Genomic DNA, 144,179 nt, shown 5'->3' on the forward strand with positions numbered 1-144,179 from the left:
AAATTAAAGGCGACAATAATAATACATGTTACAGTAAATCGCATTAATATTGAAAATGTTTTTTGTAACTGGTTTTGGTTTGTTCTTCAAAATGCAGCTTAAGGGCAGTGTCTGACCTAAACAACAACTGATTGACTGTGAAGATGTGCCCTTACTCTAAGATCGATTATGAATAAGGCAGCAACCATTTGATTTTCTGGGGGGGGGGGGCAATAGATTTTTTTTAGAAAAACATGTTTTCTTCTAGTTTTTGGAGAAACAAATAATTTGTTTTTGACCCTGAGAAGAAAAAAAATATCTGCTTAACCCTCAGCTGCCACTGTATGTAATGCTAAAATTGAAAGAAAAAAATTGTTTTCGACTTGTCGCCAAAAAAATAGATTGGTTTTGGCCAAAGACAAAAAGTTTGTCCGGAAAAAAAATCCAAAGCCCCCCCCAAAAAAAATCAAATGGTTGCTGCCTTATAAGAATTCACGAACTTTAAGAAATCTAATTGGCATTTCTGATGAGAAATTTTCAGTTGGCATTCATGCGTTTCAGATCCGTTCATCGTCCGTTTTATCCGTTATACGTCCGGTAGAAGTCCGTTTCACATTCGTTCAACATCCGTTTTATCCGTTAGAAGTCCGTTGGTGAATTTATCTGCCAGACTTCCAACGGATGTATAACGGACAAGTAATGGATACAAAACGGAAACGAAATGGACGAGTACCGTACAAAACGGACGCCTAACGAAAGCCTAACATTTCATCCGTTAGACGTCCGTTCAAAGTTTTGAACATACTCAAAATTGTCCACCAGACAGAACGGACGTCGACGGATACGCTTAACGTACATGCAACGGATATGGACGGACGCCTAACGGATAAGAACGGACGTCTAACGGACATGAACGGATTGAAAAAAAGTTATCTGTTAGGCGTCCATTCGAGCTATCCGGTAAGGTGTGACCGAGGCTTAAACACTAGTAATTTTTGGGCCCATTATAGCTTGCTGTTAGGTGTGAGCCAATGCTACGTGTTGAAAACCGTACCATGACTTATAATGGTTTACTTTTATAAATTGTTACTTGGATGGAGATTGTCTCATTGGCACTCATATCACATCTTCCTATTTCTATGTGGAATAATAAATTTCATCGCTATTTAACGAAGTTCTCCTTTGATTTTGATAACTGATAATGTTCTTTCTCAGTGGAGTAGAGTGATATGAAATAGTTATCAAAGGTACCATTACCAGGATTATAATTTAGTACGCCAGACGCGCGTTTCGTCTACATAAGACTCATCAGTGACGCTCATATCAAAATATTTATAAAGCTAGATAGCGATAAACAGATTTTCATGGGTCATCTCAACTCGACTTTGCTTTTCTCACTTTCGCCTTACTGGCTCAAGCAAGAAAATCAATCTCGTTTAGTTAACCAACGATAATCTATACATATAATATGAGAAGACGTGGTACGATAATCTTCGAAAATTATATCTACTTTGGAAACCAAAGAGGTGGATGTTAGAATCTGTAGGTCATTGTACGGCCTTCAACAATAAAGAAAACACATACAGTATCGTTAAACAGTACAATATGTGCATTACGTGGTCGGTATATTCTTTTCGAGAACCTCTGCAGCCACTGAAAGTGAAATATACGAGACAGGTTTCTTGCGGTTTTGCTACGAAGTAACTTAATAGAGAGGTTGTTCAATTTTCTACTAAAAAATTCTTCAGAATAGATTTACTAGACTGAGTTTAAAACAATTTATATATTAGTCCTAATGTGTTATGAGGACCTTTTCAAGATATGGTACTCTGATGTGGCTCGGTATGTAAATATTGCCGCTATCACGGTTTTGTTTTTATATTGGAGCTTACCAGAAATGAAGACCATATTCTTGGTAACCTTTTTGCTTTCTCTGTAAAAAACACATTGAATACTTTTATATCAATGTGACCAAATGTGGGTTGTATAAACAACTACAAATATAAGTTTTGTGATAAGTAAATCGAATCAATATTATCTAAAAGAGAGAACCATTCTCCAATAAAGTTATCAATCAAATCATTAGTTGGAATTTGTTTCGGCATGTAGTTATATTTCTGCTAACTGGGCACATTTGTTAATGACACAACCCTAAAAATTTTGAAGTAAGGTTATATTTATTTTGAAAATTGGTAGACATCTTTTGAGAATGATTAACACATATTTTACTAGGTTTAGACTGGCCATGGAATTGGAAAAGAGAAGATGTCACGTGTTACACCACGTGTTTGGCAGCAGTTGGCACAGGCGCAGTTGTTGCAACGCCATTGGCAATATCAGCAGCAGGATTTGGCGCTGCAGGTATTGCTGCTGGGTCGTTGGCTGCTAAATTGATGTCAATGGTAGGAGTTGTAAAGGCTGGAAGCTGGTTGGCATTTTTACAGTCGGCTGGAGTTTATGGTGTTGGTACAACTGGAAAAATGATATTAGCCTCGACTGTTTCACCATTGTGTGCAGCTATATGTGGAAGTTCAGAGGAAAGACAAGGTATTTTTTCAGATAATGCAATAGTATAATGATCATTGAATGTAAAATATGGAACTTATCACTCTCTATGGAAAATATCTATAGGAAGTCAGGAATTTGACAGTTATTTTATACTCGTACCATTGGTTGGTAAAGTTTAATGTTTGATTTGTTAGTTGTTATGAAATTGAATTTCCGCTTTTTGAACTTATGCCGGCGTCACACATTGGCGTATTGACCGACGTGCCTTAGACGCACAGAGAAATTTGACTAAGTCCGTATGCGTTAGGTGCATGCAAGAAGAACGCTAATCAATCGTTAAACGTGCGTTAATCTAGCGTTGCATAATTTTGAAGTAGATCGAAATGCAAAGGTATGCGCTTGGTGAATGCTTTCAGTTTAGGAAATTTTTATGCAGCATAAAACTTATCATTTAGATCTAGCGTTTTTTTAAACGTACACCTGTTTGCCACACTCACGTAATACTAAGTACACACACTACAACAAGCGCGTTGAAAAACGATACAGAGACACTTTTATGACACATTGTATAACGCCTCAAGATCATTCGAACGTCTTAAGATCAATCGACTTTTACTTGGACTTAAACTTGGACGTATTCAGGGCGTGTTTTCAACATATGCCAGGCGTAGTTTCAGCGCGCCGTAAACGTATAAACGCAACCGTGGCGTATCAAAAAGGTATTCTGAAAATAAACAAAAATGCTCTGACATTTATATATTGATATTTATATGTATTATATGTATGTCCGTGAATTTACAAGACCACGTCTATTTAGAAGTACTACAAATAATACAATTGAGTATAGAAAGGGACAAGAACGTGACCAAAGGGCAGACAACGTCCGAAGGCAAAGTATGGGTCTTCAATGCAGCGAGAAAATTATACACCCGGACCTGGGACTGTGCTATGTACTCATTAAATGAAACACCTCATTGTTACTTGTCCAAGATACGCCGAAAGCACGATTAATTGTCCCACATGCGACATTATTCAAGCTAAGACGTTTTCCTTCGTGACGTGCATTTTAGCTACGTTAGACAAACACCAACATACGTTTCTTGCTAAATGCATGTTTACTGACTGTTCTCGTACGCCTTAATCATCATAATCACGCTCGCTAAACACGATACAGATATGATTGACAAGTTGAATACGTCCAAAATTTCTAGCGTATTGGCATTGAACATGGTTTTTGACCCCTCTTGCGTACGTTGGTGTTATACGCTGATGTGTGACGCCGGTATTACCTTTGAGATCAGTATTTCGTTTACACTTTTTTTTGTAATTGAAATGATTCATTTTACTGGAAAAGAAAATTTTAAATTCTATGTAAATAAAAGCCTCCTTTTTTTCCTTAGATTTAAAATGTTATACCCATAGAATTGATGGAATGAAGGGCTTGGACGAATATCTGATACGAGCAGAACAAGTAAAGAATATTAAGCAGTGTGAAGATCAATGCAACGATGATGCATATTGCAGGGCCTTCCGGTATCTTCCAAAAAATAGCTTTTGCTTTTTATACAAGCTACAACAATATATTGAAGACGATATCAGTGAAAGCCAATTTTATGTAAAACGTTGTATTCTATGTTACATGAACCAAACGAAAAATGCCAAAGGACGGGATGATGAAATTCAAATAGTTTGGGAAGCAACTTCTCTCAAGGAATGTGAGATTCGATGTATTAAAACTGACGACTGCGGTGCTGTTTATTTTGATGGGCTGAGATGTTTCAAATTTAACACCAAAACGGAACCAAAGGAGAATACAGGCACTGACTTTTCAGCAAAGATATGTGTAGAGTTCAGCGATATAGCACTTGAATATGATGGTAAGATTTTCAATAAGACCATTTACCCTGGATTTGCATAATAATGAAATCTATGAAAAAATTTAGGGTTAGAAGTAAAAATGATCTCAACAACAAGGCCAATTGTCTTTAAATTTTAGGAACTTTTGGTCCTTAATGCTCTTCAACTTCGTACTTAATTTGGCCTTTTTAACTTTTGTTTTATTAGAACTGAACTGATGAGTCCTTTGAAGATGAACAGCGCGTCTGACGCAAACACAATATTGGTATCTATGATGAGTTTGATACTTAATCTTCATATGAATTTTGTCTTTTGTGGGGGAGATAATTGACATCCACTGTCTTATATTGGTAAAAAAAAAAAAACAATTTTTTCTTTGAAAATCAAATCTCAAAACCTTTTGATAATTTACTTGCAGTGGGAGGACACCAGGACCCGCCAACACCAAATCTAAATTTAAATTGATCAGGTATCAAAGATGGCGCTTCTTGATTAGTGCTAGTTTTTTTTTCTTACTGATGTACATCTAAACCTTTATTTGAAATTTATGAAAACTTGAAAGAGATTTTATGAAGTTTTTATGAGATATATGGGAAATCAAAGTGACATCAATTGACAAATTTCAAACATGTAAACTGAAATACTATTCATGAATCAAGAGATGTGATATTTTTGAAAATAAGACAACTATCTAACAAATTGATTGGATCTCACCATACAGTCTTCAACAATGAGAAAACCCATACTGTATAGTCAGCTTTAAAAGCCACGACATGACAAAATGTGTGTCATTTCAAACGCGTAAGCATTTTGCATGATTTATGACAATAAAACGGAAAAACAATTACAACCGACAGTAACTAATGAAAACCAATGAATTAAGGCTATCATACATGTTTCTTTTATTTCTTTTTAGGTGACAAATACAAGCAAAACGGGAATAGCTGAATATAATAGAATAGTGCAAGATTATTGAATTTTGACAAGTAATTGATGAATAAAATGAGAAGTAATGTTAAAAAAACAAACTAATTTATATTAGTTTTTTATATTAGTTTTCTGTTATATGATTTAATTAATTTTAGCTGCAAATCCTTACTCATGGTTAACCAATTTTTCTATTTTGACTAGATAGTATTGAATAGTATTTGTTGTTTATGAAACCATGTTAGATAAATGTTCAACATATTTATGTTTTAATTCGTTTTTCTTACGAGTAGTTAAAACCATGAAATCCTTAATAAATTGCATTAGGTATACACCGAAATAAGAGAAATTCAGATTAAGTTGTATTTCGTCTTTGAATTTAGACAACAGTATGGAATTGATCTTTCAATCTCATAAATCGATTAGGAAGACACATACTAAATCAACAAACTGAATATAAGTTATTCCTGCTCTACCAAGCACTTCTCGCCATATACATCAAATTAACGAAATGTCAGAATCCAGAATAGTTCTCAGGTGAATTTACAGATCAGACCATAGTTCATATATTGAAAGATAGGAGACGGCGAAAACATGTCTGTATTTGATCTAGGAGCAGACCTATCGTATTCAGATTCAGTTATGTATTAACCATTCGAATAGAAAAAAGGATATTTTACTTCCTAGAAATGGGTAATTGATAATTGGAAAGCTGTTGAATTTGTAACAACAAATTTTTGTTTGTAAAAGATTCCAGCTTGAAGTCGTCCATCTGTGTCAATATCGACAAAAAGATCAAGATATGATGCATACCCTCTAGTTTTGTTGTATCCATAAAAAAACTAAGGGAACAAATAAAGGGAGAAAATATCAAAGTATTTAAGTTTCTGTACAATTTATGGATTTAAGTTGGTGAAATTTTCACAGCACACTATTTCAAAATGATAAAAATTTAAGTACCAACATCATTTATTATGAAAGTTTTTGAAAAGCTACATTATAAAAATACAATGGAACATCTTTAGGGTTGGCAATGCATATACTCCCAGTGTAGTACTAACATCACATCATATTTGTGAAAATATGGACTATATTTCATGACATTTGATATTTTTTTTTATGGTTAGTAGAAACATACAGATTTACAAATATCTTCATTAGACAAAACAAAATATCAAATATTATATAATCCAATGACGTTCTATGTTTCTCAAACATTTGCTTGCACTATATATATCGTAAAAACTAATCTTAAATGTAAAGTTTATATCTTTTAAGCAAACGAGCGTTTTGCCATAAATTGCAAGATTTGGCTAGCAACAAAACCAGGTCCAATCCACCATTTTTGCTTTAGATTCATGTATCAAGTCTGAAATTTCTGAAGACCCTCTTTCATTTTTGTAAATATAAGAGACAATTACTTTTTAGAACTGCAGATACGAATGAAATATACCGCTTTTGAACGGAATGTTTTAAAGCTAAAAGAGGGACGAAAGATCCCAGAGGGACAGTCAAAGTCATAAATCGAAAATAAACTAACAACGCCATGGCTAAAAATGAAAAGGACAAACAGACAAACAATAGTACACGTGGCACAACATAGAACACTAAAGAATAAACAACACGAACCCCACCAAAAACTAGGGGTGATATCATGTGCTCTGGAAGGGCAGGCAGATCCCGTCGTGTTGCTCATTTTATAACAAATCCGGTAAATAGTTTAATTCAGTTGGTCACATTCATGAAAGGGAAGGGGATTGTAGTTATAACGCAAGGAACATATCCGATATCATCTGTGAAACGTTGATTCCATAACTGTCAACCAACTCGTGATGGCGTCCGTAAAATTTACGATGGGATGATTTCAACTTTACCATTTTGAACTCTTGGTTTAATAGCTTCCTTGTTAGCAGCAACCCTCTATCGAGAAAATCATGATAGGAAATATCAGCACGGGAATATCGTATCAATTGGGAGATATATACCCCGTATGGAGGTGCTGCTTGAATGTTGCTACTTAGAAATGGAAAGTTCACAATTGGAAAGCTGATATCTCTTTTATCGTAAAGTTTTGTTTTCAACCGACTCTCATTGTCAATTTCTAGATGTAAGTCAAGATATGATGCCGACTTAAGTGTATCTGTTGTATCTTTTATCTCTTGTTCGATGGGGTTCAACATAGTCACCAAATTTTGAATTATTCAATGAGACATCTATATAGCGGAAAGTAAAGTTAAAGGATATTGCTAACTTCTTATCTTTCTTCCTAAGAAGTTCCTGTAAGAAGCCAGCCTCATAATAATAAAGAAACAAGTCGGCAAGAAGAGGGACACACTTGATTCCCATTGGAATGCCGAAAGGCTGAAAAACAAGTCCTCCGAAAGTAACAAATATGTTGTCAATCAAAAAATCAAGCATCTTGATAATTTCTGTTCCAGAATTTTTTGTTAGAATCAGATTGATCCTTTACAAAGTAGGATTTATCCCTCCCTAAGACAAGATACTTGTATCTACGGTGGCCATTCTTTTTTATGAAACAAAGCAACACTTTCAATTTGTCTTTTAGTTTAGAATGTGGAATACTTGTGTGGAAAATTCAAATGGTTTAATACTACTGCAATATGAAAGAGGGTTAGATTGTATGTAAAGCATCATTATTATATGCTCTTTACGAAATAACTGCTGGCCATTAAAAAAAATATTTTTTTCAAGATGGCCACGGCCATTTTCTAAAATGCCTGTTTTCTTTAGTTTGAAAAAAACTTTTTTTGAACTCCTTTTAGTAAAAACCAATTATCAGGTTTGGCGGCTACCTTCCTTACATCACATATTTATTAAAAATGAATATTTGACATATCCAGTATTTGCGCATGCGAGAACATGTTACAAAATTCTTGAACTAATTACCATATATTTAGTGTTTTTGGATTTCTAATAATATTATGAACTGGTTTAATAACATTTTTCAAGGTTATGATAAACATGTGTTTAACACTTTTGCGCATGTGCACACTATTCATAGACATTAAGAGCGATTTGTAAGCACAACCAGGCAATTCTCAGGTATTCGATGGATAAGGCGAATATGTGGTGAATCCCGAAGAAACATCAATTGTAACAGCAGATCAGCCACTTTTGGAAATGACTAAGCAAATTCAATGGGAATGGCCTGATTTTTACGGAAAAGATAAGTTTATCGTCATGTTTGGTGGATTGCACATTGAAATGACTTGTTATAAAACTCTAGGTGATATATTGCGTGATAGGGGATGGAAATGTTGTCTTACTGAAGCCAATATTGCAACACAAGAACGGCAGATTCTTTGTATGTATGTTCAAATGTACCTAGGACTAGACAGGCGCATCAAACAACTGCATGTATTTTGCTTGAACTTATAATTTCGGATTATGGAAGCTAAACTGAAAATGTTTAATTATGTCATGACTCTGTGACGTTCAATGATTTAAAAGGCTGGTGTATAGAGTCATCTAGACCACAGTTTCATTCCTGGCGTTCAATTATAAATTAAGAACTTCTTCTGATTTTGGTATTATGCTCATTTCATGAGTGATAGTTCGTACTTTACAAACAGTCCATGTAAAGCATGATAGCGTATTGTTTTAGGTCTTGATCGTGTGAATTAGGCTCGATCGTTACCGACCATCACCAAGATATGACTTCACTTCCCGAACATCACCCACAGGTGACAATGGAATTTGAAAATGATAATTTCACTGTACGTAAGACCAGCAAATTTCTTCCTAATAAAACAATTGATCAGACACAAAAACAGAATAATGCAAATGTGAAGGGCGATGTCGGTGCCATAGTATTAACCGAAGATCCAATTTAGACAAATGGATGGTAGCTGGACCAGGGGTCAGTATACTAGAAGATGAATTTGAAAGATCTTGTGGTTTGGGTCATTCGATAACAGATGAACGACCTAATGAAGACTATGCGAAAACACAAAACGATCTCTTTAAACAGATTTAAAGACTTTATAAAGTGATGAACTAGTTTGCTTTTTAACTATTTATTTGGCTTTTTAACTATTTTGATCTGAGCGTCACTGATGAGTCTTATGTAGACGAAACGCGCGTCTGGCGTATAAAATTATAATCCTGGTACTTTTGATAACTATATACAACACTGGGTCGATGCCACTGCTGGTGGACCTTTCGTCCCCGAGGGTATCACCAGCCCAGTAGTCAGCACTTCGGTGTTTACATGAATATCAATCATATGGTCATTTTTATAAATTTTCTGTTTACAAAACATTGATTTTTTCGAAAAACTAAGGATTTTCTTACCCCAGGAGTAGATTACCTTAGCCGTATTTGGCACAACTTTTTGGAATTTTGGATCCTCAATGCTCTTCAACTTTGTATTTATTTGGCTTTTTAACTATTTTGATCTGAGCGTCACTGATGAGTCTTATGTAGACGAAACGCGCGTCTGGCGTATAAAATTATAATCCTGGTACTGTTGATAACTATTTACACCACTGGGTCGATGCCACTGCTGGTGGACGTTTCGTCCCCGAGGGTATCACCAGCCCAGTAGTCAGCACTTCGGTGTTGACATGAATATCAATCATATGGTCATTTTTATTAATTTTCTGTTTACAAAACATTGAATTTTTCGAAAAACTAAGGATTTTCTTACCCCAGGAGTAGATTACCTTAGCCGTATTTGGCACAACTTTTCGGAATTTTGGATCCTCAATGCTCTTCAACTTTGTATTTATTTGGCTTTTTAACTATTTTGATCTGAGCGTCACTGATGAGTCTTATGTAGACGAAACGCGCGTCTGGCGTATAAAATAATAATCCTGGTACTTTTGATAACTATTGCAAATTCATTTCTAGAAGAGTCGTCAGATTTGTAAAAAAAATACTCCATTTAGGAAATTGTTGAACATGTAAGATCTGTAAAACAATACGAAGATCTTTTGAAGCAAATGCAACTGAAGGAGAATCTGCTTTTTATAACCAAATTAAAAATAACAACTTCTTATTTTGGCCGCAAAATGAAACTGGAAACGTCTTTGTCAAAGACAAAGCTAGAGAACCTTAAAAGTGATTGCGATATCTTTTCTAGACTTTTCATTTCTTGTCACAGTAGACAGTTTTACTTGGAATGTTTCTTTATCAATAAAAACCAAACTTCTCCTCCGTCTTTATCTCAGGATGTTTCTTGAAATAGTTCTTTAAAGTACACGAAGCGTCATATTAAATGTGTGAATAAAGGCAACACTATTATACCGGTGTTAAAATGTCATAAAAAACGATTGAGAACAAACAAATCTGGGTTACAATTAAAACCGAGGAAACACATCAACAATATAAAGTCAACAAAGGAATCACATTACTCGGGAGCATGAACAATTATTTTAAATGTACATTTTGTCTGAATTTGTTGTACACACACATATGATACATGCATGCATTGTTTATGTATTTTAGGTTTAAATACCATACTATATATAATTAGTGAAAGTAATTGATGATAATACTGATGAAAAGTTTGCCGGTAACTTCATCAGATGTCTTAAGATCGTTCAAAAGCCTGTACTAAGCCGTTTGATGTGTATGCGTTTTTGATTTTGCCATTTGATAAGGGACTTTCCGTTTTGAATTTTCCCCGTGTTCCTCATTTTTTGTTAATTTACTTATTTACCAACATACAAGAAATCCATAAAACTTATTGTACTGGTAAAAGGAAAGATTTTTTTCGAGTTTTAAGGTTTTGCCATCGTACAATTTATCTAAAATGTGTCATCGTATATGTGCCATATGTGGAGCAGGATCTGCGTACCCTTCCGGAGGACCTGAGATCACCCCCAGTTTTTGTTGAGGTTCGTGTTGTTAAGTTTTTAGTTTTCTATGTTGAATCATGTATACTATTACTTGTCTGTTTCTTTTTTTTATTTTTAGATATAGCGTTTTCAGTTTGATTTCAATCTATGAATTTGACTGTCCCTCTGGTATCTTTCGCTCCTCTTTTACATACATAATGACTTAAGACTTGCATCCAGTTTTAACAAAAGTACAATAAAACAAATCGACCATGGTTCTTGTAGATTTGCTGATTATAATATTCACTGAAAAAATTAATCGTTTCAATAAAAAGCTTGAGGAAAAACATGAATAGCATATTGATTAATTAGTATAGGATGATACTAATGTTTAACTTATCATAATTACTGCGCAGAAAATAGATGATGGTTGAGATGGGCTTTGCTATTATGTATTATACATGTTATAAGATCGTTGGTTTTCCCGTTTGAATGGTTTTACACTAGTAATTTTTGGGGCCCTTTATAGCTTGCTGTTCGGTGTGAGCCTAGGCTCCGTGTTAAAGACCGTAGCTTTACCTATATTGCTTAACTTTTATAATTGTGACTTGGATGGAGAGTTGACGCATTGGCACTCATACCACATCTTCATATGTCTATATATCATTTGTATTATATAGAGTTACTCGTCTTCTTTTAGAAAAAAAGTATAGATACATTTTGTTAAGGAACTTCGCTCCTTATTTTCAAAATAACATTTTTTTTTCAAAATGGAGAGTATAAAATCACGGAACTTTTAACACGTCTGACTAAAAATGTATGTCCAAATTGATTTAAGTAGTTAGTAAGTGTTCGATGCCAATAATAAAATATTGTAAGTCCTGTATTACATCCTATTTCTGGTATTAAATTGTATCCCCCTTTGGACCATTTATGTTGCATTTCTGTAAATATTGACAATGCAATTCCCCATAGGAACTCCTTTTACGGCTAAAACTGTACCACTTTTACTATGAAGTTTTGAAAAAAAACTTATCTTAGAATTGAAAGTTCATATGCAATACAATTTTTTTCAAAGGTCAAAATATAGGGCTGTGCGGCATATTTTCAACATGTATATGCCTGAACTTTTCAGAGTTTAAACTAACACTTATGTTCTGATCTACCCCTACCTCGAATGAAGGGTTACCACAGATTTCAATGTAAACAATATGCATATGTATATTTACTGGTAACATTCCCAAGTTATGTCTCTATGAGACGGAACACAGAGAGCATAGCAGGGAACCAGTATGTAAACAAAATTAATTTTCTATGAATATTCTAGATCTCCCCAAAAGAGGCGTTGTTTGAGAAACAGCTATATTTACAAAGTGCAACCTATAAAATTTGTAAGAACATCTTTTAAATTTAAAAAAGAATTAATTACATGGTTTTGTTAGGACCTATACTTTAAAATATACATTATATAGGTCATTGCTTTGTTGTTCTGTGTTTAGATATTGACTACAAATTATTTTTGAACGAGCTTATATGTCATATCAAATATATTTGTTATTTAATCAATGATATAAACAATTAGTTCTGAACAATTTGATAAACACAGTATGTCTATGAAACTATCAATTCTATTTGACTATAATAGAAAATTGATATATAATGTGTTACATCTGTCATCATAACTTATTTTAGAGAACTATGAGTCATATCTAATGCTAGAGTGTTTTCGACACTTTTTTCACCAAGCTTGAAGATATTGATTGATAATTGGTACATAGTTTTATCATGACAAATTACAGATCAAGTTCAAATGTTTGTTTCGGGCTGATAATTTTGTGCACAGTTATGTTTCTTGGACTTAGAAAAATTACTCATATAATCAGCTTTCCACGCTGTTTTAGTCATGCTTGAATATATTGATTTGATATTTTCTTTTTGTTTACATCATGACAAGTTATAGAGCATGTTAGCATTTTGTTCCATATTAATGATTTTTTTCCCGGTAGGGGACTATGTATTGCAATGAATGCTTGTTGATTTCATTTTTTGTCGAGCATGCGATTTTTGTCGCACAAAGCTCGACATAGGGATAATGATCCGGGGGCGACGGTGGCGTTAACTAACTTCTTAAAAGCTTTATATTTTAGAAGGTTGAAGACCTGGATGCTTCATACTTTGTATATAAATGCCTTATGTTACGAAGTTTCCGTCTGTCTCATGTCCATTGTCCTTTATCTCATTTTCACGGTTCAGTGATTACATAAAAATTGGTTATTTATTTTGTAATGATAATTTCTCTCTTATTATGAGTAATATGATAACTATATTTGGCATGTGCGTACCTTGCAAGGTTCACATGCCTGTCAGACAGTTTTCATCTGACTTCGGACCTCATTTCGTGGATCAGTGAACAAGGTTAAATTTTAATGGTCAAGTTCATACATTTATATCTCAGATACTATAAGCAATAGATCTAGTAAATATAATGTATGGCAGGATTGTAAGGTGTACATGTCCAACTGGCAGGTGTCATCTGACCTTGACCTGATTTTCATCGTTTAGTGGTTATAGTTTTTGTGCTTTTGACTGTTTGTCTTATACTGTATGCCATAGGTCTACTATATTTGGTGTATGGAATGATTGTAAGGTGTATATGTCCAACTGGCAGGTGTCATATGACCTTGAACTCATTTTCATGGTTCAGTGGTCAAATTTAAGTTTTTTTAGTTTTGGTCTTTTTTATGCCCCATTTATAGGCATTATGTTTTCTTGTCTGTGTAGTGCGTCCGTTCGTTCGTTCGTCCGTTCGTCCGTCCGTTTGTCCAGCTTCAGGTTAAAGTTTTTGGTCGAGGTAGTTTTTGATGAAGTTGAAGTCTAATCAACACGAAACAAAGTCAACAAAGGAATCACATTACTCGGGAGCATGAACAATTATTTTAAATGTACATTTTGTCTGAATTTGTTGTACACACACATATGATACATGCATGCATTGTTTATGTATTTTAGGTTTAAATACCATACTATATATAATTAGTGAAAGTAATTGATGATAATACTGATGAAAAGTTTGCCGGTAACTTCATCAGATGTCTTAAGATCGTTCAAAAGCCTGTACTAAGCCGTTTGATGTGTATGCGTTTTTGATTTTGCCATTTGATAAGGGACTTTCCGTTTTGAATTTTCCCCGTGTTCCTCATTTTTTGTTAATTTACTTATTTACCAACATACAAGAAATCCATAAAACTTATTGTACTGGTAAAAGGAAAGATTTTTTCGAGTTTTAAGGTTTTGCCATCGTACAATTTATCTAAAATGTGTCATCGTATATGTGCCATATGTGGAGCAGGATCTGCGTACCCTTCTGGAGGACCTGAGATCACCCCCAGTTTTTGTTGAGGTTCGTGTTGTTAAGTTTTTAGTTTTCTATGTTGAATCATGTATACTATTACTTGTCTGTTTCTTTTTTTTATTTTTAGATATAGCGTTTTCAGTTTGATTTCGATCTATGAATTTGACTGTCCCTCTGGTATCTTTCGCTCCTCTTTTACATACATAATGACTTAAGACTTGCATCCAGTTTTAACAAAAGTACAATAAAACAAATCGACCATGGTTCTTGTAGATTTGCTGATTATAATATTCACTGAAAAAATTAATCGTTTCAATAAAAAGCTTGAGGAAAAACATGAATAGCATATTGATTAATTAGTATATGATGATACTAATGTTTAACTTATCATAATTACTGCGCAGAAAATAGATGATGGTTGAGATGGGCTTTGCTATTATGTATTATACATGTTATAAGATCGTTGGTTTTCCCGTTTGAATGGTTTTACACTAGTAATTTTTGGGGCCCTTTATAGCTTGCTGTTCGGTGTGAGCCTAGGCTCCGTGTTAAAGACCGTAGCTTTACCTATATTGCTTAACTTTTATAATTGTGACTTGGATGGAGAGTTGACGCATTGGCACTCATACCACATCTTCATATGTCTATATATCATTTGTATTATATAGAGTTACTCGTCTTCTTTTAGAAAAAAAGTATAGATACATTTTGTTAAGGAACTTCGCTCCTTATTTTCAAAATAACATTTTTTTTTCAAAATGGAGAGTATAAAATCACGGAACTTTTAACACGTCTGACTAAAAATGTATGTCCAAATTGATTTAAGTAGTTAGTAAGTGTTCGATGCCAATAATAAAATATTGTAAGTCCTGTATTACATCCTATTTCTGGTATTAAATTGTATCCCCCTTTGGACCATTTATGTTGCATTTCTGTAAATATTGACAATGCAATTCCCCATAGGAACTCCTTTTACGGCTAAAACTGTACCACTTTTACTATGAAGTTTTGAAAAAAAACTTATCTTAGAATTGAAAGTTCATATGCAATACAATTTTTTTCAAAGGTCAAAATATAGGGCTGTGCGGCATATTTTCAACATGTATATGCCTGAACTTTTCAGAGTTTAAACTAACACTTATGTTCTGATCTACCCCTACCTCGAATGAAGGGTTACCACAGATTTCAATGTAAACAATATGCATATGTATATTTACTGGTAACATTCCCAAGTTATGTCTCTATGAGACGGAACACAGAGAGCATAGCAGGGAACCAGTATGTAAACAAAATTAATTTTCGATGAATATTCTAGATCTCCCCAAAAGAGGCGTTGTTTGAGAAACAGCTATATTTACAAAGTGCAACCTATAAAATTTGTAAGAACATCTTTTAAATTTAAAAAAGAATTAATTACATGGTTTTGTTAGGACCTATACTTTAAAATATACATTATATAGGTCATTGCTTTGTTGTTCTGTGTTTAGATATTGACTACAAATTATTTTTGAACGAGCTTATATGTAATATCAAATATATTTGTTATTTAATCAATGATATAAACAATTAGTTCTGAACAATTTGATAAACACAGTATGTCTATGAAACTATCAATTCTATTTGACTATAATAGAAAATTGATATATAATGTGTTACATCTGTCATCATAACTTATTTTAGAGAACTATGAGTCATATCTAATGCTAGAGTGTTTTCGACACTTTTTTTCACCAAGCTTGAAGATATTGATTGATAATTGGTACATAGTTTTATCATGACAAATTACAGATCAAGTTCAAATGTTTGTTTCGGGCTGATAATTTTGTGCACAGTTATGTTTCTTGGACTTAGAAAAATTACTCATATAATCAGCTTTCCACGCTGTTTTAGTCATGCTTGAATATATTGATTTGATATTTTCTTTTTGTTTACATCATGACAAGTTATAGAGCATGTTAGCATTTTGTTCCATATTAATGATTTTTTTCCCGGTAGGGGACTATGTATTGCAATGAATGCTTGTTGATTTCATTTTTTGTCGAGCATGCGATTTTTGTCGCAGAAAGCTCGACATAGGGATAATGATCCGGGGGCGACGGTGGCGTTAACTAACTTCTTAAAAGCTTTATATTTTAGAAGGTTGAAGACCTGGATGCTTCATACTTTGTATATAAATGCCTTATGTTACGAAGTTTCCGTCTGTCTCATGTCCATTGTCCTTTATCTCATTTTCACGGTTCAGTGATTACATAAAAATTGGTTATTTATTTTGTAATGATAATTTCTCTCTTATTATGAGTAATATGATAACTATATTTGGCATGTGCGTACCTTGCAAGGTTCACATGCCTGTCAGACAGTTTTCATCTGACTTCGGACCTCATTTCGTGGATCAGTGAACAAGGTTAAATTTTAATGGTCAAGTTCATACATTTATATCTCAGATACTATAAGCAATAGATCTAGTAAATATAATGTATGGCAGGATTGTAAGGTGTACATGTCCAACTGGCAGGTGTCATCTGACCTTGACCTGATTTTCATCGTTTAGTGGTTATAGTTTTTGTGCTTTTGACTGTTTGTCTTATACTGTATGCCATAGGTCTACTATATTTGGTGTATGGAATGATTGTAAGGTGTATATGTCCAACTGGCAGGTGTCATATGACCTTGAACTCATTTTCATGGTTCAGTGGTCAAAGTTAAGTTTTTTTAGTTTTGGTCTTTTTTATGCCCCATTTATAGGCATTATGTTTTCTTGTCTGTGTAGTGCGTCCGTTCGTTCGTTCGTCCGTTCGTCCGTTCGTCCGTCCGTTTGTCCAGCTTCAGGTTAAAGTTTTTGGTCGAGGTAGTTTTTGATGAAGTTGAAGTCTAATCAACACGAAACTTAGGAAACAAATTCCCTATGATATAATCATTATAATTTAAATGCCAAATTAGAGATTTTATCCCATTTTCACGGTCCACTGAATATAGAAAATGATAGAGGAGATGGGACATCCGTGTACTGGGGACACATTCTTGTTTCTATTACTATAGGCAATAGGTCAACTATATTAGATGTATTGAATAATTGAAAGGTGTACATGTATTTTTCGTTTGGTTTATATGACCTTGACATCATTTTCTTCGATCATGTTAAGTTAATATGATAGTTGTGTTATAACTTTTAATTAGGACTATCAAAATAAGATCAATGGTTAGTTTAGAAGTTTAGTTCAGTGTGTTAACTCTTGTGTTTTACAGATCTTGCACTTATTTTTAGATAGAGATACAGATGTTACTAGATAAAGCATTGTGGATTTTAGCATTCAATGTTGTGTTACTAACCAGTGAAGTGTATGGTAAGGTATATTGTGGGTTGTTTTTTGTTCTTTTTTTGTTTTAACTATTTGACAAATTATGAAAAAAAAAAAAGATCGACGATGTTAATATATGTATATATTGGTGTGAATCATAGAGCTTTTGCAAATTTAAATGTCTTATTGCAGGTCTGCGGCATATACTGTTTAAAGTTGCAAACATTAAGAGATTGTTATTTTTTATAACGCATTCTTGTTTATAGAGTGTCTATAGAGTATCTTTTAGTCCTAGTATCTATAATGAGTTTATTTATTTGCCATTTTGCTTTTCTTTGTAAACATATTTTTTTATCATGATAAAGATTATAACAAAAGGTTGATTGCTAAACCCTATTTTTTTGAATTTTAAAATTGAGAATTGAAAATGTGTCAAAGAGATAACAACCCGACCAAAGAGCAGAAAACAACCGAAGGCCACCAAAGGGTCTTCAACACAGCAAAAAAAATCCCTTAACAAAAATATGAACAAGTTCAATGAAAATGGATATCATATTAAACTCCAAAACATTTAAATGAACTAAAGTTAAAACTATAACAAGACTAACAAAGACCAGAGTCTCTTGACATGGGACAGGGGCAAAAGAATGGCGCGGTAAACATGTTTTGTTAGATCTCAACCCTCCCCCTTTACCTTGAACCTTATATGTCTGTTTATTTTGCTCTCACATTGTGTTAATATAATGAAATTCTATGATACTACCATACAATCGTTTACATTACTTTTTTTTCTGAAGAAAATCAATCTAACACGTATAAATATAGCAACAACTGACATACCTTAGCCGTATTTGGCACAACTTTTTGGAATTTTGGATCCTGAATGCTCTTATAATTGGACTTGTTTGGCTTTATAAAAATTTTGATATGAACGTCACTGATGAGTCTTATGAAGACAAAACGCGAGTCTGGCGTACTAAATTATAATCCTGGTACCTTTGATAACTATTTACACCACTGGGTCGATGCCACTGCTGGTGGACGTTGCGTCCCCGAGAGTATCACCATCCCAGTAGTCAACACTTCGTTGATGACATGAATATCAATAATGTGGTCATTTTTATAAATTTCCTGTTAACAAAACTTTGAATTTTTCGAAAAACTAAGGTTTTTCTTATCACAGGCATAGATTACCTTAGCCGTATTTGGCACAACTTTTTGGTATTTTGGATCCTCAATGCTCTTCAACTTTGTACTTGTTTAGCTTATTAAATATTTTGATATGAGCGTCACTGATGAGTCTTGTGAAGACGAAACGCGAGTCTGGCGTACTTAATTATAATCCTGGTACCTTTGATAACCATTTACACCACTGGGTCGATGCCACTGCTGGTGAACGTTTCGTCCCTGAGGGTATCGCCAGCCCAGTATTCAACACTTCGGTGATGACATGAATATCAATAATGTGGTCATTTTTATAAATTTCCTGTTTACAAAACATTGAATTTTTCGAGAAACTAAGGATTTTCTTTTAAGACAGACAGCTAGATACCATAAACATACTATGTATACACAAGGCAGAGTCTGAGCTTGATTTGCTATATGATATAATTAAAATACTAAACTGACGAAAAAAGGTCATTTATTCAAAATCATAAAATGCATAAAATACATTTTGCAAATAAAACATTTGACATAAAAGTTCATATTTAATATGAAATAATAATACATAATTAACACGAAATTACATCAACTAATATCATGTCAATTGAATAAATGACAAAGAATAGCAAAGGTGGGGAGAAAAACCTGCTAGAAATCCACTCTTTGGCTGAAAGAGTGGATCTGAAATCCACTCTAAGGCTAAAAGAGTGGATCCCCCCTGATAAGAATCACAAGTTAACACATCAAATGCTGATGATAAAAGGAAGTGACTACAATGCACTTACACGTGAACTCGTGCTGACCCGCAAGGTCATTGACCAATTAGAATGATGATATCCAATCATGCATTGGTCATAAATGAAATTGCTCTGCACGTGAAAACAAGTTATCTAATTTTAACAATTTATCGTATAATTAAGTAGGACACTCTGACCCTTTGACCAGACTAGAGATATCATACATTTACAGTATTAATAGCTCACTCTTTTATTTAAGTTGGTTAGTAATAACCAAATAAAACAGAGTTATCTTCTCTGCTGTCTTAAATTATTTTATTCGGCTTAATTTTCAATTAGCAAATAAAATTGGTTATCCCAGGCATAGATTACCGTAGCCGTTTTTTGCACATCTTTTTGGAATTTTGGATCCTCAATGCTCTTCAATTATGTACTTGTTTGGCTTTATAAATATTTTGATATGAGCGTCACTGATGAGTCTTATGAAGACGAAACGCGCGTCTGGCGTACTAAATTATAATCCTGGTTCCTTGATATCTATATCAATTATTAAGACTATCGGTGTTATGCAAGGTGAGACAACTTTGACATACAGAGGTTTATGCATTGGAAATTATTGATTTGACTATCTCTGCATATAAACAACCAATAGAATTTTGAAAAAAAATAGGTGTTCCCATATTTCTTTAAATTAAGAAAAAATATTACAAAAAGAATTAAAAAAATTATCGTTGCAACTTAAAAATGTTTAATACATTTTTTCCAGAAGTGACATAATTTGTTTTTTCTTCATGATGAAGCTTCTTTCAATAACAATGTATATTGCGTTTCGGTGAATATGAATAAGACAAATGTAAAGAAGGAGCTGTTCGAAGCTTTTGATTGGCTGGAATCTTTACATTTTGTGAAGATACTTTACATATATTAATTCTTTATCATGTACAAGACTAACATCGACATCAGAAAGGCGTTTGTCAGACCACTATAAGAAAAGGTCATGGAAGAGGCTTGTGGCAGTTTTAAGACAAATGTCTGCCTCTTGCTATAATGTTTAAAATTTACATAGCAGACAAAATGTTTTAACAACACTTTTTCCCAACACGCATGTTTGAGTATTTAAAAATAACACCCTACCCACAGAGGGTAAAGTAAGTGTAGGAAAGCGTTGCAAGGTTTATATATAATAAATGTTGAATTGATGACACTATGATTCGTGAGAAGCTATATAAGTTCTGTTTGAAAGTTTGAAAGTAACAATATAAAAGATAAAATATAATTAACTTAAACTATTTTAATATTCTACTATTTATTACAAACTAAAAGTTATGAAAGTATTATATAAAAAAAGTTTTTACAATGTTTATAGAGAACTCAAAATGAATAAAGAAATAATTTAGCAACTGATTTGCAATAAATACTATCTCTTTTTCTTTGAGAAGTACTCAAGAATTTTTTAATTTAAAAAAAACATTTTTCGGGTATATTTACCGCAGGAATCGTATGATTATGTGCAATTAAGGAATAGCAGTACTGTAGTTGAAGAGTTGCCACCGCCAGTTGTAGATTTGACGGTCGCAAATGCAGTTCTACTGGCGACGCGTAGCGGAGACAGTAAAACGGAGATTTCCAACCGTCAAATCAAAGTTGACGGTGGCAACTCTTCAACTACAGTACTGTTATTCCGATTCTAATGCATTACAAAAAGACAAAAAACGATAAAACTTGAAAAAATGTCTAAATTTGACAAATTGAAAAAAATCTGTGAAACTTCATGAATGATTTTGGCACAAAGACGTCATGGCTAAACGTGACGTCATACACATGAAAACTTACAAACTGGAGGTTATTATGTTACCTGTACGCTTCAAATTTCGGATAAAATTACATTAAAACGGCGAATTCGAGGTAGTTGTTGTTTTATTTTCGATTATTAAGTAGTAATCGAGCATTTGTTGATTCAATTAATTCAAAATTGCGGGTCCCTCCTTTATTACGCCTGGTCAACTGTGGATTTGACGGCAACTTTAGCCAATGAAAAAAATTGTAACATCCAAATTGCACTAGAATCATCTTTTTACATGAACATTCGTGTTGGTCAAAATCACAGAAAAGGCAATCCAACGTCTCAAAAACATAATAAACACGAAGAGCTGATCAATTTACAGGTGTGTATTCCACATGTCAAGCTCTAAATTGTTCCGAGTCTAAAATTTGCAATTCTGTAAATATATACAATGCTAATTCCCATAGGATCTCCTTTTGCGGCTTAAACTTTGCTACTTTTACCAGGTAGTTTCGTGAAAAATGCTATCCCAGGATAGAAAGTTTAATGCACTACTATTTTATTCAAAGGTCAAAATATAGGGCTCTGCGCATATTTTTAACATTTATATGCCCTGAACCTCTAACAGTGTTAACTTATACTAAGATTCTGTACTACCCCTACCTGCACTTTCGACATCCTAATAATTAAATTTTAGGCGCTACCATTGTTTTCTATACTGATAACATTTTAAAGTTATGCTTTGTGAGATGAAACACAAAGATCATATCTGGGAACCAGTACGTTACAAAATTAACATACATATGAATATTATATATCTCCCGAAAAAAAGACGGGCTTATGAATGAGTTGTATTTACAAAAATCATATCTAGATATACGAGGTTTGTTTTACATAATATGTATGGCATTTACCTGGTCCTTCGTTGTTTTACTGTTTCCGAAAAATATACAGATTTCATGGTTATTGGTAGGTTACTAAAAAAAAACTCAAAAAAAGCAGCTCGAAATTCATTGATCATATAATATATTGTGAAAAATATATTTCTATGGGCATCTAGGAATATTTATTTATCATATTTTACCAGGTTTAGATAGGCCATGAAATTGGACAAAAAAAGATGTCACATGCTTTATTACATATTTGGCAGCAGTTGGTACAGGTGCAGTTGTTGCAATCCCTTTGGCAATAGCAGCAGCAGGATTTGGCGCTGCTGGTATTGTTGCTGGACCTTTTGCTGCAGGAAATGTGCCCATGATAGCTATCGGAGCCTGGTTTCCCTTTTTACAAGCAGCTGGCGTTTACGATATGGGAACAACTGGTAAAATGATATTAGCGTCCACTGTTTCACCATTGTGTGCAGCTATATGTGGAAGTGTAGAGGAAAGACAAGGTATTTTCTTATCAGATTATGTTACAGTACCGATTACAGTGTGTGAAATGAAGTTTATCAGAGAAAGCACATATTTACAAATAAAAATCATACATATCTTTAACACTGCAAAATGAAAATTTAACTCTGGCATACATTTACGTTACGAGACTTATCTGCAAATATTGTGGATTATACATTGAACATCAATGACATTCTTTGGCAAATATCTGTACGAAGTCAGGAATCTGACAGTTGTTTTTCATTGGTTGAGTTTGACTTCCCTATTTGAACTAACCTTGTAGTTTAGTAAAAAAAAAATATGCTTTTTTTGTACTAAAAATGAATCTTTGAACTGAAATAGTGAAATTCTAAATTTTGTTTAATAAAAATTGTTTTTAATATTTTTTTTCACAGATTTGAAATGTTACACTCATAGAATTAAAGGAATGAAGGGCTTGGATGAATATCTGATACGAGCAGAACAAGTAAAGAATATTAAGCAGTGTGAACATCAATGCAACGATGATGCTGCTTGCAGGGCCTTCAGATACCTTCCAAGAAATAGCTTTTGCTTTTTATACAAGGTACACAAATATATTGAAGATGATATTAGTGAAAGCCAATTTTAAATAAAACGTTGTAGTTTATGTTACATGAACGCAACGAAAAATGCCAAAGTACGCGATGATGAAATCGTGCAGTTTGGGAAGCATCTTCTCCCAAGGAATGTGAGATTCGATGTATTAAAACTGACGACTGCAAGGCTGTTCATTTTGATGGACAAAAATGTTTCAAATTAAACACCAAAACGGAACCAAAAGAGAATACAGGCACTGACTTTTCAGCAAAGATATGTGTAGAGTTCAGCGATATAGCACTTGAATATGATGGTCAGATTTCAATTCAGACTATTTACCCTGGATTTAAATAATAATGAAATCTATGAAAAAATTAAGCGTTAGAAACGAAAATATTTTCGGAAACAAGATTATTTGTCTTAATCTTTATATGAATTTTGTCTTTTTGTAAGAGAGATAATTAAGATACCACAGTTAGTGTATGAACAGATGTTTCAATCTAGTTAGATAAAAAAGAACCCCTTGATTCTAATTGTCAAAAAAAGAAAACAAATTTATCTCAATACTTTTTCAAAATTTACTGGAAGGAGACCAGGATCCTCCAAAACAAAACCTAATTTTAAATTGATCAAATATCAAAGATGGTGCTTCTTGATTAGAGAAATCAAAATGACATCATTTGACAAATTTTTAACTGAAATTCTATTCATGAATCAAGAGATGTGATATGTTTGAAAATGAGACAACTGTATAACAGAGTCCAAATTGCTTGGATGTCACCATACAGTCTTCAACAATGAGAAAACCCATACCGTATTGTCAGCTTTAAAAGCCACGACATGACAAAATGTGGATCATTTCAAACGTGAAAGCATTTTACAATATAACGGAAAAACAATTACCACCAACAGCAACTATCGCAAACTAATGAATTAAGGCTATCAAATATGTTTCTTTTATTTCTTTTTAGGTGACAAATACAAGAAAAACGGGAATAGCTGAATGTAATTGATAAGTGCAAGATTATTGAATTTTGAAAATTAAATTGATGAATAAAATGTGTTGAGAAAAGGAAATGTTAAAAACCAAGCTAAGATATTTATTTTAGTTTTCTGTTTTGTGATTAAATTAATTTTAGCCGCAAATCCTTAATCACGGTTAACCAATTTATCTTTTTTGACCAGTTAGTATTGAATAGTATTTGTTGTTTATGAAACCATGTTAGATAAATGTTAGAAATATTTATGTTTTAATTCTTTTTTCTTGGAGTAGTAAAAACCTTTGTTTTGTTAAACCATGAAATCTTTGATAAGTTGCATTATTTGAACACCGAAAAGTTTTTTTGGAGAAATTCAGATAATGTTTCATTTCGTCTTTGAATTTAGACAACAGTATTGTATTGATGTTTCATTCTCATAAAGCGATTATGAAGACACATACTAAGGTAACAAACTAAATATGAAGATATTGCATGCATTTTTAAAGGAGGTAGACTATTGCGTCGATAGGATGAGTCATTCCTCTTATACCAAGCGCTACTCGCCATATAATTATAGTTCTAACAGGTTAGATTACAGACTAGACCACAGTTATGGTATTGATAGATTTGAAACGGCGCAAATATGTAGGCATTGGGTTTAGAAGCAGACATATCGTATTCAGATTTAGATGTGTATACATCATACCATGATAATAGACGGTATGTTACTGCTAAGAAATAGGAGGTTAACAGTCAGAAAGTTGTTGAAATCATCACGTTTGTAAAATATTATAGTTTGAAGTCGTCAAACTGGGTCAATATCGACGAAGAGATCAAGATACGATGCATACCGTCTAGTTAAGTTGTATCCATCAGCTTAAATCAGATAACTTAGGAACAAATGTAGGGAGAAAATATCAAAGTATTTAAGTTACTGTACAATGTATGAGTTGTTGGTCAAAATTCAGTTTGTGAAATTTTCACAGCACACTATTTTAAAATGATAAGTATCAACATCATTTATTAAGAAAGTTTTTGAAAAGCGTCATTATAAAACTTCTTTCGGGGTGGCATTGCTTCCAGTGTAGTTCTAAAATAACATCATATTAGTGAAAATATGGACTAAATTCGTTGACCTTTGATATTTTTTTCATGATTTGGAGGCACATACAGATTTAATAATATCTTTACTAGTCAAAACAATGTTTAACAAAATATCAAACATTATATAATCAAATAATGATTTTCTATGTTTCTCAACCATTTGATTTCAATATATATAGCGTAAAAACTCATCAAAAATATATAGCTTATATATATCGTTTACAACAAACGAGCGATATTTGGCTAGCAACAAAACCAGGTTCAACCCACCACTTTTTCTTCAGATGTCATGTACCAAATCTCGAATTTCTGAAGACCCTCTTTAATTTTTGTAAATCTAAAGGACAATTCCTTATTAAAACATGCAAATAAGCATGCACTATACCGTTTTTGAACAGATTTTTTTTTTGGATATTCAAAACAAATAATGTAAGTACTCATATTTGCTGTTCCATGTAATGTTCATTTAAGTCACGAAGAACTTTTGATCCGCCAAAATATCATCCCTGTCAAATCATATATTTTTATACTTGGGGTTACCTTAGTCGTCATATATTCAGTATTCGTTTACAAGACACTCGTAGTAGTACGATTCACATATTATACAATAATATTTGAAGGTGTGTCTGTAGGAACAAGAACATGTTTATCATGAAGTCTCTGAAAGCGGACTTTGATTGATCAATCATCCAGTTTTTTAACTTATAAATTCTACATTGTAACAGTGTCCAGTTTAGCACATGCTGGGGCGAAGTCCACAATGGAATTGATAATTATTTTTAATGTATGGTTCCAAATTATGGGTTTCAAATAATACAAATAATTCAAGCAGATAAAATGCCATCCACCACCTATGGTACTTTGATTTTGTTTGATTCAAGATACCTGATACTATTAACTGTTAGTGATTGGAAACATGTTTACAAGCATATTGGTAAATACTGCTTAATAGAAGTTTAACTGTTCAACACTTATCAGAAGAAAACATGCCTTATGCCTTAAGTTAAATTTTATACATTTTCTTTATTTTATGAAAATATTAAATTAAGATGGAAAAATCTTATAAATCTTACAAGTTGTACAGTGACCAAATTGAGTTTTCAAGTAGACTAAAGTAGAAGTAAAGAAAAGTAAAATTAGTTTTGTTAGATTGATTATAAATGAAGACACATATGAAATCCCCAAAATACTATATTGCCCTGCATTCTTAATTTTTGTTAAAATGTGCATGCAAACATTAAAATCCAGTTTCACTAATTTTATAGAACAGTTTCATTTAGCAAATTGCGATATTCTTTTGCTACCTATAACTATCAACCTCGCTATCAACTAATCATTAACATACTATTTTTGTGAAGGAGTTTTCCCATTTAAATATACCTAAAAACCATCAGAGCGCATTTAACACATTTAAACTTCCGACTCGAACTGCATTTGTTGTTGTTCCCTGCTTGACAACAGTACATTTTCGATATTTAATAGGAAAGGTAATTTCGGCACTTTATTATTATTTTAATTTTATGCATATTATCATATATCGTATGTAAAACAACTCGATACAACTACAATACTGTATCTGCTAAAGACTATATACCGATAAATGTATTTAAGTGTATAAGAAGCCATTTCATATTGATATTGCATTCGGATAATTGGACGAGAAAATACACGAAGCGTCATATGATTTTTTTTTAAATAAGGCAACAGTAGTATACCGGTGTGTAAACGTCATAAATCGATTGAGAAAAAATCTGGGTTATAATCAAAACCGAGGGAAACACATCAACAATAAAAAGTCAACAAAGGAATCACATTACTCGAGACCATGAACATGTATTGTGAATGCACATTTTGTCTGAGTTTGTTGTACACACATATGCAACATGAATGCATTGTTAATGTACTCAAAGTTTAAATACCATATTATTAATGGCGATAATTTGTATAAAAAATGATGATAATACAGATAAAATGCTTGCCGGTAATTTCATCAGATGTCATCAGATCGTTCAAATGTCTGTACTAAGTCCGGGATATGACAGCCGTTTGATGTGTTTGAGCTTTTGATTTCGCTGTTTCATAAGGGACTTTCCGTTTTGAATTTTCCCTGGTATTCTGTCTTTCTATAACTACTTTTTAACATTATCATAATGTACGAACTTACAAGACAAAAGAAATTCATAAACTTTACTGTACTGGTAAAAGGATAGATTTTGCGAGTTCCAAGTTCTTGTCATCGTTCAATTTATCTAAAATGTGTCATCGTATATGAAACATTCCATATGTGCCACATGTGGAGCAGGATCTTCTTATCCTTTAGGAGCACATGAGATCACCCCCAGTTTTTGGTGAGGTTCGTGTTACTCAGTCTTTAGTTTTCTATGTTGAATTATGTGTACTATTATTTGTCTCTTCGATTTTTCATTATAAGCCATGGCGTTGTCACTTTGTTTTCGGTTTATGAGTTTGACTACCCCTCTTGTATCTTTTGCACCTTTTTTTTTACATACATCTCTAGTCTCGATATTGACTAAAGACTTGTCATCCAGTTTTAACAGGATGAGAACTTCTGGTTCTTGTAAATTTACTGATTATATTCACAAAAAAAGTTTAATCGTTTCAATAAAAAGCTTTAGGAAAAACATGAATAGCATATTGTTTAAGTCGAATATGATAGTATTAATGCTTAGCTTATCATAATTACAGTGCGAAGAAAATAGATGATGGTTTAGATGGGCTATTGTTGTTAAGTTTTATACATGTTATAAGACCGTTAGTTTTCCCGTTTGAATGGTTTTACACTAGTAATTTTTGGGGCACTTTATAGCTTGCTGTTCGGTGTGAGCCTAGGCTCCGTGTTGAAGACCGTACCTTGACCTATAATGGTTTACTTTTATAATTGTGACTTGGATGGAAAGTTGTCTCATTGGCACTCATACAACATCTTCCTATATCTATATATCATTTGTTGTCATCTGTATTATTTATAGTTACTCTTCTTCTTTTAGAAAAAAGTATAGATACATATTTTTTAAGGATTTTCGCTTCTTATTTTCAAAATAACCTTTATTTTTTTTAAATGGAAAGTATATAATCACGGAACGTTGAACACGACTGACTAAAAATGTATGTGCAAATTGATGTTAGTAGTTAGTAAGTGTTTGATGCCAACACTAATAAAGTTTCATTTCCGTATATCCTATTCCTGGTATCAAGTAGTTTCCCCTTGTGTTCCCTTTAAAATTTGTTAGACCATCTTTTAAATATTTATAAAAACTAATTACATGGTTATGTTAGGACCTACAATGTATATATTAAAATATATGATCTTGCTTTATTGTACTTTGTTCAGATATTGGCTAAAAATATTTTTGAATTTGCAAACATGTTTCATCCAATCTTATAGTTATTTAATCAATGGTATAAACAATTATGTAATATGTAATATGTAGTCCACGATGATATATTTTCTTTTAAATTTCCTTTTTTTTTTTTTTTTTTTTTTTATTTACAGATATTGTATTTATTTTTCGAAAGAGATAAATATGTTACTAGAGAAAGCATTGTGGATTATAGCATTCACTGTTGTGTTACTAAGCAGTGAAGTGTATGGTAGGGTATATATTGTTTTTCACTTTTGTTTATTTACAAATTATGAAAAAAATAGATAGACGGTGTTAAAATATGTATCTATTTGTGTGAATCATAAAAGTCTTGCAATTTAAAATGTCTTAATGCAGGTCGGCGGCATAGTCTGTTTAAAGTTGCAAAAATGAAGAAATAATTATTTTTATAACGAATTCTTGTTAATAGACTTACTATAGAGAGTTCTCATTTTTCTTTTCTTTTTTGTGATAGTTGTTTGTTTTTATCGTGATAAAGATTATAACAAAATGTTGACTGCTTCATCCCAATTTTCGGCATTTTTAAATTGAGAATGGAAAAGGCGAATGTTTCAAAGAGATAAACCCCGACCAAAGAGCAGAAAACAGCCAAAAGCCACCAATGGGTCTTCAACACAGCGAAAAAATCCCACAACTGGAGTCGGGCTTCAGCTGGCCCCTAAACAAAAATGTATACTAGTTCAATGAAAATGGACATCAAACTCCAAAACATTTAAATCAGCTGAATTTAAAAAACCCCAAGACTAACAAAGGCCAGAGGCATCAGACATGGGATAGGCACAAACATGTGGCTGGCTTGGGTAAACGTGTTTTTTAGATCTCAACCGTCCCCGTTACCTCAAACCTGATATGTCTGTTTAGTTTGCTCTCACATTGTGTCAATATAATGGAATTCTATGCGACTATTATACTAGTGATAATATTATAAGCTAGCAATAAATCAAGTTTTAATCCCCATTTTCTACATAAGAAAGGTCTGTACCAAGTCGGGAATATAAGAGTTGTTTTCAATTCCTGTGATATGTTTAAGCTTTTTATTTTGCCATATGAAAAGGGACTATTTGTTTAAATTTTTATATATTTTACTTTTTTCTGGAAAAAATAAATCTTACACGTATAAATATAGTAACAACTGACATATTAATTATTAGGAATATCGGTGATATGCAAGATGAGACACTTTGACATAACAGTGGTTTATGCATATGCAATTATTGATCTGACTATCACCGCATATACATTTTTTTTTTAAAACAACCAATAGAATTTTGAATGAGAAAAAATAACCAGCATCGAATAGGTATTCCAATATTTCTTTTAAGTTAACTAAAGAATAAAAAATTAAAAAAATTTAACGGTAAAATTTTAAAAAGTTTAATACATTTTAAACCAAAATAATATGGTACCCGAAATGACGGATTATTTTTTCTATGGAGCTACTTTCAATTGCAATAAATATTGATTTTGGATGAGTATGAATAAGACAACATTTCAACAATTTTAGTTAGACAAAACAACTCATGAAAGCGCTATCAGAAGCCTTTAATTGGCCGGAGTGTTTAAATTTTGTGAAGATATTTTACATATATTTATTCTTCAATATGTACAACACTAACATCCAAATCAGGAAGCCATGCAAGAGACCACTTAAACAAACAGTCTCGAAGAGGTTTGTGGTAGTTTCTGCTTTTTCCCATTATGTTTTAATGTTCCAATTGCAGACAAAATGTCTTTACAACACTTTTTTCAAACACAAATATTTGAGTCTTTTAAAAAACATTCTTTTCTAACCCTTTCCATTAAAAAATCCACAGAGGGCATGTTTTTAAAAGCGTTTTGAAGTTTTTATGTTGTAATACTGACACTTTGATCCTTTAGAAGCTAGAATATGAACTGTTTGAAAGGAACAATATAAAAGATAACACATAGTTAACTTAAATTATTCTAATTTTTCTACCATTTATTACTTATTTAATTTAAATCCACAGAGGAAAAAGTAATTTTTTTAAAAGTTTTATTGTTGTTATACTGACACTTTGATCGGTGAGAAGCTAGAATACGTTCTGTTTGAAAGTAACAATATAAAAGATAACACAAAGAGGGGCAAAAGATACCAGAAAGACAGCCAAAATCATAGATCGAAAATAAACTGACAACGCCATTGATTAAAAGTAAAAAGACAAACTGACAAATAATAGTACACTAGACACAACATAGAAAATTAAACACCAAGCAACACAAACCCCAACAAAAACGGGAGTTGATCTCAGGTTCTCCGGAAGGGTAAATAAAGGCAACAGAAGAATACCGGTGTTCGAAAGTCATAAATCGATTGAAAGAAAGCAAAGCCGGGATACAAACTAAAACGGAGGAAAACACATCAACAATAAGAGGAAAACAACGAAACAACAGAAACACTGAAGTTCGACAAAAACCAAAACGACAATGCAACATACACAGAAACAAACTATAAGATAACAATTGCCATTTTCCTGACATGGTACAGGACCTTATAGGAAAGAAATGGTGGGTTTAACCTGATTTTGCGGTTAGTAAAACCTTGCGCATTTATGGCAATGTTAAATATAACACTAAAATGACAACATTACATGACAGGACTACAGTAAAACTAAATGCAAGAACATTCAGGACAGAGAAATACACAAGTAAACATTAAAATAGGACATTTGACATGGTAATAGTTATCGAAGGTACCAGGCTTATAATTTAATACACCATACGTGCTTTCCGTCTACATAAGACTCACTCCTCATTTCCTTTCTCCAATACATGATCAATCAAACACCATCTATTCCTTTTAATATCCGTCTCAGGTCTTTGTTTGTTATAGTATTGGACCATTACATCTTACAGATTTAACTTAAGCAGGTGTTATAGAATGTGGAAAGCCTTTTCATGTCTGATTGCATAATTCTTCAGCATTCTGCCCCATAATGAAGAACTGACTTCACATTGCTGATGTATATTCTGATCTTTATTTTCAGACTGATTGACTTTCTCTTCCATATGGGCTGTTATTGGCAGAATGCAGATGTGGCTTTGCTTATTCTGGCTCTTATATCTTTTACTCTTCCATTGGTGTTGTTTCCACTATATATTAATTCCTCAACCTCTTCTATGATGTTATTACCCAAGTGCACAGGTTGCATTGTGTTACTGTTGAAGCTCAAAAGCTTGGTCTTCTTCTCATTTATAGTCAGGCCTATACTTTGCGCTGTTTCATTCAGTCTAGTGATTTTGTTCTGCAAGTTGTTCCTGTTGCTTGAAATTAGACAAATGTCATCAGCAGAATCTAAATTCTCTAGTAGGGAATTCATGGTCCATCTGAAGCCTGTGATTTTATTTCCCAATATTGTTCTCATACACCAATCTATTGTTGTAATAGATAAGATAGGAGATATTATACATCCTTAGCGTACTCCAGATGTTACTTGAAACCATTCTGACTGTTGACCGTAATGTAATACACAGCATTCATAGTTGTTGCAGAAAGCTTATATTAAAGTGATTATGTTTAATAGTACACCATATGCCTTTTAATTCTTTCAAAGGCTCTACGAATGTCGATGAAATTAAGGACTAGTTTGTTTTGCCACTCTATACTTTGCTCTATTATATGTCTGATAATAAACTCATCATAGATACCAGGATTAAAATTTTATATTACGCCAGACGCGCGTTTCGTCTACAAAAGATTCATCAGTTACGCTCGAATCAAAAAATGTTTAAAAGGCCAAAAAAAGAACGAAGTTGAAGAGCATTGAGGACCAAAAATTTCTAAAAAGTTTTGACAAATACAGCTAAGGTAATCAATTCCTTGGGTAAAAAAGCCTTAGTTTTAAAAAAAATTAAAGTTTTGATAACAGTTAATTTATAATTGTGAACATATCAATGATAACTCAAGTCAACACATAAGTTCTGACTACTGGGCTGGTGATACCCTTGGGGAAATAAATCTCCACCAGCAGTGGCATCGACACAGTGGTTGCAAATAAACTCATCATAGATACCAAGATTAAAATTTTATATTACGCAAACCTATGGTCGATACATCGTCTACCTCATCTAAACCCTGCCTGCTCTTTTCTTGTTTGGTACTGACAGCAAAATTATACCGCCAGTTAATTAGTCGTATTTCTATTTTATAATTAATATATGTCTTTCCGTATGTAAAGATCAGATTGTACTGATAAAACATGAAAATCTGGAATTTAGCCGTGACTGGTTGCACAAAAATATTTCATACATAGATATAAGAAGATGAGGTATGAGTGCTAATGAGACAGCTCTCCATTCAAGTCCCAATTTATAAAAGAAAATCACATATAGCTCCAAGTACGGCCTCCAACACCGACCATTGACTCACACCGAACAGCAAGCTACAAAAGGCCTTAAAAATTAACAGACTAAGTGTTAAACCATTTAAAGTCTTATCAATATAAAAAACCAGAACACTTATGAACCACATCACCAAACGAAAACTACTGAACATCAGATATATGAATGTATTTCCCTTTTGCGACCAAGCAATTACTGTAAAGCTACATTACAGAAGTAATGCTTATTTGAATTTGAAAATTCTTTGACCATATTTTAAAAAGTGGGCAACTTGGAATACTTATTCATCATATTTTACAAGGATTAGATTGGCCATGGAATTGGACACAAGAAGATGTCACGTGTTACACCACGTGTTTGGCAGCAGTTGGTATGGGAGCAGTTGTTGCGTTACCAGTAGTAGGATTTGGCGCCGCTGGTATTGTTGCTGGACCTTTTGCTGCAAATATTATGCCCATGATAGGAGTTGTGCAAGCCGGAGGCTGGTTTGCCTTTTTAAAACAGGCTTGCGTTCACGGTGTTGGAACAACTGGTAAAATGGTATTGTCCTCAGATGAAATGCAAGGTATTTTTTTTATCAGACAATGCGAGAGTATAATGATTATTGTGTTTACAATTAATAAGTTTATCAGTGAAAAAGCATACTTACAAATAGAAGTCAAACATATCTTAAAACATTGCAAAATTTGAAATTAGGGCGAACACACTTTTATGAGACTTATTTGTATAATATGATTGTGGGTTATACATTGAACATCTATCACCTTTTTCGGTAAATATCTGTAGGAAGTAAGGAATTTGACAGTTGTTTTTTTATTCTTTTCGTCGGTTGGTAAGTTTAATGTTTGATTTTGTTTGTTTTTATGAACTTCCCCTTTTTGAACTTATGCCGGCGTCACACATTGGCGTAAAGAACGACGTGTACCATCGTTAAACGCGCGTTGTAATATTTGATGTACGTCGAATTACAAAGGTATACGCTTGGTGAACGCTTTAACTTCAGGAAATTTTTATCCATCATACAACTTTCCATCTATAATAACTCTAGCGTTTTGTAAGCGTATAACTGTTCGTCACACGCACGTAATACTAAGTACATACACTACAAGCGCGTTGAAACGCTACAGATCAGTTTGAGATCATTTAGGGCACGTTGTTTAGTCCTCAAGATCATTCGACTTTCACTTAGACTTTTACTTGGATGTATGCGGGGCATGTTTGTAACATGTGCCTGGCGTAGTTTTAGCGCGCCGTGAACGTAGAAACACAAGCGTGGAGAATAAAAAACGTATTCTGCAAATAAACGAAACTTGCTCTGACATTTATATAGTGGCATATGTCCGTGAATTTACAAGACTACGTGTATTCAGAAGTAGTACAAACAATATCATTGAGAATGGAAATGGGGAATATGTCAACAACCCGACCAAAGAGCAGATAACGACCGAAGAAAAGTAATGGATCTTCAATACAGCGAGAAAATACTGCACCCAGAGCAGGGCCTAGATAAAAATGTAAACTAATTAAGTGAAACACCCCATGAATACTTGCCAAAGACACGACGAAAGCACGGATAATCGTCCCACGTACGACATGGACGCGTCTCAAATACATTCAAGTGACATTTTTCTTTCGTACGTTAGACAAACACCAAGATACGTTACTTGAACGCCCGATAAACGCATGTGTACTGTTTTCGTACGCCCTAATCACGCAAAACGCTCGTTGTGCAAACGATACAGATGTGATTGACAAGTTGAAAACGTCCAAAATTGTTAGTGTATTGGCAGCGTACATGTTTTTTTTACAACACCCGGTGTACGTCGGTGCTATACGCTGATGTGTGACGCTGGTATTACCTTTTGGTTCAGTATTTTGTTTATACTTTTTTGTTATCGGAATGATTCATTATGCTGGAGTAGAACATTTCAAATTCTGTGTATTAAACAAAAAGCCTCTTTATTTTTCGTTATTTAGTTTATATAAACTAATGTTTAATTTTGCCAGTATTCATGAACTTACTCTTTTTTTTAATTTGAGTTCGGGTTTTTTTGGGGTGATAATCGTTTGTTTTTAAGAATGATTCATTTTACTAATAGTGGAATTCTATATAATTATTTTTTTAAAGATTTGAAATGTTACACCCATAGAATTGATGGAATGAAGGGCTTGGATGAATATCTGATACGAGCTGAACAAGTAAAGAATATTAAGCAGTGTGAAGATCAATGCAACGATGATGCAGCTTGCAGGGCCTTCCGATATCTTCCAAGACATAGCTTTTGCTTTTTATACAAACTACAACAATATATTGAAGACAATATCAGTGAAAGCCAATTTTATGTAAAACGTTGTATTCTATGTTACATGAATGCAACAAAAAATGCCAAAGGACGAGATGATGAAATTCAAACAGTTTGGGAAGCATCTTCGCTTAAGGAATGTGAGATTCGATGTATTAAAACTGACGACTGTAGTGCTGTTCATTTCGATGGGCTGAGATGTTTAAAATTTAACACTAAAACGGAACCAATGCAGAATACAGGCACTGACTTTTCTTCAAAGATATGTGTAGAGTTCAGCGATATAGCACTAGAATATGATGGTAAGATTTTTATGTAGACTATACTACTTACCCTGGATTTACATAATAATGGAATCTATGAAAATAATAAGCGTTAAGAAATGAAATTGTTGTAGGAAACAAGTCTTAATCTTCAAATGACTTTTGTCTTTTTGTGGGAGAGATAATTAAGATACCAAAGTTTGTGAATGAACAGATATTTCAATCTAGTTAGATAAAGCAAAAGAACCCCTTGATTCTAATTGACAAAAAAAGACTTTTCATAATTTACTGGAAGGAGACCAGGATTCTCCTACACCAAACATAAATTTAAATTGATTAGATATCAAAGATGTTGCTTCTTGATTACTGCTAGTCTATTTTCTTACTGATGTGCATCTCAACCTTTATTTGAAATTTATGAAAACTTGAAAGAAAGTGTGATACGACGTCTGTAAAAAAAATCCTCGTTTCGTATCGATTTACAGGCACACATGGCGTGAATGACGCAATACAAGTTTTAATGAGATATATTGGAAATCAAAGTGACATCGATTGACAAATCTCAAACATGTAAACTGAAATACTATTCATGAATTAAGAGATGTGATATGTTTGAAAATGAGACAACTATCTTACAGAGAACAAATTGCTTGGATGTTATCATACAGTCTTCAACAATTAGAAATCCCAAACAGTAAAAACAGCTTTGAAAGCCACGAAGTGACAAAATGTGAATCATTTTAAACGAGAAAGCATTTTGAACGATTTTTGATATCATAACGGAAAAACCATTACAACCGACAGCAACTAACAAAAACCAATGAGTTTTAAGGCTATCATACAGGTTTCTTTAATTTCTTTTCAGGTGACAAATACAAGCAAAACGGGAATAGCTGAATAAAATGGAGTAGTGCAAAATTATTGAATTTTGAAAGTTAATTGAGGAATAAAATGTGTTGAGAAGAAGAAATGCTAAAAAAACAGCTAAAAAACTCAGATGTATCTATTTGTTATTTTCTGTTTTGAAATTCAAATAATAAGCTGCAAATCCTTCTTCATGGTTGACCTATTTTTCTATTTAGACTAGTTAGTGTTAAATGTTTATTTTGCTAATGAAACAATGTTAGATAAATGTTCAACAAATTTATGTTTCAATTCGTTTTTCTTGGAGAAGTAAAATCTATTGTTTTGTAAAACCATTAAATCATAGATAAGGTGCATTACTTGTACATTGAAAAAAAAATCATTTTTGAGAAATTCAGTAAGCCTATTTGTTTTAAAAGAAACACTTAGCTCATTTCATGACAAATGCACGAGTAAATTGATTTCTGTACATCAACTACACACGTCTAAATTTCTAAGATAACGCCTTTAATTTAGGTAACAGTAGTGTATTGATATTTCAATCACATAAATCGATTAGGAGGACATATACTAAAGTAACAATCTAAATATGGTCCGAGACTACAATTATTTCGTAGTGCATTTCTTTTAGAACATAAAGAAAAATTTAAAAAATCCCACCTGCGCTTTCTCAATGAAATTTTTACAGTGTGTTGTATACTTTTGGGACAAATTATATCAAAATTATAAAAAACTTCATCGACTGTTACTAAACAAATTGACAATTTTATGTTTAGGGCGTCTTGAAATCTTTTGACAGCTTCAGAAGTGCTAATTTTTAACCTTTTTCAGCTGGAGCAAATCACTACTTTCCTTTAAAATTCTGAACCCAAATTTTTTTACAGTGTAATTTCACATCCCTACTTGCTGTTTGAGGCATTAAACACGGAGAAATAAATTTTGAAGGGGAATAAAAATAAATGGCAAGTAACCCATTGTCAACACTAGGGACTATATTCGTGAACAACGAAAATCAAACAACGAAAATCAAGGGACGAAAATTGTGGTCTCGGACCTAATATGAGGATATTGCATGACCTTTAAAAGGAGAGATACTGTTGCGTCGATAGAGTAAGTTATTCCTGCTATACCAAGCGCTACTCGCCATATAAATGAACGAAATGTCAGAATCCGGAATAGTTTCTCAGTTAAATTTACAGATCAGACCACAGTTCATATATTGAAAGATCAAGAACGGCGCAAACATGTCGGTATTGGGTTAAGAAGCAAACATATCTTATTTCTCCCAATTGATACGATATTCCCGTGCTTGCATTTCCTATCATGATTTTCTTGATAGAGGGTTGCTGCTCACGACTAGGAAGCTATTAAACCAAGAGTTCCAAATGGTGAAGTTGAAATCATCCCTTCGTAAATTTTACGGACGACATCACGAGTTGGTTGACCGTTATGGAATAACCGTTTCACAAATGATATCGGATATGTTCCTTACGTCGTAACTACAACCCCCTTCCCTTTCACGAATGTGACCTACCGAATTAGACTATTTACCGGATTTGTTATCACATAAGCAACACGACGGGTGCCACATGTGGAGCAGGATCTGCTTACCCTTCCGGAGCACCTGAGATCACCCCTGGTCTTTGTTGGGGTTCGTGTTGTTTATTCTTTGGTTTTCTGTGTTGTGTTGTGTGTGCTGTTGTTTGTCTGTTTGTCTTTTTCATTTTTAGCCATGGCGTTGTCAGTTTGTTTTAGATTTATGAGTTTGACTGTCCCTTTAGTATCTTTCGTCCCTCTTTTATTCAGATTTAGATGTGTATACATCATACCATGAGAATAATAGAGGGTATGTTACTGCTAAGAAATGGGAGGTTAACAGTCAGAAAGATGTTGAAATCATCACGTTTGTAAAATATTCTACTTTGAAGTCGTCCAACTGGGTCAATATCGACGAAAAAGATCAAGATACTATGCATACCCTCTAGTTAAGTTGTATCTATCAGCTCAAATCAGATAACTAAGGGAACAAATGCATTGAGGAAAAAAAGCTTAAATACTTTGATATTTTCTTCAAACATTTGTTCCCTTAGTTACTCAACACTAAAAGACAAGGTAAAAAATCCTAACATATGTCTGTTTTCAAACAACCCTGTTTGATTGCCAGCGCTAAAATATTTTATTGCTTGGCGATTTTTTTTTTTTTTTTTCAGAAATATCTGAAAAAGGCTTACTATGACCTGTAAATGTTCACATCTTTGTCCTTTGGTCTCTAATAGATAGTTGTCCCATTAGCAATCATACAACACCAGAGATTTCTCCCAGAGGGCCTTTCAGTATCCTGTTAATGTGATGCTATTTGGTAGAATATGACGCTATCTAAAATTAGCTTCTTACATATGATGTTATGAATGAGAAGCTATATTTTCTAGAAACATAAGAAGGTATTTCATATTTCCTGTTTATAAGGATGAGTTTAGAAATTTCTGAGGAGAACACTGGAATCCCTCTTTTTGAATATTGAAGTTGATACCTAGCTTATAACTTTAACACCAAATGAGCGTTTTGTCTACATAGATCTCATCGGTGACGCTCGAATCAAACAGTTGGAAACCATATCAACAACATAGTTGAATAGCATTTATTATCTGAAATTTCGAAAGTTTGCAAAATACGTGTCTTTCAATCATTATGACATCATCACTGTGTTATAAGTTATTAAAACAACTATGTCTAAACACGAATATTCCCTTTTTGTGGATCATCGCTTGGCTTAATCTCGATGCTTATCTTTAAGAAAACTACAGCCCATTTTAAGGTAAATAGAAAAAAAATATCTGTTATCCAAAATTAAACAAAGACAAATAAAATATAAAATACTATAATTATTTATAAGGCGAATTTATATTAAGATTAATATTTACAAAAGAGTAGCAAACTGTTATTTGTGCTTTTTCAAAACATACAAAATAACGAGTTCTGTCGGAATAAGAATTGATCTTACAACAGTGATATATTGACCATGCGTATCGACTTAAACATGCAATTGGTTGATAATAGATATATTAAAAGTTACTTAAACTACATGTATACCATTTGTAAATTTAATGTAATAATCCTGACTTGGTACATACTAATGTAGGTAGAAAATGGTAGAGTAAACTTGGTTTTATATGATGAGTTTATTTATAACTAGATAAATAAACTCATCATAGATACCAGGACTAAATTTAGTATATACGCCAGACACGCGTTTCGTCTACAAAAGACTCATCGGTGACGCTCGAATCCAAAAAAAGTTAAAAAGGCCAAATAAAGTACGAAGTTGAAGAAACCTTTCAGTTGTGCAACAGTCACAATACATTTAATTTTATTGACAACAATGCGTGAGCAAAACAAATAAACAGACATACTAGGTATATTGATCCGTTCTAACAGTTTCCTGTAAAGCACATGCTTGGGTTCAGTCTGCGATGGAATTGATAACTACTTAATCAATCACCTATTTGATTTTTGTTGGATTAAAATAAATGATACAATGTACTGTAAGTGATAGGGGGAAATGTATACAATCATATTGGTAAATACTGCTTAATAGAAGTTAAGGTGTTCACAACACGAGTCTAAAGAAAACATGCCTTATTGTGCCTGTTCCTCGCCGAAAGTGATTTATTATACCTTTATTAAAACTTTGATTTTAGGATAGAAAAACCTCACAAATCTTACAAGTTGGACAGTGGTCATATTGAATGTTCAGATATACTTAAGTATAAACAAAGAATGGTAAAATTAGTTTAGTTAAATTGATTATAAATGAAAACCTATGAAATCCCCAAAATACTATATTGCCCTGCATTTTTAACTTTAAAAATGTTGTGGATGCAAACATTTAAATTTTATTGAACGCTTTATTTGTGTACAAACCCATTTTCATTTACGTTATAGAAAAGTTCCTTTTTGAAAATTACACTGTTTTTTTTTACCATAGTGCTACCTATAACTATTAACAAAACATAAACATGTTATTTCTGTGAAGGGGATTTTCCAATTTGAATATACCTAAAAACCATCAGAGCGCATTAAACAAATTTAAACTTCCTACTCGTACTGCATTTGTTGTCTTTCCCTGCTTGACAACAGTGTATTTTCGATATTTAACAGGAAAGGTAATTAATGCACTTTGTTTCATTTTTATTTTATGCAAATTATCATATATCGTACGAAAAACAACTAGATACAATTAAATACTGTACTAGTATTTTGTAAAGACTATATATCGATAAATGTATTCAAATTGTAATAGAAGCCATTTTGATACTGGTGTTCTGGAAATCGGACTTAAAGGTACATGAAGCGTCATATGAAATATGTAAATAAAGGCAATAGTAGTATACCGGTGTTCAAAAGTCATAATGCGATTTTGAGAAAACAAATCTGGGTTACATTTAAAACCGATGGAAACACATCAACAATAAAAAGTCAACAAAGGAACCACATACCTCGAGAGCATGAACAGGTATTTTAAATGCACATTTTGTCTGAATGTGTGGGACACACACATATGAAACATGAATGAATTGATAATGCATTCAAAGTTTAAATACCATGTTATATATAGAGATAATTTGTAAAAGAAAATTGATGATAATACAGAGAGCATGCTTAACGGTAATTTCATAACATCGTTCAAAAGCCTGTACTAAGTCAGGAACATAACAGCCGTTTGATGTGTTTGTGGTTTTGATTTTTCCATTTGATAAAGGACTTTCCGTTTTGAATTTTCCCCGGTGTTCTCGTTTTTTTTTTATATAACTTTACTTTTGAACATTTTCATAATGTACGAACATACAAGACAAAAGAAGTTCATAAACCTTACTGTTCTGGTAAAAGGATATATTTTCCGAGTTCCAAGTACTTTTCAGCGTTCAATTTATCTAAAATGTGTCATCGTATATGATACATCTTATTTGTGCCACATGTGGAGCAGGATCTGCTTACCCTTCCGGAACACCTGAGATCACCCCCAGTTTTTGGTGAGGTTCGTGTTGTTTAGTCTTTAGTTTTCTATGTTAAATTATGTGTACTATTATTTGTCTGTTTGATTTTTTTTTTCATTTTTAGCCATGGCGTTGTCAGTTTGTTTTCGATCTATGAGTTTGGCTGTCCCTCTGGTATATTTCGCTCCTCTTTTACATACATCTCTATTCTCGATATTGACTTAAGACTTGTCATCCAGTTTTAACAAAATAAGTACAATAACAAGAATAGATCATTAGGAGAACCTTTGGTTCTTGTAAATTTGCTGATAATAATATTCACTAAAAAGCTTAATCGTTTCAATAAAAAGCTTTAAGAAAAACTTGAAAAGCATATTGGTTAAAATAACTAGTATATGAAAATATTAATGCTTATCTTCTAATAATTACAGTGCACATAAAAAGATGGTGGTTTAGATGGGTTTCACATTTGTTGTCATCTGTTTTATATATAATTACTCTTCTTTTCGCTCCTTAATTTAAAAAATAACATTTTTATGCCCCATTTATGGGCATTATGTTTTCTGGTCTGTGCATCCGTCTGTTCGTTCGTCTGTTAGTCCGTCCGTTCGTCCCGTTTCAGGTTAAAATTTTGGTTAAAGTTTTTGGTCGAGGTAGTTTTTGATGAAGTTGAAGTCCAATCAACTTGAAACTTAGTAAACATGTTCCCTATAATATGATCTTTCTTATTTTAATGCCAAATTAGACATTTTATCCCATTTTCCACTGAACATAGAAAAAATGATAATCCGTGTACTTGGGACACATTCTTGTTTTTTAAATGGAAAGTATAATAATCACGGAACTTTTAACACAAATGACTAAAAATGTATGTGCAAATTTATATTAGCAGTGAGTTAGTGTTCGATGCCAATAATAATATATTATCATTCCCGTAGTATATCCTATTCCTCGTATCAAGTGGTTCCCCTTGCGTTCTCTTACAATTTGTAAGAATTTTTTTTAAAATCGTTATTAAAATTAATAACATGGTTATGTAAGGAGCTATACTTTAAAATATATGTCCTTGCTTTATTGTACTTTGTTCAGATATTGGCGAGAGATTATTGTTGAACATGCGAACATGTTTCATCAGTCTATGAGTTATTTAATCAATGGTATAAACAGTTTATGAAAATAAAATGTAGTCCACGATGATAGAATTTCTTCTTCTTTGTTTTTTTTTTTAATAGATCTTGTCCTTATTTTCATATACAGATAAAGATGTTACTTGAGAAAGCATTGTGGATTTTAGCATTCACTTTTGTGTCACTAACCAGTGAAGTGTATGGTAAGGTATATTGTTTTATCCACTTTTGTTTACAAATTATGAAAAAAGTAGAAATACGGTGTTAAGATATGTATCTATTTGTGTGAATCATAGAGGTCTTGCAATTTTAAATGTCTTATTGCAGGTCGGCGGCATATACTGTTTACAGGTACAAACATTAGGAGATGGTAGTTTTTTATATCGCATTCTTGTTTATAGAGTGCCTATAGAGTGTCTTTATGCCATTTTGCTTTTCTTTGTTATTATAGCTGTTTGTTTTTATTGTGATAAAGATTAAAACAAAATGTTGACTTCTAAACCCCAATTATCGGCATTTAAAAAATGTGGGAACAGAAATGGCGAATGTGTCAAAAGATAAAAAAAAAACGACCAAAGAGCAAAAAACAGCCAAAGGCCACCATTGGGTCTTCAACACAGCGAGAAAATTCCTTAACAAAAATATTTACTAGTTCAATGAAAACGGATATCATATTAAACTCCAAAACATTTAAATGAAATAAAGATTAAAAAAAACTAAGACTAACAAAGGCCAGAGGCTCCTGACATGGGACAGGCGCAAACATGTGGCGGGGGTAAACATGTTTTGTTAGATTTCAACCCTCCCCCTTTACCTCAAACCTAATATGTCTGTTTATTTTGCTCACATTGTGTCAATATAATGACATTCTATGCTACTATCGTACAATCATTTATCTTACTTTTTCTGAAGAAAATCAATCTTACACGTATAAATATAGCAACAGCTGACATATCAATTATTAAGACTATCGGTGTTATGCAAGGTGAGACAACTTTGACATAACAGAGGTTCATGCATGGGAAAATATTGATTTGACTATCACTGCATATAAACAAAAATAATTTTGAAAAGAACTAGTTCTTCCCATATTTCTCTAAATTAAGAAAAAATAACACAAAAAAAAAAAAAAAAAAAAATTGAACGCTGCAACTTAAAAATGTTTAATACATTTTATCCGGAAGTGACAGAATTTGTTTTTTCTTCATGATGAAGCTTCTTTAATAACAATATACGTATATTTTGCTTTTGGGTGAATGTGAATAAGACAACAAGTCAACAATTTCAGTTAGTTAAAAACAACTCCTGAAGTTAAATTCCTGCTTCGACAAATATATAGAAGGAGCTGTAAGAAGCTTTTGATTGGCTGGAATCTTTACATTGTTGAAGATATTTTACATAGATAAATTCTTTATCATGTATAAAACATATATACAATGCAATTTCAAATAGGAACTCCTTAAGGGGCTTAAACTGTGCCATTTTGATTAGGAAGTTTCGTGAAATATTATATCCCGGAATGGAAAGTTTAATGCACTACTATTTTATTAAAAGGTAAAAAAAAAGGTCTGTTCGGCATGTTTTCAACATTTACATGCCCTGAACTTCTTAGAGTGTAAACTTATACTAAGATTCTATACTATCCGTACCTCCACCTTTGGACCTACTAATTATTAAGTTTTAGGCGCTACCATTGTTTTCTGTACTGGCAACATTCTAAAGTTATGTCTTATGAGAACAAACACAGAGATCATATATGGCAACTAGTGCGTTATAAAGTTAACTATTTTTCTAATCTATGAAATTTATATTTCCCCCAAAAAAGAATCAGCTGCATTTAAAAAGTGCAACACTCTGTATAAATCTTACAGTGACTAACACACATCTTTCTTCAATACTAAGGAGAAACAATTGATAACTTCGTAATCATGGTAATCAAAACAACTAGCGAAGTTCTTAAACTTTGACAGCCTTAGTATAATCGCGTGACAAGATTCAACAAAGTTCAAGCACTCAACGCTGTATTCCCTATTAATTTTCAGTGAAATCATGCAGTTAAACAACAAAACTTGCACGATAAATCTGAACAAAAGATCGTTCATGGTAACTAGTAGATCTATAAGAAAAATATAAAGATAAACAGTCTAGGGTTGAAAAATAATCAGTACTTAAAATGACATAGCAATCTTTCTGTTAGAGTGGTTGCATGATTTAAAATTAAAAAAAACCTGGAAAGAGTAAACCATTTTATTATATGTGTTTGGGGTTGGGTTGCTTCATACTGTGCAATGGTCGCACAGCTGATTCCTTGTTATTCTGAAGAAAATTTGGATGCCAAAAAAATAAAAAAAATATATAGAATATTAAAGGTTGACCTCGCTAGGCTCTTGTTTACATTAAAAAAATATTAAGTCAATATGTAGGCTTAAAAGTTGCGTATTCCCATGATTTACATGTATAGGGAATTTGCCTGGTCTTTCGTTGTTTAAATGTATCTGAACAACATAAATATATCATGGTAATCTTTAGGTTACTCTCGATTTCCACGTTATAGTTATACATTATCGTTGGTCATCTCAACGAGATTGATTTTCTCGGTTGAGTCGGTACGCCAAAAGAGAAAAGCAATCGAGTTGAGATGACCAATGCTTATCTAAATTTGAAAATTCTTTGACCATATGTTTTGGGCATCTAGGAATACTTATTGATCATATTTTGATTAGGTTTAGAATGGCCATGGAATTGGACAAAAGAAGATGTCACATGCTACAGCACTTGTTTGGCAGCAGTTGGTACAGGCGCAGTTGTTGGAACCCCTTTGGCAATAGCAGCAGCAGGATTTGGCGCTGCAGGTGTTGTTGCTGGTTCTGTTGCTGCTAAAATTATGTCTATGATAGGAGTGGTGCAGGCCGGAGGCTGGTTTGCTTATTTACAAGCAGCTGGCGTTTACGGTGTTGGAACAACGGGTAAAATGATATTGGCTTCGACTGTTGCGCCATTGTGTGCAGCTATATGTGGAAGTTCAGAGGAAAGACAAGGTATTTTTTTCTCAGATAATGCGATAGTATTATGATCATTGTATGTAAAATGAAATTTACAGCGAAAAAGCAGAGCATACATATCTTAAAACACTGTAAAATTGGAAATTAACTCGAGGACACTTTTATGAGACTGCTGAAAATTTGTGTCATATGATTCTAGGTTATACATTGGACATCTATCACTGTCCGACAAATTTCTGTCGTCGTCCGTCGTCGTCCGTCTGGGGTAAACTATTTCAAAGATATTCTCCTTTAAAACTACTGAACCATTCCTTTCAAACTTTAGCTGAATGATTTTTAGGGTATCTAGAATGAATTTTGTGTTTTATTATCTGTTTCGTCTTAAAACCTGGCCGCACTGGCTTTGAATAGAACATAAGGGTAAAATGCAACTTGTGTCTTATATCTCAAAAACCAAAGCATTTAGAGCAAATTTGACATGGGGTAAATCTGTTAATTAGGTAAAGTTCTATCAGCCCTGAAACTTCAGATGAATCTGATATCCGATTGTTGGGTTGCTGCCACTAAATTGGTAATTTAATGGAAAATTTGAAGTTTTTGGTTATTAGTTTGAATATTATTAATGATAAAGATAAACTGTGAACAGCAAAAATGTACAACAAAGTAAGATCTACAAATAAGTTAAATGAATGAAATTGTCAATTGACCGCTTAAGGAGTTATTGAATTTTAAAAACAATTCGGTTATCTAACTTTAAAAAAATCTTCTCCTCTGAAACTACTAAACTAATTCAAACCAAAATTTAGCTGAATGATCCTTAGGGTATCTAGAATAAAGTTTGTGTGTTATGTTCTGTTCTGTCAAAAAAAACACAGCCGCCATGGCTGAAATAGAACATTGGGGTAAAATGCAGTTTTTGGCTTATAACTCAAACACTAAAGCATTTAGAGCAAATCTGATATGAAGTAAAATAGTTCATTAGGTCAAGTTCTATTAGCCATGGAATTTTCAGATGAATCTATCAATCTATTGTTGGTTCGCTGCCGCTAATTGGTAATTGTAAGAAACTTTGAAGTTTTAGTTATTATCTTGGATATTATTTATGATAAAAGATAGACTGTAAACAGCAAAAATGTTCAGCAAAGTAAGATCTAGATCTACTAAAAAGTACTATGACCAAAATTGTCAAACTCCCTTAAGGAGTTTCTGCCCTTTAAAGACACTTTTTCTGAATTTATTCATCTGGTTTGGTTGCTTTAAAACTGCTGAATCAATTCCAGCAAAACTTAGGCTGAATGAGTTTCAGAATATCTTGTATAAAATTTGTATTTTATTTCCTTGTACGTCAAGAAACAAAGCCACTATGACTAAAATGGAACTTTGGGGGTAAAATGCATTTTTTCGAGTTTGTAGAAAATATGACTGATAAAAAGAACATTTACAACAAATGGAAGTTTTTAACGACCTTGACTGGCTATAAAGCCCTTGCAGGTCGGCCCTGTCTTGCGCCTTTTGGGGCATTTAAATGGAATTTAAAAGACACTCATTAATGTATATTGAAAAGCAAAAATATCATTGTGGAAAGATTTTAGCATAACATATCAGGTTAGCGATTCAAACTCTTAAAAGCCTCTTGTTCATTTGTACCGTTGGTCGGTAAAGTTTAATGTTTGATTTTGTTAGTTTTTATGAACTTCCCGTTTTCAGCTCACCTAGCCCCACGTGCCAAGTGAGCTTTTCTCATCACTTTGCGTCCGTCGTTCGTCGTCGTCGTCCGTCGTCGTTAAATTTTACAAAAATCTTCTCCTCTGAAACTACTGGGCCAAATTATAACAAACTGAGCCACAATCATTATTGGGGTATATTGTTTAAAAAATGTGTCCGATGACCCGGCAAACTAACCAAGATGGCCGCCATGGCTAAAAATAGAATATAGGGGTAAAGTGTAGATTTTGGCTTATATCTCTATAACCAAAGCGTTAAGAGCAAATCTGACAGAGTTAAATTGTTGATTAGGTCAAGATCTATCTGCCCTGAAATTTTCATTTGAACTAAAGAACTTGTTGTTGGGTTGCTGCCCCCAATTGGTAATTTGAAGGAAATTTTGCCGTTTTTTGTTATTATCTTGAATATTATTATAGATATGTTTAAACTGTAAACAGCAATAATGTTCAGCAAAGTCAGATCTACAAATAAGTCCACATGACCAAAATGGTCAGTTGACCCCTTGAGGAGTAATTGCCCTTTATAGTCAATTTTTAACAATTTTTTGTAAATTTTGTAATCTTTTACAAAAATCTTTCCCTTTGAAGCTTCTAAGACAAATTTAACCAAACTTGTCCACAATTATCATTAGGCTATCTTGTTTGAAAAATATGTCCGATGACCCGGCTGGTGAAAGAAGATGCACGCTATGATTACAAATAGTACATAGGGTAAAATGCAGTTTTTGGCTGATATCTCTGAAAACCAAAGCATTTAGAGAAAATCTGCTGTGAAAAAATTGTTCATTAGGTCAAGATCTATTGGTTAATGTCTTCAATAGGATTATAGATAAAGATAAACTGTAAATAGCAATACTGTACAGCAAAGTAAGAGCTACAAATAAGCCAACTGGATCAAAGTATTCAATTGACCCCTTAAGGAGTAATTTTCTATTGTCACTTCTGGGCCAATTTCATTATAGATAAAGATAATTGTAAGCAGCAAGATTGTTCAATAAAGTAAGATCTACAAAAACATCACCAGCACCAAAACACAATCTTGTCATTAATCTTTAATATGCACATAGACCAAGGTGAGCGACACATGCTCTTTAGAGCCTCTAGTTTAACTTATCTTGGAGGTCAGTTACTTTTTTTGTACTCGGGATGACTCATAATACTGGAATAGTGAAATTTCAGGTGTTTTTTTTTTTTAACAAAAAGGTGTTTTTCTATTTTTTTGTGCCAGATTTAAAATGTTTTACCCATAAAATTGATGGAATGAAGGGCTCGGATGAATATCTGATACGAGCTGAACAAGTAAAGAATATTAAGCAGTGTGAAGATCAATGCAACGATGATGCAGCTTGCAGGGCCTTCCGATATCTTCCAAGAAACAGCGTTTGCTTTTTATACAAGCTTCAACAATATATTGAAGACGATATCAGCGAAAGCCAATTTTATATAAAACGTTGTATTCTATGTTACATGAACGCAACGAAAAATGCTAAAGGACGTGGTGATGGAATTCAAACAGTTTGGGAAGCATCTTCTCTCAAGGAATGCGAGATTCGATGTATTAAAACTGACGACTGCGGTGCTGTTCATTTCGATGGACTGAGATGTTTCAAATTCAATCCCAAAACTGAGTTCAAGGAAAGTAAAGGCACTGATTTTTCAGCAAAGATATGTGTAGAGTTCAGCGATATAGCACTTGAATATGATGGTAAGATTTTTATTAAGACTATTTGTCCTGGATTTGCATATTAATGAAATCTATGAAAAAATTAATCGTCGGAAGTAAAACCGATTTCGGCAACAAGGCCAATTGTCTTTAACTTTTAGGAACTTTTAGTCCTTAATGCTCTTCAATTTCGTACTTCATTTTGCCTTTTTAACTTTTTTTTATTAGATCGTCATTGATGAGTCTTTTATAGATGAACAGCGCGTCTGGCGCAAACACAATCTTGGTATCTTTGATGAGTTTAATACTTAATCTTCATATGAATTTTGTCTTTTCGTGGGAGAGACAATTGAGATACCACAGTTCTAATATTGGTAATAAAAAGAAAACATTTTTTCCTTTTGATAATTTACTTGCCCTCGGAGAAGAGCAGGACCCATCAACACCAAACCTAATTTTAAATTGATCAGATATCAAAGATGGTGCTTCCTGATCAGTGCTAGTCTATTTTCTTACTCATGTACATCTCAACCTTTATTGGCAATTTGTTAAAACTTGAAAGAAAGTATGATACGACGTCTGTAAAAAACAAACTCATTTCGTATCGATTTACAGGCAATCATGGCGTGAATGATGCAATACAAGTTTTAATGAGATATATGGGAAATCAAAGTGACATAAATTGACAAATTTCAAACATATAAACTGAAATTCTATTCATGAATAAAGAGATGTGATATGTTTGAAAATGAGACAACTATCTAACAGAGTCCAAATTGCTGCTTGGATGTCACCATACAGTCTTCAACAATGAGAAAACCCATACCGTATAGTCAGCTTTAAAAGCCACTACATGACAAAATGTGGATAATTTCAAACGCGAAAGCATTTCGCCTGATTTTTACAATTACAATTACAACCGACAGTAACTAATGAAAACCAATGAATTAAGGCTATCAAATATGTTTCTTTTATTTCTTTTTAGGTGACAAATACAAGAAAAACGAGAATAGCTGAATATAATAGAATAGTGCAAGATTATTGAATTTTGACAAGTAATTGATGAATAAAATGAGAAGAAATGTTAAAAAACCAATTTAATATATTTATATTAGTTTTCTGTTATGTGATTTAAAAAATTTTAGCTGCAAATCCTTAATCACGGTGAACCAATTTATCTTTTGTGACTAGATAGTATTGAATAGTATTTGTTGTTTATGAAACCATTTTAGATAAATGTTCAACATATTTCTGTTTTAATTCTTTTTTTCTTAGAGTAGTAAAAACCTTTTTTTTTGTAAAACCATGAAATCCTTGATAAGTTGCATTATCTGATTATGTATACACCGAAATAAGAGAAATTCAGATAAAGTTGTATTTCGTCTTTGAATTTAGACAACAGTATTGTATCTCATAAATCGATTAGGAAGACACATATAGTACTAAGGCAACAAACTGAATATCAGGATATTGCATGCAATTTAAAAGGACGGATACTGATGCGTCGATAGAGTAAGTTATTCCTGCTCTACCAAGCACTTCTCGCCATAAACATTACGAAATGTCAGAATCCAGAATTGTTCTCAGGTGAATTTATAGACCACAGTTTATATATTGAAAGATAGGAGACGGCGAAAACATGTATGTACATGTATTTGATCTTGGAGCAAACATATCGTATTCAGATTCAGTTATGTATTAACCATTCGAATAGAAAAAATGATATTTTACTTTCTAGAAATAGGTAATTGATAATCGGAAACCTGTTGAATTCATCACGTTTATAAAATATTCTAGTTTGTAGTCGTCCATCTGTGTCAATACCGACAAAAAGATCAATATATAATGCATACCCTCTAGTTTAGTTGTATCCATAAAAAAACTAAGGGAGCAAATATAGGGAGAAAATTTCAAAGTATTTAAGTTCTGTACAATGTATGTTAAGTTGGTGAAATTTTCACATCACACTATTTTGAAATGATAAAAATGTAACTATCAACATAATTTATTATGAAAGTTTTTGAAAAGCTACATTATAGAAATAACTTCTTTCGGGTTGGCAATGCATATACTCCCAGTGTTGTACTAACATCACATCATATTTGTGAAAATACGGACTATATTTTCCTTGACATTTGATAATATTTTTATGGTAAGGAGTAACATACAGATTAACAAATATCTTCATTAGTCAAACCAAAATATCAAATATTATATAATCAAATGACGTTCTATGTTTCTCAAAAACATTTGCTTGCAATATACAGTGGCGGATCAAGAAATTTTCATAAGTGGGGGCCCACTGGATACCTAAGAGGGGGCCCGATAGCTTCACGCTTCAGTGATTCCCTATATAAGCAACCACATGTTTTACTCAAAAGGGAGGGCCCGGGCCTCTGGCCCCCTAAATCCGCCTCTGATATATATAGCGTAAAAACTAATCTTAAATATATGGCTTATATCTTTTAAGCAAACGAACGTTTTGCCATAAATTGCGAGATTTGGCTAGCAACAAACCCAGGTTCAATCCACCATTTTTCTTTAGATTCATGTACCAAGTCTGAAATTTCTGAAGACCCTCTTTCATTTTTGTAAATATAAGAGACATTTCCCTTTAAGAAATGCAGATACGAATGAAATATACCATTTTTGAACGGAATTCATTGAAGCAAAAAAAGGGACGAAAGATATCAGAGGGACAGTCAAAGTCATACATCGAAAATAAACTGACAACGACATGGCTAAAAATGAAAAGGACAAACAGACAAACAATAGTACACATGACTCAACATAGAAAACTTAAGAATAAACAACACGAATCCCAGCAAAAACTAGGGGTGATATCAGGTGCTCTGGAAGGGAAGGCAGATCTCCTCGTGTTGCTCATGTTATAAAAAAAACGGTAAATAGTTTAATTCAGTTGGTCACATTCATTAAAGGAAAGGGGATTGTAGTTACGACGCAAGGAACATATCCGATATCATATGTGAAACGTTGATTTCATAACGGTCAACCAACTCGTGATGGCGTCCGTAAAATTTACGATGGGATGATTTCAACTTCACCATTTGGAACTCTTGGTTAAATAGCTTCCTTGTGATCGGCAACCCTCTATCAAGAAAATCATGATAGGAAATATAAGCACGGGAAACTCGTATCAATTGAGTGATATATACCCCGTATGAAGGTGTTGCTGGAATGTTGCTATTTAGAAATGGAAAGTTCACAATTGGAAAGCTGATATCATCTCTTTTATCGTAAAGTTTTATTTCCAACTGACCGTCATTGTCAATTTCTAGATGTAAGTCAAGATATGAGGCCGACTAAACTGTATCTGTTGTATCTTTTATCTCTTGTTCGATGGGGTTCAACATAGTCACCAAATTCTGAATTACTTAATGAGAGAACATCATCTATATAGCGGAAAGTAAAGTTAAAGGTTATTGCTAACTTCTTATCTTTCTTCCTATGAAGTTCCTGTAAGAGTCCAGCCTCATAATAATAAAGAAACAAGTCGGCAAGAAGAGGGACACAGATTGATTCTTTACAAAGTCGGATTAATCCCTCCCTAAGACAAGATAATTGGATCTACGTTGGCCATTCTTTTTAGCTCACCTGGCCCGAAGGGCCAAGTGAGTTTTTCTCATCACTTGGCGTCCGTCGTCTGTCGTCCGTCGTCGTCGTTAACATTTTACATTTTGAACTTCTTTTAGAGAACCACTGAATGGAATGAAACCAAACATGGCATGAATGTTCCTTATGAGGTGCTGACCAAGTGTTGTTACTTTGTAGCTGATCCATCATCCAAGATGTCCGCCAGCCGGGGAATTAGTTTAACATATGACCCTATGGGAAATGCATACAAATGACTTCTTCTAGAGAACCACTGAATGGAATGAAACCAAACATGGCATGAATGTTCCTTATGAGATGCTGACCAAGTGTTGTTACTTTGTCTCCGATCCATCATCCAAGATGGCTGCCAGCGGGGGGCTTAGTTTAACATAGGACCCTAAGGAAAATGCATATAAAAGTCTTCTTTTAGAGAACCATGGAATTGAATGAAATCAAACATAGCATAAATAGTCCTTTTCTTCTGAGGTGCTGGCCAAGTGTTGTTACTTTGCAGCCACATTTTATCTGTTTTTATATGATTTCAAAAACCCAAATAGAGTCAGTCGAGCGAAACAGGCTCTTGAGAGCCTCTAGTTTAGGAAACAAAGCAACTCTTTCAATTTGTCTTTTAGTTTAGAATGTGGAATAGGTGTGTAGAAAATTCAAATGGTTTAATACTATTGCAATATGAAATAGGGTTAGATTGTATGTACTCTAAAAGATCTCTGGGATTTTTTAGTATCCACATCTGATTCATGCAACCTCTAGAATAAGCAGTTTCACATAACTTTGAAGCCCGGCTTTGATTGCTGATAAAATAGATGTTAATATAGCACATATATACCTATGATTATTCAGGATTCCTCTTTGGTAAGTGTCGTGAGGGTATACTGTAAACCAACTTATTTTCGCGGATACATTATTTCGCGTTTCACCTTTTCTTGAGCACTCCGCGGCTATTAAATTTCACGATTTCCTGATTTACATGATGTGGTTTAATAAGGAAAGATCCAAGTTGTACATCTTTTCGACGATTTATATTCGCGTTATTTTTCTACTCGCGAAAGTCGCGAAAATAAATCGCTCGCGAAAATAAGTTGGTTTACAGTATGTTGAGTTTCCAAGTGAATTCTCAATGACTTATTCGTTTATCAAGCTTTTAATGTTATGAGTTTTACACACAAAAACGATGTTGTTTGGGACTTTAAAATTTATCTGCGGGGACAACAACATATTTGTCATGGAGGTAGGATTGTTAGATAAGGTATACCACACTGTTTTCGAAGTAGCCTAGTCCTACATAAAGATACAGATTGATTTGTTATCTGTCAGACTAGTCTACTCTCAATGGAGGGTAGTTTACCTAATTTAGCAATGTCTTCACGGTTCAGCTAGCAGACAAGCTAACCAAGTATATTACCTTTGCTTACATACTGATTGAAATTGACTGTAAAAGAAATTTATGTGTTCACAACACGAGTCTTTAGAAAACATGCATAAGGCTTGTTCAACACCGAAAGTCAAATTTTATACATGTTTAAAGAAAACAGTGATCACATTGAATTTTCAAATAGACTAAAGGATAAGATAATGAAAAGTAAAATTTGTTTGATTTTAGTTTGATTGATTATAAATGAAGACACATATACAACTCCTAAAATTCTACATTGCCCTGCATTTTTGATTTTGAAAATATGCTGTGCATACAAACATTAAAATCCAGTTTCACTAATTTTATAGAAACAGTTTTATTTAGCAAATTGTTTTTACCATATTGGTATATATAACTATCAACAAATCACAAACATGCTATTTCTGTGAAGGGGTTTTCCCCATTTAATTATATTTAAAAACCATTAGAGCGCATTAAACAAATTTAAACTGCCGTCTCGGACTGCATTTGTTGTCATTCCCTGCTTGACAACAGTGTACATGTTCGATATTTAACAGGAAAGGTAATTTCTGCACTTTGTTATTATTTTAATTTTATGCATAATATCATATATTCTACGTAAAACAACAAGACACAATTAAATACTGTACTAGTATCTGCTAAATAGCATACATCGATAAATGTATTCAAATGTAATAGAAGCCATATCTTTTTGATACTTGTGTACTGGAAATCAGACTTAAAAATACACGAAGCGTCATATTGAATGTGTGAAGAAAAGCAACAGTAGTATACCGCTGTTCAAAAGTCATAAAACGGTTGAGAAAAAAACAAATCTGGGGTAAAATTAAAACCGAGGGAAACACATCAACAATATAAAGTCAACAAAGGAATCACATTACCAGGTGCAAACCCGGTTGAAATAGAACAAAATAATCGAAACTCTTTGTTAGAGAAGGCGATAAATGCTTACTGTAATGTTTACTATAGTGACAAACATTTTAAAAGTTAATAGAATCAAATGAAATGACAATTTTATTCTCAATTACGAAGTGTTTTATTTTAAAAACACCATTTGCATAAGTTTTCAATGTATCTAGTACATAGTTAAGCAGAACAATTAGATATCAAGTCGTCGACATGGGTATCTTTCAAGTTGGATGTAGAAAAAAATTCATAACCTCGGATTTTTTTTAGATTTTTTACCACGGTCGGAAAACATCAAGCTAAAAGATCAGTATTTTTCGTGTTTGCCCTTCCATTATGTTACTCAAGAAAAAAATCCAAAAAATTGGTAACAATTGTATCGAAAAGAGAAAATCGAGTGCACCTTTTAATGTTAGGCCGTGTTTGAGTTGAATATTTTGTCTTGATATCGCAAAAAATAGGAATATTTCATACATCGTCTCGCTTCAGATTCTATCATTTTTATATATCAAAGCTACAGGTTGACTTTATAACATAAAAAATCACAGTACTAAAAGATGAAATATATGGGTCAGGTAAAATACCTATCTAATGAATCGCAAAAACAGAGAAGGTGTGTTCGTATAGCTATTTATTTACTAAAAGTACTTGACGACAGTCTTTCAAGTTGGATGACGAAAATGCATATCCTCGAAAAATTAAATTTTTTTGTTAGTGATAACTACGGTTTATTCTTTAACCTCTTAAAAGATCTAGTCTGCCTTCCACTAAATATCTAATTAGATTTCTGAGCTCACCTGGCCTGAAGGCCCAAGTTAGCTTTTCCCATCACTTGGCGTCCGGCGTCCGTCGTCTCCGTCGTCGTCCTGCGTTAACTTTTACAAAAATCTTTCCTCTGAAACTACTGGGCCAAATTTAAATAAACTAGGCCACAACCATCATTGGGGTATCTAGTTTAAAAAATGTGTCTGGTGACCCGGCCAATCAACCAAGATGACCGCCATGGCTAAGAATAGATCATAGGGGTAAAATGCATTGGCATATAACTCAAAAACCAAAACATTTAGAGCAAATCTGATCGACATAAATTTGTTTATTAGGTTAAGATCTATCTGCCCTGAATTTTTCAGATGAATCAGATAACCGGTTGTTAGGTTGCTGCCCCTGAATTGGTAATTTTAAGGAAATTTTGCTGTTTTTGGTTATTATCTTGAATATTATTATAGATAGAGATAAACTGTAAACAGCAATAGTGTTCAGCAAAGTAAGATTTACAAATAAGTCAACATGACCAAAATGGTCAGTTGACCTCTTTTGGAGTTATTGCCCTTTATATTCAATTTTTAACCATTTTTCGTAAATCTCAGTAATCTTTTAGCAACATCTTCTCCTCTGAAACTATTGGGCCTAATTAATTCACACTTGGCCATAATCATCATTGGGGTATCTAGTTTAAAAAATGTGTCCGGTAACTCGGCTTACAAACCAAGATGGCGGTCATGGCTACAAATAGAACATGGGAGTCAAATGCAGTTTTTGGCATATAATTAAAAAACCAAAGCATTTAGAGCAAATTTGAAATGGGGGTTAAAATTGTTTATCAGGTCAAGATCTATCTGCCCTGAAATTTTAAGATGAATCGGAATTTCCGTTGTTAGGTTGCTGCCCCTGAATTGGTAATTTTAAGGAAATTTTACTGTTTTGGTTATAATCTTGAATATTATTATAGATAGAGATAAACTGTAGACAGCAATAATGTTCAGCAAAGTAAGATCTACAAATAAGTCAACATGATTAAAATGGTCAGTTGACCTCTTTAGGAGTTATCGCCCTTTATAGTCAATTTTTAACCATTTTTCGTAAATCTCAGTAATCTTTTACAAAAATCTTCTCCTCTGAAACTACTTGGCCAAATTTAACAAAACTTGGCCACAATTATCATTGGGGTATCTAGTTTGAAAAATGTGTCCGGTAACTCGACCAACAAACCAAGATGGCGGCCATGGCTAAAAATAGAACATGGGGGTAAAATGCAGTTTTTGGCTTTCAACTCAAAAACCAAAGCATTTAGAGCAAATCTGACAGGAAGTACAATTGTTGATCAGGTCAAGAGCTATCTGCCCTGAAATTTTCAGATGAATCGGATAACCGGTTGTTAGGTTGCTGCCCCTGAATTGGTAATTTTAAGGAAATTTTGCTGTTTTTGGTTATTATCTTGAATATTATTATAGATAGAGATAAACTGTAAACAGCAATAATGTTCAGCAAAGTAAGATTTACAAATAAGTCAACATGACCGAAATGGTCAATTGACCCCCTAAGGAGTTATTGACCTTTATAGTCAATTTTTAACAATTTTCATAAAATTTGTAAATTTTTACTAACATTATTCACTGAAACTACTGGGCCAAGTTCATTATAGATAGAGATACAAAAAAATGTACTTGTAAGCAGCAAGAATATTTAGTAAAGTAAGATCAACAAACACATCACCATCACCAAAACACAATTTTGTCATGAATCCATCTGCTTCCTTTGTTTAATATTCACATAGACCAAGGTGAGCGACACAAGCTCTTTAGAGCCTCTAGTTTTAAATATTTATGATTTTTTTAAAATTCCACCTGACAACCGATCAGACAATAATTTTAAGTTGAATTAATGCAGACAAGATCATTACCTGGTGCTCATTAGCTAGTTGATACATTTGTCTTTTAAAAAACAACTGACATATAAGGATTGTAATGGTGCAATGTGGATAAATTTATCGGTATCCAAGAGCAAAATTGACAGCACGTCATCCCTACAATGGCTTCCATTTCTACGATTGTGAAAATGAACTGGAGTAATGGGGAGATACTTTTGACGAAGTAGAATCCTGACTGTTACTCGGGAGCATGAACAGTATTTAAATGCACATGTTGTCTGAATTTGTTGTACACACACATATGATACATGCCTGCATTGCTTATGTATTTTAGGTTTAAATAATATACTATATATAGAGATAATTTGTGAAAGTAATTGATGATAATACTGATGAAAAGCTTACCGGAAACATCATCAGATGTCATAAGATCGTTCAAAAGCTTGTACTAAGCCGTTTGATTGTGTATGCATTTTTGATTTTGCCATTTGATAAGGGACTTTCCGTTTTGAATTTTCCCCGGTGTTCTTCATTTTTTGTTAATTTACATTTCGAAGATGACTTACGAACTTACAAGAGATCCACGAAACTTACTGTACTGGTAAAAGGAAAGATTTGACCGAGTTCTAAGTTTTGGCCATCGTACATTTTATCTAAAACGTGTCATCGTATATGATACACCTTATATGTGCCATATGTGGAGGAGGATCTGCGTACCCTTCCGGAGGACCTGAGATCATCCCAATTTTGTTGTTGAGGTTCGTGTTGTTAAGTCTTTAGTTTTCTAAGTTGAATCATGTATACTATTACTTGTCTGTTTGTTTTTTTATTTTTAGACATAGCGTTTTCAGTTCGTTTTCGATCTATGAGTTTGACTGTCCCTCTGGTATCTTTCGCTCCTCTTTTACATACATATTGACTGAAGACTTGCATCCAAATTTAACAAAAGTACAATAACAAAAATCGACCATGACGAGAACCTCTGGTTCTTGTAGATTTTTTGATTATAATATTCACTGAAAAAGTTAATCGTTTCAATAAAAAGTTTTAGGAAAAACATGAATAGCGTATTGATTAATTAGTATTTGATGATATTAATGCTTAGCTTATCATAACTACTGCGCAGAAAATAGTTGATGGTTGAGATGGGCTACTGCTGTTATGTATTATACATGTTATAAGACCTTTGGGTTTCCCGTTTGAATGGTTATACACTAGTAATTTGTGGGGCCCTTTATAACTTGCTGTTCGGTGTGAGCATAGGCTCCGTGTTGAAGACCGTAGCTTTACCTATAATGGTTAACTTTTATATTGTGACTTGGATGGAGAGTTGACTCATTGGCACTCATAACACATCTTCATATATCTATATATCATTTATTGTCATTTATATAGTATTATATAGGATTTAGAAAAAAAGTATAGATACATTTTGTTAAGGAATTTTCTCCTTATTTTTAAAATGGAGAGTCATATGCAACTATTACAGTCATAATCACATTCGATAACTCTGCATGTGACTGGTTCAATTAGGATTTTTATACTGGTTACCTGATGAATTATTTAAAGAAAATTGAAAAATATATTAAGTTCAGCTCGGTTTATATCCATTCGATGTCTTCTTTTATGAATATGAAATAATATAACAAAGAATTTCATTGATAATCGGACAACACTTACCGGCATAGTTATTGTCAAAACATGCATCTACATGGGTATTGTCAAAACTTACATCGTGATTAGGTGCCATGTTTGTTTTCTTTGATCACGTTGATGTTATGACTTAATTAATATCTCCTTAATCTTGCTATGGCTATTCGTATAGTTACAATAACGTGTCATATTTAATTGCAATATAAACAGAGAAAATAAATTGAATTATGTGCATTAACAAAATAAGTGTCGAACATCCTCTACGTTTGAAAATTATTTGTTCGCCATTTTTCAAAACTTTATAAAAATAACAACAGCATGTTCGATTACATGCTGCTTTAAGGTAAGACAATGAATGAAAACGCGAGCATCCAACAGTTTTTTAATTTTCATAGTAAAAATCGTACAAATAATATTTTTACCATGTCGCCCGACGCTGTCAATCTGGTCGCCATCTTGAAAAATAAAAGCAGATTTTCTGAAAATAGCTTATTTTCAAATCAATTTGGAAGGGACATAATAGAAAATTAAACTATTCTCTATACGATATTTTAAATATTTATGAATATTATAATACGCACAAAGACCCACAATTATTCCATCTGTTTTGTTGAATCGCAATTTAAGGTTAAAGACGACAGAAAGTCCAATATGTATCGTAGTTGTATGATTTAACAGTGTGAACTATCGAGGCAACAAGACAAATTTTCAAAAGCATTTGGAAGGGAGAAGATCAAAATTTAAACTATTCCAAAAGGAATATTTATATTTCTAAATATATGAGGAATTACTACAAAGACCCACACTTTTAGTATCATAAACTTAAAGTAATGTATTTCATCGATTCCAGAAAGCCCCTATGCATTTCTATACAATTTACTTGGGCTTGATACGGGTGATGTGTGACGTCCCAAAAGTCACGTGATGACTGCTATAGTTGGATATGATATAATCGCGGAACTTTTAACACGTCTGACTAAATATGTTTTGTACTATATCTGCCCTTGAATTTTTACTAGATAACATTTTTGTTCGCTTTGGAGATTCCGTATATGGTCATATTATCGGAATTCCAATGGGGACTTACTGTGCAACACTTAACGCGGACCTGTTTTTGTACTGCTATGAGTTACAATTTATGACAAAAATCAGCAAAGATCCATCGAAACAACATCTGATACACAAATTTAATAATACTTTTAGATATTTGGATGATATTTTGGCTCTCAATAATGACGACTTCTTGTTGAACTTACTTAAAATAAAGCTAATACTAAGAATGACCACTGCCCTTTTCTCGATCTTGATATCTATATCATTAACGGAAAGCTTAATACTAAAATTTATGATAAATTTCTCCTTTCCTATCGTTAATTATCCATTTCTAGATGGTGACGTTCCCTTGTCACCATCTTACGGTGTTTTTATGTCTCAACTTGTACGATTCGATCCTGTATGTAACAATGTTTAAGATTTCAACAAGAAAAATTTATGTATTACTGAAAAGTTATTACACCAGGGTTTTCGATATCACAAACTAGTCAAAACATTTACTAAATTTTATCATCGGTATAAGGACATCATTCGTTGATTTAGCTCAACATGCATACTTCTTATACGTTCAGGTATTTCACATCCATTTTTTTATGGAAATATTCTTTATAAAGCACAAAAATGTCAGTATTCACCTCAAAAGCTAAAAAAAAATTTAAATAGACTTATTTAGAAGGGATATAGTTACGATACTGTTGTCAGTTCATTAAAGATTACATATTTTGGCGTGAATATTGATTCACATATAGGGTCTGTGCATAGGAACTAAACACATTTATTTAAAAATCAGTTGTTGGTATGACACGGGTTATGTTCTTCTCATATATGTTATGATGGTATGATACTAAACCCCTAACTGGAAGGATTGTGCCTGATATTCATATGATGAGGACATAATCTTTCAATCAGTTTAATTGCAGTCTGGAGCTGGCATGTCAGTTAATTGCTAGTAGTCTGATGTTATTTATGTATTATTGTCATTTTGTTTATTTTCTTTGGTTACATTTTTTTTACATCAGACTCCGACTTCTCTTGAACTGAATTTTAATGTGAGTATTGTTATGCGTTTACTTTTCTGCGTTGGCTAGAATTATAGGGGAATGGTTGAGATCTCATAAACATGTTTAACCCCGCCGCATTTTTGCGCCTGTCCAAAGTCAGGAGCCTCTGGCCTTTGCTAGTCTTGAATTATCTTTAATTTTAGTTTGTTGTGTACAATTTGGAGTTTAGTATGGCGTTTATTATCACTGAACTTGTATATATATTTGTTTAGGGGCCAGCTATAGGACGCCTCCGGGTGCGGGAATTTCTCGCTGCATTGAAGACCTGTTGGTGACCTTCTTCCGTTGTCTGCTTTATGGGCGGGTTGTTGTCTCCTTGACACATTCCTCATTTCCATTCTCAATTTTATGTCCAAATTGATGTGAGTAGTTAGTAAGTGTTCGTGGCCAATAATGAAATATTGTAAGTCCTGTATTTCATACCTGGTATTAAATTGTATCCCCCTTTGGTCCATTTATGTTTCATTTCTGTAAATATTGGCAATGCAATTTCCCATAGGAACTCCTTTTACGGCTAAAACTATACCACTTTTACTATGAATCCTACTTATCCTAGAATTAAAGGTTCATATGCACTACAATATACATTACAAAAATGAGTTTAAACTAACACTAATTTTCAGAACTACCCCTACCTCGTATGAAGGGCTACCACAGATTTTAATGTTAACAATATGCACATGTTTAATTACTGGTAACCTTCCCAAGTTATGTCTCTATGAGACGGAAAACAGAGAGCATAACTGGGAACCAGTATGTAAACAAAATTAATTTTGTATGAATATTCTAGATCTCCCAAAAAGACGCGTGGCTTGAGAAACAGCTATATATTTACAAAGTGCAACCTATAAAATTAAATCTTTATTAAAATTAATCACTTGGTTTTGTTAGGATCTTTTACTTTAAATACTTTTTTGACCCTTTGGATTATAGCTCTTCATCTTTTATATAAGCTTTGGATTTCAAATGTTTTGTCCACGAGCATCACTGAAGAGACAGGTATTGTCGAAATGCGCATCTGGTGCAGGAAAATTGGTACCGTTAATGTTATTACAAAGGTCATTGCTTTGTTGTACTATGTTTAGTTATTGACTACAAATTATTTTTGAACGAGCTTACATGTCATATCAAATATATTTGCTATTTAATCAATGATATAAACAATTAGTTCTGAGCAATTTGATAAAAACAGTGTGTAGTCCACAATGTTTGATTTTCTTTTGGTCCCATAACGACGAACTTGAAGGGCGCTTTATGTTTGTAATTTTATATGTCTGTCTGTATGTCCGTCTGTCCATTCGTCAGTCTAGCATATCAGTTTGCCACAGTGTTTTTACTTCGTTCTGGAACAATATTGTTTTATATATTGATTTGATATTTGGTATATAGTTTTATCATGACAAGTTATAGATGAAACTCCAATTTTGGTCCGGTATGATTATTTAGTCCAGAGTTGTTGTCTATATCTAACGTTAGATTACTATGTTAAACCATATTTCTGTACACAGGGAGATAAATCACTTTTTAAGGACAATTGATTAAATATTAATTATAAATCATATTTTTTTTTCTATTCTTTGGTAAACTGTTTGAAGAATTTTGTGGCAGGTTTGTTTGTTATTCTATATAAACTAGTTTTCTGAATGCTTTATATATATTTTTTTATGAAGTGAAATCCTTTGTTGACATTTTATAGATAAGTTGTAAACCTATATTAGTTTGTGACAAATGAAAGAAAAAATATATGGAACTATCAATTCTATTTGACTTTAACAGAAAATTGATCTATAATGTTTTACATCTGTCATCATAACGTATTTTAGAAAACTATGAATCATATCTAATGTTAGAGTGTTTTCGACACTTTATTTTCACCAAGCTTGAAGATATTGATTGATTATTGGTACATAGTTTTATCATGACAAATTACAGATTAAGTTCAAATGTTTGTTTCTGGCTGATAATTTTGTGCACAGTTATGTTTCTTGGACTTAGAAAAACATTTTGTTCCAGCTTAATAAATTTTTACCCGGTAGGGGACTATGTATTGATATGAATGCTTGTTAATTTCATTTTTGGTACAGCATGCGATTTTTGTTACAGAAAGCTCGACATAGGGATAATGATCCGGGGGCGGTGGCTGCGGCGTTAACTAACTTCTTTAAAGCTTTATCTTCTAGTATGTTGAAGACCTAGATGCTTCATACTTTGTATATAAATGGCTGATATTACGAAGTTTCCGTCAGTCACATGTCCATGTTCCTTGATCTCATTTTCACGGTTCAGTGATTACATGAAAAATAGTTATTTATTTTGTAATGTAAATTTCTCTCTTATTATGAGTAATATGATAACTATATTTGGCATGTGCGTACCTTGCAAGGTTCGCATGCCCGTCAGACAGTTTTCACTTGACCTCGGACCACATTTCATGGATCAGTGAACAAGGTTAAATTTTGATGGTCAAGTCCATACATTTATATTTCAGATACTATAAGAAATAGATCTAGTAAATTTAATGTATGGCAGAATTGTAAGGTGTACATGTCCAACTGGCAGGTGTCATCTGACCTTGACCTCATTTTCATCGTTTAGTGGTTATGGTTTAGATTTTTTGCTTTTGACTGTTTGTCTTATACTGGATGCTATAGGTCTACTATATTTGGTGTATGGAATGATTGTAATGTGTATATGTCCAACTGGCAGGTTTCATGGTTAAGTGGTCAAAGTTAAGTCTTTTTAGTTTTGATCAATTTTATGCCCCATTTATAGGCATTATGTTTTCTGGTCTGTGTAGTGCGTCCGTTTGTTCTTTCGTCCGTCTGTTCGTTCGTCCGTTCGTCAAGTCGTTTTTCCCACTTCAGGTTAAAGTTTTTGGTCGAGGAAGTTTTTGATGAAGTTGAAGTCCAATCAACTTGAAACTTAGTAAACAAATTCCCTATGAGACAATCATTTTGAATGTAATGCCAAATTAGAGATTTTATCCCATTTTCACGATCCACTGAATATAGAAAATGCTAGTGCAGATGGAGCATCCGTGTACTGGGGAGACATTCTTGTTTCTATTACTATAGGCAATCGGTTTACTGAATTAGTTGTATTGAATGATTGCAAGGTGTACATGTAATTTTCGTTTGGTTTATATGACCTTGACCTCCTTTTCTTCGATCATGTTAAGTTAATATGATAGTTGTGTTATAGCTTTTAATTAGGACTATCAAAATAAGATCAATGGTTAGTTTAGAAGGCGAGACATTCAGTGTGTTAACTCTTGTGTTTTACAGATCTTGTACTTATTTTTAGATAGAGATACAGATGTTACTAGATAAAGCATTGTGGATTTTAGCATTCAATGTTGTGTTACTAACCAGTGAGGTGTATGGTAAGGTATATTGTGTTATTTTGCTGTTTTTTTTGTTTGAACTTTTTTCACAAATTATAAAAAAAAAAAGATAGATGATCTTAATATATGTATATATTAGTGTGAATCATAGAGCTCTTGCAAATTTAAATGTCTTATTGCAGGTCTTCGGCATATACTGTTTAAAGTTGCAAACATTAAGAGATTGTTATTTGTTTTAACGCATTCTTGTTTGTAGAGTGTCTATAGAGTATCTTTTACTCCTGTTATCTATGATGAGTTTATTTATTTGCCATTTTGCTTTTCTTTGTAAACATATTTTTTATAATGATAAAGATTATAACAAAAGGTTGATTGATAAACCCAATTTTTTGGTATTTTAAAATTGAGATTGGAAATGGCGAATGTGTCAAAAAGATAACAACCCGACCAAGGAGTAGAAAACAGCCGAAGCCCACCGATGGGTCTTTATCACAGCGAGAAAATCTCTTAACAAAAATATTTACTAGTTCAATGAAAATGGATATCATATTAAACTCCAAATCATGTAAATAATCAAAAGTTAAAACAAAACAATAACAAGACTAACAAGTGCCAGAGGCTACTGACATGGGACAGGCGCAAAAACGTGGCGTGGTAAGCATGTCTTGTTAGATCTCAAACCTCCCTCTTTACTTGAACCTTATATGTCTGTTTATTTTGCTCTCACATTTTGTCAATATAATGAAATTCTGCTACCATACAATCGTTTACATTACTTTTTTTCTGAAGAACATCAATCTAACACGTATAAATATAGCAACAAATGACATAAATATAATAATAAATATTTGAACGTCACTGGTGAGTCTTATAATGACGAGACGCTCGTCTGGCGTACAAAATTATAATCCTGGTACCTTTGATAACTATTTACACCACTGGGTCGATGCAACTGCTGGTGGACGTTGCGTCCCCGAGGGTATCACCATCCCAGTAGTCAACACGTCGTTGATGACATGAATATCAATAATGTGGTTATTTTTTTTTTATAAATTTCCTGTTTACAAAACTTTGAATTTTTCGAAAAACTAAGGATTTTCTTATCCCTGGCATAGATTATCTTAGCCGTATTTTACACAACATTTTGGAATTTTGGATCCTCAATGCTCTTCAACTTTGTACTTGTTTGGCTATGAATATGAATATTTTGATATGAGCGTCTTTGATGAGTCTTATGAAGACGAATCGCGCGTCTGTCGTAGTAATTTATAGTCCTGGTACCTTTGATAACTAGATCAATTATTAAGACTATCGTTGTTATGCAAGGTGAGATAACTTTGACATAACAGAGGTTTATGCATAGGAAATTATTGATTTGACTATCACTGCATATAAACAACCAATAGAATTTTGAAAAGAAATATGTGTACCCATATGTCTTTAAATTAAGAAAAAATAACACAAAAAGAATCAGAAAGTTGATCGTTGCAACTTAAAAATGTTTAAAAATAAATGTTGAATTGATGACACTATGATCCGTGAGAAGCTATATACGTTCTGTTTGAAAGTTTGAAAGTAACAATTAAAAAGATAAAATATAATTAACTAAATCTATTTTAATTTTCTACTATTTATCACAAACTAAATGTTATGAAAGTATTATATATAAAAAAAACGTTTAAACAATGTTTCTAGAGAACTAGAAATTAAAAAAAATAATAATTTAGCAACCGATTAGCAATAAATATTATCTCTGTTTCTTTGAGTAGTACTCAAATCAAAATTGATGGTGGCACTATTATTCCGATTCTAATGCATTACAAAAAGAAAAAAAATACGATGAAACTAAAAAATGTCTACATTTGACAAATAAAATATCCGCGAAACTTCATGAATGATTTTGGCACAAAGACGTATTGGCTAAACGTGACGTCATACAAATGAAAAATTACAAACTGGAAGTTATTACGTTACCTGTACGCTTCAAATTCGGATACAATTACCTTAAAACGGCGAATTCGAGGTAGGTGTTGTTTTATTTAAGATTATATAGAAGTATTCATCTTTTTGTTGATTCAATCAATTCAAAAAGGCGGGTCCCTCCTGAGTAACGCCTGGTCTACTGTGGATTTGACGGCAACTTTAACCAATAACAAAAACCCTGTTACATCCATTGCATTATAATCATCTTTTTACATGAACATTCGTGTTGGTCAAAATTACTGAAAAGACAATCCAACAACTCAAAATCATAATAAACACGAATAGCTCATCAATTTACAGGTGTGTATTCCACATCATAATCTTTCAATCAGTTTAATTTAAGTCTGGAGCTGGTATGTCAGTTAACTGCTAGTAGTCTGTTGTTATTTATGATTTATTGTCATTTTGTTTATTTTCTTTCGTTACATCTTTTGAGATCAGACTCGGACTTCTCTTCAACTTAATTTTAATGTGCGTATTGTTATGCGTTTATTTTTCTACATAGGCTAGAGGTATAGGGGGAGGGGGAGACCTTATAAACAAGTTTTACCCCGCCGCATTTTTCCGCCTGTCCCAAGTCAGGAACCCCTGGACTTTGTTAGTCTTGTATTATTTTAATTTTAGTTTCTTGTGTACAATTTGGAAATTAGTATGGCGTTCAGTATCACTGAACTAGTATATATTTGTTTAGGGGCCAGCTGAAAGACGCCTCCGGGTGCGGCAATTTCTCGCTACATTGAAGAACTGTTGGTTACATTCTGCTGTTGTTTTTTCTATGGTCGGGTTGTTGTCTCTTTGACACATTCCCCATTTCCATTCTCAATTTATTTCATGGTAATTGGTAGATTACTACAAAGAAAAGAATAACAGCTCGAAATTCATTCATCATATGTTGTAAAAAAATATATTTCTATGGGCATCTAGGAATACTTATTCATCATATTTTACCAGGTTTAGATTGGCCATGGAATTGGAAAAGAGAAGATGTCACGTGTCACACCACGTGTTTGGCAGCAGTTGGCACATGCGCAGTTGTTGGAACCCTTTTGGCAATACCAGCAGCAGGATTTCGCGATGCTGGTATTGTTGCTGGACCTGTTGCTGCAAGAGATGTGCATATGATAGCTATCGGAGCCTTGTGTGCCTTTTTACAAGCAGCTGGCGTTTACAATGTGGGAACACCGGGTAAAATGGTATTGACTTCGACTGTTTCACCATTATGTACAGCTATGTGTGGGAGTTCAGAAGAAAGACAAGGTAAAGACTTGTCAGGTAATTTGAAAGTATAATGATAAGTGTATGTAAATTAAGTTTATCAGTAAAAAAGCATATTTACATATAGAAGTAATACATATCCTAAAACATTGCAAATTTGAAATAAGGTCGAGCACACATTAACGAGACCTATCTGATGAATATTTGTATAATATTATCGTTGATTATACATTGAACATTTATCCCTCTCTATGAAAAATATCTGTAGGAAGTAAGAAATTTTACAGTTGTTTTATTTTCGGACCGTTTGTTGGTAAAGTTTAATGTTTGATTTTGTTACTTTTTATGAACTTCCCCTTTTTGAACTTATGCCGGCGTCACACATTGGCGTATAGACCGACGTGCCTTGGACGTACAGATAAATTTGACTAAGTCTGTATACGTTAAGTGCACACAAGAACTACGCTCAGCAATCATGAAACGCTCGTTGCACAACTTTGAAGTACGTCAAAATGCAAAGTATACAATAGGTGAGCGCTTTAACTTTTGAAAATTTTTATACAGCTTTAAACTTTTCATCTAGCTCTAGCGTTTTTAAGCGTAAACCTGTTAGTTACACTCGCGTAATACAAAGTACATACCTTACAAGCGCGTTGGAAAACGCTACGGATAAGTTTTAGACACGTTTAAGGCATGTTGTATATGCCTCAAGACCATTCGAACGCCTCAAGATCATTCGACTTTTACTTGGACTTTTACTTGGACTTTTACTTGGACGTATACAGGGCGTGTTTGCAACTTATGCCGGGCGCAGTTTCAGCGCGCCGTGAACGTATTAACGCAACCGTGGCGAATCAAAAACGAAAATTGCTCTGACATTTATATAGTTGCATATGTCCGTGAACTTACAAGACCGCTTGTAATTAGAAGTAGTACAAACAATAAAATGAGAATGGAAATGGAAAATACTTTAATGAGACAACAACCCGACCGAAGGGCAGACAACGATTTAAGGCAAACTATGGGTCTTCAATGCAGCGAGAAAATCATGCACCCGGAGCTGGGCTTGTTTTATGTTCTCATTCAGTGAAGCACCCCATAATTACACAAGACACATTGAAAGCACGGATAAATGTCCCTCGTATGACTTGGACGCCTTTCGAATACGTTCAAGGGACGTTTTTTTCTTCGTAACGTGCATTTTATCTACGTTAGACAAACATGAACATACGTTATTTGATAAATGCATGTTTACTGTTCTTGTACGCCCTAATCACACTAAATGGTCGCTAAACACGATACAAATATGATTGACAATTTGATAACGTTCACAATTTCTAGCGTATTGGAAGTGTAAATGGTTTTTGACCGCGCCCGGCGTACGTCAGTCCTATACGCTGATGTTTGACGTTGGTATTACCTTTGAGTTCAGTATTTTGTTTAAACTTTTTTGTAATCGGAATGATTCATTATACTAGAGCAGAAATTTCAAATTCTGTGTAACAAAAATCCTCCTTTTTTTCGTTAGATTTAAAATGTTACACCCACAGAATTAATGGAATGAAGGGCTTGGATGAATATCTGATACGAGCAGAACAAGTAAAGAATATTAAGCAGTGTGAAGATCAATGCAACGATGATGCAGCTTGCAGGGCTATTCGATATCTTCCAAGAAATAGCTTTTGCTTTTTATACAAACTACAACAATATATTGAAGACGATATTAGTGAAAGCCAATTTTATGTAAAACGTTGTATTCTATGTTACATGAACCAAACGAAAAATGCCAAAGGACGTGATGATGAAATTCAAACAGTTTGGGACGCATCTTCTCTCAAGGAATGTGAGATTCGATGTATTAAAACTGACGACTGCGGTGTTGTTTATTTTGATGGGCTAAGATGTTTCAAATTTAACACCAAAACAGAACCAAAGGAGAATACAGGCACTGACTTTTCATCAAAGATATGTGAAGAGTTCAGCGATATAGCACTTTAATATGATAGTAAGGTTTCGATAAGGACTATTTAACCCGAACTTGCATAATAATGAAATCAATGAAATAATTAAGGGTTAGACGTGAAACAGTTCCCGGTAAACAGTTGTCTTTTGAATATTTAGTCCTCAATACTTTTCAACTTCGTACTTTATTTTTGCGAGCGTCACAGATGCGTCTTTTTTTTACACGAAATGTGCGTCAAATACAACATTTGAATCCTAGTATCTATATTAAGTTTACTAAATCTCATATGAGTTTTGTCTTTCTGTGGGAGACAAAATTGAGATACCACAGTTAGTGTATGAACAGATGGTTCAATCCAGTCAAATAAAAAGAACCCCTTGATTCTAATTGGTAAAAAAATAAAAGAAAACAAATTCTTCTTTGAAAAATCAAAATCAAAACCTTTTCATTATTTACTGGTCCTGAAAAAAATCCTCATTTCGAATCAATTTACAGGCATACATGATGTGAATGACGCAAAACAAGTTTTAATGGTTGTCGTTTGTTTATGTGTTACATATTTGTTTTTCGTTCATTTTTTTACATAAATGAGGCCGTTAGTTTTCTCGTTTGAATTGTTTTACATTGTCTTATCGGTTTTATAGCTGACTGTGCGGTATGGGCTTTGCTCATTGTTGAAGGCCGTACGGTGACCTATTGTTGTTAATGTTTGTGTCAGTTTGGTCTTTTGTGGATAGTTGTCTCATTGGCAATCATACCACATCTTCTTTTTTATATTTAATGAGATATATGGGAAATCAAAGTGACATTGATTGACAAATCTCAAACATGTAAACTGAAATACTATTCATGAATCAAGAGATGAGATATGTTTGAAAATGAGACAACTATCTAACAGAGTCCAAATTGCTTGGAAATCACAATTCAGTCTTCATCAATTAGAAAGCCCAAACCGTAAAGTCAGCTTTAAAATCTACGACATGACAAAATGTGGATCATTTCAAACGCGAAAGCATTTTGAACGATTTTTGATAATATAACGGAAAAACAATAACAACCGACAGCAACTAATGCAAACTAATGAATTAAGGCTTTCATACATGTTTCTTTTATTTCTTTTTAGGTGACAAATACAAGCAAACCGGGAATAGCTGAATATAATGGAACGCAAGATTATTGAATTTTGACAATTAAATAGACGAATTAAATGTGTTGAGAAGAAGAAATTTAAAAAAACCAAGCTAAGTATTTATTTTAGTTTTCTGTTATGTGATTTAATTATTTTTTGTTGTAAATCCTTAATGATGGTAAACCAATTTTCTATTTTGACTAGTTAATATTTTATTAATTATGTCTGTTTAGTTCACGCATCATTGTAAATACAACGGAATTTGATGAGACTGTCATCAAAGTGAGAGGGTTAGCGCTATAAAACCAGGTTTTATACACCATTTTCTATATTTGAAAATGCCTGTACCAAGTCAGAAATATGACAGTTCTTGTCCATTCGTATTTTATGTTTATTTTTATTTGATTTTGCCATGTGATTATGAACTTTCCGATTAGATTTTGCTCTAAGTTCAGTATTTTTTTTATTTTACTTTTGAATAGTGTTTGTTGTTTATGAAACCATGTTTGATAAACGTGAAACATAGTTATGTTTGAATTCGTTTTTCTTGGATTAATAAAATCTATTGTTTTGTTAAGCCATGAAATCCATAAGTTGCATTATGTATACATCGAAATTTGTTTTTTGAGAAATTCAGATAATGTTGTATTTAGTCTTTGAATGTAGACAACAGTATTGTATTGGTGTTTCGTTCTCATAAATCGATTAGGAAGACACATAATAAGGTAACACACAAAATTTGAGGATATTGCATAAACTTAAAAATGAGGGAGACTGTTGCGTCGATAGGGTAAATTATTCATGCTGAACCAAGCACTACTCGCCAAATAAATCAACGAACTTTCAGAATCCGGAATAGTTCTAACAGGTTAGATTACAGACCAGACCACATTTTTGATATAGTCCGGCCGATCGGTAAAAAATTGCTCAAATAATGAGGAAAGCACCAATTTTTGCATGGTGGTACATTTTTCTGTACTGAGCAATATTAGCTATGGACCCACCCTCAAAATTCAATATGGCGGCTTATTTCAAGATGGCTGCCGTACGTTCTAAAATATTTTCCAGTATTGCACAAACCACAGTGGATTTGATGCTGGAAGCACAAACATCAACATATTTGAATGACTTGGTGTTCTTAGCAGGATTTTGTTTTAATCTATATTTGAAATACAAAATGGCGGCTATTTTCAAAATGGCCGCCTTGAAAAATAAGCAAATATTCATTATTGAGAATTGACCTGAATATAAGTATTTTATTGATGTATAGTGTCATTTATTATCTGTCTCGGTTCTGTCCTTTTTGATTTGCCTTGCTTATCATTTCATACACAAAGTAGTAGCTTTCATAAAAAGCTGCAGTAGAAGCTTTCACAAATAGCTGCACTATATTTTTTTTTATCTTGAGTCACACATTAAAGCTGTGATTTGGGATTTATTTGCCTAAAGATATTATTCAGTGCCTATCGTATTTCTGGGGTAGCAATATTTTGCAATTTGAGATATTAAACTGTGTAAACTGTAAATTGAGAATCATTTAAACACATATCAGTGAAATGGTAGGAATTGAGGACAGCAAGGACAAGAACATTGAAATGGCAGAAACTGAATCACTTGGGGAAATGGAGAAACCCACAGCTGAAGACGCTTTAACAGAGGACAGTTCAGAAATGACTATTAAACAATTATACCAAGAATTTTTAGCAGATAGTAAATCTAATACTCAAAGAACAGCTGATATTTACTGCAATATAAAACAGAGCGAAGTGCAAATTGATAAAATATGTGTTGGTCTCATTACGTTTCAAGCTGAACAGAAAGAAGCAATGGATATTAATAACGAACAGATGAGAGCAATAGCTCAGCGACTTCAGCAGTCTTACGCACACTTACCATCTAATATGAGTCAATATTTGGTTCAGAGCAGCACACCATTACAGAATCAATTGGCTGCAAGTGGATTCTATCAAGTTTCTGCAATGCTGAATGCAGTGCCTACTTACTGTATCATCCCCGTCGAGTCAATGGCAAATCCCACATTTAACACTCCAATTATGACAACCTCGTCAGGTCCTGGAGCTCTAACAGGCTTCAAATAACAGCTAGCTAACTCCACTGACCGATCCAGGAAAGGGCAGAGGAAACTAAAAGAGTGTGGCAACACCTCTACTTCAGACTCCTCATTGGAGAGAGAATATACCCGATGGCAAGAAAATATTGGTGCAAGGGACCGGAGCCGAAGCCTACAACTCAAAAAAATGCAAAAACTAAATTGAAAAGGATCCATTGACTTGGGAGGCGTTTGTTTACCAATTTGAACGAACTGCCGGTAAATGACAATGGGAATCCAGAAAAAAAAGGTGTGTAGGCCCCAGATTGCAGGCCGATGTTGGCTTTAGTACGCTCGCAAAGTAAACACAGATGATGATTCCAAGGTCTTAAAAAAAGCATTCACTTTGAGCAGCGCTTCAGCAAGAAAGACGATCAAACCAGATTAGAACTGAAGCATTCCGTCGAGGATGTAAAGATTAACATTATGCAAGGCATGTACTAGAGGGGAACCCAGAAACATTCAACAATGCGTTCGAACAATTGAAAACCTCAATAGCAAACCAGATGGCGATATATGGATCAAAAAGTGCCAATTATGACCATCGACATGTCTACTTTGCTGATGGCGCAGTTTCACCGACCGATAAAGAAAATATGAGCAGTCCTTTTGATAATGAGGTGCATAACCTCACACAAATTGTCACAAAACTAGCTGATATTATGCGTTCAACTAATCAGCATAACTGTGAATTGGCCGATTAATATATTACCTCTGTTCTTCTGATCAAATAATCATGGAAGATCACCAGTTCAATGGAAGATCACCTGATCAATATACACGTGGAATATCTCTTGAGCAATAAAATCGCGGTAGATCGCAAGATAGAAATTCACCCAAGCTTAATGTCAATCGATCGCAACACCCCCACTGAGATCATATAGTCCATAAAGACAACGGTTAGCATCTCCACGGACAAACTCCAGAAATCCCTGTTATTTCAGACAACGGTCACCTTCACTAGGATACGGAGCAAATCAAGTGCAACCCTAACAATGGAGTCTTTAAACAGCAAAGTATCGGGCCAGTAGGCCAACGCACGATTCCAAAGTCTATTGGCCATGAAACATCACCTCATCACAAAATCGAACAGAGGCCCACGTCCTCGTCCGATATTGTCATCAGACGGAACATTTGAAAGAGCTTAGCAGTACAAGGTACTATACATGACCTGAATGTGAGCATGATTGTGGACACTGCTGCAATGATAACATTAGTAAATGAGAAATTAATTCCGGCAGAAAATGGAGATTTGGAGAACGTAACGCTACGTGGTTTGGGTTAACAGCTTGTTTTTGTGAAGATTATAAAGAACGACTCTCGACATTAATAGAGTAAACATACAATGGGTTGTGTGCGAAGAGCCATTAACAGACGATGTTATACTTAGGCTAAATATTCTGGACACACTGAGCGCAGTGACAAACCTTAGTATTCCCACAATAACCATCAACACTAAAGTGATAAATGCGGCATTTGTTAACAGAGGAAACGAGATTTCAACTCAGCAAGTTTGCATAAAACGAACCATCACTGTTACCATTAAAACTAATAAAAGTTCTGACCAGGAGTGCATTTTAGGACCATGCTCGTTGAATAGTTGCGAATTGGTTTCGCACGTAGTTGGTAAAGGAAATGGTTGCCCCTTAACCATTTTAAATGATGTCAATCGTCTAATCCGCCTGAAAGAAAGATACAACTATTGATTACATAGAATAAGTTGACGATGTACATTGTAGTGGGTACGGCAGATGAAAACGCGATATGTGACTTAAGAAGTGGCATTGAAGAGACACGAGAAAAGGTGCCCTCGGCACTGCCTTAAAGTTCAGATGAGTTACCTATATTCAACCACATTCAACCGACCTATATTAACATTCAATCGACTCGTTTCAACCTATTTCATTCCAACCATTAAAACTGAAAGCGTTTAAAGAACAATTACAATAACATGTAACATATTGATTAACATTTTGAATTTCACTATTTGTTTTTGTATATGCAGCCATATTTGCAAAATGGATGTGTTATATAAATAACCATATTATATTTTTTTTTTATGTTTAAAAATTAATTGATAACAAATTCAAAAACATGAAGTTTTTTAAAGAATCATTACTTTAGTTTCCGAAATTATATAGAATACCTTTAGGACAATCTTGATATTTATACCGTTTTCCGCCATCTTGACAATGGCAGCCATATTGTAATTTTCATAGTGGGTCCATAGCTGAAATCAAAGGGTATATAACCAAGAACTTCTATGTAAAGTTTCATGCTTTCCTCATCAAGTGAGCAATTCTGCTCTATATCTGCACCAATCGGCCGGACTAATATTGACAGATTTCAAACAGCGCAAACATCAAGGCATTTGGTATAAAAGCAGACATATCGTATTCTTTTCAGTTATGTATTCACCATTTGATGAGAAATGAGGGTATGTTACTGCTAAGAAATGGGTAATTAATAATCGGAAAGGTGTTGAATTCATCACTTTTGTAAAATATTCTACTTTGAGGTCGTCCAACTGGGTCAATATCGACGAAAAGATCAAGATATGATGCATACCCTCTAGTTTAGTTGTATCCATAAAATAACTCAAGGAAAAAATATAGGGAGAAAATATCAAAGTATTTAAGTTTCTGTACAATGTATGGATTGTTCAGTTGGTGACATTTTTACAGCACACTATTTTGAAATGATAAGTATCAACATCATAATTATGGAGTTGTTTGAAAAGCTAAATTCTAGAAATAACTTCTTTTGGGTTGGCAATGCATATGCTTCCGGAGTAGTCTTATTAATAACATCATATTAGTGAAAATATAGATTAAATTCGTTGATCTATGATATTGTTTTAATGCTATGGAGGTACATACAGATTTGATAATATTTTTACTAGTCAAAACACGGTTTAACAACATATCAGATATTATATAATCCAATGACTCTATGTTTCTCAACCATTTCCTTGCAATATATATAGCGTAAAACTCATCAAAAATATAAAGCTTATATCTTTTACATCAGACGTGCGTTTTGCCATAAAATGCGATATTTGGCTAGCAACAAAAACCGGTTCAACACACCATTTTTTTTAAGATGTCATGTACCAAATCTGGAATTTCTGAAGACCCTCTTTCATTTTTGTAAATCTAATTGACAATTCTTTATTAGAACACGTAGATAAGCATGCAATATACCATTTTTGAACGGATTGTTTGGAGCTAAGATATTCAAAACAAATGATATAAGAACACATATTTTCTGTTCAATGTTATGTTCATTTAAGTCACGAAAAACATGTGATTCGCCAAAATATAGACCTTGTCAAATCATATATTTTTGTACGTTTTACCTAAGTTGTCATTTATTCCATATTTGTTTACAAGACACTCGTAGTAGTACGATTCACATACAAAAACAAGAATATTTGAAGCTGTGTCTGCAGGAACTAAAACATGTCCATCGTGAAGGAATGATAGACATTTTACAATTTATTTTTCTCTGAAAACGGACTTTGGTTGATCAATCATTAAGCTTTTCAACTTATGAACTCTGCATTTTATCAGAGGCCTGAATGTTTTGACTCATTATAACATTGTCCAGTTTAGCACATGCTCGAGCGTAGTCAGCAATGTAATTGATAATTATTTTGAATGTATGGTTCCAATTAATTGGTTTTCAAATAATACAAATAATTCAAGCAGATAAGATGCCATCCACCACCTATGGTACTTTGATTTTGTTTCATTCAAAATAACTGATACTATTTACTATTAGTGATGAAAAAATGCATACAATCATATTGGTAACTACTGATTGACAGAAGTTTAAGTGTGCACAACACTAGTTTAAAGAAGACATGCATTATGCTTGTTCCATGCCGAAAGTGAAATGTACCTTTATTAAAACTTTGCTTTACAAATCTTACAAGTTTAAATTGGTCAAATCGAATGTTCAGATAAACTTTAAGTATAAGAAAATAATGGTAAAATTAGTTTAGTGAGATTGATTATAAATGAGACACATATGAAATCCCCAAATTACTATATTGCTATGCATTTTAAATGTTTGTAAAAATGTGCATGCAAACATAAAAATCCAGTTTCACTCATTTTACAGAACAGTTTCTTTTCGAACTAATCCAGTTTCACTAATTCTAAAAAACATTTTATTTTTTTTAACTAATCCAGTTTCACTTATAAAACAGTTCCTTTTTGCAAATTACACTGTTATTTTGATAAACAGCCTATACTTATTCTTTAATTCTATTGAAGCATATGACATAATAATTGAGATTGATTTCGTTTTACAAGATATCCAAACTGACATTTTTAAGCTGTTATCTGGTAATATGCATGTTTTGAATTATGTATTTAAACAGCATAATGTTACCAATAATTCAACAAATAAAAGAAATGCTATTTCTGTGACGGTGTTTTCCAATTTAAATATATTTAAAAACCGTTAGAGCGCATTTAACAAATTTAAACTTCCGTCTCGGACTGCAATTGTTGTCATTTCCTGCTTGACAACAGCATTCATTTTCGATATTTAACAGGAAAGGTAATTTCTGCACTTTGTTATTATTTTAATTTTATGCATATGATCATATATCGTTTGAAAGCAACTAGATACAACTACAATACTGTACTAGTATTTGCTACAGACCATACATCGATAAATGTATTCAAGTGTAATAGAAGCCATTTCATTTTGATACTGGTGGTTTGAAAATAAGACTTAAAAGCACACAAAGCTTCATATTAAGTATGTAAATAAAGGCAACAGTAGTATACCAGTATTCAAACGTCATAGATCAATTAAAAGAACACAAATCTGGGGTACAATTGAAACCGAGGGAAACCCATCAATAATAAAAAGTCAACAAAGGAATCACATTACTCGAGAGCATGAACAGGTATTTTAAATGCACATTGTATCTGCATTTGTTGTACACACACATATGATACATTAGCGCATTTCTAATGTATTTTAGGTTTAAATACTATATTATTTATAGAGATAATTTGTAAAAGAATTTTATGATAATACAGATAACATGCTCGCCGGTAATTTCAGCAGATTTCATAAGATCGTTCAAATGCCTTTACTAAGTCAGGAGTATGACAGCCGTTGAGCTTTTGATTTTGTCATATCATACAGGACTTTCCGTTTTGAATTTTCCCCGTGTCTTCATTTTTTTTAATTTTACTTTTTCAAGATTATGTACGAATTTATATGACAAAAGAAATCCATGAACTTTACTGTACTGTTAAAAGTATAGATTTTCCGAGGTCCAAGTTTTTGTCATCGTTCAATTTATCTAAAATTTGTCATCGTATATGATACATTTTATATGTGCCACATGTGGAGCAGGATCTGCTGAGTCTTCCGGAGCACCTGATATCAACCCCGTTTTTTGTGAGGTTCGTGTTGCTTAGTCTTTAGTTTTCTATGTTTAATGAAGTAATTTATTATTTGTCTGTTTGATTTTTCATTTGTAGCTATGGCGTTGTCAGTTTGTTTTCTATCTATAAGTTTAACTGTCCCTTTGGTATCTTTCGCTCCTCTTTTACATACATCTCTAGTATCGATATTGACAGAAGACTTGTCATCCACATGCAATTACAAGAATAATTTTGTATAAGATCTTCTGGTTATTGGAGATATGCTGATTATAATATTAACTGAAAAGCTTAATCGTTTCAATAATAAGCTTGAGGAAAAAACATGAATAGCACATTGGTTTATTAGTATAGGATAATATTTAATGGTTAGATTATCATAAATACAGTGCAAAGAAAATAGACGAGGGTTAAGATGGGCTATTGCTGTTCTTTATTATACATGTTATATCATTTGTTGTAATCTGTATTATATAGAATTACTCTTCTTCTTTAAAAAAAAATATATTGAATTTTCGCTCCTTATTTTTAAAATATCATTTTTTTAGATGGAAAGTTTGAACTTTGAACACGACTGACTAAAAATGTATATGCAAATTAATGTTTAATAGTAGTTAGTAAGTGTTCGATACCAACAATATATTATTATAATTTCCGTATTATATCGTGTTCCTGGAATCCAGTAATTTACCCTTGTGTTCGCTTTAAAATTTGTGAAACTATCTTTTAAATCTTTATAAAAATTAATTACATGGTTTTGTTCGAACCTTTATTTTCAAATATGCCTCCTTAATGTTTTTTGTACTTTGTTCAGATATTGGCGGGAGATTACTTTTGAATGCGCAAACATGTTACATCAAATCTATTATTTATTTAATCAATGGTATAAACAATTAATAAAAGTAATAGGTAGTCCACGATGATAGATTTTCTTATTAATTTCCCTTTTTCTTTACAGATCTTGTACTTATTTTTGAAAAAAATAAATATGTTACTAGAGAAAGCATTGTGGGTTTTAGTATTCAATGTTGTGTCACTAACCAGTGAAGTTTATGGTAAGGTATATTGATTTTTCACTTTTGTTCACAAATTATGAAAAAAGTAGATAGACGATGTTAAAATATGTATCTATTGGTGTGAATCATAGAGGAAATGTAAAATGTCTTATTGCAGGTCGGCGGCATATTATGTTTAAAGTTGCAAACATTCAGAGATGAATATTTTATACGTATTATTGTTTATAGACTGACTTTATAGTGTCGTTATGCCATTTTGCTTCTCTTTGACATAGTTGTTTTGTTTTATCGTGAATAAGATTATAACAAAAGGTTGACTGCTTAACCCCCATTTTCGGCATTTTTAGAATGGAAATGCTGACTGCTTCAAAGAGATCACAACACGACTACAGAGGAGAAAACAGCGAGAAAATATGCACTAGTTCAATGAAAATGAATATCATATTTAACTCCAAAACATTTGAATGAACTAAAGTTTAAAAAAACTAACTAACAAAGGCCAGAGGCTCCTGACAGGTGACAGGCGCAAACATGTGGCGGGGGTTAACATGTTTTGTTAGATCGCAACACTCCCCCTTTACCTCAAACCTAATATTATTTTTTGCTGTTTATTTTGCCCACATTGTGTCAATATAATGACTTTCTATGCTACTATCATACAATCATTTATTTTACTTTTTTTCTGAAGAAAATCAGTCTTACACGTAGAAATATAGAGACAACTGACATATCAATTATCAAGACTATCGGTGTTATGCAAAGAGAGATAACTTTGACATAACAGAGGTTTATGCATAAGAAATAATTGGTTTGACTATAACCATGATAACTGCATGTAACCAATATAATTTTGAAAAGAAATAATTTTCCCACATTTCTTTGAATTAAGAAAAAAAATAACACAAAAAGAATTAAAAAATTGAACTGTGCAGCTTAAAAATGTTTAATACATTTTATCCGGAAGTGACATAATTTGTTTTTTCTTCATGATGAAGCTTCCTTCAATAGCAATACATATATTGCTTTTGGGTGAAGATGAATAAGACAACAGGTCAACAATTTCAGTTAGACAAAAACAACTTATGAAGCCACATTCCTGCGTTGAAAAATGTAGAGAGTTAGCTGTACGAAGCTTTTGATTGTCCGGAATCTTTTACATAGATAAATTCTTTAACATGTACAAAAGATATATAAATTACAATTTCCAATAGGAACTCCTTTTGTGGCTTAAACTGTGCCACTTTTACTAGTTAGTTTCGTGAAAAATTATATCCCGGAATGGAAAGTTTAATGCACTACTGTTTTGTTAAAAGGTCAAAATAAAGGGCTGTGTGGCATATTTTCAACATTCATATGCTCTGAACTTCTTAGAGTTTAAACTTATACTAAGATTCTATACTACCCGTACCTCCACTTTTGGACCTTCTAATTATTAAATTTTAGGCGTTACCGTTGTTTTCTATTCTGGCAACATTTTGAAGTTATTTCTTACGAGATGAAACTCAGAGATAATATCTAGCAACCAGTACGTTACAAGGTTATCAATTTTTTTTAATCTATGAAATTTACATTTTCACCAAAAGAATCATCTGCATTTACAAAGTGTAACACTCTGAATACATCTAAAAGTGACTAACACACATCTTTCTTCCATTCTAAGGAGAAACAATTAAAAACTTCGAAAACAAAACCACGAGCGAATGTCTTAAATTTGGACAGCCATAGTATAAACGTGCGACCAAATGAAACAAAATTCAAGAACTCAACGCTTTGTTCCCTTTTAATTTTTAGTAAAATCAGTTACTATTAAAAAACGGAACTTGCAAGATAAATTTGAAAAAAAAGTTCGTGCATGGTAACTAGTAGATCTATAAGAAAAGTATAAAGATAAACCGTGTAGGGTTGAAAAATAATCAGTACTAAAATGACATAGCAATCTTTTTGTAAGAGTGGTTGCATGATTAAAAATTTAAAAAACTATGGAAAGAGTAATTCATTTTATTATGTTTTTGGGGTAGGGTTGCTTCATACTGTGCAAGGGTCGCATAGCTGATTCCTTGTTATTCTGCAGAAGAAAAAAATGCAAAAAAAAATTAAATGTATAGAATATTAAAGGTTGACCTCGTTAGGTTTTTGTTTACATTAAAAAAAAATATTAAGTCAATTTGTAGACATAAGATTTTTGTATTCCCATAATGTATAAGGAATTTGCCTGGTCTTTCATTGTTTTAATGTATCTGAACAAAATACATATTTCATGGTAATCTTTTAAGTTAGTCTCGTTTTCAATGTTATAGTTATACATTATCGTTGGTAATCTCAACGAGATTGATTTTCTCGCTTGAGTTGGTACGGCAAAAATGAGAAGAACAATAGAGATGACCAACGCTTCTTTAAATTTGAAAATTCTTTGACCATATTTTAAAAAACAATATTTCTATGGACATCTATGAAGACTTATTTATTATATTTTACCAGGTTTAGATTGGCCATGGAACTGGACAAAAGAAGATGTCACATGTTATACCACGTGTTTGGCAGCAGTTGGTACAGGTACAGTTATTGCAACCCCTTTGGCACTATCAGCAGCCGGATTTAGCGCTACTGGTGTTGTTGCTGGTTCTTTAGCTGCTAAACTTATGTCCACAATAGGATATGTGCAGGACGGAGGCTGGTTTCCTTATTTACAAGGGGCTGGCGTTTACGATGTTGGAACAACTGGTAAAATAATATTAGCCTCGACTGTTTCACCATTGTGTGCAGCTATGTGTGGAAGTTCAGAGGAAAGCCAAGGTATTTTATTATCAGACAATGCGAGAGTATAATGATTATTGTGATTATAATTAAGTTTATCAGTAAAAAGCATACTTACAAATAGAAACCATACATATCTAAATACACTGTTAAATTAGAAATTAACTCGAGCATGCATTTTCGAGACTTATCTGCTGAAAGTTTGTGTAATATGATTGTAGTTGAACAGCTATCACTCTCTATGGAGAATATCTGTACGAAGTTAGTTGATATGAATTTTATTTCGTCATGCTCACTTCCGATATAAAAGGAGATAGTGCTGCACAGCTGTGACCTTCAGTGTGTTTGTGTCGCTAACATAGATCGGACGTTGTCCACTAGTGCCTATACTTTACCAAAGTCAAGAAAGTTGACTTTAAATGCTTAATAAAATATAAACTATCATTTTATTACTGGTATAGTTTTATGACGTTAACTGTCATTTATATATAATTTTTATACTGTAAAAATAAAAAAATACAAAAATCTTCTTGGAACGAAAATTCCCCTAAGAAGGGTCAGATAAAAATTAATCAATTGTCGATGGCAATATGAAAATAAAAACAGGTCTCAGATATAAAGGCATGAAGCTTTAAAAAGGTAAAGGTAAAGCTTCGGTAACAAAAAGAAGCCAGGCAAAAGGGAGCGAGTCTTCCGTTGTACCTTCACCACGTGTTGAACAACCTGATTCACGATCTAGACCGGACCCTAGTAATGATGGCAATATGAATGGAAATATCCAAACGCTGCTAAAAAGTATTGGAGAAAATCAAAACACTCCGGGTCAAGAAATTAAAAGTGTGTCCGCTAGAATGAACTGTAATGAACATGAAAATGACGAAGAGTACGATGTCACTCAAGTCGGTCAAGATAATGAAAACGATGATTATGATGAAGGATATGAAGAACATGGCCAAGTCGACACACCGTCTTGCAAACGGCAGGGTGATGACAATACATTTGCTTCAAAGACTTAAAGAGTTAAAACAAGTGAAACTATACAGGTGCAAAGATAGATGAAACCCTGGCAGATTATGTAAATGCTTTATTTTGCAATGGCATGAATGAAGACCAGTTCATTGAACTGACAAAGGATGAAAATACTCGACGTCCTGAAAACTTGGAAGGATTAACACATTTTAAAACAAATCAACTCATATGGTATATATTATCACCACAAGGACAATCTGTATAAGGAAAAATGAAGGTTATACAAAAAAGTTAAAGCTTCAACCGTTAGAGTAAACACTGTAAACAAAATGGCACTTACAGATGAAAATAACATTGCTATAGATGACTGCAATGATGCAAGAGCAACCGGGGCATACTACCAGGAAGGTTAACATCATTAGGAGAGAGCTGATGAAACCAGAAATGTGTAATGAATATATACACCTGGCGTATAAAATTATAATCCTGGTACTTTTGATAACTATTGTGTACACAATCAGCAGAGTATACCTCTTATCTGTTTGGAGATGATGCCCAGAAAAGAGAGAAAAGAGGGCGAGGAAGAAGAAAATTACGTTGTGGTAGAGAAGGCCGTCGTTCCCACAGAGGTAGTGGTTACCGGTCTGGAAGTAACCTACCATCAGTTGCCCCCTCCCAAAAAAAAAAAAAAAAAAAAAAAAAAAAACATCATAGAGAGGAGGATTTCAGAACAAAGACAGAAACTAGAAAATAATGAGGTTAGTTTACAATTCGAGGCAGGTAGATTGAAATATTATTCTCATGAAAGGAAAAAAAAAATCAATGCAGATTCAAATATTTTAGATATTGTGAAGCACTGTTATATATAAGTTATTGATATTGTGCAACCATACCAATCAAAGGGACATTTCAGAATATTTTTAATGAACAGGAAAATGAAGTAATTGATAATGAGATTAAACATTTGTTGAAAATTGACATTGGTGCAATTATAAAGGCACATATAAAGACAATTTTCTTGTTTACGATCTTTGTTAGACCTAAAAAAAAAATTGGAGAATTTAGAGTGATTCTCAATTTGAAAACCATTAATGAATTTATTCCATACAAACATTTTAAAAAGGATACATTTAAATCTGCACTTTACTAAGTCCCAAAAGATCCTCTTTTTGGTGGATCAAATGACTTAAGATTTGCTGATTTTAGTGTGCCAATTGCAAAAGAAAATATTTGGGTTTTAATTGGAAAGGAATAATATAAATCAACATACCTGCCTTCCAATTGGTTTTGCTTTTGCACCAATATTATTTACCAATCTGAAGAACGAAACAATCACATAAACACTCTACCATATGTCAAGCAATACAATCTTTTAATTTGGAGATCAGTAATAATTATGAGATGATACTTTGCAACATCACCACTGCAGTGAGTTAAATCGCTAAAATATGTTGTATTATATCAATTTCATGCGATAAAGTCAGCAAACAAATAAGTTATTTTGTATAATAAACAAAATATGGTTTTCATGCTATCACATACCTGCATTCGAAATGTCAAGACAAGCAAAGCACCAGGACTACTAAATGCTCCCTCCTGGCCAACACAAGTCTGGTTCCCAGCATTGATTAAGAATTCCTTCGCGTCATGCTCTATGCTCATTTTAACATGGGTAGGCATTATATTTGTCGATATTTTACACTGAGCGTTAGCGAGGTGTAAAATGTGGTCAAATATAATGCCTACCCATAGAGCATGACACGAAGGAATTATTTCGATTCTAATAGGACAAATACAGTATGTTTATAGGTCGAAGCGTACGAAAATACCGTAAAAATGTTTGGCTTTTCCCATCTCCCCCCCCCCCCCCCCCCCCGAGGAGTCTGTGAAAAACATATCATATTTGATAAGTTTACAAACTACGAGCAGGATATATGAGGTTTTATAAAAAATATATAATAAAAGTTTATGCTAGCTTCTTAAATGTATACATTTTAAAGGATAACGATGAAATGACGTTAATATACACAGTAACTTCGTGCGCATGTGTCAAACATATTTTTATGCTCATTAGAACACGGCTTTGTTTACAAAGCGTAATAAGGACGTCATATTAGAATGGACATTTTAACAGACAATCCTATAGTCATCAGCAGAAAGAAAACAATACGAACACTTCCTCATCTAGACCGACAATATCAGTTGGATAAAAGAGGACTCTTCTTGCATGCCAAGTGCCAGGAAAAATTTCGAAATGAAGGACTTTCTGAAACATCTAAAAATATACTGATGTCATCATGGAAGCACTCCACGAACAGTATAATACATTGATCAAGAAAGGTTTTGCTACTGTGGTAAAAGGAAGATTAATTAATATCAAGCATCTATAGAAAGTTTTATAGAATGCTATAATAATACTTCAGTGAGTCTCCTGACTCATAAACTCCAACTAAACTTCGACTTAACCAAGTTAAGACTCGTTTAATTTTCGGAAATAATGTTTAATTTTGCCAGTTTTCATTAATTAACCCTTTTTTGAGTTTGAGTTCGTTTTTTTTTGCTGTGATAATCTTTTGAACTAAGAGTTATTCATTTACTTATTGTGGATCCCCGGAAATCTATATAGTTTGTTTTTTACAGATTTAATATGTTACTCTCATAGAATTGATGGAATGAAGGGATTGGATGAATATCTGATACGAGATGAACAAGTTAAGAATATTAAACAGTGTGAAGAGCAATGCAACGATGATGCAGCTTGCAGGGCCTTTCGATATCTTCCAAGAAATAGCTCTTGTTTTTTATACAAGCTACAACAATATATTGAAGACGATATCAGCGAGAGCCAATTTTATGTAAAACGTTGTATTCTATGTTACATGAATGCAACGAAAAATGCTAAAGGACGGGGTGATGGAATTCAAACAGTTTGGGAAGCGTCTTCTATCAAGGACTGTGAAATTCGATGTATTAAAACTGACGACTGTTTTGCTGTTCATTTCGATGGACTGAGATGTTTCAAATTCAATCCCAAAACGGAACCAAAGGAAAGTATAGGCACTGACTTTTCAGCAAGGATATGTGTAGATTTCAGCGATATAGCACTTGAAAATGATGGTAAGATTTTAGTTAAGACTATAATGAAAACAATGTGAAATGTCAGAGTTAGAAGTAAACAATGATGTGCCTGTACAAGAAAGACTTATATTGTTCTTTCACCTGTATATCTAAATTTTCCCCGAATAAGGTCAAATAAATGCTATTCAAGTTTTTCTCATAGTAAAATTTGGAAAACAGTTTTTTTATTTTTTATTTTTGAAAAATTATTATTCAGGTAGCTTATTTTATGTATGACATTTATCAATAAACATTTATAGCCCGATGAGGAGTTGATTATCTAAAATTGTCAACCCAAGTCAGGGTTATTCCACGTGGGCTTTAGTCCGAGGGGAATAACTCTTACTCGGGTTGACAATTTTAAACAATTACCCACTTAATGTGCCATAATTGTTTTATCAAAACGAACGAACAGTTTCAGTTAAAAGTAAAAATTGTAAACCTGAGATTGTCAAAACAACAAGTTACGTTATTAAACTTTTCAGGGCCGTTTACAAGAGATATCGTCGAAAGTAGATGAATTTCCAACGCTTTATTGGTCTTGTTTCGTCGTCATTTGATAGGCTTCTTGCAACGTGAACGTTGCAATTTTGTTATTTTACATCTATGTTGTCATTTACATGGGAGATAACTCGTGTTCAAATCAAGAGGGTCTCAAGGTTTTTCGCCGGTGAAAAATATGGGTTTTAGGGTTTGTCGTCCTTCCTGGGAAAAAAATGAAGATTAACCTATCTATTCCATGTCACGTGATAACGTTTTACTCAATTGAAATGTTTGAAATATATGTAAGGTATGGTAATATATATTGCCACCCAATTAGGCAGTTATTCTTGATTCTTATTAGTCAATATCAAAATAGAAAATAAATTACCTTGAAAATACCTTGAAAATTTAAATGCAAAACCTTTGCATTATTATCTTATTTATAGGAATGGTTTCCGGACCCTCAGAAACCAATCATAATTTCTCTCTGATCATGAATCAAAGATGGGCTTTTGGTAAACTCTTTTTATTGATGCTCTTTTAGAAACATTTCAATTCTATCTTAATGAATTAAAACACCACTGGCAACAGCAATTATTGATGTTAACTATTAGATTTAAAAATCTTTCCTCTGAAACCAAATTAATATTTGCAAACATTAGTTTAGTTTAAAAATATGTATTTATATGGATTGGGAAACAAGTAATTGCAACTTATATTAATCCCTCTCCTCTTTGAGGATGCGAGTACTGCCATGAAGCGACATTATCCTGCATGCTCTTTTTCGAAATCTATAAGGCTTTTCATTCAACAGAAAACTTTAAAAAAACCTGATAATTATCTTTCTCAGTTGAGTCGAATTATATAAAAATTATCGCTAGAAACTAAGAGAGCACGTGCCGTTGTTTATGAAATTTAGAACGTCGTCATATGTATACTAGCGATTAACAGATTATTATTTGTCATCTCAACTTGATTGCTTATCTCACTTTCGCCGTACCGGCTCAAGCGAGAAAATCAATCTCGTTGAGATGATCAACGATAATCGATAAAAATCATAAATTATTACAATCAGTAATATATCGATGTTCAAATATCATTAATCGATTTCGAAGATACGAATCAAAGTAAATGAAAAAATGTAGAATTGCATGAGCTTCAAAATAACCAATGCCGGGTGCAAGAGCACGGAAAGCTCCAGCTGTACATGTATGAACGAGGAAATTAACTCATCATAGGTACCAGGATTACATTTTTTATTTACGACAGACGCCTGTTTCGACTACAAAAGACTCATCAGTGACTCTCGAATAACAAAAAAGTAAAAAAAAAGCCAAATAAAGTACGAATTTGAAGAGCATTGAAAATCAAAATACAGCTAATAAATCTATTCCTGAGGTAGCAAAGCCTTAGTATTTCAAATATTCAAAAGTTTTGCAAACAGTTAATTTATTAATATTCCCATATCAATGATAATTCATGTCAACACAAATGGAGACACTTTTATTGCTATGTCCAATGCACCATATCAGCATCAGTAAAACTATAATAACAAACATATATAAACTCACGCGAAATTTAAAACAAAGGGTATCGTTATAAAATTGAAAAAACGCAAAATTAAAAAAAACACACAAAACAAATGACCTAGTTCAGTCATTTCCTAAAGTAGAAAATGAAGAATTAAACATGGTTTTATAACTAGCAAAACCTCTCACTTGTACCCCTATTTTTGACATTTTTACTCTTTGAGTATGTTTGTTTTGTTCATGCATCGTTGACAATTTAATGGAATTTGATGCGACTGTCATATAAGTGAGAGGTTTAGCTAGCTATAAAACCAGGTTCAATCCACCATTTTCTACATTAGAAAATGCCTGTACCAAGTCAGGAATATGACAGTTGTTACCCATTCGTTTGATGTGTTTGGACTTTTGATTTTGCCTTTTGATTTTTGATTTTCCTTTTTGAATTTTCCTCGGAGTTCGGTATTTTTGTGTTTTTACTTTTTTGTATGAATCGCATAGAATTCCATGACGTTGACAACAATGTATTAGCAAAAAAATATAGACATAGTAGGTAAAAATGTTTTAAAAAATGGGTACAGCAGTCAATATTTTAATATAATCACTAACACTGCAAAAACCTAGTAATATTTCAACAAAGAAACAATGGCATATAACAAAGTTCATAAACAAAAATGAAAGACAGGAATACAAAATTAATTATAGCACAATAAAACAATGGCGGGTGTATAACAGTGTATTACCAAACATGGACTATAATAAAAGTTAAAAATGTACAAGGACAGACAAAAGGAACATTAAAACACGTGATAAATATGATAAAAAACATAAGTAACTAGAATTTCAGGTATTATTTGCAAAGTTGATACACAATATCTATCAACAAGGTTGTGATATCTTCCAGTGCTCTTTTCTTAGAAAAGGACGAGTAAAATTAAAATTTTTACATTTTTTATTTAATCGATGAAATTTCAAACATTTAAAGTGAACTGGTGTATGCTTTAAAAATGGTATTTTTGTTGGGCCCTTTATAGCTTGCTGTTCGATATGAGCAAGAGCTTCGTGTTGAAGGCCGTACTTTGACCTATACTGGTTTACTTTTATAAATTGTTATTCGTATGGATAGTTGTCTCATTGGCACTCATGCAACATCGTCCTTTATCTATATAAGACTACAATTTATGATTGATTTTTTTTCTCATTTAGGTAATAAATACAAAAAGGAAGGAAAACGTTGAGTGCTAGTGATTGGTGACTACTATCAAGTTTGGAAAAATGTTATGAGAAAAAAACTTAAATATTATTTAATTTATTTGATGTTTTGTATTTCAATGAATGTAAGCTGCTTGTCTGGTTTTTTTTATATAATGAACAAGATGTCTCATTTGAACTATTTCGTAGTATTGATGTTGAGTTTGAAACTATGCCAAACAAAGGCTTAAGGAGTTAGAGTTGAATAATTGATATATTTGTATGTTTGTTACATGTTATCTATAAATAAAGCAACAAAAAAAAAAAGACTGAACTCCGAGACAAATTATGAAAGGGGAAGTCCCTAATTAAATGGCAAAATCTAAAGCTCAAACACATCTAACGAACGGATACATATATTGTCATATTCTTGACTTGGTACACGCATTTTTTGTTATGTAGAAAATGTTGGATTAAACCTGATTTCAAAGCTGGCTAAACCTATCACTTGTATGGCAGTCGCCTCAAATTTCATTATATTGACAACGATATGTGAACAAGACTAACCACAAACATAATAGGTTAAAATGTCAAAAATAGAAGTACAGCAGTCAACATTGTGTTATAATATTTAAATCTTTCAAAACAGACAAAGAAGCATAAAATGGCATACAGACCAAGCATATTAGCAAAATTTAAAGAGAATATTTTTTTTTACCAAAGTACAATTACACAATGACGTGATGTACAGAGCTCAAAGAAACATAAAAGGCAAATTGACAAAGCACATTTGCAATTGATAAACTTGTACATGTGAAATGTAAAAAGAACACTTGGTGAAAGTTTTTGTCTCATCTGCGATGATAATAGCAAAACAAAAGATTATCTGGCTGAACGTGTACAAAAAATGTACATTGTAAGCAATTTGTTTAAAGCTTTATATTTAAAAAAACCTAGATGTTTCATACATTTTATACTTGTTATGCCTAATATTACGAAGTGTCTGTCTGTCATATATCTATTGTACTTGACCTCAGTGTGTATGATACAGCTAATACCAGAAAGGTATATTCGTTTGTCATGTAAATTTCTCAGTAATTGGATATCTGTATTAGGTATATGGGATCTTTGCAATGTCCACCAGACAGAATTCAACTGACCTGGACCTCATTTCGTTGATCAGTGATTTAGGTTACATGTTCTTTTCTAACGTCTCTTAGAAACGTTAAGCACAATTTCAGCTGTATTTGGTATCTAGATTGAACGTATCGGGGCCATTTATAGCTGACTATGCGGTTTGGGCTTTGCTCATTGTTGAAGGCCGTACGGTGACCTATAGGTGTTAATGTTTGTGTCATTTTGGTCTTTTGTCGATAGTTGTCTCATTGGAAATCATACCACATTTTTTAAATGTAAGGTGTTTCATGATCAATGGGGAACACACATTCCAATTACACAGATGTTATAAGCTAAAGGTTAATAACAATTGGTGAATTGCATATATTCGACAATGGTAACCTTCCAACAAAGGTTTCAAAAGTCACAAAAAGACAACAACCGTCAAAGAGTAAAAAGTTGCATGCAAACTACCGAGTGCTTTTTGAGAGATGCTTGATTCATTGATTAATCCGAGAGAGCTTCGATGTGGCCGACAACACAGTTTTTTTCGTAGTGTATTTCTTTGGACAATTATTCAAATTAAAAAATAGAACCTGCTCTATCTCGAGAAGATTTTTACATAGTAGTGTACTACTTTTGGGACAAATAATATCAGAAAGGTAGAAACGGCGACTTGCTCGTACTCAAAATATGGAGAATTCTGTGTGAAAGGATTCTTTAATTCAGTTTCACAGCTTCAGACGAATAATTTTTAACCTTTTTGAACTGAACCAAATCAATACTTCTGTTCATTGTGTTTTTTGTGTCGTTATTTTTACCCGGCCACGTCCACTTGTATTTTTGTCCATCTGATGAATTAAACTTTTTTCAACTGATTTTTATAGTTCGTTCGAATGTTTTACTGTTATACCACTGTCCGAGGTTAGGGGAGGGTTGGGATTCCGCTAACATGTTTAACCCTTTCACATTATTTGTGTATATAGATATAGGAAGATGTGGTGTGAGTGCCAATGAGACAACTCTCCATCCAAATAACAATTTAAAAAGTAAACCATTATAGGTTAAGGTTAGGCCTTCAACACGGAGCCTTGGCTCACACCGAACAACAAGCTATAAAGGGCCCCAAAATTACTAGTTTAAAACCATTCAAACGGGAAAACCAACGGTCTAATCTATATAAACAAAATGAGAAACGAGAAACACGTATATATTATATAAACAAACGACAACTATTGTACATCAGATTCATGACTTAGGACAGGTGCACACATTTGCAGCGGGATTAAACGTTTTAATGGATCCAAAACTTCTCCCTTTTTCTGAAACAATAGCATAACATCACAACATAGAAAAACACACGATAAAATATGCCTGTTCCTCGTCAGGAGCCTGTAATTCAGAGGTTGTCGTTACATATTTGTTTTTCGTTCATTTTTTTTTATATATAAATAAGGTCGTTAGATTTCTCGTTTGATTTGTTTTGCATTGTCTTATCGGGGCCTTTAGTAGCTGATTATGCGGTATGGGCTTTGCTTATTGTTAAAGGCCATACGGTAACCTTTAGTTGTTAATGTTTGTGTCATTTTGATCTCTTTTGGACATTTGTCTCATTGGCAATCATGCCATATCTTCTTTTTAATATTAGTACACATGTTCCTTATGATCTGCTCTTTCTAATTGCAATGGCAAATTAGACTTTTGATCCAAAGGAGTAAGTCCAGTAAGACCCCTTTTTGGCCCCAAAATATAGCAGTTTTACAAAATTGTTAAAATGTATACTTTTAGTTATTTATTGGACATTGGAATGCTTCTGCTACATAAATATGGGCTGTGATTGACAATACGATGTACATATATCGAGAACTAGCACCATTAAGTCATGCTTAGTTACTGAAATCTTCACAATTCTAGCATTTTTGTTAAATTTTAGACGGTTTCCGTGTAAAACGAATGTGGCCGCATTCGTGTTCATCCAAACTATTTAAATGTAAGTTGTATTTAATGATAATACATAACATGTATAAAGGTTGAAGATGAACACGGATGCGGCTACTTTCATTTTTGACAAAAACCATCTTAAAAGTGACATTTTTCAGCATATTTGGTAGATTTTTTCATATTTGAACTTGAATCGGTGCGTTTTTAATGACCAAATTAGTTTAAATCTTTCACATAAATTAATTGAATCAAATAAAATAGACACTTAAGTGTTTAAAAAACTTCTTTCGTCAGATGTACCTGAAATTTTAGGCCACAAGCGGTCCTTACCGGACCTACTCCTTTCACGGTCCTTGAACATAGCAAATGGTAATGCGATTGGGGCATCCGTGTACTATGAACTTATTCTTGTTTTAACAAACAATTTCACCCTCTTCTTAATATTTCATGCATAAAATATGGTTGAAAAATGTGTTTGAATATTTGAAAGACATACACAGTCTGCACTAGAAACAACAACTGTGTTTAGGGACATTTGAAGTCATTAAACCATTAGTTAAATTCATCCTTTCGAAAATTTAACATACGTCCTCACGAGCTGGTTGATCTTTATGAAATATATGTTCCCTGCATGACAAGAGATTATTCCAAATGTTGAAAGCATAATTCTCTCCTTTTTTTTCATCAAATAAGACCCAACCGAAAAAGACTTATCAACGGATTAGTTTTCACCATGATAAGCAACACTGCAGGTAACATTAGTGTGACAGGATCCGCCTACCATTCCGGCGCACTTAGAATTATCAAATTACAAACAATTCAATTTAGGAATAGCTACGAATAAAAATGACAATGTTTGTGCAGTAAGGCACTTAAAAGTTACTTAACTTTGAGAACAAACACAGCAGGTTCACTATTTCTCAACCCCAGTGGATAAGCTGTTTCTAGACATATATTTCAACATGCATTGAATAGTACTTTGAACTGTTATGGGCTCAACAGATCATATTACCAACCTCATACTTTCAGAATAGGCTTCGCTACCGGTACAAATGTGAAAGGATTCTCCACCGAAACTATAATAACTGTAGGTAGATGGAAATCTTATGCATATTAAAATTGTTTATTAGACAATCAGGTGAAATTTGCTAACCTTCAGTCAGGTTTATCTGTCTTAAAAGAGGTTATGATATAATGTATTATGTGAATATATTACTGCCGTTTATTATTTTATATTATATACAGGGACTATTGGAAAAGGTGAATTATGATGCTCATTTCAAAGTGATATAACGACAACCTCAAACTGGAAATTCATCTGTTTACCATTGAATTGATAAAATTTTACTGAGACGAAATAGCCAGAAACCAGATTGCTGAGACTGAAATCTTAAAATCCCTTATTTGCATTCAGTACCATCAAGAGGTAAGCAAGGAACAATTTAAAAAAAAAGAAGAAGAAACTACAGTTATTTGAGGGAGAAAATAGTACAATTATTGAATGTTTGTTGTTGCCGTTAGAATTCCGTCGTTTGTAAACTTATTTGGTTTGTTATTCCATCAAGTAAAAACATTTGTTTGACACAAAGTCTGTAAATTGTGTCTTTTTATGATATCATTAGTTTGTATCAAGTGGATACGTAGATAGGACACAATGTCTGTAAATTATGTCTTTTTAGTATATGTTTTGTTTGTAGAAAGTAGATAGATTGGCAGGACACAATGTCTGTAATTTATGTCTTTTTAGTATATGATTGGTTTGTATCAAGTAGAAACATTGGTAGGACATAATGTCTGCAAATTGTGTCTTTCAGGATAAAGGGCATTTGTGGGACTCAAAGTCCGTATAAAAGTATATACATTGTTGCATAATATTGTAATTTTTTATTGACGGTACATATTATTGTAAGTTTCATCATTTGTATTAGTAAGATGATTTTTGTTGGAAGTTTACTTTAGGGCAGCGTTTTCAGCTCCAAGTGTTACACTAGTATTAACAAATGTGAAGTCTAGGTGAGATAACTCTAAATTTATTGACTTTTCAAACATTTTAATTTTGAGAAGTCTTTTGACCTATAACATAATATGCTTATTGATTCAGATTGTAATAAAAGAATTATCTATCTACATTCGCAACTGGTACTTATATTATAGTTGTAGTGTATGCAAATTTTAAATATGTATCTTTTGATATGATGGATTTTTGAAACATAAACCGTCACATCTGTGGCCTGTATCATCATAACGTGTTAGATTTTCTTTTCTTCAGCGGACCATAAATGCAGTTACTATCGATTAGGAGGTTTGCGGTTTATTTGTCGATCGAACATTAAAAGTAATTTTAAGACTCTTATTACACAAACAATAAAAAATAAAGGATAACTACTGGTAAGTATGACATAGTGAGATACACGTAAGTCTGCTATATATTTTTTTCTAACAAATAATTTTTCCTAATAGTTATCAAAGGTACCAAGATTATAATTTATCTATATAAAACCGGAAATATAGTAAATTATAAGACATTTTTGAAATAACTTTAACTTCAAACTAAAACTAACGATCTGTTAACACATTTAACAAAATACAAATAGTTGTAGTTAATGATAAGTCTAGTTGCAAAGGCAATAATTAAAAAAATGTTAAATACAGCTGCGAACGTTCGTATAATCGTGGTTTGTTATATTCGGGAATAATAATTTGTTACATGATGGAAAGCCCGGTGTTAATATTTGTCTTGATTGAAGGAAATTGCAATGTAAATATTTCTATTGTTTCACACATGTAATCAGAAATGATGACACTAATTAAATATCAAATATCAACAGATCAATGATCTGTATTTGCACTGTCCTCTGAGCATAGAAAAATGATAGTGCGGATGGGGCTACTATGGACGCATTCTTGTTCAAAGTTATATTTATTATAAGCATTTAGGGGTAGTGTGAATTTCTATACACCAATTCTGCAAAAAATGGTCTTTAAGTTTCAACTCAATATTTTTAATTACTTATTTATCTAACGATTGGTTCAACCAGATATTTAAATACAAATTGAAATACGTAATTATTGTTCATCCCTTCTGGTCGATGTGCTTATGTATAAAGCAGAGTTCATTCAGAATCTACATAGCTATAACAGACAACAAAAGAAAAAAGTACCTTGCGAAAATCATTCACTTCATTTTCACATATATTGATGAATACCAGTGAATTACCATACTAAGTATTGCAGTCTATACTTGCATCTTGTATGTCCTAGTGAACTTGAAATAAAGGAAATTACTGATTTTAGAAAGAATGCTTCTTACCTGGATCCTCCTTATTGAAACAGTTGGACGACTTCACACTAAAATCTATGTCAAACTGGATGTTTTCAACTTCTCAATTATTCCGTTTTACATTTCTCTACAGTAAAATACTCTCTGACCCGTCTTATGGGTTTTACCTACTTGAATAGATACATTATGCTCCTGCATATTAATTCTATACGGAATTTATATACAGAACTATGACCCTTACACAAAAACTACTCCAACAGAATTAAAACTAAAGGTCGTACTTTAACCTGGTTACTTTTTAAATTGTTATCTGGATGGAAAGTTGTCTCATTGGCACTCAAACCACATCTTCCCATATCTAATAAAGATTGAATAAATATGTACGGGTTCCACAGAACCCAGTGTCTTGCATACTTTTGCTGTTAATCGCAGGCTCAACAAAAATGAGGAAAATGAATAAGTTAAAAAATACTTTTGATACTATATTTTGATTGTTATCAATTTCTATTCAAGTTTGATGAAATCCATGATAATTTATGAATCTAACAAAGGTTTTAAAAACTTTAACTGTAGACTGTATGTTTTGATAGCTGTAAAAGTCCATGTATAAGTAAAATGCGGAAACACAGGTACATAATTAAAAAAAAATGAGAATCCTTTGTACTTTAAAAGATCCCGTCAGTATTGTATGGTCTATTATATGTCATTATGATATATTTCTATTATGAATTACTATATACGTTGAACCACAAACGTCAAAATCATTCAATCGCGTAATGGAATTTATTTCGGATTCTCATAAATTCTATCTATAACTTTTGGACTAGTTTGAATATCGGTCTATTTCTGTAATTTATTCTTACATACTTTTGATTTTTTAACCCTGTATACTTACATTGCCTATGTAAATTTTAAAATTGTTTGTATGCACATTGAACGACAAATTTATGTGACGTATAAAAATGTTCTGACGTCATACACTCAAATCAATCAATGTGTTCGTAGATAGTGGATGTTTTTGTGTTCTGTTAAATGGCTCCTTTTTATATTGTTATACGATGATGACTGATGTACCCATATTTTGACTATTTTATTAATTGTGACTGTTTATTTAACGCATCATGTAAAATTAGGTTTCATGAGTTGCAAATATTAACCCCTTTGGGTGTTAAATAGATCTATATATATATTGCTAGTTTAAAACTTTAGGTAATAGCCTCATTTTTAAGACCTTTTTGATTTAATAATACATTGACATTGATGTACCCATATTTTGACTATTTTATGTATTGTGTCTGTTTATTTAACGCATCATGTAAATAAAACGGAATTTGATAAGACTGTTATTAAAGTGAGGGATAAACGCTATAGAACCAGGTTAATCCACCATTTTCTACATTTGAAAATGCCTGTACCAAGTCAGGAATATGACAGTTCTTGTCCATTCGTTTTATATGCGTTTTGTTATTTGATTTTGCCATGTCATTATGGACTTTTCGAATTGATTTTCCTCAAAGTTTAGTATATTTGTGATTTTACTTTTTAGATCATCGATATTGATACATTTGATCCCAAATTTCACCGCTGATGAATTAAAAGGATTCAATTAATGATAGAACGTTGTAAAATACGGAGATTTAGAATTACAAATATGCACGAGGCATGGAGATATCGATGCCGCCAACACTGCTAAATGAATTTTGTCATTTTGATTTTAACATCATCTGAACAGTCCGCATAATTAAGTATACAGTCATGTTCAATCTTTTATCAAAGAATTTACTGCAAGCGAAATGTCTTAACAGTGTTGAGTTAACCACTGCTGATAGGTCTAAACATTGACTGTTAGACTTGAAATAAAATTTTAAAAAAATGAGCAGTTAAATTCAAAATGGCCACTTCAATTCAATATTAGTTAGCCAATTTAACTTGTCCAAAATAAAGAGAAATGGTATAATTGTAAAGCTGGTGACAATTAAGTTGAATCTCAAAAGAGGGACAAAAGTAACAAGAGGGACAGTCAAACTAATAAACCGAAAATAAACTGACAACCCCATGGCTAAAAATGAAAAAGACAAACAGACAAACAACAGTACGCATGACACATCATAGACAACTAAAGAATAAGCAACACGAACCCTACCAACAACTAGGGGTGATCTCAGTTAATCCGGAAGGGTAAGCAGATCCTGCTTCACATGTTGCACCGTCGTGTTGCTCATTTTATAACAAATCCGGTAAATAGTCTAATTCGGTAGGTAACATTCATGAATGGGAAGGGAATTGTATTTACGACGTAAGAAACATATCCGATATCATCTGTGAAACGTTTATTCCATAACGGCCAACCAACTCGTGATGGCGTCCGTAAAATTCACGAAGGGATGATTTCAACTTCATCATTTGGAACTCTTTGTTTAATAGCTTCCTTGTGAGCAGCAACCCTCTATCAAGAAAATCAAGAAAATCATGATGGGAATTAAAGCATGGGAATATTGCATCAATTGCGAGATGTATACCCCATATGCAGGTGCTGCTGGATTGTAGCTACTTAGAAATGGAAAGTTCTCAATTGGAGAGCCGAAATCATCTCTTTTGTCGTACAGTGATTTTTTCACCGACCCTCATTGTCAATTTCTAGATGTAATTCAAGATTTGAATCCCAAATGACGTGCATATAAGCAGCTATATGCCACTGTGCAGCATACAATATTGCGCAACATTTTTAAGGACATGACAATAGCTTTTTTGAGAATGCAGACATAATTAAATGAGAAATACAGAAGAGAGTGAGCCTTTTGGCGTTTTTGTAGTTACTGCACAGGGGTCATAAGTTTGATTTATTATTTCACAGTGTATGATATGAATACTTTATATGTGAATGATTAATTAGGTTTAGATTGGCCATGGAATTGGAAAGTTGAAGATGTCACATGTTACACCACGTGTTTGGCAGCAGTTGGTACAGGAGCGGTTGTTGGAACTCCTTTTGCAATATCAGCAGCAGGATTTGGCGCCGCTGGTGTTGTTGCTGGATCTATAGCTGCTAAAGTAATGTCCATGATAGGAGTTGTGCAGGCCGGTGGCTGGTTTGCCTTTTTTCAATCGGTTGGAGTTACTGGTGTTGGGGCAACGAGCAAAATGGTATTAGCCTCGACTGTTTCACCAATGTGTGCAGCTATATGTGGAAGTTCAGAGGAAATACAAGGTATTACAGTTTGTGAAATGACATTATCAGTGAAAAGGCTCCACAAATAAACGACATACATATTAAAAATAAACTGCAAAGTGTAAAAGAATAGGATGTATCTTATATGACAAAACAAACAGTGGTCAAATGCTTGAAATTATAATATCAATGAAAAGGCATATTTTCATATAACAGAAAGCGAAAAAGAAAAAGAAAAAGAAATCAAACGCTAGAATTTGAATAATCACCTGTTCAAAAATTTGGTTGTTTTATCTGTGTTAACATATCTTTGTCAATATAATGGAATTTTATTCGACTTTTATACAAGTGTAAGGTTTAGCTCGCTATAAAACCAGGTTTCATCCACTATTTTCTACATAAGACAGTACCGGTACATAGTCAGGAATATGACCGTTGTTATCCATTCATTTGATGTGTATGAGCTTTTGTGTTTCCCATTTGATAATTAAAGGACTTTGCGTTTTAAATTCCCTTGGAGTTCTGTAATTTTGTGATTTTTTCCCTGTTTGCCGAAAACTGTTTTCGCTTCAAATAATTGCTGTCAATTAAGAGATTTATATATTTACACGTTTATGTACTCGAACTTATTTAATATATTGCGGAAACAGTAGTTTTCGTGTAAGTTTATTATATATTACATTTTTTTCTAATTCAGATCTAAAATGCAACACTCATAAAATCGATGGAATGAAAGGCTTCGATGAAAATGTAATAAAAGCTGAAATAGTTAATAAAATAGATGAATGTGAAGGTCTATGCAACGATCAAAAAGATTGCAAGGCCTTCCGATATCTGTCGGAAAATAGGGTTTGTTTTGTTTACAAATCAAAACAGCATATTGAAGACGATATGAGGGAAAGCGGATTCTACGTTAAACGTTGCGTTTATGCTACATGAACACCACAAAAAATGCTAAAGGACGTGACGATGCAATTAAATCAATCAACACAGAATCATCTATTAAAGAATGTGAGAATAATTGCATTAAGTCAGACGACTGCAGTGCTGTTCATTTCGACGGAGAAAGGTGCTTCAAATTAAACGATGAAGTAAAACCATATGAGAAAACTGGCATTGATTTTTCAAGAAAGATCTGTGTTCAGTATACAGATTAAATTGAATCTGATGGCAACAGTCTAAAGATGCTTGTTCATGATAATGAATTTTTAATTGTTATGATATTATAGTAAATTAAAGACAAAGTGAAAAAATGATATACATTTGATTACACTTGATATCCTTTTCGTAGTAAGTGCGAATCTATTGCATACAGTTTTAGTTGAATAATGGGAAGAATACATTCGAAATCATCCTTCTTTGTTACTATTGCATTATAACAAATTTTTCTTATAAGCTTATACAGCAAAAACTAACACGGTAAAACACATAGGTTATATAAAGAACACACACAAAACCGTCAGATCATGAATAAAATAATGCTTCAATTAATAGGAGGTAAGCTTATGTCGTGCTCTTACATATACTTCACAGTCCTAGGTTGGAGAAGATTTACCAGAAAACATAGTCAAAGCCATAACTTTCTGTATTTGCTTGGCCCAAATTAGCAGCCTTTTAATCAGTGTCCGTCGCTTGTTGCTGTAGAGGATATTTGTTTTTTAGTTATTGTTTTAATCCTTATTCAAGCCGTTTTTCTCGTTGAATTGTTCTTTTTTTTTTAAATTTCTGTACCTATTAGAGATTAATATGCAGTGCGGGTTTTATAATTGTTAAATGTGACCCATAAATGTTATCTTCTCCATCATTTGGTCTGTTGGATTTGTTATCTCCTTGTCCAAAAAATCAAATATGTTTATCCCACAAAATAAAATCACCAATATACTGAACTCAGAGGAAAATCTAACCGGAAAGTTCATAATCACATGTCAAAATCAAATAGCAAAACACATCATAAACAAATGGACAAGAACTGTCGTATTCCTAACTTGAAGGCCGTACGGTTACCTATAGTTGTTAATGTTTGTGTCATTTTGGTCTTTTGTGGAAAGTTGTCTCATTGGCAATAATACCACATTTCCCTTTTTATATTGATACAGGCATTTTCAAATGTAGAAAATGGTGGATTAAACTTGGTTTTATAGCGCTACACCTCTCCCTTTGATAACAGTCTCATCAATTCCGTTATATTTACAGTGATGCGTGAACTAAACAGACATAATAAATAAAATAGTCAAAATATGGGTAAAGCATGCGCAGTCATCATCGTGTAACAATTTTAAAAGGAACCATTTAACAGAACACAACAACATCTATCCACAAACACATTCATTGATTCGCGTGTCTGACTTCAGATGTTTTTCATGCGTCACATAAATTTGTCGTTCAATGTATATACAAACAATTTAAAATTTTCACACGGACAATGTTAGCATAAAGTGTTAAAAAATCAAAACTACATGTATGTAAGCATTAATTTCAGAAATTGACCGAGAATTAAAATAGTCCAAAAGTTATACAGAAATTACAAGAATCCACAAATAGTTCAGTGCACTAAGCTTTTGAATAATTTTGACGTTTTTTTGTAATTCATAATGGAAATATATCAAACTGACGAGATTTTTTAAAGTACAGAGTCACGTTATAAGAACCAAAAAAACACAAAAAGTCGCATATACAAAACAGCAGATGATGAAATATAATACAAACACCTTGACGGGATGTTTAAGAATCGATCCACGTTAAGTGGATAACACATAAAACAATCCAAGTAATATTAATAATAGAACAAAGATAAAGGAAAGAAAAATATAACACGTTGTTAAGATGATGAACAACATTAATAAACAGAATCTAAACAGTAAGCACTTCAGTGATAGATACATTATGTCGTCATACAAAATAATGGACATATTAAACAAAATAAACAAGCCTAAAAAGTCTACAACGAAGAAAAAGGTTCTATTTTAGCATGATTTGCCAATATTATTAAGTAAGTATTTTAATAAAAGAACAAGTTTAGTGACTTGATCGTGATTTAAATTATATTTGAAGTCTGTTTTAATAATCTTGTAATTGTTATAACAAACATCAAATAACATATCTAAACCTAATCTTGATTTTTATATTATATTTTTAGAAGTTTACTTCTGAAGAAACTTTTGTGACCTTGATACAGTCGTTTGACCGATAGCTCGTGGATCTGTTGTGCGTATTAAGATGTGTTACATGTTCGTTGAACATTATTCTATATTAAGATGCCGTGCCAATAAGCATAGAGCTTCATACTGTACAAACATGGAATGTGCAAAAATTAAGATTTTGTTTAAAGTGCTCTTAATTGATTTGTTATACCATGAAAACATGTTAGCGAAAAAAAAAATCTTCGATCCCATCATTACATCTCGTATCTAAGGAAAACTTTTCCTTAGTTACGAGTCCAAAAAGCGTACTAAAATTAGACTAAAATCAACACACTTGCAGGCTACCTAGCGCAAACGTGTGACTAGGAGTGTGTGTGTTGTTTATAGTACAAAGTGAAGTTACAACTGCAAATCATATAAAACATTTTATCAGTGATGATGTTTTTGTATAACGTTGCTATGGCAACAGGAAAATGTAAAGACATTTGAATTGGAAATATTCAGGAATACGGCCTGATTTGTATCATATAAATACAAAATTCTGGACTAACAGTGATATGATGTATTATGTGATCCTAATATTAAATATCTATACTGTTAATAAAAAAAAGTTTTGGGAATTCTAGTCTTTAAAATCATCAACGGTAGTTTTTTTGTCTGTATAGCTATATACCATTTGTGTTCAAAGATTAATCTTTTGTTTATTCTTATTATACCCCCGCTTTGAAAAAAGGGGGTATACTGTATTAACTCTGTCTGTCCTTCCGTCAGTCCATCCGTCCCATGAATATTTTTCGTCACATTTTTCTCAGGAACTACACTACCACGATTTCTGAAATTTGGTTTCAGGCTTTATATAAGTCAGCTATACCGTTTGATGCGTTTTCAGATTCATCACTCGGCAACTTCCTGTTTTCCGAACACTTACATATTTTTACACTATTAACATTATCCACTTGCGACGGGGGGTATCATCAGTGAGCAGTAGCTCACAGTTTCACTTGTTTTGTTTACCTTACATACCATATTATGTTTGTCTTTATATCTAAGCTATTCTAGTAAAGGTCTTTATTTTATGTTAATGGAATTGTGCAGTCATCAATTTAAAAAAATGTCTTACTTAGGTAAAGTGTTTTCATTGTTATCAATAACATAGTGAAACCTGCAGTCTTACAAAACTCAGGTTGAAGCTTCTTCATTTACAAAAAACTACTAATAGTATACATTAATGTATATATTTTTATTAATGATTATCTTATTACAATATGTGCTTCGTCATTATGGTTTTATTTATTTTCAATGCTTCTAAAAAATTGAAAGTGGCTCAAATTTAAAATATCTTTTAAGGACATACAATTTATATTTATTATATATATAATCTTATTTTTTTCAGAGTTTAAATATACTGCAAGAGTAAAAAGATGTCACTTTGAAATACATATCTGATAAAGACCTCTCCTGTTTAAAATTTACCGCTGAAAGATCCTGAGGTGGTGGATGAATGATGACATGCAATAAGGACAAATATAACAAATGAATTTATAAAATAAATCTTGTATCAAAAGAAATATCATTGTATTACTATTTTTGATATTATTATTCCTGAGTAATTAAGTATTAATGTAATGGTTTATGAGGGTAATATATACATTTATATAACATATATGTATATATAATCACGGACCTTTGTTTTTTGATGACTTTGAACTTGTGAGAATTGTTTAAAACTATTCAACATCTTCTTTCCTTTCTGTGGTGTCAGGGAATAAAGTGCATGTCTTAGTTTTTATACAAACTGTGCAAATTCATTGAATGATTTGTCTTTTTATAGCTATTCACAACAAGAAAAACTACATGTTATTATAAAGTAAGACTATATCAAAAATGATAGGTGTCCACTTATAAATTAAATAGATAATTATGTCTATAGTTATTGTTAAATACAAGTGGACATACACAATCAATTCAGCTATTCCTTCTGCCAACAGGATTTTAAGATGTGACATTTATGGTCTAGATTTTTGACTCTGTACAAGCACCAAATGTTGTTTAAAGTAACAGTCAATGTATTTATTTAGATGTCTTCCATTTAACTTAACTATTTTGTTCATATGTGTATTGGTGAGAGGGAAAAACATTAAAAAAAAAATGTACACCCACACTGCCTGTTTACCATCTAACAACAGCAAAAATTTGGAAAGCAGGTAAAAAATGTGGTGTTTGTAGCTTTATAATAAATTTCATTATTATACTTTCAACTACTATTCAACCTTGAATCAACGTTGATTGGATGTTGAAACTTCAACGTTGAAATGACAACGTTAATTCCAACTTTCAAAATCAAACATAAATTTGCCATTGTTTCAACGTTGAGAAACAACCTTGTTTCAACGTTGTTTCAACTAAAACTTATAAAATTACTACGCTAGTACCGTATATACAATAATTTATCCCTATACTACGAAACGTTAGAAATTATACTTAATAAATATGTAAGTCAAACTTTTCAAACTTAAAGTAAACTCGTCTTCCAACTTTAAGTCGACACCATTACATATAGAATAATAATTTTCAAACTGAAAGGGTGTTTCATTTGTCGAAAAACTTCTAAAATTCTGTGACTTTATGGCGCAGTCTCTATTTCAATGCATCATTCTGTAATTATGAAGACATGTCGTCGTGAAACACAATGGTTTAACACTAACTGTTTCTGTAAGGTTCCTATGTGCAAAATGACCAAAAACTAGCCTTAGAGTTAAGTCCCTGCCAAACTGAAGTCTACATGTTTCAGCTCTGGGGTTCCCAGTGAAGACATATTTTTGGCATTTACACATTTGAAGTATGCAGCTACTAAATGAAACAAAAGATGAAAATCTTGACTTTTACTCGACTGTGAACATTTTTGAACTGCTTAGATATTTAAATGGAGCGAATAGACGCATTGGAAAAGTCGTATTTTTTAACCTACGATTTTCTATTTCGTTTGTTAGATAGACAGATTTGCCACCCATACAACTCTGACACTTAAATTCACAATGCCATCTGAATAAAAATAAATATTTAAAAATGATGTTAATCTTCCCTATAAAAGAAATAGAATAACTAACAATTTAAAGCCATTGATGTCCACCTTAAAGACACAGTACTTATAGTTTACATTCATAAAAATGACAGGAACTATATTTATAGACAACCGAAATACGAGCGACCCAACAGGTCATTTTTGAAAAAAAGATTTTTTTATTTTTTTTTATCAGGTCCATTTATCTTCTCTTCAGCTTTTATCAGCCTACAATAACACATTACTGCATGTTTGAAAATTTACAATGTCCATCAAAAACAAGTGTGGTGTAATAAAATTAACGGTACCAATTTTCTTGCACCAGACACGTGTAAACGTCAATGAGCCGCAACCTACCGAAAATAAACCCAAAAGACATGTGCAAGTTTGACGAGAAAGAGAGATGTGAGTTTCCCTCAATGGGACAGAATCCCAGCGACAAAATATATGTATGCATGAACTATTCACTTGGCTCATGCTACCACAAATTTATTTCCCTCTCGATTTTACGGTATTTTCCGATAATACAAATTACTGTTCGTATGAAATATCCAATAGTGATGAAAGTGGCATTAAACACCAATAATCAAGATATCGACCATTGTTTATTTCAGATCTTTTTCTACACCGATCATTGGTTTGGTAAACAAGAAACTATTAACTGGAATTGTTATTTCACTAGAGCAATGTTTTGCTTCACAAACTTATTACTATATCTGTTGCATTATGACTGTAATATTTGCCGCTGGTCATATAGCAGTTTCATTAAATTTATTGATTTCTTCAATACCTCGAACAAACGATGCCTTTAAACCCGGAATATTTTGAAAACGTCAATCGATTTTTTGTCCAAAAAAAATGTACATGAAAAGAAGTATAGTAAACTTATGATAAAGGGTTTTAAGGACAAATACATATAGGTAGGAGCTGCTTTTTAAGGTCTTTGTGTCCATCACAATTTAAGTGTGGAGACCTTTTGTTAATAAATATGTAAGTTGAACTTTTCAAACTTAAAGTAAACTCGTCTTCCAACTTTAAGTCATGACCATTACATATAGGATAATAATTTTCAAACTGAAAGGGTGTTTCATTTGTCGAAAAACTTCTAAAATTCTGTGACTGTATCGCGCAGTCTCTATTTCAATGCATCATTCTGTAATTATGAAGACATGTCGTCGTGAAACACAATGGTTTAACACTAACTGTTTCTGTAAGGTTCCTATGTGCAAAATGACCAAAAACTAGCCTTAGAGTTAAGTCCCTGCCAAACTGAAGTCTACATGTTTCAGCTCTGGGGTTCACAGTGAAGACATATTTTTGGCATTCACACATTTGAAGTATGCAGCTACTAAATGAAACAAAAAATGAAAATCTCTGGAAAATCTTGACTTTTACTCGACTGTGAACATTTTTGAACTGCTTAGATATTTAAATGGAGCCAATAGACGCATTGGAAAAGTCGTATTTTTTAACCTACAATTTTCTATTTCGTTTATTAGATAGCGAATTTGCCATCCATACAACTATGACACTTAAATTCACAATTCCATCTGAATAAAAATAAATATTTAAAAATGATGTTAATCTTCCCTATAAAAGAAATAGAATAACTAACAATTTTAAGCCATTGATGTCCACCTTTAAGACACAGTACTTATAGTTTACATTAATAAAAAATGACAGGAACTATATTTATAGACAACCGAAATACGAGCGACCCAACAGGTCATTTTTGAAAATAAGATTTTTTTAATTTTTTTATTAGGTCCATTTATCTTCTCTTCAGCTTTTATCAGCCTACAATAACACATTACTGCATGTTTGAAAATTTACAATGTCCATCAAAAACAAGTGTGGTGTAAACGTCAATGAGCCGCAACCTACCGATAATAAACTTAAAAGACATGTGCAAGTTTGACGTGAAAGAGAGATGTGAGTTTCCCTCAATGGGACAGCATCCCAAAGACAAAATATATGTATGCATGAACTATTCACTTGGCTCATGCTACCACAAATTTATTTTTCTCTCGATTTTTCGGTATTTTCCGACAATACATATTACTGTTCGTATGAAATATCCAAGAGTGTTGAACGTGGCATTAAACACCAATAATTAAGATATCGACCATTGTTTATTTCAGATCTTTTTCTACACCGATCATTGGTTTGGTAAACAAGAAACTATTAACTGGAATTGTTATTTCACTAGAGCAATGTTTTGCTTCACAAACTTATTACTATATCTGTTGCATTATGACTGTAATATTTGCCGCTGGTCATATAGCAGTTTCATTAAATTTATTGATTTCTTCAATACCTAGAACAAAAGATGCCTTTAAACCCGGAATATTTTGAAAACGTCAATCGATTTTTTGTCCAAAAAAAATGTACATGAAAAGAAGTATAGTAAACTTATGATAAAGGGTTTTAAGGACAAATACATATAGGTAGGAGCTGCTTTTTAAGGTCTTTGTGTCCATCACAATTTAAGTGTGGAGACCTTTTGTTAATAAATATGTAAGTTAAACTTTTCAAACTTAAAGTAAACTCGTCTTCCAACTCTAAGTCATGACCATTACATATAGAATAATAATTTTCAAACTGAAAGGGTGTTTCATTTGTCGAAAAACTTCTAAAATTCTGTGACTGTATCGCGCAGTCTCTATTTCAATGCATCATTCTGTAATTATGAAGACATGTCGTCGTGAAACACAATGGTTTAACACTAACTGTTTCGGTAAGGTTCCTATGTGCAAAATGACCAAAAACTAGCCTTAGAGTTAAGTCCCTGCCAAACTGAAGTCTACATGTTTCAGCTCTGGGGTTCCCAGTGAAGACATATTTTTGGCATTCACACATTTGAAGTATGCAGCTACTAAATGAAACAAAAAATGAAAATCTCTGGAAAATCTTGACTTTTACTCGACTGTGAACATTTTTGAACTGCTTAGATATTTAAATGGAGCCAATAGACGCATTGGAAAAGTCGTATTTTTTAACCTACAATTTTCTATTTCGTTTGTTAGATAGACAGATTTGCCATCCATTTAACTCTGACACTTAAATTCACAATTCCATCTGAATAAAAATAAATATTTAAAAATGATGTTAATCTTCCCTATAAAAGAAATAGAATAACTAACAATTTTAAGCCATTGATGTCCACCTTAAAGACACAGTACTTATAGTTTACATTAATAAAAATGACAGGAACTATATTTATAGACAACCGAAATACGAGTGACCCAACAGGTCATTTTTGAAAATAAGATTTTTTAATTTTTTTTATCAGGTCCATTTATCTTCTCTTCAGCTTTTATCAGCCTACAATAACACATTACTGCATGTTTGAAAATTTACAATGTCCATCAAAAACAAGTGTGGTGTAAACGTCAATGAGCCGCAACCTACCGATAATAAACTTAAAAGACATGTGCAAGTTTGACGTGAAAGAGAGATGTGAGTTTCCCTCAATGGGACAGCATCCCAAAGACAAAATATATGTATGCATAAACTATTCACTTGGCTCATGCTACCACAAATTTATTTTTCTCTCGATTTTTCGGTATTTTCCGACAATACATATTACTGTTCGTATGAAATATCCAAGAGTGATGAACGTGGCATTAAACACCAATAATCAAGATATCGACCATTGTTTATTTCAGATCTTTTTCTACACCGATCATTGGTTTGGTAAACAAGAAACTATTAACTGGAATTGTTATTTCACTAGAGCAATGTTTTGCTTCACAAACTTATTACTATATCTGTTGCATTATGACTGTAATATTTGCCGCTGGTCATATAGCAGTTTCATTAAATTTATTGATTTCTTCAATACCTCGAACAAAAGATGCCTTTAAACCCGGAATATTTTGAAAACGTCAATCGATTTTTTGTCCAAAAAAAATGTACATGAAAAGAAGTATAGTAAACTTATGATAAAGGGTTTTAAGGACAAATACATATAGGTAGGAGCTGCTTTTTAAGGTCTTTGTGTCCATCACAATTTAAGTGTGGAGACCTTTTGTTAATAAATATGTAAGGTAAACTTTTCAAACTTAAAGTAAACTCGTCTTCCAACTCTAAGTCATGACCATTACATATAGAATAATAATTTTCAAACTGAAAGGGTGTTTCATTTGTCGAAAAACTTCTAAAATTCTGTGACTGTATCGCGCAGTCTCTATTTCAATGCATCATTCTGTAATTATGAAGACATGTCGTCGTGAAACACAATGGTTTAACACTAACTGTTTCTGTAAGGTTCCTATGTGCAAAATGACCAAAAAATAGCCTTAGAGTTAAGTCCCTGCCAAACTGAAGTCTACATGTTTCAGCTCTGGGGTTCCCAGTGAAGACATATTTTTGGCATTCACACATTTGAAGTATGCAGCTACTAAATGAAACAAAAAATGAAAATCTCTGGAAAATCTTGACTTTTACTCGACTGTGAACATTTTTGAACTGCTTAGATATTTAAATGGAGCCAATAGACGCATTGGAAAAGTCGTATTTTTTAACCTACAATTTTCTATTTCGTTTGTTAGATAGACAGATTTGCCATCCATACAACTCTGACACTTAAATTCACAATTCCATCTGAATAAAAATAAATATTTAAAAATGATGTTAATCTTCCCTATAAAAGAAATAGAATAACTTACAATTTTAAGCCATTGGTGTCCACCTTAAAGACACAGTACTTATAGTTTGCATTCATAAAAATGACAGGAACTATATTTATAGACAACCGAAATACGAGTGACCCAACAGGTCATTTTTGAAAATAAGATTTTTTTATTTTTTTTATCAGGTCCATTTATCTTCTCTTCAGCTTTTATCAGCCTACAATAACACATTACTGCATGTTTGAAAATTTACAATTTCCATCAAAAACAAGTGTGGTGTAAACGTCAATGAGCCGCAACCTACCGATAATAAACTTAAAAGACATGTGCAAGTTTGACGTGAAAGAGAGATGTGAGTTTCCCTCAATAGGACAGCATCACAAAGACAAAATATATGTATGCATAAACTATTCACTTGGCTCATGCTACCACAAATTTATTTTTCTCTCGATTTTTCGGTATTTTCCGACAATACATATTACTGTTCGTATGAAATATCCAAGAGTGATGAACGTGGCATTAAACACCAATAATCAAGATATCGACCATTGTTTATTTCAGATCTTTTTCTACACCGATCATTGGTTTGGTAAACAAGAAACTATTAACTGGAATTGTTATTTCACTAGAGCAATATTTTGCTTCACAAACTTATTACTATATCTGTTGCATTATGACTGTAATATTTGCCGCTGGTCATATAGCAGTTTCATTAAATTTATTGATTTCTTCAATACCTCGAACAAAAGATGCCTTTAAACCCGGAATATTTTGAAAACATCAATCAATTGTTTATCACAAAAAAAATGTACATGAAAAGAAGTATAGTAAACTTATGATAAAGGGTTTTAAGGACAAATACATATAGGTAGGAGCTGCTTTTTAAGGTCTTTGTGTCCATCACAATTTAAGTGTGGAGACCTTTTGTTAATAAATATGTAAGTTAAACTTTTCAAACATAAAGTAAACTCGTCTTCCAACTTTAAGTCGACACCATTACATATAGAATAATAATTTTCAAACTGAAAGGGTGTTTCATTTGTCGAAAAACTTCTAAAATTCTGCGACTGTATCGCGCAGTCTCTATTTCAATGCATCATTCTGTAATTATGAAGACATGTCGTCGTGAAACACAATGGTTTAACACTAACTGTTTCTGTAAGGTTCCTATGTGCAAAATGACCAAAAACTAGCCTTAGAGTTAAGTCCCTGCCAAACTGAAGTCTACATGTTTCAGCTCTGGGGTTCCCAGTGAAGACATATTTTTGGCATTCACACATTTGAAGTATGCAGCTACTAAATGAAACAAAAGATGAAAATCTCTGGAAAATCTTGACTTTTACTCGACTGTGAACATTTTTGAACTGCTTAGATATTTAAATGGAGCCAATAGACGCATTGGAAAAGTCGTATTTTTTAACCTACGATTTTCTATTTCGTTTGTTAGATAGACAGATTTGCCACCCATACAACTCTGACACTTAAATTCACAATGCCATCAGAATAAAAATTAAATATTTAAAAATGATGTTAATCTTCCCTATAAAAGAAATAGAATAACTAACAATTTTAAGCCATTGGTGTCCACCTTTAAGACACAGTACTTATAGTTTACATTCATAAAAATGACAGGAACTATATTTATAGACAACCGAAATACGAGCGACCCAACAGGTCATTTTTGAAAATAAGATTTTTTTAATTTTTTTATCAGGTCCATTTATCTTCTCTTCAGCTTTTATCAGCCTACAATAACACATTACTGCATGCTTGAAAATTTACAATGTCCATCAAAAACAAGTGTGGTGTAATAAAACTAACGCTACCAATTTTCTTGCACCAGACGCGTGTAAACGTCAATGAGCCGCAACCTACCGAAAATAAACCCAAAAGACATGTGCAAGTTTGACGAGAAAGAGAGATGTGAGTTTCCATCAATGGGACAGCATCCCAGCGACAAAATATATGTATGCATGAACTATTCACTTGGCTCATGCTACCTTAAATTTATTTTTCTCTCGATTTTACGGTATTTTCCGATAATACAAATTACTGTTCGTATGAAATATCCAATAGTGGTGAACGTGGCATTAAACACCAATAATCAAGATATCGACCATTGTTTATTTCAGATCTTTTTCTACACCGATCATTGGTTTGGTAAACAAGAAACTATTAATTGGAATTGTTATTTCACTAGAGCAATGTTTTGCTTCACAAACTTATTACTATATCTGTTGCATTATGACTGTAATATTTGCCGCTGGTCATATAGCAGTTTCATTAAATTTATTGATTTCTTCAATACCTCGAACAAAAGATGCCTTTAAAGCCGGAATATTTTGAAAACGTCAATCGGTTGTTTGTCCAAAAAAATGTACATGAAAAGAAGTATTGTAAACTTATGATAAAGGGTTTTAAGGACAAATACATATAGGTAGGAGCTGCTTTTTAAGGTCTTTGTGTCCATCACAATTTAAGTGTGGAGACCTTTTGTTAATAAATATGTAAGTTAAACTTTTCAAACTTAAAGTAAACTCGTCTTCCAACTTTAAGTCGACACCATTACATATAGAATAATAATTTTCAAACTGAAAGGGTGTTTCATTTGTCAAAAAACTTCTAAAATTCTGCGACTGTATCGCGCAGTCTCTATTTCAATGCATCATTCTGTAATTATGAAGACATGTCGTCGTGAAACACAATGGTTTAACACTAACTGTTTCTGTAAGGTTCCTATGTGCAAAATGACCAAAAACTAGCCTTAGAGTTAAGTCCCTGCCAAACTGAAGTCTACATGTTTCAGCTCTGGGGTTCCCAGTGAAGACATATTTTTGGCATTCACACATTTGAAGTATGCAGCTACTAAATGAAACAAAAGATGAAAATCTCTGGTAAATCTTGACTTTTACTCGACTGTGAACATTTTTGAACTGCTTAGATATTTAAATGGAGCCAATAGACGCATTGGAAAAGTCGTATTTTTTAACCTACGATTTTCTATTTCGTTTGTTAGATAGACAGATTTGCCATCCATACAACTCTGACACTTAAATTCACAATGCCATCTGAATAAAAATTAAATATTTAAAAATGATGTTAATCTTCCCTATTAAAGAAATAGAATAACTAACAATTTTAAGCCATTGGTGTCCACCTTAAAGACACAGTACTTATAGTTTACATTCATAAAAATGACAGGAACTATATTTATAGACAACCGAAATACGAGCGACCCAACAGGTCATTTTTGAAAATAAGATTTTTTTAATTTTTTTATCAGGTCCATTTATCTTCTCTTCAGCTTTGATCAGCCTACAATAACACATTACTGCATGCTTGAAAATTTACAATGTCCATCAAAAACAAGTGTGGTGTAATAAAACTAACGCTACCAATTTTCTTGCACCAGACGCGTGTAAACGTCAATGAGCCGCAACCTACCGAAAATAAACCAAAAAGACATGTGCAAGTTTGACGAGAAAGAGAGATGTGAGTTTCCATCAATGGGACAGCATCCCAGCGACAAAATATATGTATGCATGAACTATTCACTTGGCTCATGCTACCTTAAATTTATTTTTCTCTCGATTTTACGGTATTTTCCGATAATACAAATTACTGTTCGTATGAAATATCCAATAGTAGTGAACGTGGCATTAAACACCAATAATCAAGATATCGACCATTGTTTATTTCAGATCTTTTTCTACACCGATCATTGGTTTGGTAAACAAGAAACTATTAATTGGAATTGTTATTTCACTAGAGCAATGTTTTGCTTCACAAACTTATTACTATATCTGTTGCATTATGACTGTAATATTTGCCGCTGGTCATATAGCAGTTTCATTAAATTTATTGATTTCTTCAATACCTCGAACAAAAGATGCCTTTAAAGCCGGAATATTTTGAAAACGTCAATCGGTTGTTTGTCCAAATAAAAATGTACATGAAAAGAAGTATTGTAAACTTATGATAAAGGGTTTTAAGGACAAATACATATAGGTAGGAGCTGCTTTTTAAGGTCTTTGTGTCCATCACAATTTAAGTGTGGATACCTTTTGTTAATAAATATGTAAGTTAAACTTTTCAAACTTAAAGTAAACTCGTCTTCCAACTTTAAGTCGACACCATTACATATAGAATAATAATTTTCAAACTGAAAGGGTGTTTCATTTGTCGAAAAACTTCTAAAATTCTGCGACTGTATCGCGCAGTCTCTATTTCAATGCATCATTCTGTAATTATGAAGACATGTCGTCGTGAAACACAATGGTTTAACACTAACTGTTTCTGTAAGGTTCCTATGTGCAAAATGACCAAAAACTAGCCTTAGAGTTAAGTCCCTGCCAAACTGAAGTCTACATGTTTCAGCTCTGGGGTTCCCAGTGAAGACATATTTTTGGCATTCACACATTTGAAGTATGCAGCTACTAAATGAAACAAAAGATGAAAATCTCTGGAAAATCTTGACTTTTACTCGACTGTGAACATTTTTGAACTGCTTAGATATTTAAATGGAGCCAATAGACGCATTGGAAAAGTCGTATTTTTTAACCTACGATTTTCTATTTCGTTTGTTAGATAGACAGATTTGCCATCCATACAACTCTGACACTTAAATTCACAATGCCATCTGAATAAAAATTAAATATTTAAAAATGATGTTAATCTTCCCTATAAAAGAAATAGAATAACTAACAATTTTAAGCCATTGGTGTCCACCTTAAAGACACAGTACTTATAGTTTACATTCATAAAAATGACAGGAACTATATTTATAGACAACCGAAATACGAGCGACCCAACAGGTCATTTTTGAAAATAAGATTTTTTTATTTTTTTTATCAGGTCCATTTATCTTCTCTTCAGCTTTTATCAGCCTACAATAACACATTACTGCATGCTTGAAAATTTACAATGTCCATCAAAAACAAGTGTGGTGTAATAAAACTAACGCTACCAATTTTCTTGCACCAGACGCGTGTAAACGTCAATGAGCCGCAACCTACCGAAAATAAACCCAAAAGACATGTGCAAGTTTGACGAGAAAGAGAGATGTGAGTTTCCATCAATGGGACAGCATCCCAGCGACAAAATATATGTATGCATGAACTATTCACTTGGCTCATGCTACCTTAAATTTATTTTTCTCTCGATTTTACGGTATTTTCCGATAATACAAATTACTGTTCGTATGAAATATCCAATAGTGGTGAACGTGGCATTAAACACCAATAATCAAGATATCGACCATTGTTTATTTCAGATCTTTTTCTACACCGATCATTGGTTTGGTAAACAAGAAACTATTAATTGGAATTGTTATTTCACTAGAGCAATGTTTTGCTTCACAAACGTATTACTATATCTGTTGCATTATGACTGTAATATTTGCCGCTGGTCATATAGTAGTTTCATTAAATTTATTGATTTCTTCAATACCTCGAACAAAAGATGCCTTTAAAGCCGGAATATTTTGAAAACGTCAATCGGTTGTTTGTCCAAAAAAAAATGTACATGAAAAGAAGTATTGTAAACTTATGATAAAGGGTTTTAAGGACAAATACATATAGGTAGGAGCTGCTTTTTAAGGTCTTTGTGTCCATCACAATTTAAGTGTGGAGACCTTTTGTTAATAAATATGTAAGTTAAACTTTTCAAACTTAAAGTAAACTCGTCTTCCAACTTTAAGTCGACACCATTACATATAGAATAATAATTTTCAAACTGAAAGGGTGTTTCATTTGTCAGAAAACTTCTAAAATTCTGCGACTGTATCGCGCAGTCTCTATTTCAATGCATCATTCTGTAATTATGAAGACATGTCGTCGTGAAACACAATGGTTTAACACTAACTGTTTCTGTAAGGTTCCTATGTGCAAAATGACCAAAAACTAGCCTTAGAGTTAAGTCCCTGCCAAACTGAAGTCTACATGTTTCAGCTCTGGGGTTCCCAGTGAAGACATATTTTTGGCATTCACACATTTGAAGTATGCAGCTACTAAATGAAACAAAAGATGAAAATCTCTGGAAAATCTTGACTTTTACTCGACTGTGAACATTTTTGAACTGCTTAGATATTTAAATGGAGCCAATAGACGCATTGGAAAAGTCGTATTTTTTAACCTACGATTTTCTATTTCGTTTGTTAGATAGACAGATTTGCCATCCATACAACTCTGACACTTAAATTCACAATGCCATCTGAATAAAAATTAAATATTTAAAAATGATGTTAATCTTCCCTATAAAAGAAATAGAATAACTAACAATTTTAAGCCATTGGTGTCCACCTTAACGACACAGTACTTATAGTTTACATTCATAAAAATGACAGGAACTATATTTATAGACAACCGAAATACGAGCGACCCAACAGGTCATTTTTGAAAATAAGATTTTTTAAATTTTTTTATCAGGTCCATTTATCTTCTCTTCAGCTTTTATCAGCCTACAATAACACATTACTGCATGCTTGAAAATTTACAATGTCCATCAAAAACAAGTGTGGTGTAATAAAACTAACGCTACCAATTTTCTTGCACCAGACGCGTGTAAACGTCAATGAGCCGCAACCTACCGAAAATAAACCCAAAAGACATGTGCAAGTTTGACGAGAAAGAGAGATGTGAGTTTCCATCAATGGGACAGCATCCCAGCGACAAAATATATGTATGCATGAACTATTCACTTGGCTCATGCTACCTTAAATTTATTTTTCTCTCGATTTTACGGTATTTTCCGATAATACAAATTACTGTTCGTATGAAATATCCAATAGTGTTGAACGTGGCATTAAACACCAATAATCAAGATATCGACCATTGTTTATTTCAGATCTTTTTCTACACCGATCATTGGTTTGGTAAACAAGAAACTATTAATTGGAATTGTTATTTCACTAGAGCAATGTTTTGCTTCACAAACTTATTACTATATCTGTTGCATTATGACTGTAATATTTGCCGCTGGTCATATAGCAGTTTCAATAAATTTATTGATTTCTTCAATACCTCGAACAAAAGATGCCTTTAAAGCCGGAATATTTTGAAAACGTCAATCGGTTGTTTGTCCAAATAAAAATGTACATGAAAAGAAGTATTGTAAACTTATGATAAAGGGTTTTAAGGACAAATACATATAGGTAGGAGCTGCTTTTTAAGGTCTTTGTGTCCATCACAATTTAAGTGTGGAGACCTTTTGTTAATAAATATGTAAGTTAAACTTTTCAAACTTAAAGTAAACTCGTCTTCCAACTTTAAGTCGACACCATTACATATAGAATAATAATTTTCAAACTGAAAGGGTGTTTCATTTGTCGAAAAACTTCTAAAATTCTGCGACTGTATCGCGCAGTCTCTATTTCAATGCATCATTCTGTAATTATGAAGACATGTCGTCGTGAAACACAATGGTTTAACACTAACTGTTTCTGTAAGGTTCCTATGTGCAAAATGACCAAAAACTAGCCTTAGAGTTAAGTCCCTGCCAAACTGAAGTCTACATGTTTCAGCTCTGGGGTTCCCAGTGAAGACATATTTTTGGCATTCACACATTTGAAGTATGCAGCTACTAAATGAAACAAAAGATGAAAATCTCTGGAAAATCTTGACTTTTACTCGACTGTGAACATTTTTGAACTGCTTAGATATTTAAATGGAGCCAATAGACGCATTGGAAAAGTCGTATTTTTTAACCTACAATTTTCTATTTCGTTTGTTAGATAGACAGATTTGCCATCCATACAACTCTGACACTTAAATTCACAATGCCATCTGAATAAAAATTAAATATTTAAAAATGATGTTAATCTTCCCTATAAAAGAAATAGAATAACTAACAATTTTAAGCCATTGGTGTCCACCTTAAAGACACAGTACTTATAGTTTACATTCATAAAAATGACAGGAACTATATTTATAGACAACCGAAATACGAGCGACCCAACAGGTCATTTTTGAAAATAAGATTTTTTTAATTTTTTTATCAGGTCCATTTATCTTCTCTTCAGCTTTTATCAGCCTACAATAACACATTACTGCATGCTTGAAAATTTACAATGTCCATCAAAAACAAGTGTGGTGTAATAAAACTAACGCTACCAATTTTCTTGCACCAGACGCGTGTAAACGTCAATGAGCCGCAACCTACCGAAAATAAACCCAAAAGACATGTGCAAGTTTGACGAGAAAGAGAGATGTGAGTTTCCATCAATGGGACAGCATCCCAGCGACAAAATATATGTATGCATGAACTATTCACTTGGCTCATGCTACCTTAAATTTATTTTTCTCTCGATTTTACGGTATTTTCCGATAATACAAATTACTGTTCGTATGAAATATCCAATAGTGTTGAACGTGGCATTAAACACCAATAATCAAGATATCGACCATTGTTTATTTCAGATCTTTTTCTACACCGATCATTGGTTTGGTAAACAAGAAACTATTAATTGGAATTGTTATTTCACTAGAGCAATGTTTTGCTTCACAAACTTATTACTATATCTGTTGCATTATGACTGTAATATTTGCCGCTGGTCATATAGCAGTTTCATTAAATTTATTGATTTCTTCAATACCTCGAACAAAAGATGCCTTTAAAGCCGGAATATTTTGAAAACGTCAATCGGTTGTTTGTCCAAAAAAAATGTACATGAAAAGAAGTATTGTAAACTTATGATAAAGGGTTTTAAGGACAAATACATATAGGTAGGAGCTGCTTTTTAAGGTCTTTGTGTCCATCACAATTTAAGTGTGGAGACCTTTTGTTAATAAATATGTAAGTTAAACTTTTCAAACTTAAAGTAAACTCGTCTTCCAACTTTAAGTCGACACCATTACATATAGAATAATAATTTTCAAACTGAAAGGGTGTTTCATTTTTCAAAAAACTTCTAAAATTCTGTGACTGTATGGCGCAGTCTCTATTTCAATGCATCATTCTGTAATTATGCAGACATGTCGTCGTGAAACACAATGGTTTAACACTAACTGTTTCTGTAAGGTTCCTATGTGCAAAATGACCAAAAACTAGCCTTAGAGTTAAGTCCCTGCCAAACTGAAGTCTACATGTTTCAGCTCTGGGGTTCCCAGTGAAGACATATTTTTGGCATTCACACATTTGAAGTATGCAGCTACTAAATGAAACAAAAGATGAAAATCTCTGGAAAATCTTGACTTTTACTCGACTGTGAACATTTTTGAACTGCTTAGATATTTAAATGGAGCCAATAGACGCATTGGAAAAGTCGTATTTTTTAACCTACAATTTTCTATTTCGTTTGTTAGATAGACAGATTTGCCATCCATACAACTCTGACACTTAAATTCACAATGCCATCTGAATAAAAATTAAATATTTAAAAATGATGTTAATCTTCCCTATAAAAGAAATAGTATAACTAACAATTTTAAGCCATTGGTGTCCACCTTAAAGACACAGTACTTATAGTTTACATTCATAAAAATGACAGGAACTATATTTATAGACAACCGAAATACGAGCGACCCAACAGGTCATTTTTGAAAATAAGATTTTTTTAATTTTTTTATCAGGTCCATTTATCTTCTCTTCAGCTTTTATCAGCCTACAATAACACATTACTGCATGCTTGAAAATTTACAATGTCCATCAAAAACAAGTGTGGTGTAATAAAACTAACGCTACCAATTTTCTTGCACCAGACGCGTGTAAACGTCAATGAGCCGCAACCTACCGAAAATAAACCCAAAAGACATGTGCAAGTTTGACGAGAAAGAGAGATGTGAGTTTCCATCAATGGGACAGCATCCCAGCGACAAAATATATGTATGCATGAACTATTCACTTGGCTCATGCTACCTTAAATTTATTTTTCTCTCGATTTTACGGTATTTTCCGATAATACAAATTACTGTTCGTATGACATATCCAATAGTGTTGAACGTGGCATTAAACACCAATAATCAAGATATCGACCATTGTTTATTTCAGATCTTTTTCTACACCGATCATTGGTTTGGTAAACAAGAAACTATTAATTGGAATTGTTATTTCACTAGAGCAATCTTTTGCTTCACAAACTTATTACTATATCTGTTGCATTATGACTGTAATATTTGCCGCTGGTCATATAGCAGTTTCATTAAATTTATTGATTTCTTCAATACCTCGAACAAAAGATGCCTTTAAAGCCGGAATATTTTGAAAACGTCAATCGGTTGTTTGTCCAAAAAAAATGTACATGAAAAGAAGTATTGTAAACTTATGATAAAGGGTTTTAAGGACAAATACATATAGGTAGGAGCTGCTTTTTAAGGTCTTTGTGTCCATCACAATTTAAGTGTGGAGACCTTTTGTTAATAAATATGTAAGTTAAACTTTTCAAACTTAAAGTAAACTCGTCTTCCAACTTTAAGTCGACACCATTACATATAGAATAATAATTTTCAAACTGAAAGGGTGTTTCATTTGTCAAAAAACTTCTAAAATTCTGTGACTGTATCGTGCAGTCTCTATTTCAATGCATCATTCTGTAATTATGAAGACATGTCGTCGTGAAACACAATGGTTTAACACTAACTGTTTCTGTAAGGTTCCTATGTGCAAAATGACCAAAAACTAGCCTTAGAGTTAAGTCCCTGCCAAACTGAAGTCTACATGTTTCAGCTCTGGGGTTCGCAGTGAAGACATATTTTTGGCATTCACACATTTGAAGTATGCAGCTACTAAATGAAACAAAAGATGAAAATCTCTGGTAAATCTTGACTTTTACTCGACTGTAAACATTTTTGAACTGCTTAGATATTTAAATGGAGCCAATAGACGCATTGGAAAAGTCGTATTTTTTAACCTACGATTTTCTATTTCGTTTGTTAGATAGACAGATTTGCCATCCATACAACTCTGACACTTAAATTCACAATGCCATCTGAATAAAAATTAAATATTTAAAAATGATGTTAATCTTCCCTATTAAAGAAATAGAATAACTAACAATTTTAAGCCATTGGTGTCCACCTTAAAGACACAGTACTTATAGTTTACATTCATAAAAATGACAGGAACTATATTTATAGACAACCGAAATACGAGCGACCCAACAGGTCATTTTTGAAAATAAGATTTTTTAAATTCTTTTATCAGGTCCATTTATCTTCTCTTCAGCTTTTATCAGCCTACAATAACACATTACTGCATGCTTGAAAATTTACAATGTCCATCAAAAACAAGTGTGGTGTAATAAAACTAACGCTACCAATTTTCTTGCACCAGACGCGTGTAAACGTCAATGAGCCGCAACCTACCGAAAATAAACCAAAAAGACATGTGCAAGTTTGACGAGAAAGAGAGATGTGAGTTTCCATCAATGGGACAGCATCCCAGCGACAAAATATATGTATGCATGAACTATTCACTTGGCTCATGCTACCTTAAATTTATTTTTCTCTCGATTTTACGGTATTTTCCGATAATACAAATTACTGTTCGTATGAAATATCCAATAGTGGTGAACGTGGCATTAAACACCAATAATCAAGATATCGACCATTGTTTATTTCAGATCTTTATCTACACCGATCATTGGTTTGGTAAACAAGAAACTATTAATTGGAATTGTTATTTCACTAGAGCAATGTTTTGCTTCACAAACTTATTACTATATCTGTTGCATTATGACTGTAATATTTGCCGCTGGTCATATAGCAGTTTCATTAAATTTATTGATTTCTTCAATACCTCGAACAAAAGATGCCTTTAAAGCCGGAATATTTTGAAAACGTCAATCGGTTGTTTGTCCAAAAAAAATGTACATGAAAAGAAGTATTGTAAACTTATGATAAAGGGTTTTAAGGACAAATACATATAGGTAGGAGCTGCTTTTTAAGGTCTTTGTGTCCATCACAATTTAAGTGTGGAGACCTTTTGTTAATAAATATGTAAGTTAAACTTTTCAAACTTAAAGTAAACTCGTCTTCCAACTTTAAGTCGACACCATTACATATAGAATAATAATTTTCAAACTGAAAGGGTGTTTCATTTGTCGAAAAACTTCTAAAATTCTGTGACTGTATCGCGCAGTCTCTATTTCAATGCATCATTCTGTAATTATGAAGACATGTCGTCGTGAAACACAATGGTTTAACACTAACTGTTTCGGTAAGGTTCCTATGTGCAAAATGACCAAAAACTAGCCTTAGAGTTAAGTCCCTGCCAAACTGAAGTCTACATGTTTCAGCTCTGGGGTTCCCAGTGAAGACATATTTTTGGCATTTACACATTTGAAGTATGCAGCTACTAAATGAAACAAAAGATGAAAATCTCTGGAAAATCTTGACTTTTACTCGACTGTGAACATTTTTGAACTGCTTAGATATTTAATTGGAGCCAATAGACGCATTGGAAAAGTCGTATTTTTTAACCTACGATTTTCTATTTCGTTTGTTAGATAGACAGATTTGCCATCCATACAACTCTGACACTTAAATTCACAATGCCATCTGAATAAAAATAAATATTTAAAAATGATGTTAATCTTCCCTATAAAAGAAATAGAATAACTAACAATTTTAAGCCAATGATGTCCACCTTAAAGACACGGTACTTATAGTTTACATTCATAAAAATGACAGGAACTATATTTATAGACAACCGAAATACGAGCGACCCAACAGGTCATTTTTGAAAATAAGATTTTTTTATTTTTTTTATCAGGTCCATTTATCTTCTCTTCAGCTTTTATCAGCCTACAATAACACATTACTGAATGTATGAAAATTTACAATGTCCATCAAAAACAAGTGTGGTGTAATAAAATTAACGGTACCAATTTTCTTGCACCAGACGCGTGTAAACGTCAATGAACCGCAACCTACCGAAAATAAACCCAAAAGACATGTGCAAGTTTGACGAGAAAGAGAGATGTGAGTTTCCCTCAATGGGACAGCATCCCAGCGACAAAATATATGTATGCATGAACTATTCACTTGGCTCATGCTACCACAAATTTATTTTTCTCTCGATTTTACGGTATTTTCCGATAATACAAATTACTGTTCGTATGAAATATCCAATAGATATGAACGTGGCATTAAACACCAATAATCAAGATATCGACCATTGTTTATTTCAGATCTTTTTCTACACCGATCATTGGTTTGGTAAACAAGAAACTATTAACTGGAATTGTTATTTCACTAGAGCAATGTTTTACTTCACAAACTTATTACTATATCTGTTGCATTATGACTGTAATATTTGCCGCTGTCACATAGCAGTTTCATTAAATTTATTGATTTCTTCAATACCTCGAACAAAAGATGCCTTTAAACCCGGAATATTTTGAAAACGTCAATCGATTGTTTGTCCAAAAAAAAATGTACATGGAAGAAGTATAGTAAACTTATGATAAAGGGTTTTAAGGACAAATACATATAGGTGGGAGCTGCTGTTTAAGGTCTTTGTGTCCATCACAATTTAAGTGTGGAGACCTTTTGTTAATAAATATGTAAGTTAAACTTTTCAAACTTAAAGTAAACTCGTCTTCCAACTTTGAGTCGACACCATTACATATAGAATAATAATTTTCAAACTGAAAGGGTGTTTCATTTGTCGAAAAACTTCTAAAATTCTGTGACTGTATGGCGCAGTCTCTATTTCAATGCATCATTCTGAAATTATGAAGACATGTCGTCGTGAAACACAATGGTTTAACACTAACTGTTTCTGTAAGGTTCCTATGTGCAAAATGACCAAAAACTAGCCTTAGAGTTAAGTCCCTGCCAAACTGAAGTCTACATGTTTCAGCTCTGGGGTTCCCAGTGAAGACATATTTTTGGCATTCACAAATTTGAAGTATGCAGCTACTAAATGAAACAAAAGATGAAAATCTCTGGAAAATCTTGACTTTTACTCGACTGTGAACATTTTTGAACTGCTTAGATATTTAAATGGAGCCAATAGACGCATTGGAAAAGTCGTATTTTTGAACCTACGATTTTCTATTTCGTTTGTTAGATAGACAGATTTGCCATCCATACAACTCTGACACTTAAATTCACAATGCCATCTGAATAAAAATAGATATTTAAAAATGATGTTAATCTTCCCTATAAAAGAAATAGAATAACTAACAATTTTAAGCCAATGATGTCCACCTTAAAGACACAGTACTTATAGTTTACATTCATAAAAATGACAGGAACTATATTTATAGACAACCGAAATACGAGCGACCCAACAGGTCATTTTTGAAAATAAGATTTTTTTATTTTTTTTATCAGGTCCATTTATCTTCTCTTCAGCTTTTATCAGCCTACAATAACACATTACTGAATGTATGAAAATTTACAATGTCCATCAAAAACAAGTGTGGTGTAATAAAATTAACGGTACCAATTTTCTTGCACCAGACGCGTGTAAACGTCAATGAGCCGCAACCTACCGAAAATAAACCCAAAAGACATGTGCAAGTTTGACGAGAAAGAGAGATGTGAGTTTCCCTCAATGGGACAGCATCCCATCGACAAAATATATGTATGCATGAACTATTCACTTGGCTCATGCTACCACAAATTTATTTTTCTCTCGATTTTACGGTATTTTCCGATAATACAAATTACTGTTCGTATGAAATATCCAATAGTGATGAACGTGGCATTAAACACCAATAATCAAGATATCGACCATTGTTTATTTCAGATATTTTTCTACACCGATCATTGGTTTGGTAAACAAGAAACTATTAACTGGAATTGTTATTTCACTAGAGCAATGTTTTGCTTCACAAACTTATTACTATATCTGTTGCATTATGACTGTAATATTTGCCGCTGGTCATATAGCAGTTTCATTAAATTTATTGATTTCTTCAATACCTCGAACAAAAGATGCCTTTAAAGCCGGAATATTTTGAAAACGTCAATCGGTTGTTTGTCCAAAAAAAATGTACATGAAAAGAAGTATTGTAAACTTATGATAAAGGGTTTTAAGGACAAATACATATAGGTAGGAGCTGCTTTTTAAGGTCTTTGTGTCCATCACAATTTAAGTGTGGAGACCTTTTGTTAATAAATATGTAAGTTAAACTTTTCAAACTTAAAGTAAACTCGTCTTCCAACTTTAAGTCGACACCATTACATATAGAATAATAATTTTCAAACTGAAAGGGTGTTTCATTTGTCGAAAAACTTCTAAAATTCTGTGACTGTATCGCGCAGTCTCTATTTCAATGCATCATTCTGTAATTATGAAGACATGTCGTCGTGAAACACAATGGTTTAACACTAACTGTTTCGGTAAGGTTCCTATGTGCAAAATGACCAAAAACTAGCCTTAGAGTTAAGTCCCTGCCAAACTGAAGTCTACATGTTTCAGCTCTGGGGTTCCCAGTGAAGACATATTTTTGGCATTTACACATTTGAAGTATGCAGCTACTAAATGAAACAAAAGATGAAAATCTCTGGAAAGTCTTGACTTTTACTCGACTGTGAACATTTTTGAACTGCTTAGATATTTAATTGGAGCCAATAGACGCATTGGAAAAGTCGTATTTTTTAACCTACGATTTTCTATTTCGTTTGTTAGATAGACAGATTTGCCATCCATACAACTCTGACACTTAAATTCACAATGCCATCTGAATAAAAATAAATATTTAAAAATGATGTTAATCTTCCCTATAAAAGAAATAGAATAACTAACAATTTTAAGCCAATGATGTCCACCTTAAAGACACGGTACTTATAGTTTACATTCATAAAAATGACAGGAACTATATTTATAGACAACCGAAATACGAGCGACCCAACAGGTCATTTTTGAAAATAAGATTTTTTTATTTTTTTTATCAGGTCCATTTATCTTCTCTTCAGCTTTTATCAGCCTACAATAACACATTACTGAATGTATGAAAATTTACAATGTCCATCAAAAACAAGTGTGGTGTAATAAAATTAACGGTACCAATTTTCTTGCACCAGACGCGTGTAAACGTCAATGAACCGCAACCTACCGAAAATAAACCCAAAAGACATGTGCAAGTTTGACGAGAAAGAGAGATGTGAGTTTCCCTCAATGGGACAGCATCCCATCGACAAAATATATGTATGCATGAACTATTCACTTGGCTCATGCTACCACAAATTTATTTTTCTCTCGATTTTACGGTATTTTCCGATAATACAAATTACTGTTCGTATGAAATATCCAATAGATATGAACGTGGCATTAAACACCAATAATCAAGATATCGACCATTGTTTATTTCAGATCTTTTTCTACACCGATCATTGGTTTGGTAAACAAGAAACTATTAACTGGAATTGTTATTTCACTAGAGCAATGTTTTACTTCACAAACTTATTACTATATCTGTTGCATTATGACTGTAATATTTGCCGCTGTCACATAGCAGTTTCATTAAATTTATTGATTTCTTCAATACCTCGAACAAAAGATGCCTTTAAACCCGGAATATTTTGAAAACGTCAATCGATTGTTTGTCCAAAAAAAAATGTACATGGAAGAAGTATAGTAAACTTATGATAAAGGGTTTTAAGGACAAATACATATAGGTGGGAGCTGCTGTTTAAGGTCTTTGTGTCCATCACAATTTAAGTGTGGAGACCTTTTGTTAATAAATATGTAAGTTAAACTTTTCAAACTTAAAGTAAACTCGTCTTCCAACTTTGAGTCGACACCATTACATATAGAATAATAATTTTCAAACTGAAAGGGTGTTTCATTTGTCGAAAAACTTCTAAAATTCTGTGACTGTATGGCGCAGTCTCTATTTTAATGCATCATTCTGAAATTATGAAGACATGTCGTCGTGAAACACAATGGTTTAACACTAACTGTTTCTGTAAGGTTCCTATGTGCAAAATGACCAAAAACTAGCCTTAGAGTTAAGTCCCTGCCAAACTGAAGTCTACATGTTTCAGCTCTGGGGTTCCCAGTGAAGACATATTTTTGGCATTCACAAATTTGAAGTATGCAGCTACTAAATGAAACAAAAGATGAAAATCTCTGGAAAATCTTGACTTTTACTCGACTGTGAACATTTTTGAACTGCTTAGATATTTAAATGGAGCCAATAGACGCATTGGAAAAGTCGTATTTTTGAACCTACGATTTTCTATTTCGTTTGTTAGATAGACAGATTTGCCATCCATACAACTCTGACACTTAAATTCACAATGCCATCTGAATAAAAATAAATATTTAAAAATGATGTTAATCTTCCCTATAAAAGAAATAGAATAACTAACAATTTTAAGCCAATGATGTCCACCTTAAAGACACGGTACTTATAGTTTACATTCATAAAAATGACAGGAACTATATTTATAGACAACCGAAATACGAGCGACCCAACAGGTCATTTTTGAAAATAAGATTTTTTTATTTTTTTTATCAGGTCCATTTATCTTCTCTTCAGCTTTTATCAGCCTACAATAAGACATTACTGAATGTATGAAAATTTACAATGTCCATCAAAAACAAGTGTGGTGTAATAAAATTAACGGTACCAATTTTCTTGCACCAGACGCGTGTAAACGTCAATGAACCGCAACCTACCGAAAATAAACCCAAAAGACATGTGCAAGTTTGACGAGAAAGAGAGATGTGAGTTTCCCTCAATGGGACAGCATCCCATCGACAAAATATATGTATGCATGAACTATTCACTTGGCTCATGCTACCACAAATTTATTTTTCTCTCGATTTTACGGTATTTTCCGATAATACAAATTACTGTTCGTATGAAATATCCAATAGATATGAACGTGGCATTAAACACCAATAATCAAGATATCGACCATTGTTTATTTCAGATCTTTTTCTACACCGATCATTGGTTTGGTAAACAAGAAACTATTAACTGGAATTGTTATTTCACTAGAGCAATGTTTTACTTCACAAACTTATTACTATATCTGTTGCATTATGACTGTAATATTTGCCGCTGTCACATAGCAGTTTCATTAAATTTATTGATTTCTTCAATACCTCGAACAAAAGATGCCTTTAAACCCGGAATATTTTGAAAACGTCAATCGATTGTTTGTCCAAAAAAAAATGTACATGGAAGAAGTATAGTAAACTTATGATAAAGGGTTTTAAGGACAAATACATATAGGTGGGAGCTGCTGTTTAAGGTCTTTGTGTCCATCACAATTTAAGTGTGGAGACCTTTTGTTAATAAATATGTAAGTTAAACTTTTCAAACTTAAAGTAAACTCGTCTTCCAACTTTGAGTCGACACCATTACATATAGAATAATAATTTTCAAACTGAAAGGGTGTTTCATTTGTCGAAAAACTTCTAAAATTCTGTGACTGTATGGCGCAGTCTCTATTTCAATGCATCATTCTGAAATTATGAAGACATGTCGTCGTGAAACACAATGGTTTAACACTAACTGTTTCTGTAAGGTTCCTATGTGCAAAATGACCAAAAACTAGCCTTAGAGTTAAGTCCCTGCCAAACTGAAGTCTACATGTTTCAGCTCTGGGGTTCCCAGTGAAGACATATTTTTGGCATTCACAAATTTGAAGTATGCAGCTACTAAATGAAACAAAAGATGAAAATCTCTGGAAAATCTTGACTTTTACTCGACTGTGAACATTTTTGAACTGCTTAGATATTTAAATGGAGCCAATAGACGCATTGGAAAAGTCGTATTTTTGAACCTACGATTTTCTATTTCGTTTGTTAGATAGACAGTTTCGCCATCCATACAACTCTGACACTTAAATTCACAATGCCATCTGAATAAAAATAGATATTTAAAAATGATGTTAATCTTCCCTATAAAAGAAATAGAATAACTAACAATTTTAAGCCAATGATGTCCACCTTAAAGACACAGTACTTATAGTTTACATTCATAAAAATGACAGGAACTATATTTATAGACAACCGAAATACGAGCGACCCAACAGGTCATTTTTGAAAATAAGATTTTTTTATTTTTTTTATCAGGTCCATTTATCTTCTCTTCAGCTTTTATTAGCCTACAATAACACATTACTGAATGTATGAAAATTTACAATGTCCATCAAAAACAAGTGTGGTGTAATAAAATTAACGGTACCAATTTTCTTGCACCAGACGCGTGTAAACGTCAATGAGCCGCAACCTACCGAAAATAAACCCAAAAGACATGTGCAAGTTTGACGAGAAAGAGAGATGTGAGTTTCCCTCAATGGGACAGCATCCCATCGACAAAATATATGTATGCATGAACTATTCACTTGGCTCATGCTACCACAAATTTATTTTTCTCTCGATTTTACGGTATTTTCCGATAATACAAATTACTGTTCGTATGAAATATCCAATAGTGATGAACGTGGCATTAAACACCAATAATCAAGATATCGACCATTGTTTATTTCAGATATTTTTCTACACCGATCATTGGTTTGGTAAACAAGAAACTATTAACTGGAATTGTTATTTCACTAGAGCAAAGTTTTACTTCACAAACTTATTACTATATCTGTTGCATTATGACTGTAATATTTGCCGCTGTCACATAGCAGTTTCATTAAATTTATTGATTTCTTCAATACCTCGAACAAAAGATGCCTTAAAACCCGGAATATTTTGAAAACGTCAACCGATTGTTTGTCCAAAAAAAACATGTACATGAAAAGAAGTATAGTAAACTTATGATAAAGGGTTTTAAGGACAAATACATATAGGTAGGAGCTGCTTTTTAAGGTCTTTGTGTCCATCACAATTTAAGTGTGGAGACCTTTTGTTAATAAATATGTAAGTTAAACTTTTCAAACTTAAAGTAAACTCGTCTTCCAACTTTGAGTCGACACCATTACATATAGAATAATAATTTTCAAACTGAAAGGGTGTTTCATTTGTCGAAAAACTTCTAAAATTCTGTGACTGTATGGCGCAGTCTCTATTTCAATGCATCATTCTGTAATTATGAAGACATGTCGTCGTGAAACACACTGGTTTAACACTAACTGTTTCTGTAAGGTTCCTATGTGCAAAATGACCAAAAACTAGCCTTAGAGTTAAGTCCCTGCCAAACTGAAGTCTACATGTTTCAGCTCTGGGGTTCCCAGTGAAGACATATTTTTGGCATTTACACATTTGAAGTATGCAGCTACTAAATGAAACAAAAGATGAAAATCTCTGGAAAATCTTGACTTTTACTCGACTGTGAACATTTTTGAACTGCTTAGATATTTAAATGGAGCGAATAGACGCATTGGAAAAGTCGTATTTTTTAACCTACGATTTTCTATTTCGTTTGTTAGATAGACAGATTTGCCATCCATACAACTCTGACACTTAAATTCACAATGCCATCTGAATAAAAATAAATATTTAGAAATGATGTTAATCTTCCCTATAAAAGAAATAGAATAACTAACAATTTTAAGCCATTGGTGTCCACCTTAAAGACACAGTACTTATAGTTTACATTCATAAAAATGACAGGAACTATATTTATAGACAACCGAAAAACGAGCGACCCAACAGGTCATTTTTGAAAATAAGATTTTTTTATTTTTTTTATCAGGTCCATTTATCTTCTCTTCAGCTTTTATCAGCCTACAATAACACATTACTGAATGTATGAAAATTAACAATGTCCATCAAAAACAAGTGTGGTGTAATAAAATTAACGGTACCAATTTTCTTGCACCAGACGCGTGTAAACGTCAATGAGCCGCAACCTACCGAAAATAAACCCAAAAGACATGTGCAAGTTTGACGAGAAAGAGAGATGTGAGTTTCCCTCAATGGGACAGCATCCCAGCGACAAAATATATGTATGCATGAACTATTCACTTGGCGCATGCTACCACAAATTTATTTTTCTCTCGATTTTACGGTATTTACCGATAATACAAATTACTGTTCGTATGAAATATCCAATAGTGCTGAACGTGGCATTAAACACCAATAATCAAGATATCGACCATTGTTTATTTCAGATATTTTTCTACACCGATCATTGGTTTGGTAAACAAGAAACTATTAACTGGAATTGTTATTTCACTAGAGCAATGTTTTACTTCACAAACTTATTACTATATCTGTTTTATTATGACTGTAATATTTGCCGCTGTCACATAGCAGTTTCATTAAATTTATTGATTTCTTCAATACCTCGAACAAAAGATGCCTTAAAACCCGGAATATTTTGAAAACGTCAACCGATTGTTTGTCCATAAAAAAATGTACATGAAAAGAAGTATAGTAAACTTATGATAAAGGGTTTTAAGGACAAATACATATAGGTAGGAGCTGCTTTTTAAGGTCTTTGTGTCCATCACAATTTAAGTGTGGAGACCTTTTGTTAATAAATATGTAAGTTAAACTTTTCAAATTTAAAGTAAACTCGTCTTCCAACTTTGAGTCGACACCATTACATATAGAATAATAATTTTCAAACTGAAAGGGTGTTTCATTTGTCGAAAAACTTCTAAAATTCTGTGACTGTATGGCGCAGTCTTTATTTCAATGCATCATTCTGTAATTATGAAGACATGTCGTCGTGAAACACAATGGTTTAACACTAACTGTTTCTGTAAGGTTCCTATGCGCAAAATGACCAAAAACTAGCCTTAGAGTTAAGTCCATGCCAAACTGAAGTCTACATGTTTCAGCTCTGGGGTTCCCAGTGAAGACATATTTTTGGCATTCACACATTTGAAGTATGCAGCTACTAAATGAAACAAAAGATGAAAATCTCTGGAAAATCTTGACTTTTACTCGACTGTGAACATTTTTTAACTGCTTAGATATTTAACTGGAGCGAATAGACGCATTGGAAAAGTCGTATTTGTTAACCTACGATTTTCTATTTCGTTTGTTAGATAGACAGATTTGCCGTCCATACAACTCTGACACTTAAATTCACAATGCCATCTGAATAAAAATAAATATTTAAAAATGATGTTAAAAGAAATAGAATAACTAACAATTTTAAGTCATTGATGTCCACCTTAAAGACACAGTACTTATAGTTTACATTCATAAAAATGACAGGAACTATATTTATAGACAACCAAAATACGAGCGACCCAACAGGTCATTTTTGAAAATAAGATTTTTTTATTTGTTTTATCAGGTCTATTTATCTTCTCTTCGGCTTTTATCAGCCTACAATAACACATTACTAAATGTATGAAAATTTACAATGTCCATCAAAAACAAGTGTGGTGTAATAAAATTAACGGTACCAATTTTCTTGCACCAGACGCGTGTAAACGTCAATGAGCCGCAACCTACCGAAAATAAACCCAAAAGACATGTGCAAGTTTGACGAGAAAGAGAGATGTGAGTTTCCCTCAATGGGACAGCATCCCATCCACAAAATATATGTATGCATGAACTATTGACTTGGCTCATGCTACCACAAATTTATTTTTCTCTCGATTTTACGGTATTTTCCGATAATACAAATTACTGTTCGTATGAAATATCCAATAGTGATGAACGTGGCATTAAACACCAATAATCAAGATATCGACCATTGTTTATTTCAGATATTTTTCTACACCGATCATTGGTTTGGTAAACAAGAAACTATTAACTGGAATTGTTATTTCACTAGAGCAAAGTTTTACTTCACAAACTTATTACTATATCTGTTGCATTATGACTGTAATATTTGCCGCTGTCACATAGCAGTTTCATTAAATTTATTGATTTCTTCAATACCTCGAACAAAAGATGCCTTAAAACCCGGAATATTTTGAAAACGTCAACCGATTGTTTGTCCAAAAAAAAATGTATATGAAAAGAAGTATAGTAAACTCATGATAAAGGGTTATAAGGACAAATACATATAGGTAGGAGCTGCTTTTTAAGGTCTTTGTGTCCATCACAATTTAAGTGTGGAGACCTTTTGTTAATAAATATGTAAGTTAAACTTTTCAAACTTAAAGTAAACTCGTCTTCCAACTTTGAGTCGACACCATTACATATAGAATAATAATTTTCAAACTGAAAGGGTGTTTCATTTGTCGAAAAACTTCTAAAATTCTGTGACTGTATCGCGCAGTCTCTATTTCAATGCATCATTCTGTAATTATGAAGACATGTCGTGAAACACAATGGTTTAACACTAACTGTTTCTGTAAGGTTCCTATGTGCAAAATGACCAAAAACTAGCCTTAGAGTTAAGTCCCTGCCAAACTGAAGTCTACATGTTTCAGCTCTGGGGTTCCCAGTGAAGACATATTTTTGGCATTCACACATTTGAAGTATGCAGCTACTAAATGAAACAAAAGATGAAAATCTCTGGAAAATCTTGACTTTTACTCGACTGTGAACATTTTTTAACTGCTTAGATATTTAAATGGAGCGAATAGACGCATTGGAAAAGTCGTATTTGTTAACCTACGATTTTCTATTTCGTTTGTTAGATAGACAGATTTGCCGTCCATACAACTCTGACACTTAAATTCACAATGCCATCTGAATAAAAATAAATATTTAAAAATGATGTTAATCTTCCCTATAAAAGAAATAGAATAACTAACAATTTTAAGCCATTGATGTCCACCTTAAAGACACAGTACTTATAGTTTACATTCATAAAAATGACAGGAACTATATTTATAGACAACCAAAATACGAGCGACCCAACAGGTCATTTTTGAAAATAAGATTTTTTTATTTGTTTTATCAGGTCCATTTATCTTCTCTTCGGCTTTTATCAGCCTACAATAACACATTACTATATGTATGAAAATTTACAATGTCCATCAAAAACAAGTGTGGTGTAATAAAATTAACGGTACCAATTTTCTTGCACCAGACGCGTGTAAACGTCAATGAGCCGCAACCTACCGAAAATAAACCCAAAAGACATGTGCAACTTTGACGAGAAAGAGAAATGTGAGTTTCCCTCAATGGGACAGCATCCCATCGACAAAATATATGTATGCATAAACTATTCACTTGGCTCATGCTACCACAAATTTATTTTTCTCTCGATTTTACGGTATTTTCCGATAATACAAATTACTGTTCGTATGAAATATCCAATAGTGATGAACGTGGCATTAAACACCAATAATCAAGATATCGACCATTGTTTATTTCAGATATTTTTCTACACCGATCATTGGTTTGGTAAACAAGAAACTATTAACTGGAATTGTTATTTCACTAGAGCAAAGTTTTACTTCACAAACTTATTACTATATCTGTTGCATTATGACTGTAATATTTGCCGCTGTCACATAGCAGTTTCATTAAATTTATTGATTTCTTCAATACCTCGAACAAAAGATGCCTTAAAACCCGGAATATTTTGAAAACGTCAACCGATTGTTTGTCCAAAAAAAAATGTACATGAAAAGAAGTATAGTAAACTTATGATAAAGGGTTTTAAGGACAAATACATATAGGTAGGAGCTGCTTTTTAAGGTCTTTGTGTCCATCACAATTTAAGTGTGGAGACCTTTTGTTAATAAATATGTAAGTTAAACTTTTCAAACTTAAAGTAAACTCGTCTTCCAACTTTGAGTCGACACCATTACATATAGAATAATAATTTTCAAACTGAAAGGGTGTTTCATTTGTCGAAAAACTTCTAAAATTTTGTGACTGTATGGCGCAGTCTCTATTTCAATGCATCATTCTGTAATTATGAAGACATGTCGTCGTGAAACACAATGGTTTAACACTAACTGTTTCGGTAAGGTTCCTATGTGCAAAATGACCAAAAACTAGCCTTAGAGTTAAGTCCCTGCCAAACTGAAGTCTACATGTTTCAGCTCTGGGGTTCCCAGTGAAGACATATTTTTGGCATTTACACATTTGAAGTATGCAGCTACTAAATGAAACAAAAGATGAAAATCTCTGGAAAATCTTGACTTTTACTCGACTGTGAACATTTTTGAACTGCTTAGATATTTAAATGGAGCGAATAGACGCATTGGAAAAGTCGTATTTTTTAACCTACGATTTTCTATTTCGTTTGTTAGATAGACAGATTTGCCATCCATACAACTCTGACACTTAAATTCACAATGCCATCTGAATAAAAATAAATATTTAAAAATGATGTTAATCTTCCCTATAAAAGAAATAGAATAACTAACAATTTTAAGCCATTGATGTCCACCTTAAAGACACAGTACTTATAGTTTACATTCATAAAAATGACAGGAACTATATTTATAGACAACCGAAATACGAGCGACCCAACAGGTCATTTTTGAAAATAAGATTTTTTTATTTGTTTTATCAGGTCCATTTATCTTCTCTTCAGCTTTTATCAGCCTACAATAACACATTACTAAATGTATGAAAATTTACAATGTCCATCAAAAACAAGTGTGGTGTAATAAAATTAACGGTACCAATTTTCTTGCACCAGACGCGTGTAAACGTCAATGAGCCGCAACCTACCGAAAATAAACCCAAAAGACATGTGCAAGTTTGACGAGAAAGAGAGATGTGAGTTTCCCTCAATGGGACAGCATGCCAGCGACAAAATATATGTATGCATGAACTATTCACTTGGCTGATGCTACCACAAATTTATTTTTCTCTCGATTTTACGGTATTTTCCGATAATACAAATTACTGTTCGTATGAAATATCCAATAGTGATGAACGTGGCATTAAACACCAATAATCAAGATATCGACCATTGTTTATTTCAGATATTTTTCTACACCGATCATTGGTTTGGTAAACAAGAAACTATTAACTGGAATTGTTATTTCACTAGAGCAAAGTTTTACTTCACAAACTTATTACTATATCTGTTGCATTATGACTGTAATATTTGCCGCTGTCACATAGCAGTTTCATTAAATTTATTGATTTCTTCAATACCTCGAACAAAAGATGCCTTAAAAACCGGAATATTTTGAAAACGTCAACCGATTGTTTGTCCAAAAAAAAATGTACATGAAAAGAAGTATAGTAAACTTATGATAAAGGGTTTTAAGGACAAATACATATAGGTAGGAGCTGCTTTTTAAGGTCTTTGTGTCCATCACAATTTAAGTGTGGAGACCTTTTGTTAATAAATATGTAAGTTAAACTTTTCAAACTTAAAGTAAACTCGTCTTCCAACTTTGAGTCGACACCATTACATATAGAATAATAATTTTCAAACTGAAAGGGTGTTTCATTTGTCGAAAAACTTCTAAAATTCTGTGACTGTATGGCGCAGTCTCTATTTCAATGCATCATTCTGTAATTATGAAGACATGTCGTCGTGAAACACAATGGTTTAACACTAACTGTTTCTGTAAGGTTCCTATGTGCAAAATGAGCAAAAACTAGCCTTAGAGTTAAGTCCCTGCCAAACTGAAGTCTACATGTTTCAGCTCTGGGGTTCCCAGTGAAGACATATTTTTGGCATTTACACATTTGAAGTATGCAGCTACTAGATGAAACAAAAGATGAAAATCTCTGGAAAATCTTGACTTTTACTCGACTGTGACCATTTTTGAACTGCTTAGATATTTAAATGGAGCGAATAGACGCATTGGAAAAGTCGTATTTTTTAACCTACGATTTTATATTTCGTTTGTTAGATAGACAGATTTGCCATCCATACAACTCTGACACTTAAATTCACAATGCCATCTGAATAAAAATAAATATTTAAAAATGATGTTAATCTTCCCTATAAAAGAAATAGAATAACTAAGAATGTTAAGCCATTGATGTCCACCTTAAAGACACAGTACTTATAGTTTACATTCATAAAAATGACAGGAACTATATTTATAGACAACCGAAATACGAGCGACCCAACAGGTCATTTTTGAAAATAAGATTTTTTTATTTTTTTTATCAGGTCCATTTATCTTCTCTTCAGCTTTTATCAGCCTACAATAACACATTACTGAATGTATGAAAATTTACAGTGTCCATCAAAAACAAGTGTGGTGTAATAAAATTAACGGTACCAATTTTCTTGCACCAGACGCGTGTAAACGTCAATGAGCCGCAACCTACCGAAAATAAACCCAAAAGACATGTGCAAGTTTGACGAGAAAGAGAGATGTGAGTTTCCCTCAATGGGACAGCATCCCATCGACAAAATATATGTATGCATGAACTATTCACTTGGCTCATGCTACCACAAATTTATTTTTCTCTCGATTTTACGGTATTTTCCGATAATACAAATTACTGTTCGTATGAAATATCCAATAGTGCTGAACGTGGCATTAAACACCAATAATCAAGATATCGACCATTGTTTATTTCAGATATTTTTCTACACCGATCATTGGTTTGGTAAACAAGAAACTATTAACTGGAATTGTTATTTCACTAGAGCAATGTTTTACTTCACAAACTTATTACTATATCTGTTGCATTATGACTGTAATATTTGCCGCTGTCACATAGCAGTTTCATTAAATTTATTGATTTCTTCAATACCTCGAACAAAAGATGCCTTAAAACCCGGAATATTTTGAAAACGTCAACCGATTGTTTGTCCAAAAAAAAATGTACATGAAAAGAAGTATAGTAAACTTATGATAAAGGGTTTTAAGGACAAATACATATAGGTAGGAGCTGCTTTTTAAGGTCTTTGTGTCCATCACAATTTAAGTGTGGAGATCTTTTGTTAATAAATATGTAAGTTAAACTTTTCAAACTTAAAGTAAACTCGTCTTCCAACTTTGAGTCGACACCATTACATATAGAATAATAATTTTCAAACTGAAAGGGTGTTTCATTTGTCGAAAAACTTCTAAAATTCTGTGACTGTATGGCGCAGTCTCTATTTCAATGCATCATTCTGTAATTATGAAGACATGTCGTCGTGAAACACAATGGTTTAACACTAACTGTTTCTGTAAGGTTCCTATGTGCAAAATGACCAAAAACTAGCCTTAGAGTTAAGTCCCTGCCAAACTGAAATCTACATGTTTCAGCTCTGGGGTTCCCAGTGAAGACATATTTTTGGCATTTACACATTTGAAGTATGCAGCTACTAAATGAAACAAAAGATGAAAATCTCTGGAAAATCTTGACTTTTACTCGACTGTGAACATTTTTGAACTGCTTAGATATTTAAATGGAGCGAATAGACGCATTGGAAAAGTCGTATTTTTTAACCTACGATTTTCTATTTCGTTTGTTAGATAGACAGATTTGCCATCCATACAACTCTGACACTTAAATTCACAATGCCATCTGAATAAAAATAAATATTTAGAAATGATGTTAATCTTCCCTATAAAAGAAATAGAATAACTAACAATTTTAAGCCATTGAAGTCCACCTTAAAGACACAGTACTTATAGTTTACATTCATAAAAATGACAGGAACTATATTTATAGACAACCGAAATACGAGCGACCCAACAGGTCATTTTTGAAAATAAGATTTTTTTTATTTTTTTTATCAGGTCCATTTATCTTCTCTTCAGCTTTTATCAGCCTACAATAACACATTACTGAATGTATGAAAATTTACAGTGTCCATCAAAAACAAGTGTGGTGTAATAAAATTAACGGTACCAATTTTCTTGCACCAGACGCGTGTAAACGTCAATGAGCCGCAACCTACCGAAAATAAACCCAAAAGACATGTGCAAGTTTGACGAGAAAGAGAGATGTGAGTTTCCCTCAATGGGACAGCATCCCATCGACAAAATATATGTATGCATGAACTATTCACTTGGCTCATGCTACCACAAATTTATTTTTCTCTCGATTTTACGGTATTTTCCGATAATACAAATTACTGTTCGTATGAAATATCCAATAGTGCTGAACGTGGCATTAAACACCAATAATCAAGATATCGACCATTGTTTATTTCAGATATTTTTCTACACCGATCATTGGTTTGGTAAACAAGAAACTATTAACTGGAATTGTTATTTCACTAGAGCAATGTTTTACTTCACAAACTTATTACTATATCTGTTGCATTATGACTGTAATATTTGCCGCTGTCACATAGCAGTTTCATTAAATTTATTGATTTCTTCAATACCTCGAACAAAAGATGCCTTAAAACCCGGAATATTTTGAAAACGTCAACCGATTGTTTGTCCAAAAAAAATGTACATGAAAAGAAGTATAGTAAACTTATGATAAAGGGTTTTAAGGACAAATACATATAGGTAGGAGCTGCTTTTTAAGGTCTTTGTGTCCATCACAATTTAAGTGTGGAGACCTTTTATTAATAAATATGTAAGTTAAACTTTTCAAACTTAAAGTAAACTCGTCTTCCAACTTTGAGTCGACACCATTACATATAGAATAATAATTTTCAAACTGAAAGGGTGTTTCATTTGTCGAAAAACTTCTAAAATTCTGTGACTGTATGACGCAGTCTCTATTTCAATGCATCATTCTGTAATTATGAAGACATGTCGTCGTGAAACACAATGGTTTAACACTAACTGTTTCTGTAAGGTTCCTATGTGCAAAATGACCAAAAACTAGCCTTAGAGTTAAGTCCCTGCCAAACTGAAGTCTACATGTTTCAGCTCTGGGGTTCCCAGTGAAGACATATTTTTGGCATTTACACATTTGAAGTATGCAGCTACTAAATGAAACAAAAGATGAAAATCTCTGGAAAATCTTGACTTTTACTCGACTGTGAACATTTTTGAACTGCTTAGATATTTAAATGGAGCGAATAGACGCATTGGAAAAGTCGTATTTTTTAACCTACGATTTTCTATTTCGTTTGTTAGATACACAGATTTGCCATCCATACAACTCTGACACTTAAATTCACAATGCCATCTGAATAAAAATAAATATTTAGAAATGATGTTAATCTTCCCTATAAAAGAAATAGAATAACTAACAATTTTAAGCCATTGAAGTCCACCTTAAAGACACAGTACTTATAGTTTACATTCATAAAAATGACAGGAACTATATTTATAGACAACCGAAATACGAGCGACCCAACAGGTCATTTTTGAAAATAAGATTTTTTTATTTTTTTTATCAGGTCCATTTATCTTCTCTTCAGCTTTTATCAGCCTACAATAACACATTACTGAATGTATGAAAATTTACAGTGTCCATCAAAAACAAGTGTGGTGTAATAAAATTAACGGTACCAATTTTCTTGCACCAGACGCGTGTAAACGTCAATGAGCCGCAACCTACCGAAAATAAACCCAAAAGACATGTGCAAGTTTGACGAGAAAGAGAGATGTGAGTTTCCCTCAATGGGACAGCATCCCATCGACAAAATATATGTATGCATGAACTATTCACTTGGCTCATGCTACCACAAATTTATTTTTCTCTCGATTTTACGGTATTTTCCGATAATACAAATTACTGTTCGTATGAAATATCCAATAGTGCTGAACGTGGCATTAAACACCAATAATCAAGATATCGACCATTGTTTATTTCAGATATTTTTCTACACCGATCATTGGTTTGGTAAACAAGAAACTATTAACTGGAAATGTTATTTCACTAGAGCAATGTTTTACTTCACAAACTTATTACTATATCTGTTGCATTATGACTGTAATATTTGCCGCTGTCACATAGCAGTTTCATTAAATTTATTGATTTCTTCAATACCTCGAACAAAAGATGCCTTAAAACCCGGAATATTTTGAAAACGTCAACCGATTGTTTGTCCAAAAAAAAATGTACATGAAAAGAAGTATAGTAAACTTATGATAAAGGGTTTTAAGGACAAATACATATAGGTAGGAGCTGCTTTTTAAGGTCTTTGCGTCCATCACAATTTAAGTGTGGAGACCTTTTGTTAATAAATATGTAAGTTAAACTTTTCAAACTTAAAGTAAACTCGTCTTCCAACTTTGAGTCGACACCATTACATATAGAATAATAATTTTCAAACTGAAAGGGTGTTTCATTTGTCGAAAAACTTCTAAAATTCTGTGACTGTATGGCGCAGTCTCTATTTCAATGCATCATTCTGTAATTATGAAGACATGTCGTCGTGAAACACAATGGTTTAACACTAACTGTTTCTGTAAGGTTCCTATGTGCAAAATGACCAAAAACTAGCCTTAGAGTTAAGTCCCTGCCAAACTGAAGTCTACATGTTTCAGCTCTGGGGTTCCCAGTGAAGACATATTTTTGGCATTTACACATTTGAAGTATGCAGCTACTAAATGAAACAAAAGATGAAAATCTCTGGAAAATCTTGACTTTTACTCGACTGTGAACATTTTTGAACTGCTTAGATATTTAAATGGAGCGAATAGACGCATTGGAAAAGTCGTATTTTTTAACCTACGATTTTCTATTTCGTTTGTTAGATAGACAGATTTGCCATCCATACAACTCTGACACTTAAATTCACAATGCCATCTGAATAAAAATAAATATTTAGAAATGATGTTAATCTTCCCTATAAAAGAAATAGAATAACTAACAATTTTAAGCCATTGAAGTCCACCTTAAAGACACAGTACTTATAGTTTACATTCATAAAAATGACAGGAACTATATTTATAGACAACCGAAATACGAGCGACCCAACAGGTCATTTTTGAAAATAAGATTTTTTTATTTTTTTTATCAGGTCCATTTATCTTCTCTTCAGCTTTTATCAGCCTACAATAACACATTACTGAATGTATGAAAATTTACAGTGTCCATCAAAAACAAGTGTGGTGTAATAAAATTAACGGTACCAATTTTCTTGCACCAGACGCGTGTAAACGTCAATGAGCCGCAACCTACCGAAAATAAACCCAAAAGACATGTGCAAGTTTGACGAGAAAGAGAGATGTGAGTTTCCCTCAATGGGACAGCATCCCATCGACAAAATATATGTATGCACGAACTATTCACTTGGCTCATGCTACCACAAAGGAGTAGGGGCAATAAGGCCCTTATTTGGCCCAAAAATTACTGCAAATTTAAAAGTTATAATACATATTCTTAAACTACTGAAAACTTGACTAAGTAATAAAGTACTAAGAAAAACAACACAAATTTGACATCGAACAAGTTACCATGGCAACAAATCATGACTTAATTTGCATATTTTGTTAAATTTCGTGATTTTCCTTGTTTTTTCATCAAATTTGAAGTATATTTTAGATTGAAAAAGTATGTGCGCAGTCAAGAAACAAGTTTATATTTGGTGAGATTATGCCAATAGTTATAATAAAGCTTCTGTTAAATTATTTTTTTGTTTCTCGGCTGCGCACGATGTTTCCTCAACGGAAATAAAGATAGAAAACTGCATAAATTCTGTATTTTCATCGTTTTTGTGAAAATAGTATACATTATGACGTAATTGTGACGTCATTAGATAAAAATCTTAATGTTTTTCATTTATATTTCTTGACCCTATGCATTTCTAAACACTATGTGCCAATTTAAAATAGTTATCAAACATTTTATTTTCTTGGGACAAAATTGGGCCTTAATGCCCCTACTCCTTTATTTTTCTCTCGATTTTACGGTATTTTCCGATAATACAAATTACTGTTCGTATGAAATATCCAATAGTGATGAACGTGGCATTAAACACCAATAATCAAGATATCGACCATTGTTTATTTCAGATATTTTTCTACACCGATCATTGGTTTGGTAAACAAGAAACTATTAACTGGAATTGTTATTTCACTAGAGCAATGTTTTACTTCACAAACTTATTACTATATCTGTTGCATTATGACTGTAATATTTGCCGCTGTCACATAGCAGTTTCATTAAATTTATTGATTTCTTCAATACCTCGAACAAAAGATGCCTTAAAACCCGGAATATTTTGAAAACGTCAACCGATTGTTTGTCCAAAAAAAAATGTACATGAAAAGAAGTATAGTAAACTTATGATAAAGGGTTTTAAGGACAAATACATATAGGTAGGAGCTGCTTTTTAAGGTCTTTGCGTCCATCACAATTTAAGTGTGGAGACCTTTTGTTAATAAATATGTAAGTTAAACTTTTCAAACTTAAAGTAAACTCGTCTTCCAACTTTGAGTCGACACCATTACATATAGAATAATAATTTTCAAACTGAAAGGGTGTTTCATTTGTCGAAAAACTTCTAAAATTCTGTGACTGTATGGCGCAGTCTCTATTTCAATGCATCATTCTGTAATTATGAAGACATGTCGTCGTGAAACACAATGGTTTAACACTAACTGTTTCTGTAAGGTTCCTATGTGCAAAATGACCAAAAACTAGCCTTAGAGTTAAGTCCCTGCCAAACTGAAGTCTACATGTTTCAGCTCTGGGGTTCCCAGTGAAGACATATTTTTGGCATTTACACATTTGAAGTATGCAGCTACTAAATGAAACAAAAGATGAAAATCTCTGGAAAATCTTGACTTTTACTCGACTGTGAACATTTTTGAACTGCTTAGATATTTAAATGGAGCGAATAGACGCATTGGAAAAGTCGTATTTTTTAACCTACGATTTTCTATTTCGTTTGTTAGATAGACAGATTTGCCATCCATACAACTCTGACACTTAAATTCACAATGCCATCTGAATAAAAATAAATATTTAGAAATGATGTTAATCTTCCCTATAAAAGAAATAGAATAACTAACAATTTTAAGCCATTGAAGTCCACCTTAAAGACACAGTACTTATAGTTTACATTCATAAAAATGACAGGAACTATATTTATAGACAACCGAAATACGAGCGACCCAACAGGTCATTTTTGAAAATAAGATTTTTTTATTTTTTTTATCAGGTCCATTTATCTTCTCTTCAGCTTTTATCAGCCTACAATAACACATTACTGAATGTATGAAAATTTACAGTGTCCATCAAAAACAAGTGTGGTGTAATAAAATTAACGGTACCAATTTTCTTGCACCAGACGCGTGTAAACGTCAATGAGCCGCAACCTACCGAAAATAAACCCAAAAGACATGTGCAAGTTTGACGAGAAAGAGAGATGTGAGTTTCCCTCAATGGGACAGCATCCCAGCGACAAAATATATGTATGCATGAACTATTCACTTGGCTCATGCTACCACAAATTTATTTTTCTCTCGATTTTACGGTATTTTCCGATAATACAAATTACTGTTCGTATGAAATATCCAATAGTGCTGAACGTGGCATTAAACACCAATAATCAAGATATCGACCATTGTTTATTTCAGATATTTTTCTACACCGATCATTGGTTTGGTAAACAAGAAACTATTAACTGGAAT

General features: G+C 32.9%; 4 protein-coding genes and 2 long non-coding RNA genes across 6 annotated transcripts in view; all 6 read left to right on the plus strand.

Annotated features, from left to right (window-relative positions):
* Positions 1-5,458, plus strand: part of LOC134693455 (uncharacterized) — an 8,115-nt gene extending 2,657 nt beyond the window's left edge. The window contains exons 3-5 of the mRNA XM_063554283.1: positions 2,212-2,526; positions 3,888-4,364; positions 5,261-5,458. Coding sequence (XP_063410353.1) covers positions 2,212-2,526; positions 3,888-4,364; positions 5,261-5,292 — 824 coding nt within the window. The 3' untranslated portion in view covers positions 5,293-5,458. The remainder of the gene's footprint in view (positions 1-2,211; positions 2,527-3,887; positions 4,365-5,260) is intronic.
* Positions 5,459-35,337: 29,879 nt separating this feature from the next.
* On the plus strand, positions 35,338-36,770 carry LOC134693456 (uncharacterized). The gene is made up of 2 exons (XM_063554285.1): positions 35,338-35,811; positions 36,638-36,770. Exons 1-2 carry the CDS (start codon positions 35,367-35,369, stop codon positions 36,667-36,669), a joined length of 477 nt encoding a protein of 158 aa, XP_063410355.1. The 5' UTR covers positions 35,338-35,366; the 3' UTR covers positions 36,670-36,770.
* Positions 36,771-40,744: 3,974 nt separating this feature from the next.
* Positions 40,745-45,556, plus strand: LOC134693413 (uncharacterized). Its single transcript, XR_010102397.1, has 3 exons — positions 40,745-40,799; positions 42,888-42,960; positions 45,481-45,556. It is a non-coding gene; the product is annotated as an uncharacterized LOC134693413 (long non-coding RNA).
* Positions 45,557-45,641: 85 nt separating this feature from the next.
* On the plus strand, positions 45,642-70,034 carry LOC134692479 (uncharacterized). Its single transcript, XM_063552932.1, has 2 exons — positions 45,642-45,795; positions 69,565-70,034. The coding sequence occupies exons 1-2, from the start codon at positions 45,642-45,644 to the stop codon at positions 70,032-70,034; spliced, it is 624 nt and encodes a 207-aa protein (XP_063409002.1).
* A 7,722-nt stretch (positions 70,035-77,756) lies between these two features.
* LOC134693458 (uncharacterized) lies at positions 77,757-89,961 on the plus strand. Its single transcript, XM_063554289.1, has 5 exons — positions 77,757-77,807; positions 79,608-79,704; positions 82,144-82,458; positions 86,029-86,505; positions 89,721-89,961. Exons 2-5 carry the CDS (start codon positions 79,638-79,640, stop codon positions 89,750-89,752), a joined length of 891 nt encoding a protein of 296 aa, XP_063410359.1. The 5' UTR covers positions 77,757-77,807; positions 79,608-79,637; the 3' UTR covers positions 89,753-89,961.
* A 12,999-nt stretch (positions 89,962-102,960) lies between these two features.
* Positions 102,961-103,919, plus strand: LOC134693074 (uncharacterized). The gene is made up of 2 exons (XR_010102328.1): positions 102,961-102,995; positions 103,745-103,919. It is a non-coding gene; the product is annotated as an uncharacterized LOC134693074 (long non-coding RNA).
* The last annotated feature ends 40,260 nt before the right edge of the window (positions 103,920-144,179 follow it).

The sequence above is a fragment of the Mytilus trossulus genome, chromosome 12, assembly GCF_036588685.1.
Source record: "Mytilus trossulus isolate FHL-02 chromosome 12, PNRI_Mtr1.1.1.hap1, whole genome shotgun sequence".
Taxonomy (NCBI): domain Eukaryota; kingdom Metazoa; phylum Mollusca; class Bivalvia; order Mytilida; family Mytilidae; genus Mytilus; species Mytilus trossulus.

Bases quoted from the DNA above. Each gene is read 5' to 3' on its own strand.
- LOC134692479 (XM_063552932.1), top strand. From the start codon at position 45,642: ATGTCTATGATAGGAGTGGTGCAGGCCGGAGGCTGGTTTGCTTATTTA. The intron at 45,796-69,564 runs GTATTTTTTTCT...TTTTTTCGTTAG, and splicing joins AAGTTCAGAGGAAAGACAAG to ATTTAAAATGTTACACCCAC.
- LOC134693458 (XM_063554289.1), top strand. From the start codon at position 79,638: ATGTTACTAGAGAAAGCATTGTGGGTTTTAGTATTCAATGTTGTGTCA. The intron at 79,705-82,143 runs GTAAGGTATATT...ATATTTTACCAG, and splicing joins ACTAACCAGTGAAGTTTATG to GTTTAGATTGGCCATGGAAC. The intron at 86,506-89,720 runs GTAAGATTTTAG...TTTCTCATTTAG, and splicing joins TATAGCACTTGAAAATGATG to GTAATAAATACAAAAAGGAA.
- LOC134693456 (XM_063554285.1), top strand. From the start codon at position 35,367: ATGAAGGGCTTGGATGAATATCTGATACGAGCTGAACAAGTAAAGAAT. The intron at 35,812-36,637 runs GTAAGATTTTTA...ATTTCTTTTCAG, and splicing joins TATAGCACTAGAATATGATG to GTGACAAATACAAGCAAAAC.